We start from the raw sequence: 130382 nt of genomic DNA, 5'->3' as shown, positions 1-130382 counted from the left end.
CCAGTACCAGCAGGGAGAAAGTGGGCTGCTCTCTGTGATGTATGAGGACTGTGTTAAGGCACTATCTTTGGAGCATGATATATGTTTATTAGGAAATGAGGAGTTGAGGAACAGTAGTGTTGAGGGATTACAGTACTTAGTAATTCTTAGAGGAAGAGGTTTAATCTCTCCTGCTGTTGATATAGCAATCAGCGATAAGCCTTTTATCAAAATCCCCGCCCCTCCCCACTTTCTCCAAGGACTCTGCCAGAAAAGCTAACACTGTGAACAGAGCACTTTCCTTGGCAAAGCTGAGCAGAGAACCTCAGGGCTTGTCTAAACACACAAACAAAAAGGCAGGATGTGAATGCAAATTAAAATGCCTTTTTCTGCCTATAGGTCTGTGTGGATGCTCTTTTCTTGCTACAAAGATATCTTAAATTGAAGATAAGGAGCAAATAAACAGCAGTAAGCAAACTGAGGACACATCAGCTGCTATTGACTTATTAGTTATTGCATAGCCTTACTTCAGTGTGAAATATGATGTCTTCAGCTTCTTTTCTTGGAGGCACTTTCCTTGTATCACTTGGGAGACTGCAAGGAAAAGAAAAATTAAAAAAAAAAAAAAAAGGGCAGAAAAAATACCTCAGGCAGCTGCCACAAAGTATGTAACTACAACATGCTGCAAGTTCAAACGCTGATTTCCCCTGCAGTAACTCACATGACTTTGGTGTAAGCCATTTACGAAATCAACTGTGGTAATTCAGAATAAGTCTCTCCTGCTGAAGGGTCTCAGCAGACTGTTGAGCCGAGAATTTGACAGGGCCCTGAGACTGGGTCCCAGAGTTGTAGAGGATGGTCAGTCCTTGCTTACAGGCATCTCCCATGTCTCAAAAGTGGGCAGATGAAAGAATGGTTGAAGGGACCCAGGGTTACATACCCAGAGAAAAATACTTCTCTGCATGTATTTCACAGCTTCATTTTGTTGTTTTGGGGGTGTTCAGCTGGTCAAATACAGAGATTTTTTCTTAAGAAAGCAGCAGTCTCCAGTCACATGCAATTTTTGTTGTCTGCAGGCAAGGTGGATCTGTGGGCCACCTTGGCTCAGTGCCTTGGCTTCGTCAGAATGGGACTGGGGTGCCATGGTGTGTCCATGAGGGGCACTGCCCCCATGCTGTAGCCATATGCCTGCCAGCATGGAGTTTATCCCACCAAGCCGGAGGTGCCCACCTGAGGCACCTGGAAGGCAGTGGTTGACCTTGTAAGTCCTTGCAGTCACTGGGATGGGCTTCACCCCTCAGAAGGCAGCTATAGCCTTTGGTTGGCTGTTTCTCACTCTGTTAGCAAAGCCCTCTGATCTACCTTCATCTGAGGTACCATGGGTGCATAGGGTGAGCTGATGAACTAGCTTTTGTCCACATTTTCTTCTTTTTGTTTTGTCTGGGGACTATGCTTTTTAATCCCTTCTCTTACTCTGTCTTTTGTCTGTCTCTTCCATCCCATTTTTTCTCTGCAAGCAGTCAGTTAGACTGCTGCGTAGTGCTCCCAGCACTAGCCATGTTTTGCTACTGCTTGACATCCCAGGCTGGCAACAGCTTCTGGTGCTGATACTTTCATTTCCTTCTTTTAATGATGCTTGAGGAGAAAAAAAAAAAAAAAAAGCAATCTTACTTTGGTGAAGCACATTATGCTGTGACTAATTGCTCTACTCTGGTCTGTCAGTGAGCAACTGGTTTGTATCAGATGCCCAGAGGAATAATTTTGGGAAGATTGCATCTCCAAATGAATTCTATGTATATGCATTTTGAGATACACATGCATGAGAACCACACAGCCAGGCTGGAGACCTTCCAGAGCTAAATTCTCCTCTGAAGTCACTTGATGAACAATGTACAGCTGTAATTGCTTTTTGTGCTTGTGGTGCCCCTGGGGATCATTCCAAGCCCTCCAGTCAGCCCCCCAGTAGCACAGTTCGTGTTCCACACTGGGCTCTGCATCTAAGGCATCATGCGGCATCTGCTTGCACGTTGGCCAGTCCCACAGAGCTGAGTGCAATTTCCTGCACCACAGGACCATCCCATCAGCTCCCCGCAGCACCATGACTCATTTGCCCACATCTTCCAGCTTCTCCAACAAGGGAAGTGTGTATTTACCAAGAGCGTTCTCCTTCACCACGCACTGATAATAGGCAGTGTACAACCTGGAAAAGGTGGCCTGCTCCTGGAAATCAAGCAGTTAGAAGGAAACAACACGGCAACCACTGGAGGTGATTAGCCAGAAGGAAATTTTTCTCCTCAGTGTGGGTCTGCTATGTCTGGGAAAGGAAGCATTGAGAGAAGGAGAGGAGTGATGAGGGCAAAGCCTGTTAACTCGGGCACCAGACAGTGCAACCTACAGCCTACAGCTGTGAGTAATGTAATGGACAGCCCCAACATCCCACAGGGTGCCTGGATCCAAGCCTTCTGCTACCTTCCAAAACACATCCAAATTACTTTTAAAATTGTCAGCTTTAATTATTTTCCCTCTCTTGGCATAAGAACAGAGAGTTCCAGGCCTTTTAGGAGCAGAAGCAGAAAAAAAACAAACAAACAAACAAAAAAAACCCTCATGGTGAGCTGACATTGTGTGTGTGTGTTATACACAGACTGGGCCAGAAGCTGGATAATGTCTTTTAAGTGCTACTACTTCCAAGTATCATCTTGGCACACCCCAGCCATCAATCTTTCATTTGCTAGCTGAAGGAAGACTGATTCATCTTGAAAATCCGTTTTCGAGACACTGTAAACTTGTGGCTCATGAAAACACGCTGTTCCCAAGGGTGCGGCTTTGGCTGCCATTTCACATTGTGTGGTTGTATCGTGGATATGGAGAGCCTAGAACAAACCCCTCACCTTGTAAGAGCACTGCAACAACCTGGCAGACGTGCCAGAAACAGGTATGTGCCAGAAACAATACTCCAAAAGGACAGGCACTGCAGATAGCACAAGAACTTGAGCTGTCTTAAGCAACAGCAGCCCTTGTCAGTCTGTTTTTCCCCTGGTTTTCCAGCTATCTGATTTAACACATTAAGATTGTTGCTCCTACTGGGAAGATTACTCTCCATTGAGTTTTCTCCTTCAGAGATCCGTGTACCTAGAGGAGGACCCTGTAACATCAAAGTCTGTTTATCTTGAGCTTCCAATGCCTCCTTTAAAGATTCATTTTCTTTGGTGTTTCCAAGAGGCTTGACAGCGGTGAGGTTTTGAGTGAGACAGACACCTCTTGGATTGTCTTCCCCTTTTCTCATGCTCTTCAACATCTCTCTAGAGTCATCCTTTGCCCCAGTCTGTGGTTAGACCTGTGATGGTTATAGGGCTGTTTTCAGCTGTGCATGTTCACTGCCATCAATTAGAAGAGAAAGAGAAAAAAGCTTTAAGCTTTACCTGCTTAAAATAGCAAGGTAAAGTAATGTGGGTAGTGGGTTAGATGGGCTTTGAGCTGTTGTTTCAATGGTGTTTCAATGGACAGAGAGGTTGTGGGCTCTCCCTCCTTGGAGATCTTCAAAAGCCACATGGACATGGTCCTGAGCAAGTGTGTCCTGGTAGCCCAGCTTGAGCAGGAAGGATGGGCCAGATGACCTCCAGAGGTCCTTGCCACCTCAGCCACTCTGTGGTCCTGTGATTCTGTTTGTACTTCCCATTCAAACAGTCCCTGCTTCATGCCACCCAGTTACTCAGGAACTGATTTACCTGGTGGGCTGGATTTAATGCACAGAGGTGAGATGAGCTGTCACCATCTGGAGTGGCATTGCCAAACAAGTTGCAAACCCTTGGCACCTGGAAGCTCTGGTCCCTGCTGCAGGAGCAGGGTGACAGCCCCAGTGCAGGAGGGCAGGACATGCACACACAGAGGGGGCTCCCAAAGCTTCTGGCCTGCCACCACCACCCCTCTTGCCAGAGGTGAGGTGTGGGACATACCCCAGGCATGTCCTGAGCTGCTTGTTCCTGTGCAGCTGCTGACTGCTGTGCCCTGCATGGGTGACAGACAAATGGTCACCCCAGCCCACCTTTCTCTCCTCCCCTGCTCCTGTCTCTGCCTCTCCAGGGGCTAAGAGGGAGGCAAAAGTCCTCATCTCTGCCCTTTCACTGCCAAACTGCCCATGCACACACCACGGCTGAATTCAGGCACTGTGCTGTCAATGGAAAATTGACACCACTGCTGAGGTTGTAAGGTGCCCGTGCTGTGGCCTGTCTCTTGTGGACTCTGCCAAGATAACACCTGAGGGCATTAAGGACCCCTTCTCCTGTGGAAGACAATTTGTTACTTAATATGTTAAGGACAGCAGTCAGAGTTTTCTCCTTCTTTTTTCCTTCTTCTCTCTCCTGCTTCCCTTCCCCTCCCTCTTCCTCCACCCTCATTGTCTTCCCCTTCCCTCTCCTTCTCTTCTTCCTCTCTCTTCTTCTCCTCCTCCCTTTCCTGCTCTTCATCCTCCTTTTTCATTTTCTTCACCCTGACAAATGTCAAAGCAATCTCTGGCATCTTCATGTGAAGGAGCCTCCTTTGCCCCCTCCGTACCCAGCCACCTGCCACCCCTGCCATCACTTCCCTGCCGCAGGGAGGTGACACGACCCCTCAAGCAGCAGCAGGCCTTTTGCTGGGTCCTGAAGCCACCGATCTCTTCTGCACCAGGATCTGTACTAGCGGCTGCCTGAAAAGACAGCTACCACGCTCACAGTTCCTGCTTCTCCCTTTTGTTCCATCTTTCTTCCCAGTACATGTACACTGCCCCTTTCTGAGACCTGTGGAGCTAAATTAGCTCACTGATGTTTCCAGATCATTTTCTGACGGGCCAGGGAACCCCATACCAGCAGTACCTGCTGGGCTTGCACCTAGTGCAGTGTGCATGAAAGAGAAGTTGCCTGGGAAGCATTCACTGTCCTTGGAGAAACTTTAACATTTCAGTGTGTGTTTTTGTTCACTTCAGCAAAATGAAAAATCAAAATACTGAGAGGTTTTGTGCAACATGGCACTCCAAAATGTTTTGATTAGGAATAGTTGAAGCATAAAGTTTATTTTACAGTATGACAGTTTACACCGAGTGATGAAAATGGAATGCAACACATTAAATCTGCTCGAAACAAAACATTGTGATGTAGTTTAAAACCTTTTTGTTGACACTTTGTTGGAGATCAGTTCATTCCCCTAAAATAATGCAAGTATATATAAGGCATTTTTCGATTTAAGTTCTATTGTCTTGTAAAAAATCACCATTTTTTACTTAACCTAGAGCCTTGTCTCTTCCTGCAATTTAGACATTCACCAGAAGGTGGGGCCTAATGCCTTGAAAGCGGTCTAGAATTAAAAGATAATTTTTTAAAACGTCCTTTGGATTGGAGGGCTTGAAATCTGTCCTCTCTACACCCCATTTTGCAGAGGAAATGACACTCCCTCAGGCCATTAAACATCAAACTCGGGAGTCTTAAATGGACCCAGCCTGTCTGGTCTGGGCACACTGTAATTAAACAAAAGTATCATCGCCAAAGACACATCGGAGTCAAAAATCTTTGTACCAAGAACAAGAATCATTGTGTCCCTGGAGATGCTACTGACTTTCTTCAGAATTACTTGGAAGTTAAGGAGTGGGAAGAGGGGAGGGTTTGCCTCAGTTTTGTGCCCCTGTGTCAGCAGGCACCGAGCGCAGACCCTGCATATCAGTGGGTTGGGAGCTGGTCAGCGTGGTCCCTGCAATGGACCCATTGGAAATCAGTGTTGAATGCAACAGATTCCTTTGGCTAACTATCTAGCTACTGGCAAAATTAATTAGCAAAGATCTAGTTTTTCCAGTTGTACACCATTTATCAACCATTCACTCAAGAACAGCAAAAGCCAGGTGAGGCAGCCAAATATTCAACTTATTGAGTCATAATGAGTGCTTCAGTGTCCTCTCATGGAAAAGAAATGAGAATCATTTGCTGCATATTTTACTTCAGAAGACTTGGTCTACAATAATCTTATCTCCATTTCAATTGGCGTGCGTTTTTTTAAGAGTGAGGATAAGTCCTACTGCCTATTCCAAACATTCCTCTGTTTTGCAGCCTGAAAAGCAATCAATAGACTCATAGCAATATTGGCACTTAGCAGAAGTTAACCACAACTGAGAGTGAAGTTAACACGTCAAACCCACTTGCTCAGGAAGTTCTTGAGACAAATCTGAAATGCAGTGTTCCTGCCTGGCAGCAGAGAACGATTTAAGCATTTTTCTTTGCTTTCAAAATGCATTTAAATGCCAACATTCTCTTGGGGGAAATGGTTTTATGAAAAGATTTTCCATCAAAATTATCTTTGTACCCATTTCCCTAGAAAAGAGTTGATTGTCCTTTATTTTCATGACTTCTGTGCCAAGCATCCCAAGTATGAGGAAAGTATGAGGAAATACTGAGTTTTGCATTCTACTTGCAACAGCGGTTTCCCTTCAGGCAGCCTCTTCTCCTCTTGCCAGAAAACTCATGCCAGTTCCCCTTGCAGTGTTTGGAAGGGGCACTGCCACCCGCTGCTGGTGCCGCCAGAGCCCCACCGAGGCTGAGATTGTGTTCTTCTGGCTGTAGTACAGCAGGAGAAATGAGATGAACCCTGCCAAGAAGCGCCTACAGGCAGAAAAAGGAAAGACATATATAAGAGCCAGGGCACCAGAAGTTGCAAAGAATTGACCATGATGTTTTTGTTTTTGTTTTTTTTTTTTTTAAACACAGATGCCTGCAGAAGTAATCTAGATTGCCTGGAAGTGTAAATGCAATGCAGATTTCTTAAATCTTATCTCCATCCATCTGCATGGATGTTCTCATTCAAAGTGAGGATGATTTGGCTGTTGTTATGAAGCCAGTTTCACTTCACAGTTTTCATGAATTCCAATATTTTTATTCTGAGTGTCCCAATGTTGGCAGGCCACAAGACAATTTCCATTTTCAAAGCTGGTACTGGAGGAGGGAAGGATGGAAGGAAGTCATTTTGCTTAGACAGCGTGAGAAACGAGAGAGCTGAGTGCCTTTTTAAAGAAGCAGAGAACAGTTCTTTATGGCAAAATTTTGCATGCAGAAGGCCTATATGGGGGAAAGCAGGGCAATGTCAAAGGCTCAAGGATGAGAGAGGCTGAAAACGATCACCTAGGGAAGGGTCTGAAAGGTTTAAAGAGGAGCTAGTATTTGATGAGGTGGAGTCAGTGGGTGCTGGGAAGCAAGAGGGAAAAAATGGAGTTAAGACAATGATTTAGATAGAGTAGCACTCTGAAGGGAAATTTGTGCAAGAGCAGCAGAACTGGAAAGGAGGAAGGCTGTAAAATTATGTGAATTAAGGAAGAGTGTTCTGGCTGTGAGGATGGAGGAGAAATGAGAGATTTTGTAGAGTCTGTAGAAGGTGAAGAAAAGTGAGACCCAGAAAGAGTTTTATCAGGAGGAAGGAGCAAGTGAAAGATGATATTCAAATAAAGGACGGTGGGGACTTAGAGGAAGCTGTTATTGACCCGCCAGACACAGAGAGCAGTGCTAAAGTGGGTATCATCATCACAGTCAAGCAGACCAAAAACAGCAGTCCATGGCAAAGGCAAGATCTGTTTTGGGGAGTCTGAAACATAGATCACAGATTAAGAGCAAATCAAGGGAAAAGAATAAAAATGCCAGATAATCACAAGGAAATCAGTGTGGAGGTGAGAGTTGCTGAGGATGTGTTTGCAAGGTTATGGTGTAAGGGATAGTCAAGGGAGGCCATCAAAGAGTTATCAGTGGACAGTAATGCCAGGATGGAGCAGGAAGAAGCATTAGATGGGTCCTTCTGCTGCCAGGGTAAGTCCAGCTCCCTTTATTGCACCTGGGTATTGACAGCCCATAATCCACACTCCCAGGTCAGGCATCTCAGTAAAGGTACCTTGTCCCTGAAGCAGAGAAAGAATTTCATCCGTGAGAAGCTGAAGGATAAAGCACCGCAAATGAAACAAATGCTGCAGAAGAGCTCTGCCAGGGTGGCCAAAGCCATGTTTCCAAACTAGCACTTAAGGTATGCAAAGCCTTTTCTTGTTAGAAACATCTTTCTCCGAAGGCACTAGCAGCATGTATTCGCACTCAGCTCAGGGAACCTCACATGTCAGCCAAGCATCCCCTTTCTCCCTGGGTCACGGGCAGAGCTGGAGCCTGTGGCAGTGCCCTCCAGCCCCATCCAGCAGCCCCAGCTGTGCCTGCAGGGCACGCTGCCCTCCCAGACGTGGATCTGGTGGTGATGGAACCACATGGACAGGGAAACTTTCCTTGGTGATGAGTTGTAACAGCTGAACACCAGCAGTGCTTGCTGGCGAGCACATTAGCAGAAATACCCAGCTATTGTAGGGTGGTAGCTGGGGCATGCATTGAGGATCTGGCCTTCCTCAGGGCCCTGGTGACAGGGAGACTCATTCATGAAGAAATCAGGCCCACCCCGTCAATGTTTTGGGGGTTGGCTTATGCAAGAGAAGCATTGTTTCCAGTCTCCAGGCTGACACAAAGATTTAGGCAATCAGGCTCCATGGTGTGTGCTGGGGCAGGCTCTTTCTGAAGAGGAAGGGAAAGCACAGGCATCTGAGTACTGCAGAAGACTTGTCTGCAGTGTGTGAAGAATTAGGGGTACTCTGTGCCAAGTGCCATGTGCAAACATCATGGGAGTGGGAGATGGTCAGGATCCTCCTTAAATCTAGTATTAAATATCCTGTGCTGTGGATGGGTTAGAGCATTCAATAGGTCTGACTTCTATTTTTTCCTTTATGTTCATTACATGTTTAGCAAGTTGCAAAGCTGTTCAGGAAATCTTGAATTGAAAATATATACAGCAATGGTATTATTATTATTTTTTTTTTGGGGGGGGGGGGGAGGGCGGGTATTATGTTTTTGGGAAGATCTCTTAAACTAGTGAAAATTAATTTGTTCTTCTTGTCTATGTAATTAATTAAAAGTCGTGTCCGGTCGACACGTTTTGCAGTTATGTCTTTAAGATCCACAACCACAAATAGCTCCAAAATTTTTTAATTCATTGTGAGTCACCCTGAAGCTTGGAAATCTTTTATCGTTCTTCTAGATGTCAGTAGATACACCCACAATTAATTCCAGGTATTAATAACTGCAGGTGCAAAGCTTCCTAAGTCAGAAAATCACTATGCATGCTTTATAGTACTTTTTAGGGGTTCTGTTACTGAGTGATATTGTGACTTCAGTAATGTGACTGACAGCAAATTCACGGGGTCATGCTGTGTAGCAACTGGAAGAATTAGTCTTGACTAGTGAGATGCCTCTCCGCCTTGTAACTGACAAAATCAAACACTAGTTAGAAATTCATTGCACTGGGTGCCTGCCAGAAAATGCAATGCAATGCAGTTTATTTGAATTCCAAGTGTTTTGAGTGGGACTGAAGCTGAAGTAAACAATATCCCTAAAAAACACTGCAAGAGCAAAGCAGTTACAGTCATTAAGGAAAAAGTAACCCCAAGCCATTGATCAATTGTGGTGTTTTCTTGCCAAATAAATGTAACAATAACTTGCTTTTTTTTTTTTTTTTTTTTTGACAGAAGGTCTTCAGAGGAGTGTGCTCTACTGCTGTAAAAAAAAATAGGTTTGCTTTCGTACGCCTGAGTTTCCAGGAAAATGAGTTTTTTGGAGGCTGCCTATCACAGGTGGGCTTGTTGCTTGTTCCCTGATGGGGTAGAGGGGAACAGTTAAGGAAAATGCGCATTGGAAAGCCTCTAAATCAGCAGAATTTATATGGGTCCTGCAGACATTTATTAGAGTTGGGAGATGAATCCTCTGAGACTTCGATCACACAATCCATATGAGTACGGAGTCTGGACAGATGGAGAGAAAAATCCCCATGAGTACCAAGCCTGGAGAAAGCCCTTTCCTCTCAGGAGTGGGGCACCCCATCTCCAGGCTGGCTCCTGCCTTCTCACCAGGCAGAGAAGAGCAGCGAGTATGGGCAGCCTCTCGTGTCCTCAGTGCTCCCAGTTTCTGGCAGAGTGCTGTAGGACTTAGGGAGAGGAGTGTGAAAACAGAGGTCTAGAAGACATGTTATCCATCCTGTAGCCAGCCCATCCATGCATCTCAGATGCCCTCTTCCCTTTGGAGCCATGCTGGAAATCAGTTTATTTTGGCAAAGTAGCATAAGTCAGTGTTTTGTGTGGAGCCCCAAACTCCACTTGAGACCTTTCTTCAGAGTGGTGTCTTGATGTTACCACCAGCTGCAGTGTGGAGACACAAAAGCCATGCAGAAACTGTAGCTTTGAAACTCCGTGTGCCTTTCCAGTTAAATGATCTTCTGTTGCAGAGGGCTCAGTGCAGCAGGATGAGGCATTTTTTTCCTCTTTTAGCAGCAGCCACAATGATGTTTAATTTGGAAGAACCCACTGTAAGAGTGGCCAAGCTGACACACTTTTTGTTAGACTGCTGCTTGCCAAGGTGAAGCTTTCAGGACTCAATACTTCTTTGTGCTGAGAGCTTCAGCAGTTGAAATGGTCTTGAATCTAGTTAGCCAAGTTTGCTTCTTTCATGGTGCCCGCCATTGAATTTCAAGTCTGTTAGTCTTTCTCCTGACAGCCCCCAGGACGTGAGCATTCATGTCCAGACATCACACTGGCAGAGGTCCCGTATCTGTGTGCTCCAGGCAGTCAACAGCACCCAGGTTTGACAAACTTTAGGGCTTGCTGCATTTACCCACCTCGCTTTTGATTGAGCTGTCAGTCCCAGAGCTATGCTCAGGTTTTGTGAAACCGTGCCAGAGCAAAGGGAACTTGTTCTTGAGGCTTTAAACATAAATTTTGCAAAGACTTTCAGAAGCAGAACTTGTATTCTGCTATTTTACTGCTGACTAGTTGCAGTGCTGAAAGGTGTCTGGTGAAATTGCAAAGATTACAAGTCTATATGATCGAATTACCTCAACTCAATCTTATAAAGAAAATCACCAAGAGATGAGGAATGAGGAATCATGTCATCATATTCTAACTATTCTGAAAATACCACATTTTAGAGTAATGCCGTGCTATCTCCACGTCCAAACACTCAAAGGAAAACACTCATTCATTCTAGACACTTAAGTTGATTAACGGAGAGGAGCCGTGATCTCCTGCTGCCACCCACTCTTGTTGTGTTGGGTAATTAGTCTCTGTGTAGACAGAGTGCTGGAAGCAGAAGGAGAATCAGAGGTTGGAGGCAGCTGTAGCAATAACCAAGACATTCCTACTTAGGCAGGCTGATAAAAAAGTGAGAAAAATGACTGAATGAAAGAATCTTAGAATAAATAGATGAATGTAATGAACTTCTGGAAATATTCTGAAGGCAGAGTTGTTATTTTAGCCACATGACTGGAATTTGGATTAGGCCTACAGGAATAACTAATTTTTCAGTTTCTATGTCAAAACAAAAATTTGGAATTTGTTCAGATCAGCTACAGAGACACACGTTTTTGATCTTTTTTTTTTTTCTTTTTTTTTTTTTTTCTTTTTCTTCCTGAAGTAAAAAGTCAAAAAAGAGCTGATGGAGACGCTCCGCTTGGTGCTGAGATGCTGGAGGAGCACTAGGGCAGTGCCAGGGTACAGCTGCAAACCACCACGGCCCTCAGCTTTGCTGCTGCTGGGTGGCTTGGGCCTGTGACACTCATTGGGCAGGTGGCAGGCCAGCACCAGTTTCCTTCCCCATCTGCCAGCACTCTCTGACCATAAACCCATTGTCCTGAATGAAGTTGTGGTCCTTCCCAACTCCTGTGCCCAAGTCGCCACAAGCCAGCAGAAGCAGATGTGGCTTTAGCTGCTGGGTGCTGAACCATCCCTGCGCCACAGCCCACGCTGCCACATCCAGACCTGTACTGATGCTGGAGCTGAAGCCTGCTTGGTTGCATCCATCTCCATGCCCATGATCTGGGCTGCACAGGAAATAAACTCACTGTCCAGAACCCTTGAAGTTTCCTGTATATACCTGGGCAATATGGATTACTGATCTTCTTATTTTACATGCCGTTGTCTGTCTTTCTCTTCTATTTATAAACCTGCCGCTGCAAAATGGTGGGATTACCATTCATATCCCGGAGACTGTAGCTATTTTTCTTTTGCACTGATGACAAATATTGTGGAAGTCAAGGGTGAAGAGTTTTGATTGCCAAAAGCTGTTTCATTAGCTGGTATAATTAGCAGAGTGCAAAAGAGGATCAAAGGAGATGAGGCAAGGAGCTCTGCGAGACTCTGCCAGCTAAGGATCTGCTCCAGTGAGTTTTTTAGAAAGCCAGAAAGCAAGCTCCTATTGTGCTGCGACTTATCTGCTCTGGGGTTTTCAGCATATGGTGATTATTTACCTGGCCACATATGGCTTGAAAGACAAGCGTTTGCATAAGCAAAAGAGTAAGAATCAGCAGTACTAAATATCCCTGGTCTTGGTTTGGGCTGCAAGTTAATCCTAGTTGTTATGTTAATGTCAGTTTGGCTAATGGATAATTACAGAAAACCTCTTTGCAGAAAAAAATAATAAAAATAAATAAATAAATAAATAGTCCACATTACCATAGGAACAAGTCCATACTCACTGAACCTTGGTGTCCTGCTTGATTCATGAGTTATTCACATTCTTGATGGAATTCTGCCTTTTATGTGAAAAACCTCTCAGGTGCACAACACATACAGGTGAGCAGGCTGGGCAGTTTCCCCCAGGCAGATGGCTGCTCTCCTGCATATCTCAATCCTCTGTCTCTGCTGGATGAACTTGCACCAGGTGGGCAGTGAAGAAACACTAAAGAAAAATACAAAGATTTTCAGTGGGTGGGTGCTTGAGGGGGTTTCTGAGGCTGTGCCTCCTGCCTTGCCAGGTACTGAGCATCACATTTGTTCTTAAGAGCAAGTTCAGATGTTCCTTTCAGAGTACTGGCTCAGCCTTCTTGTTCAATATCTGCATCCTCTGCAATTCGCAAACGATGACCCTGTCCAACAACAACTTCACCCATAAAGGCTCTTGCTGCAGATTTTAGGCAGGATTTGGTCTTCTGTGGTGCTGATGATCCCAAACACTAATAGATCTTTTACTTAGTTATATTTGCTAAAAATCTGGACCCAAGCATTCAGATCCCTCTCTTGTATTTTTGTTTCCCTATTTTCCATGTCTTGCTAGAGGAGTTTACCTTCTCCCAGGAACAGCTAGTGCTGCTGTGAGAACTGTGTATGTAGTCAGCGTTCAAGTCAGTCCGTGATTCCTAACCCAGAAAAGGCCTTTAAACTTAGTGGTTTGGGTGCAGGTGGCATTTAACATACGAGGTTGGCTGAATTCAGGTACCCTTCTGCCTCTCAGGAAGGGGAGAATTGAAGCCAAGGGAACTGGGAGCTAATGGAGCAGTGATGTTCAGACAATCAGGGCATCATTCAGAACAATGAGTTGAGCGTTGAAAAGCAACAAGAGGAGAAAGCAACCAGAGTTGCTCTGTCTGATGCTGAGCCAAGCGGCTGCACCAGCCAGCAGCATATTGAATGGGTGGTATTACATGTGTCTTACCTCTAGCTTTTTGAAACCCTGTCATCTAGAGACTCCCTCTTTTGGTATGCTGCTTGGTTTTTAAAAGCCTTTCACGGGCAATAGAGGTCAGCTTCTGGATGAAATATTCCAGGACTGGTGTAAGAGGGTTTTATGGAGGCTCCCACAGCTAAGGGATGGGACCAGGCTGGGACTGGACCGGCGCCCTTTGCTTGTCAGTGCTGGTGTACCTATGCTGCCACACAGTTTGGGTACCGAGTTAACTTTTGGGCTTCAGTGCCCACCTTGTGGAGCACAGCGACTGCCTTGTGCTGAAACAGGACCCAGGTGCAGTTCTGCAGGGGCTGTCCCCACAACCCACATGGATGTGCGGGCACCAGGTTTGTCTCCCGGTGCCTGGAGACCCCTCCAACACCACCCCACTGTAACACCGCCAGGGTAGGCAGCCCGCAGCATTTGCTATTAAAACACCAGCCAGCCAGCCAGCGAGCGCTGCCTCCACCTCAGGCAGCAGGGCAGGAGCCCTGGAGCAGGTGCGCCCGGCGGCAGAGGTGCAGGCTGAGCACAAACGGGAGCCCGATCCCGAGCACCTGCCGCGGGCAGCGCTGCCCGCAGGGACACGGCGGGTCCGGGCAGGTGCTCGGGGACCGGCACCGGGGCTGCGACCGGGGGCGGGCCGGGGCCGGGGCCGTCGGGGGGCGGAGGGCAGGCGGCCTCCTCCGCGGGGCCGCCCCGCTGCAGTGTCCCGGCAGCCCGGGAGGAGGAGACGGCGGGGCGCGCAGCGAGCAGCGGGGCAGCCCCGCGGAGACGAACGGCGGGCGGGCGGCAGCTCCGCGCCCCGCCGCTCCCCGGCCCCATGGCGGCGCCCCCCGCCGCCCCGCCGCCGCTCCCGCTGCTGCTGCTGCTGCTGCTGCTCGCCGCCCTGCTGCCCGCCGCCGCAGGTAGGCTGCAGCCCCCCGGGGGTGGGGGCCCGCTGCCGTTCGGAGGTGCGCTGGGGCCGGCGGGGGGAAGTCCTGCCCTCCAGCCCCGGGGGTGCCCGCCGTCGTGGGGCCGGGCTGAGCCCCGCTGACCAGGAGTGGGAGTGCAGCGGGGTCCCCCCGCTCCCCAGCCCCGCCGTCCGAGCCCCGCGCATCGCTCGCTCCAGGAGCCTGAGCGAGGCTGGGGCTGCTGTCAGGATTCCCCCGGCTCCCCGAGTCCGATTTAAGGCGCTCTCGAGGTGGGGTCTGGGTGTGCGACGGCAGGTCTTCCCCGTCCCTTCCTGGGGAGAAGAGAGCAGCCGGGTCGCCGAGCCCCGGGGCTGCCTCAGCTTGTGCCCACGGGGCACGGCTGGCGGCAGGGTGCAGGGGGACGCAGCGGGGGTGCTCCAGCACCAGACTTTTACCGCTGGGTGACGGTGACTGGGGAGGCATGGAGACACCCGCTCCCAGCTCTGGATGCGGTGTCTGCAGAGGACCCGGTGAAAGCTGGCAGCATCTCGTCCCCGGCAGCTCTGGGCCAGGTGGCAGAGCCCGGACCTGGTGTCACCGGGGTCAGCTGTACGAACTGGGAGCGTCTGTTTGACCCGCACCAAGGGAAGGAGGGGTCCTTGCAGCAGGTTTGCAGACCCTGTTCAGCCTCTCTCTGTGGGGCACCTGGCTCGTGGGGCGCACGGCTGTAGTTTGCAGGAGGCTGAGCGCAGAGGGGCTTTGCTGGCGGGTGCCCCTGTACCCAGGGTTGTCGTCTCTCTGTGTGATGCCCGTCCAGGATGAGCCTGGGATTGCTTTCCTGCGAGCGGGTTTGTAGTAGCACTGCTTTGTGGCAGTGGGAGATGGATGGGGAACGGGATCGGCTGTCCCTGGGGCTGCCTTCTGGGGAGCCAGAGAAGGAGGGAAGGGAGCAGGGGACGTTGTGTGCTGACAGCATGGGCAGTGTCCGCGAGAAACATCATAGCCTGTGAGGGAAAGGAGTTAACTGTTGAACACGGGCAGGCTTTTGCTTGTCTGACTGTAATGCCTAAAGTGATTCTAGGGGAGGCGGAAACTTTGCTGAAACTTTTGGACGGAACATCCACACACTCTGTCTTCGTTTGCAGTCACACACCAGTGTGCTGTAACGCCAAGCCAATTCCTGAGCAAACACAAATGTCTTGGCATGGTGCTGCGTCAAGTGCTGCGTGCTTCCCGCTGCGTACCTCCAGAGCACACCAAAACCTGTGTGAGGGGGTCACTGGGCTGCTAACCCCAGGGCAGCTGTGCAGGACATGGGTGCAGGCTGCATGGCTGCTGGTGGTCCCTGGTGGTGTGCAGGCCATGCAGAGCATGCACCACTTTTCTCCTCTTGTCTGGAGAGCAAACTGTGCCCTGAGCAAGTGCAGCCTCAGACCGCAGGGCTGGTGGGTCCTTTCCCGCAGGGTAAAACCCACTGCTCGGTGCCTTTGCTTCCCTTGGCCCTGCTTTCACATCTTCTAGCTGTGTTCTCAATGATCCCTTCCTGTTCTCCTTGCCTTGCCTTGCCAGCCTCCGGGCTGTTGAGGTGACCTGTCCCAAATTCACTCGGCATTTTGGAGCCTTTGCCAAGGCTCCCTGTCCCTCCCTGGGGGACAGGGACTGCCTTGGCTCCGCAGAGGGGACTGCAACAAAGGAAGGGGAAGAACCCTGCTTTTTTTTTTTTTTTTTGTCTGTGGAAAGAAAGAAAAAAGATTTTCCCCTGCGAGGTCTGGCCTTGGACTGGCACTATAATTGACTGTGCTTCTGTTCATCAAAATAGAAAGTCGGTGTGGAGCCTGAGCCCAGGCTTGCTGTGGGCAGGCTCTTGGGCCAACGAAGCGACAGAGAAGGGTGTTGTGCTGGAGCCAGGTTAGGGGGAGATCTTGTCTGTGCACTGCCAAGAGAGATTTTAGTTGCCTGCTGCCAGATCCTGCATGTGGAAGGACGTCGAGCGCATACTGACAGGCAGCTGATGGAAAGCTGTCCTCCTCTAGAAGCCCTCTTTGGTTGCCTTTGTACACAGAATATTCAAGCACCATCAGCAGGGAAAATGTGGGAGGGAATTAAGTAGAGGCTGGGCTCAGAGAGCCTTGCTGACAGGAGATCCAACTCTTATTTTCCCTCCTTGTCCAGACTGCGTGACATAAACAGAGAAAGTCGTGGGGTCTCCAAGGGAACTTTCCACTTTATTTAGCTCTAAGGAATGTATCTTCTCAGTTATTTAGGACAATGCTGTAATGCTCTTAACTGTATAGCTCTGTACCAGTCTCTGGGTGTGTCAGAGGTATGAAAGCCCCTGTGCTGTCCAAGTCTGTAATTCCAGCTCTTCAGACAGCACGTGGACCAAGGCTGGCTTGGACATATGGTTAAGAAGATGCATTCAGAAACTAGAGAAGGAAAATAAAGGGGGACTGGATAGATCATGGAGCAAAAAGGAAAAGGAAAAGGAAAAGGAAAAGGAAAAAGAAAAGGAAAAGGAAAACGAAAAGGAAAAGGAAAACGAAAAGGAAAGAAAAGAGACATGGCATGCATTTTCTGTGCCTGCAGAGGGGATGGGGTCTTGTCTGTATAACCCAGTGCATTGAGTGAGCCTGCATATGTCCCAAAACTATAGCTCTCCCCTTGGACACATGCAGTGCCTAAGTGATGTTGACATTTCTCATGCAGGACGCTGAAATGGTGGATGTGGCTTCTGAGTGTCCAGATACCTGGAGATGGACTTCACGTCTGCTCCAAGCGGTGTGTAGCTGTCTGCAGGTGCTCTGTTGTCTTCAGACAACAGATGAAGCGAAGCATTTTCACCAGGCTCAATTTCTGGTGCTCTTCTAGGGATCATGTGTTCTGCAGCTGGCAGCTGGGTCCCTGTGTCACCCAGATCTCCCCATCACAGGGGGAGAGCTCAGGAGTGTGGTTCAGGTGGCACTGGGGTGTGCTGCCATCAGGTGTCGTGTCTCTTAACCTTGTGGTGGTGTGAGTCAGGTGTAGCTAGGAGTCCCGCTGTCCCCCCTGACAGGACCCTTTTCCTCACTGAGCACCTCTAGAGCAAGCCGTGTTCGGTAGCCTGTGTCTGATGCCAAATACTCACAAACCTGCAGCCAAACCAGCACCTTCTTTTTCCTGGCTATGAACTCTCAGCATCCACTTACCCTGCTTGAGCCATCTGTCTCTGTAAGTCACTATTCCTGGCTCCCCCTTGCCAGCGAACCATCCATACTGGGACCGTGCCCGCATCGGGGTGACAGTGACCTCCTGCTTCGTGCCCGGCTCCTGCCGGGTGTGTGGAGGGCGAGCCGATGGTCGCTGTGCTCCCGCTGACCACCGAGGCACGGAGCAGGTGAAGCGGCCACTTCTCTGCCGGGAAGGGTGCAGGTGTTTGTTTTCCCTCCCTGCTTTCTCCCGGCGCTGCATGCAAACCGTGCTCCAGTGCAGCCTTGAGAGGGCACTCGCAGCACTGCGGACACAGCACGGGGCCGGCTCCCTTCGGCAGGTACCAGCCCCGATCCCTCCCGGCACATCCCCGCTTGTCTTCTCCACTGTGCAGCACTGGGAGGCAGCGGCTGTTTCGCTGCCGTGTTAGGCTACCAAAGCGCCTTTCTTCCTCTGAGTGCAGTCGAAGCTCGGTTTGCTCGGAGCAGGGAGGGCTCTGGGGCCAGCCGTCTGTATTTTGGCTACGTCTGCACTGTAGGTTCCGAGGAGAAGCATGGTTCAAGTGTTCAGGGCAGTAAGGGAGCGACTGAAGGAACGGGAGGTGGCCTGGATGGTTCTCTGCTGTGCATGTGCAATACGAAGCCTTTGAACTCGGGTTTACACTTTCATATATGTTTGCTATATTTTGCTTGTTCTGATGCACAGTTGGCTGCAAAAGCCTACTGTCTGTGTTGAATGTTCACAGACTGCAGTGCCAAAATAAGCACTGCCAGGATCAAGACAGTGGCTTAAAAAGCTCCATTTTTTTTTTTTATTATTATTTATTTATTTTTTTTAAAAAAAGAGAGAGAGAGAGAAGGTCTGAGATGTTTTGCTGTGCTCTCTGTTCTCTGGGACATTCATTCCTAAGCTTTCCTCTGCGCCCCGGACATCTAGCGATCCATAGGGCTGGGATGGTTTGGCCTGCATCCCCACTGCCCACCCCTTCTCCAAAGTACCATTGACACCAGCCAGGTTTTTGGGGCAGACTGCATGTCTGGCTGGCTGGGCTCCTGAAGCTCTGATCCCGGCTCCCAGATTTATTCCTAGCTGCTGGCACTGGCAGCGCCTGTCGGCAGCACCTCCTTAGTAGGATTCATTTCCTCTGGGGATGTGCAGGCACCTGGAAAGTGTCAGGTTTCCCTGGTAAACTTGAGAGAAGCCTGTAATGAAAATGAGCCGTGGACCACACGCTTGAGTGCTTAAGTGCTATGCTGGTAGCAGAGTTAACAAGGGCAACATCAAAGGGGGTTTTCACGGTGCCTCCTCGTTGCGTGGTCTTGGCCAGTGTGGCGATAGGAGAGGTTGTGCTGACAGTTGCTGCGTCTCCTGTTGCCAGCAGGACCTGTGTGGGCATCTCCATGCCCTCCACCTCCACTGTGTCCTCCACCTCCTCCGTGCCCTCCACCTCCTCCGTGCTGAGGGGGTCTTCTTCTCTCTGGTACGCACCTCTCTTTGGACCTCTCCTTCCTCATCCTTCTCTCCCAAGGCAGGCAGCTGCTGGCTTTCTGACAAACACAGATTGACTGACTCTGATTCCTCTTCCACGACTTCCTAGGTCTGCTCTCTGGGATATAACACAGGACCTTCTCTCCTCTACCCCTCAGAGGTTCTGCAAGTGTATGCTCAGGCTTGAGCATGTTTCGTACTGTTCACAACAATGCGTGGGGCAGTGCCGTGGCTTGCTTTCGGGATAATAACCATGTTAGTGGCTAGGGTTCTCCAGCGTTTATGTAGCGGCAGCAGGACATAAACAGCTACCACAAATGAAGGGAAATGGTCCGTAAAATCCAGAGCCTGTGGGATGCCTATTGGCCCTGTTTTTTCCTGGATTTCCTGGTTCTCCAAGTCTTTGTGCCAAAGGAACCTAAGCAACCTTCAGTGCCCCTGAAATCAGTCTGTATATGTGGCTGTGTTTCACTGCAGGGCTTACATTTGGCAGAGCTGGTCTGCATTTGGAGCAGACAGCCCTAAATAGTGGAGAAATGAAGGAAGGTGAAAGAATGGCACCAGTCATTTATAAATTATATCCTAAACAGGAGCTTTTCCTAAATGAAAGAAATATTACTAGTTACATCAGAAGAAATACTGAAATTGTGTTATAAGGAAGTCACTCTAAGTTTCTCCTTGCTCTGGAAGAAAGCCTAAAATGTGCATCCAAATCGAACTACGTACCTGTTGGAATGTGGTTGGCAGAAGTGCACATTTTGCATCACTATTCTTCGAGGTGTAACTTGATCAAATCTACTCTTCATTAAACAGAGAAAATTACCCTTTGAGGACTGTGAAGTGTGTTCCTCTCTCATTGTTCCAACACAGTTATTTCACTCTTACATCAAGTCTTTTTGGGCATCTCATGTCAGTCCCTGTTCCAGCAAATCTTTCCGACTGTTGTATTCTTTTGGCGTTTGATTATTTTTCCACTGGAGGGGTCAGTCCTTCTTAAAATGTATGTCTTCTGTAAAGTAAGAGGCAACTCTTCAAATGGTTATTTGTCGTCATGTTTACTACATACTTGGCTGCAGTGTTTTTGGCTGAAATTCTTTTTGTCTCAAAAAGGGAGGGTAAAAAAAAAAAAAAAAAAAAAAAGACAAACATAAGAGAAAGTGAATTGACCACATAATTTCTCTGGGTATTCTGTAACAAAGTGCTTCATCACTTTGGACAGACAGATGGAGGGCCAGTTTTAGATGCTGCTGTTCTTGCTGGATAGTGTCTTGCTTCACGTGGCAGCCCCACTGAAATACATCACAGCGCCAGAATCAGGCCCTGTGTGAACAACCAAGCTGAGCTTTCACATAGTCTAAATGTCTTTCCTTTTTGTCACCTTTTGAAGCCATGCCGAGTTTGGTGACATAATTGTGCGGCTTTTAGCGCTGGATCCTTTGCAGATGGCCCCTCGGCTCATGCACAGAGGGGCTGTAGCAGCTTGAAGCCGGCTTGGCAGAGGGCTTGCAGCACTTTGCAGGAGTAGGTGCTCTGGGTTTTGTTCGCAGTGCTGTGATCTGTGTCAGCCAAGCTTTGCGTCAGCTTCTCTCATAGCTGTGTCCTCAGTTTGATGTTTCTGGTCTCCTAAAGTAAATGTATTATAAACAATTTAAGAGCGAATGGCAGTGATAGAAAGGCTCCATCTGGCTCAGCTGGACTGGGACTTTAATGTGATTTTGAGTTGCATGTGTTTTTAATACACATATTTGGTACATGTCTGAGGTCTTACTACTGGGGAGGTGGGCTGGGGATCAGGAGACCCGGTACAATTTGTAGTCAGAGACAAACTTCCAGTGGCATCTCACCTTTCTTCATCTCCATTTCCCCTGTTGTAAAGGCATTCTGAATGTTTTTTCCACATTGTGGTGCCTGAGTACTGCCCAGCCTAAGCCACTGGTCTCTTCCACTTGAAGTTCACCCTGTCCTCTGAGGGCAGCTGTACAGTAGAGAGGTACATGGCAGGAGGAAAAGCTCAGCTCAGTGGTCAGGTCGTGTTTCTCTGGTCAAAGACAGAGCACAGATTTGGAGAGCCTGAAACTGCAAAGAGTAGCCCACCCCTCCTGCTTTCTAGTCCTCCCAGTCAGTAAACTTCAGGGTCATCTTGGGACTGTTTAGAAAGTGATTCTTAGTTCCTGCTTTTTGTTGACTTAATTTGTTTAATTTGTGAGTGAAATGATTTACAGATGATCTAGATACTTTCTGTGCTGTATGATCTAGGATTCTAGGGGCATCTGCCCCTAGAAGTGCCTAGTGCACACAAGCACAGGAGAAATAAGTCAGCTCCCCCAGGAAAGAACAGAGAATGAAACGCAACAGAAAAATAAGCTCTTCTGTGAGTGCACAGATACAGCAATGAAAACCTAGAAAGTGTGAACTCGAAACAGCGATGTTAGCAAGCCAAATATTCTTGTGAGACGTGTGAGACGAAGTAGCGTTTTGCTAGCAATGCGGTGGCCATCGCGGCAGGCTCTGGGCTCCTGCTGTTCGCTCCTCTTGGCTGTCACTGCTCCAGGCAGTGCTGCCAGAGCCTGGGTGCCTGCTCCAGGCCGCTGCCAGGCCCACTGCTCAGCAGGCATGGTCTGCGTCCTGGTGACAGCCCTTCTGGAGCGGCATGACAGCCATTTACTGCCACGAGATCCCCAAGACCACACGGTGGCCTGAGCCGCCCTGTAGGAGCTCAGGCCCAGCCTGAGACATGCCGTGCCCCTCACTGTGCTGGCTGCTGAGTGCCAAGCAACTCACAAATGTGCTCATTTTCCTCTGTAAAACCAGCTGTTTAGACCCCTCTCAGGGAGAGAAGCTGAGTGGTACGGGACACTGCGGGGTCCTGCTCACGTTTGAGACCACACCATGCAGGCCGGGCTGGAAACCTGCAGCTGATATTGCGAGGTCTAAATGGGAATGAGTGAGAAATCTTGGAGGGGTGGAAATGGACTTCAGACTGGTGCTTTAGCAAAGTTAAAAGAGAAATGACTTTGTATTTGTTTATGTCTTTCTTTGGGATGGTGACAAGGATTTGAGGTCATTGTGTTTAAGGGAGTCTTGTTGGCCCGTGGTCAGAGAGCGTAGTGGGGAAGTAGGAAGGCAGTTCCTAACTTAGCATGTATGATGGACATGGGTGTCCTGGGCAAGCGCATGAGGTAGCCTCAGCACATTAGTGTCTCAGGATAGTGGGAGATCTGTGTGATTTCAAGAATATACATACTTTGAGAGCTGGCACCATGGAGAAACAGCATTAGTGGGAGCACAGCAGGGCATTTGCCATGTTCAGGTGTAAGATTATTATTATTATTATTATTATTTTCACAAAAAATGTTTGGCATTGGCACTAACATTTGCATTCTGGTAGCTTTTGTAATGCTGGCTCCCTTTTTATTTTGTATTTTTCTTCCTTCAGGACTCCTTGTTGTCATTTCTTGGAGTTGCTTATCATTAGATGGATTTAAACTAGTTTGGGATTGCTTGTCTGCCAGAGCAGAGAATATCCTGGGTGTGTGGATGGCTCCTGGCTGGACTTCCAACAGGGCTTTGTGTTAAAAAGGACGATGATAGCTTCAGCTGTAGGCTGACAACACTTTCCATTGTGCATGCAAACATCTTGATATGCAGTCATATACAAACCATGGGCTTGCTTCTGGGCATCCAAAAGTAAGGGTGTCAGTGCAGTGGAGAGAGCTGAAGTGACAGCTCAGATGTTTGAATGACCCCAGGTTCTGATGGGGGCAAGCATCCAAGTAGGGGCTGAGTTAGTATGGTCCTTCTGAAAGAAGGGTTGCTTTAGGAGAAGGGTGATTCATTTTAGCATGTTGCCACCACTCAACCTGCTGCTTTCCTTGGAGAGAAGGAATATTTTTCTTAAGACTGGAGGCTGCGGAACAAGCTGCTTATAATTGCAATAAGGATGTCAGAAACAGACCCCAGTCAAAATGTAACAGCCTCCATGAAAGCAGTGATAGGGTTTGCAAGATTTTTGGCAATGACAAAGGACCTATTTGGTTCTTACAGCAGGAGAGGCCTCCTGAAAATATGTAACTTGAGATGCTTGTGCTGTATAAATATTTTGGGGTTTATGTATTTATTTTAACTTCTATTTCTACAAGCATTCCCTGTAAAAATGGAGAGAGAAAATATTAGAACTTTGAAACGTCTGCGGGAGCTTTTGAGTATTTTGGGGTATCTTTGTATGGAAGGAAATCACTGTTTCAGGAAACTTTGCTACTTTAATGAAATGTTTTTGCTTCTGAATGGTAGCAGATGGCCAACTCAGAATATAGTTGCTTAAGCTACTTGTAGAGCAGCTCAAACTTCTTTGCCTTGCCAGTAGTGACCAGCCTTGGTTAGAGGGACCAAAGCTAGGGCTTTGTCTTTGCTGTCACTGCAGGGCTGCTGCCCCAGCATTGGCCATACAGAACATTCAGATCCAAGCTGCCCGTAACAAAGCTGAATAACATCTACTTGCATGATGTGCAGGTCTAGTCAAAGCCCTGTGAGGGTAGAAGATATTCCTGTCATGGAAACAAGGGTTGATTTTCAGCAGGAGCTCATTATAGGAACTGCCCAGTACTGGTGAATGGATGATCAGAGCTCTCAAGCAGCAGGCAATGCCAGGGGGGTGCTTTGGTATTCAAACACTACACTGCCGCTGAACTGCACTGGTGCCAGCCCACTGTCAGAGGTCACCTAGCAGCACCCGGGGAGCAGCTCTCAGGGTGTGCTCGATCTGGGTTTCAAGAGCTGCTTTTCAAGGTGAAATCTCTGTGCCTCACATTTTCCCTTATGGCATGCAGGTGGTACCTAGCACAAGGACAGTCCCACTCCTGTGGGCTCTGTTTTGTGCTGACACAGGCAGCAAATGCAAGAGAAAGCTTCTTGGACTCTCAGGCTGAGAGTTGGCTTTAGAGCTCTACACCATTTATTGCCCCTTTCTTTTTTATTTATTTATTTATTTATTTATTTATTTAAAAAATCAAACTCTAAAAAACAAATGGATTGACTTGGATTTACATTCCACTGATACCAAATTTGTTGGCACAAATAACAAAGATCATAAAAACTCTGGTAATAGTAAAACCATGTTTCCTGTTGCTGATCCCTATCCCTTGGAAGAAAAAAGCAGGGTTGTTGTGTTTTTTGTTATTGAATTGGCTTTTTTTTTTTTTTTCCTTCTTCAATTCTGGCCACCAGAGCTGTGTTCTCACTGTGCCTGTGCCAGACCCAAGCCTGGTGACAATGCTAAATCAGCAATTGTGTTGGCCCTTTACATAGCAGAGCACAACAAAATGCTTTTGCCTTTCCAAATAAGACAATTGTGAGTCTTCAGCTGTGGACTGGGCAGGACTTTATTTTTCTAGTTCGATGGTAGGGTAAGGTATTAGGTAAGGGTAGGTATTAATTGCCACTTTTTCTGATTTTTTTTTTTTCTCCCCATTTTTTCCCCTTTTCCCCCATTCCTTTTGTTCTGTTTTTCTCTCCCCATGTTATGGGTTAGATTGTCCTGCCTCAGGGTGATTTTATTTTACTAGCAATGACCGTGGTACTCCTGGAAGACCACAGTCAACATTCACAAACTAAAACTGGGATCAAAGAGCAGGTTCTGCCACTATCACTCATGCTTATCAAGTTACTAGATCCCCTGGAGTTACTGCTGGTACATGCAACTGAAAACATAGTAAGACTGTGGAGAGATAATAAAATCTGACTCCAAATATATGCTTAAAAAAAAAAAAAAAAAAAAAAAAAAGTTAATAGTGCAGAGCTCTGTGGTTAATTCTCTACTGAAATATTTTAAACTCTCTGTACCTTTGGGAAGTCTCTAACCTCATTGGGAAGGCTGATTAGTATGCTAAAAGCCAACATCTGTCTTACTTCCTTTCCAATCAGTGTGGCCAGTGGCTGTTATTCTGAGGACAATGGTAGGAAATCGTGCTGTAGGCAAGATCTTGCTGGATGTGGGGACATTAGTAGAGCCACCGCATTGCTGTGCTTGCGATACAGTGATGCTGTCACAGCTCCCTGTCCTGGAAATAGAAAACAGCTGATGCTGGTTGGCAGACCTGCTGGTGGTGATTACTACAATGAATGGAGAGGACTTACTTCATTATAAAAGCAAATACAATAAAAGATTTCATAAAGGGCATTAATGGCAGAAAAAATACATCTTCTATCCTGTCTCCCTGTTTTTTTATTTTTATTTTTTGAAGTATCAGGACGGTCTGTCCCTTCACTCCTCCGTCCAAATCTCCCACTTTGTGTTCAAACGTGGATGCATTAGTAATGGCAGACAGCAGTCCGTGCACGTTGGTAATGAACCGGTCTGCAGAAATGGCCTCCATAGATATTTGTGTATTCAGTGGTAGATATCCCCTGGCCAAACCGAGGGAGTTGGCAATGGATTCTCTTTTACAAACCTACAGAGATGTGAGTGCATCCTTTCAATACGTTCAGCTGCTTTTCAAGGTTATTAATCGGGTAAAATCTTTGCTGACCATCCCAGCTAATAGCTGGCAGACCACAACCTGTACACTGATGTGTGATTTGCCTTGGTTGCGTGTGCTCAGGTATGATAGCACCCACCACCTACTACCTATAATAGTACCCATAGGAATAGGGATAGATAAATGTGGAATACAGGCTTGGGATTTGCTTGAAGACATTGCTCTGGATCTGACTGAAGAGGTTTTCTTTCTGAAAATGAAATAAGGTTGTTTATAGGGAAGGAAAAGCTGTGCCTATCCATTTCTTTTGAGTCCAACCTTGTGGAAAACTCCTAAAAACAGTGATAACATTATTCTGTGTTTTGTCTGGGTTTTGAACTTTGGGAGGCTTGGACTGTGTGCAGCCGGCTTCCCTTCCCAGGGTACAAGGCTATGTATGTATTTTTTGAAAGACCTTTTACAATAAATAATGTGGAATAAACAGTCAGGGCTGGTGTTATTTCAAGACTTAATGTATGAACAGTAATATATTACAGGTAAGTAAATAATATTTTAGTTTTTTTTTTTTTTTTTTTTTTTTTTTTTAGCGAGGAGGAAGAAGCAGATTTGACTGTGTTATTTTAGCATGTACTTTTTCAAATCTCTCTGAAGAAACTTAATCTCTGAGAGCTGCTAATGAAAGAACAGAGACTAATGCTGAGCCAGTGCTTTGTTCTTAGCAAACCTGTGCTTTGGGAAACTTGAACCTTTTCTGATTTATGGAAGGTTTTCAATGTGAAATATAAATGGAGAGATTTAACTTATTTTCTTTCAGTGCATGATGAAGCCTGAATTCCTACTTTCTGACTTTGTGAGTCTGAGGAATTTTTGGCAGTTTCTAGTGGAAAGTTAAAAGTGTTCTTCAACTAGAGATGGAATGGAAAAAAACTTTATATAAACATGTGAATCTCTGGTAGATTATAAAATCTGTGCTACTTTACAGGGTAAAGGAGCAGGTTTATGATATATTTAGGTGGTTTTAGAGAGAGGAGTAAACCAACCTCCATCCCTCCCCACCACCACCAAAATGTAGCTACTTCAGAGCAATTAGGGAGGATGATTTGGTGAAGTCTGTGATGCACATAAAGGAATGAAACAAAACCAGAGCCATACCACCCAAATTGCCAAGACTTTGGATCCAAAGCTAATCTTTGCTTCTGAAGTGTGCCACTGATGTGTTTTTGTTTTTGTGAAAATTCCAGATAGATACCTAAAGAACAGTTGAAGCTATGAGTTTTTGGGTAGTTATGTCTTGGTTAATACTTCGTACTTCTTCCACAGTTGACTAAGGTAATCCATTTAGTGGGGTTAAAATGCCAAAGATGAATTGTTGTATTTTTTCTTCAGCGACTTTAGAGAATGGTGTATGAAGGTGGCTGAGAGATGTAAGTTGCTGCCCTCCCACACCCCCACCCCAAACCCTGCACTCCCAAACCTACCAAGAAGTACCAAGAAGTGCAGCATTTGTCTCCTGCTTTGGCGATCTGTCATAAAACATCCCAGCATCCAAGAGCTGGGGAAGGCTTGGAAAGAAATTAGGTGTTTGAACAAGAGAATTTCATTGAATGAAACTAAGCTTAGAAAGTGTGTAATATGAACTACGTGTATAAAGCTTTGTGCTTTATGGCTGTGGGTAACCACTGCTTGGTGGGGTTGGAGTGCAAGCTGCTGCAGATACAGAACTGTGTTGCTTGCTGTGAATTTCCATGAACCATGTCCATATCTCCCATCAGAATTAGGTAAAATGTTTTCTTCAGACTTTGAATCCACTTGTCTGCACGGCCACATTTTTTACCCAATTGCCCCTGTAACGTGCCACTGATTTTAATGAGATTGCGCTGATGTGAAAGCAGAGCAATGGAGTGGAGATTTAGGCTCATAAGAAGTGATTCAGGTGCACAGCATAACAATGCTGCTACGGTTTAGTTGGCCTCCTAATGGGCAGTGCAGTTTTAGTAGGTGTGTTTTCCTCCCTGGAGATCAATGGCCATGCCTGCAGGCAGCAGGACGCAGGTTTGGCTCACAAGAGCACAAGCTCTAGCTCTGACTTATGTCCCCTGCCAACCTACTTCAAAGCTAGCTCAGGCTGCTGGGACGCAGGGAGGGGAAGCGGTGATGAAGGCTATGCATGACAGCCTGGAAACAATACTCTCTCTTTCTTGCTACCTGGCATCCTTGTAGACACACCTAGGGGGGTAGAGGCTCACCTGCAAGCTATCTGGATTGGGGTGAGGATAAATGTGGGCATCACATCACTGCACTTCAGCCTGCCCAGGTCCCACATCCAGGCTGGGCAGAACAGCATCGTGCAGGCATCAGTGCTGGAGAGAGGCATCTGAGTGCTTCTGACCCTGCATGGGCCCAGGCGGACCTGTGTGGGCATCAGCTGGGGGTGGAGAAGTGCCAATTTCACAGAAGTGAAATTATGTCACAGGAGTGTCAGCTGTTAGCACGGGAGCCAGGATATTTTACTAGAGGGGTAAAATCCATTGTGGCACAAGTTTTGTGTTATCTTCGTGCTTTCTTTTCCTCTTGTTGTGGATGAAATTGCCAGGCCATTAGAGCAGGAGGCGGGTATTGCTGGTTGTGGAGCCAAAATCCTGCCTGGGATCCCAGGGGCACAGCCAGCAGCCCCACAACTGCTGGGAGTCTTTTCTTCCTCTGCTCCTGCAGCACGTAGCTGACATGAGCCACTGACTTCTTGCTGGCTGGACTGGCCCAATGCACTCAGAGAGAAATGCAAAGTGGGCTTAAAGCCACTTTCTCTGCGCTCAGGGAAGTGTTGCCTCTTGTGATACTATTGAACATCTTTAGCATCAAGTAAACCATTTATCCAGGGCCAGTGCAGTTAAAGACCCCAGGATTTTTAGAGATGGCTGTGAGAAGGGTGCAAGGATAGTGCATGCATACAGGCAAAACAGGGATGTCCCAGGAGAAACGTGGCTTGCACATGTTTAGCACTGCTTGGCAGATTTCTATTCCATGGTGTCTGTCTCTTCTCTTCAATGGATAGCATATTTTCAACACTTTATTTGATATCAGAACATGTATAAAAAGCAGTAACCATGGGTAACCATGATTTGAAAAGGAGAGTAACCAAACAGTAGGCCTGTTGGCTTTGAGTCAGGTAGGCATGCTCTTTACTTTCCTGACAGAGCTTTGAGATTCTTCATTTTAGACTGTCTGAAACAGAAGTTAACTCACTCTCACGTCTGAGTAAATGAGGAATGTCAGTATGAAAGCCATGAAAATTAAGAGGTGTAAATAATATGGAGACTAGAGTCATGTATGCAGTGACACAGGCTTTGAAGATGATTTTGTTCCGGAAAGTGTCTTGTTGTGGCATGAGGAGCTTGGTGTGGATTCATGTCCTGTTTTTTTTTCAGGCACCTCTCCTTGCTGTCTCTGAATTTCTGTCAAGGGCTAGGGAACAGCCTATAAAAGGATTATCTAGAAGAAAACAAGCTATATTGTTTTTATCCTGTACATCTGTCATGCTTATATTTGCAGTCACAGACCTCACCACTTGGAGTACCCTTAGGCTCTGATTTACCTTAAGATGTAAGTTGGTATTTGTGCTCTTTCTGCAGTTGGGTGTCCATTGAGGCCTAGGAGTGTGAATTTGTTGCCCACTAGGTTGGGTCTGAGAGTCATGGGAGCCCCCCAGCTGAAACAGCTGAGAGTCCTGTGGAGCAATGCAGGGTCAGCACCAGGAGACCTCAGGTGCATGGCAGGGGAGAAGAACAAAATTCCCTCCTTCTGGAAGATGGGTGACTGAAATGATGTGCATGGGGGAATCAGTAGGGATTGATGGCTTTATCAGCTCATGCTATTACTGTTTATCATTTTAATGGTGTAAAAGAAATAGGTTGTCTTTGCTTTTAAAATTGTTTTTGTTTTAATCTTTTGAGTCAAACATGGTGTGCCACAGAGTCCAGAACCTTCTTTCCCCCTTCTGTTTTAAACCCTGGAAAAGGTTAGATAAAGTCAGTAAACAAAGATTAAAAGGATACCTACATATACAGTTGCATCTCACTTGGTTATTAGAGATCTGATATTGAAATGGTATCAAAAACTTGAAGGCCATAAGCCTAACTCTGTTAATGGTACTACTTATGAGACTTGTACTCTTCTCCTGGGATGGCTTGCAGGATTCTTGAAGAACAGCTGACATTGAATTCATGGGTCTGTCCTGTGTGGGAAGAGGATCCTTACCTTGTCAGTCATTCTGGTGGTCTTTCTGGATGATATGGTTGAGCCATGTCAAGGAGAACGATACACCAAAAATAACAGTGACTTTTGCCAAATGAAGAACTTCAAATGTAAGCAAGTTAATGATACAATTACCTTGAAAGATGCATTGAAGAGAATCTACAAGGAAAAGTAGAAAGAGAGTTTCTAACATGAAGAACACAGAATAACACCAATGTGAGTTAGGCACCAGGTAGAGGAGATGCATCCAAAGGGATGGCTCAAGTGGCAGATTTAAAAGCCACTTTCCAGTGCTGCTTTTGAAGTATCTGGCTTTATAAATGCTTCTGAAGTGGGTCTGCCAAATGTTCAGCTTTTTCCATTTTTTGTTTATAAGGGAATTGAGAATAATTAAATTTTTTATGACGTACATTCGTCTGTAAATGTTGCTCCATTTTCTCTTAGCAATTGAAGCTTGTATTGTAGATGAGGTACAGTTCTACATACTGCACCTGGTTTTATAGCCTATGCTATATCTGTCTCCTTCATACTCAACATCTTATTATGCCTGGAAATTTTCAGTAGGCCTGCTGCTGGAATGGGTGTCATGTTTTATGCTCCCAGAAATGGCTGCTGAGTCGAACAGTCAGCTGTAGTTCTCCAGGAGCTGAAGCAGTGGCCTGATGTAAACCACATGTTCCAGAGCCCAGGCAGCACGCTTTGTGTGGGTAGCAGCAGGGAGCCCTGGGGACTGAGCCGAGCGGCCAACAGAGCTCAAGACCCTCCTGCTCAGCTTTACTGGGCTGTCAGGGTGGGGGGTTTGTGTCTTCTCAATGGGCAGGCCTCCTCCCCTCCCTCCAGAGTGGGAGCAGATTTCAAAATGATCTGGGGATGCTGTGCTACCAAGGTCTCAGCTCAGTGAGCACCAAAGAGATTTGGATGAAGTCTTGAGCCAAAGAATTCAAGTGTGTGCCATGAGGGGAATTTTTCTTCAGTGAAATTTCAGTCCCCAGGTGTTCTCACCTGCTGACTGTCATGTTTTTAAGCCATTGTCACACTGGATGTTTGCGGGACATTATCAATTCATTTTGTAATTGTCATTCTGCAAGTAAAAAAAGGTGGGCTTTAATCCATCCCTGTGTTTCTTTGCTTGGTTTTATCTTGGGGTCGTAGTGAGCAAACAAACCATCCCCAAAGGGCATGCTCCAGATGGCCACACTGACGCAAATGAAGTTTTCCCATCTCTTGTGCTGACAGTTCAAGCCAACTAGTCAGACCTACCTATGTGTGGAACTTGTTGTCAGGAGATAATAGGGAATCAAGCAGCTGAAAAAAAAAAAGGTATTTTTGCATCAGTTAAAAAAAAAAATCCAGAATATGTTGCATTGACTAAAAATAATACTAATAAAAAGAAAATCTAAGGAATTGAGTGTGTTGTATGGAGAAGAGGAGTGCTGATAACTTCTCAGAAAATACCTGGGTTCAACAGGAAGTGACCTTTGCAGAAGTTTTGCAAGTGCTCCTCATGGGAATCCCAGAAGCAATTTGCACTTCATTTTTTGGAGACAGCACTTAATGTCTTGATCCTAGGTGCTCTGATGATTTTCTTTTTTTTTTTCTAGCTCCAAGGTCATATATTTTCAGTCTCTTAACATCTTTGTAACTGTCCTCTTGACTTTCTTTTGTGGGCCTATATCTGTCTTACAATGTAGTCACTGGCTGTGGAGCACAGCTCGTATAGCAGCAAGGTTTCATTGCACTGTAGAGTAAAATAATCTCAAACTAATACAGCCAGAATTATATTGATTTTTTTGGATGATATTGTGTTTTTATTTCGGTTAATCTGTGAGCAGTTCTCAAATGCTGGTGCTGCTGCTCTGCATAGTATTCTCCATTTCATGTTTACTTCTTTGTGGTGTCTTTTTTCAGTCTTCCAAAGTGTTTGCTCTAAATTTGCGTCATAGATATATCTGCAATTTATATCCAACTATATGTAACCATAGGGAAATGTTAAACTCACAAGTACATAAGTACTACTAGAACGTCCTTATTATGGTGTGTATATTTCATTCTTCATGAATGTCAGTGTTAAAAGCCTTAAATTCAGGAAACTCCAAGTTACAGTTGCAGTCTTGTCAGCGTGACAGTGCTGAAGTGTGTCCCAGAGGAGCTGGGAGTGTTGAGTCCTCAGTCTGCATTAGAGACCAGCCTAGCACCGTTCCTACAGCAGAGCTGGAGGAGGTCTGCTCGCGTGGTCAGTGAGTTCAGTAAAAAGTCAGCCGAGAGTAAATGTTAAATTGTTGATATGACTTATGGACCTGGCTCTTTTTCATGGTCTGGAATAGTATTTGGGATCATTTTTGCTGGTAGATACTATCATAGTAAAAGTATGTACATTTGTATTTTTCATTTTGGATTCCTTGGGAAAGTCAGGAATGAAGCTGTCATCTGTACAGATGTCATGGTGTCCCGCGGAGCTGTAGTGCTCACAGATCTCCTGCCTTGTCTTCCAAACTTACTGATGGAGAGCCAAGAAGAGAATGTCTCTTTTTAGTGCCCGTCTTTGATAAAGGAGATGCGAAGCTTGCAGAGAAGGATGCAGGCTAGTAGTGAGTTTGAACATGATCACTGTGCCGTGCGTGGGATAAATGGAGGAAATGACCTTGGTCAGGGTGTGGGAGGGGGATCCAAGATGGAAAGCATTTTAAAATAAACTTTTGGCCCTTCACTCCTTGCGCTGGTGAGGGGTGGTTCTGCTGCCTACCACCCTGGTCTGTGCAGGGTGGCTCAGCCTGGTGGCAAGGGGTGGACAACATCCTGGATGCCTGCAGACCGGGGAAGGGGTGCGGTGTGCTCTCATAGCCCCTGCAGGTTGCTGTGGATTTTGCTGGGGGGACCTGGCCTTGGTGGTTTGGTCACTGGAGAAACCTCAATGGGAGGTGTCCAGCAGGTGTGAAGGAGGAGGGTGACTCAGGTTTGGAGGGCTCCCTTCAAAGGGCACGGGCACATAAGAAGAACTGTGTTGGCTTCAGTGGGAGCATGTGAAGCCTTCAGTAACTCACTACTGGTTGTTCTTAAGTCATAATGTATGGGTTAAACACACAGAAGTATGTTGCTGAGTCTGCAAAGTGCCCTAGTCCTGCTGGACATAGCATTCAGAGGGCTCATCAAAGAGAGCACTGGAAATTTCCTTTAATGCTGTCAATTGAAAGAATGTCCCCTGGATGCCAGGTAACTCCTCTACAGAGGTATAATGAGCAGCGTTGCATAAATCAGACATTACCACTGGATACTGGTCTTCTGCCCCAAAATCCTTGGTAGAGCCCGATGAATTATGGCACACTTTCCTTTGTGCAGGAACTCGAGCGTTCCAGTCCCTGCTTTCTGTGGCCAAGCAGAAGCGTGTGGGAATGTGCCAAATGATTTTTCTGTGAGAAACAAAGGATTTACGTGTCACTTGCCTCCACTGCTTTAACTGATCGGCTTACTTCCAGGAGATCTGGAACTGAGCGTGTGAATTAGTGGCACTGAAAAGCCAACCAGTCCACGCAGGAATGAGGTTGACAGTGCCTTTTAAAATGCTAGGGGACCTACCTACCCAGTAAACCTCAGGCCGGATTTAGTCTCCCATTTCAATCCTACCTTCTCTGATCGGGTGCTTGCACTTCTACATGCATTAAGTGCCTCAATGCTGCAAAGAGCCCTGCTAGAGTTAGTGCCGTGCCCCATCTGTGGCTGATCTGAAGTAAGTCAGGTCCGGGGTCTTCTGCAGCTGGAGCAGGCAGCTCATCGCAGTTCAGAGGGCCACATCAGCACTGCCTGAGCTGGCTCGCCAGCTGCAGGAAATATCTTTGCAGAGTGAACTCTTCTTAGGATGGACTTGATCCAGAACCTTGTTGAAGCCGGTGGAATTGCTCCCATTTTCTCAAAGGAACTTGGATCAAGCCATCAACTAAAAAAACAATAAAGTAAAAATCCATTAACGGTTTGCCAAAGTGACACGGTGCATTAATTTTTGGGTGGAAAACAAATATCTTCTTGTGGTATTTTGTCTGTCCTCTTTCTTCTTTGCTTTTCAGCTTATGTGGCTTTGGGATAGCTATGTGAAGATAGGTAACAGTGAGTATGTGAAAGCGGGGAACAAAGCAGCCGCCCCTGCATGAATTGCTGGATGAGGAAGGTGGGCTGTGCTTTCCAATGTGCCTCTCAGTGATGGTAAAATGCCATTTTTCTTTTGCTGCTCAGGAATAACAAATGGATGGAAAGCCTTGAGCTGTGCAAAGGATTGCAGCGCTCTTTAGAGGCCTGGCTCTGATAGTAAAGCTCTGCTTTCTCCCTTTGCAGTTGAACTTTTTCATAATCTATTTCAAATTGGGTGAAAAAATAAAATGGTGTATCCAAATTGTCTCAACCCTTAAAACCAACATACCACAGTGAGCCACATGGAAAATGATGCCCATTGCGGGCATGAAGAAAAGTTGTGTGATCATTTTTGCAAGCAGTAAACCCTTTTCCTAGCAAAGATCTGGCCGTGATAGAGGCCTTGGTGCATGAACCTGGTATTTCCAGTGCCTTCTGTGGGGTCACCATCCCTGAGACTGTCTGCACCCATCAAAAGTTGCCAAATGGGGGCAACGGTAGAGGCATCCTCGGCAGCATTTGTCACGTGCTACAAACTTAAGCATCAGCAAACATACATTTTTCAGCAGCTGTATTTAGGGGAGGCTGATGCAATAAGTTATAGCAGTGTGGATGTCTTACAAAGGGTCTTACTTCACAAATGGAATTAATTTTAGAGTTGCCAGTTGGAGAATCAAAATATAGTGCCTCTTTTTTCTCTTCACAGTCTACCATTTTTGGTACAAGTACAGCTGATACTTTCATGTCTATTCCTCCGTGATGGTAGGGTTTGGGTACTTAGGAGTATGCATGGCACACAATATCATTATATCCTGAAGAAATAGCTCAGAGATCTAGGAGCAACAGCTAGCTGAGGTACTGTACATTTCTAGCCTTGGTGGTTGGTCTTGGGAGGGAAGCTGCAGGGTGTTTGTAAACTGAATTGCTCAGCTCTGAAGCTGGATGGCTCTCACAGGTTGGCAATGGTGCAAGGTAATTATCTTGGAGGACAACTGATTGTGCTCAGAGAGCAGGTAAGGACTTCTGAAGACAAGGATCCACTCATTGAGGGTGAATGAACTGAGCAGTTTGGTACATTTTATTTTAGTCTTCCTTTTTTTTTTTTTTTTTTTTTTTTTTTTTTTTTTTTTCTGTCCACACAAGGATTTCCTTCCCAGTTGGCATTCTTGGTCTTTTCTCATGTGGGCATTTGATCACTTTCTGACAAAACCAGCTCTCTCTTCAAGCTGTTAGTTTGCCAATGGTGGGTGACTGTGCTTAGCCTCTCAGACTTCTGCCTGAAATTAAAAGAGAGGTTGGTAGATGTTTATCTCTCCAGCAGAACACTTTTTATAGGTCCAGTTTTCCAGTCCTGAAATAATGGCACATGGAAGCAAAATGCAGAAAAGTTCTTGCTGACTTGGGAAGGCAAAAGCAAACATTCAATACCTAGATTTGTTGTGGCAAATTGACAGTGCCTTATTTCTGTGTGTGTGTGGCCTCAGATTTCAACTACTTTTTACATTCATATCCTAATTGGTTTGAATTGCTTGGGATATTTTCCCCCACAATTACAGATTCATTACTAGGGGTCAGAACTTTCCTTTTCTTCTGGAGCTGATCTGTTTTTTCCGTTGCTCGATAATTGATGGGGGCCTCTGAAGAATCTGTGATTTGGCAAGTGCAAGCTGCCTCCTTGTGTGGTTGTTTAGAGGATGTTTTATCCTCAGCCTAGAACTCATACTATGGGCTTACATCATTTATAAAATGTTCTCCCACAGCCCTGACACACACAGAAACTTTGGCAATACTAGTGGACGTTTCAACTATGAAAAGTCAGTACCAGGGCTTTGATCAGCCTTGCATTTTTGGGGCTAAGATGCTATATACAAATTCCTGCAGCTGTAGCTAATGTTGGATCTCCACAATGAAGAGATCACAAGGGAGTTGCTCATTCTCATGTTCTGGAATGTAGAAAAGGGCTTGCTTTTATTTTAATTGCAGGTAGCTCTTCAGATGAGATCTGAAGCTGGTTAATAGTGGATCTAGTTTGGCCAGAATGGAGGGTCACAAAACAGTTAAATCATATTTGGAACCAAAAGTGAAAAACCTAGCAGTATTTACAGGGAGAAAGTGTGGAGATGGAGAAGAATCAGCCCTCAGTTCTGTCAAGCACTTGGTAGCTAATCCAGAAAATTGTTAGAAAAGAGGGGCTGGAGGTGAATGCGTTTGAAGAATTAGCCTTTTCATTGCTGCTGTTTTGGGATGTCATTGAGTGTTTGTTGAAATCAGGTTGAGATCCTGGTGCACCACAGTAGGTGTTACACAGGGAACAGACAGCTGCAGTCCTGTGGGCTTTTATCAAGGTCAGAGCTACTGTGTCTGATAGGAAAAGCCACAGGCACTGTAATAGCTGTCAGCAGTTCAGCTTTCACACTGATCTGAAATCTTGTCTTGGGATCTCTTAGGATCATCTTCCGCTGAGGATTCAAGTGACTAGCCCAAGTTTAGACTATTGCAAAAGGTAGGGAGAGATGCCTTGCAGCATCAGGCTGCAGGACAGTCCAGGGAAGTGGTGGGAATGTTCCCTGCTGCTCAGGGCCCTAAAACTGATTGCTGTCCCAGTCCATTTCTGGAAGCCCATTTATCTGGGCTGGCCTACCTGGCCCAGATGGACCTGCAGTCTTGGTGATGGGAGTGAGAAGTAGTGCAACATGTCCATACTGTGACGTGGAGATACTTTATGCCAGTTGCAAGCAAGATATTGGGATTTCTTTATGTTTGGAGCTCCTGTTGGTAAATCTACCACTTCCTGCATCCTGGGAGTGAGCAAAATCCCAGATACAGTCCAGTGTGTTTTTTCTCCCCCCGAGGCAGATGAAGTTTTATTTACAGATCTCTGCGCCACTTGTTGCTGAGACCAGTGCACATGCACACTTGGTAGATTTTTATGTTTGAGGGAGGTAATTTTTATCATCAGATTAATCTGTTTGGAGGGGACTGGAGGATCTGTTGTGTTGAAGGTAAATGAAGCCCAGAATCCCCCCAGTGGCTCCAGCTCTGTGTTGCCCTTACCTCATTTCCATCCATGCTACTTCCCTCTTGCACATTTTTCAATTTCATCACGTTTGTTTTTTTTCTTAGTCTGTATCAGATTTCCATTTGCGTTCCTATTTTCATGTCACCTTCAGAAGTATTATAGTAGTTCTTCCTCTGACTTTTATCTCCCCTGTTTCAGCCCTGCTTCTCCCTGCCTCTTTTCTTGGACCTGTTCTTGCCTCCCTCGGTCTAGGACTGCAATGATGCCTTGATTTTTCAAGAGGTTTTGCTTTCTTTAGTCCAGCAGAGAAGAAGAAGAAGAAAAAAAAAACTATTGCATATTCTCATAGATCTTGTTTCCAAGGTCCACATCTAGCACCTAGATGCGCGATGGAAGGGATCCTAGTGACAGAGGAAGGTCATGGGATGTGTCCTCGTAGTGCTTGACCTGTAGAGAGAGCATCATCAAATTGTTTTTTCATGAGCAGTGAACTGTTTAAGTCCATTGTTCCTGGGGAGTTCAGGGTCCCCACAGGAAGGGCTACTTTGGGAAATGAATGACTTAGAATGATGCACCAGATTTATTTCTTCCTTTTTGTCCTTCTCCCTGCCTGCTCCAATGAATATTGCTTGTTTAGGACAATGTTTTGTTTTGTTTTGTTTTCCAGTGTTGTAGGTTTTTTGTTTGTTTGTGTAAAGACAAATGATCCTGGCCAGCAGGACCAAACTATGGCACTTAGGGCTCAGTGAGCTCAGCCTCCACAGTCCTTCCCATTGAAATTTGTGCTACTTGATGGAGTCACGATGAGAGGAACTGGAGAGTGCTTGGATGTGGGGGCTGCAGCAGCAGGAAGCAGTGACTTGCTGTCCCCTGGGGACTTAATGAGTGGGAAATGTCCTCGCTGGTGACAGCGCTGGTTCTGTGGTGTGCAGCTGAGCCCTTTGGGACAGCAGCCCTGCAGGTGCCTGTATGGGACAGAGAAAGCCCAGATTCACCTTCCTCTGTGACTGAGGTCAAGGCCTTCAGCAACATCCTGAGTTGGGCTGTTGGCTCCCAGGCTATGGGCTACAGCAGAGTGGGCAAGTTTCATTCTGCTGCTCTTTGTTTTTAATGGGAAATCACTTCCTTTTCAAGACTGGTCCATAGTTCACACAAAAAACCTGGGTTTGGTGTGTCAGCATTTACCATCAAATCTGTCTAAACCACTTGCTCATAGCTCTGTCCTGGATGCTTTCATGTCAGTCAAACTGTAACAATAAAATATAAGTAAAAAGTGGAGCTAACTAGTGAAGTAGGAACTACAGGGAGTAAAGCGTGGTGCTACCATGAAGGAAGTAATTGAATCCTTAGGAAGCACTGATTTTAAAGCCTCTGCTGATCCCCTTCATTCAGCATTAGTGCCGATAAACTTCTCTGCCTAAAGCCATGTTTGTTTTAAATTAAATAAAGCTTGCCATATGGCTTTCTGGCTGGGATCGCTCCTTTTGTATCCTTTGTCCCTTACAATTCTCTTTTAATTCCAGCTGGAAGCTGTGACTGACTGGCGAAGCAGAGTCGATGGGCTGCAGCATCCCTCCCTGCCATCCTGGGTCCATGGGCTCTTGGCACTCAGTGGGACCCTGGTTCGATGTGGATGCTGAGATGTGGGGAGGTGGTGGCTGCTGACAGCATGTGAGAGAGCCAGGAGAGGCTCTGGGAGCATGGCTGGTCCAGCCTGGCCAGCAGGAGGGTGAGGGGACATCCCATCACAGCCAGCTGCTGCTTGAATGAGGGCTACAAGAAAGCAATTTCTTGGTGGTGTCAGGCCACACGTACTGGGCATCAGCCACAGGTTGCAGTTTGGGAGGTTTGAGTTGGATGTTTGGAAAAACTTTCACTCTAGGCAGCTGGTGCAATGCTGGAGCATGTTTGCAGGGAGGATGTGCAATCTTCAGCCATGGAGGTTTTGAAGACTGAGCTAGGGAGAACCAGGGCTGGTCTTGCACAGTGTTGGAGATGGTCTATCTTTGAGCAGAAGGGTTGGCAGAAGGCCTTCAAGGATCCCTTCCAACTTGAATTTGGCCATTGCTTAGTTCTCCATGGTGGTGCTGTGAATGAAAGTTGCTGCCTGCATGATCAGTGACTACCAGGCTCCTGAATTCTGTGCTGAGGAATTGCTCAGGAGAGAAAAAAAAAGAAAACTGTGTGGAGCAGGTGTTTAATAGCGTGTGACTGAATGTTCCTTGAAAAGTGGACAGGAAGCCTTATGAAAGCAACCGTGTTTATTGCATAGAGAAAAAGATTTTATTAAACACAAGATCCACTGCTGTGACACAGGTAATATGCATTGCTCCAGCAACACAACGTGTCTGTAAAACTGGTTGAACTGGCTGATTGATCTGGTTTTATAATGGACTTGTTTTGTTGGTCTGGTGAGGAGCAGCCAGCGGAGAAGAACTGCTGAAGTCTGTGTGTTTAAAATGATGATTTGCCTCTCTGCAGGCAAAATAAAATGACAAGATTTACCATGCTGAGCTGCTTTCAGTAGAAAAGCAGTTACCTGGGAGCGTGCTGTTCTCTGCTTGTGTTACATACTTGTTTAGCGCTGAAACCTTGCATTTCCTACAGAGATTTCAAAGGGAGATCTGCAAACAGCTTTGAGAATCACTGTGGTCCTTTCCAAAAGATGAATTTATAGAAGAATGTTTATTGGCAGGGTGTAAGAAGAAGCAACGTTGTCACCAGACCAAGACCCAGTGAACAGGTTGATTATAGAAGCTGTCATTGAGCAGAAACATTAGAAAAGGGTCTGCTTTTGGTGTATGTGGGGACATGCAGGCATCGATGCATAGTTAAAGTAATATCATTTAAGTGCTGTCATAGGTACAAGCTCCCAAACTGGTGCTGGAAAGATGATCTCAATCCTGCTCTAGCTGGGGATACTTTGGTGCATTGTTGTCTGTTCAGGTGCCGTCCCAAGCTCTTGTTCTAACATTGTTGTGGTTGCAATCACTGGCTTAGCCAGCAAGTGAGAGGGTTTGGGTACAAGCAACCTAGTTTCTTGAGTAATCCTTGCTTTATTTTCACCTCCTAAAAGAGTGCTGCTAACAGGTATCTCATGCAAGCCATTTGGCAAGTTATAGTGTGGGATGCTCAAGGGTTCACATGATGGGAGCTTGTAAAGTCAAGAGGAGAGGCACGTGCACAGACCCAATGAACCTGAACTGTTAGCAATGGGTTTAGGAGAAGAGAACGTGCTGTTAATGTAGATTGCTTTCTGAAGTCAAGTTTAAAAATAGTGAAATGGTTCTGTGCTTCATTTTTCACTGACCTTTAGCACTTGCCAGAAAAAAATTGTACTTGTGTGCCTGAACTATGGAAAGGCAAATTATAAAAAATGGGGAAAGATTAAAACAGGAAAGCTGCAAGACAACCCCAGTTTCTGTCAGGGGTTCTTGTATTACAGTATGTGTTCACTCTGTGTGTCTTGTGCTGGTCTGTCTGAAGTGCCTGGGAAAAGTCCCTGTTGAATATTCTGCATCCCACTTGGAAAACTTGTTGCTGCATTGGGTTTTATAGCAAAATTAGGACACTATAAAATTATACGCTTTGTTCTGATGATATTTCATAGATGTGTTTGCAACAGAAATATGTGGGCTACTGTACATGTCATGTGCTTCATAATAACTGCGGTGGGTTTTGTGTGTGCTTGTTTTTTGAAGAGAAGGACATGCCAAACAGACCTCTGAGAGTGCGTGCGCAGTCTCCAGATGGCAGGTTTTCCTTTCGGTGGAAGCCACCTTACGGAGCAGGCTTCAGGGGTCCACGCAGCAGATCCCAAAGTCACCTCCGGGGGTATGGAGAAAGCGGCCGAAGGATGAGTTATGCTCCGCTGCTGCAAGAGCGACAAAACCAGGAAGCAAGAAAACTAGGTGAGCCAGATTGCTCTGATACCATCTATGTGAGTTGATGCCAGACTGCCCTTGGTCATCACCCCATCAATTCGTTCTTTGGTTTCACTTGCCCTATCTGACAAGGCTACACTCCAGGCAAAAAGCAATCAGTCTTCTGTAATTGCCTGTTGCTGCTAGGTGGTCATAGATCATGTTATTGTATTCTTCAGAATGATTTACAAATGAAAATGTTTGCTATAACTGTGCTCAGTGGGAGGGCATTAATAGCAGTGGAAGGGCAGAGAAGAAGAGCCATAGCTCATAGCTCCTTGCATGTGGTGGGGCACCTCTCAAATCCATTGTTTCTTGTCCTCCTCTTAAAAAACTGTGCTTCTGCATTATTTCTGACCAGTGGAGAAAAAGTTAGTGCTTTAATTTAATGTATCTGCATTTACCATCAAAACAATCTCATGGACTCCATACCAGAGTGTTATGCTTGTGTGTCCATGTTTTCTCCTGTTCCTTCTCGAGGTCCTGGTCACTGCAGGCTCCTGAGAGTCAGGTTGGCCTCTTCTGTGCTTCCTGTCCTGTCCTGCTGTGCTGTGATGGTTTACACTCCTTCACTAGATAACGTGCCCTCCACCTAAAGGATTTCCAGCTAACTGTAGCAATGGGGTTTGTAACAGCTTTGTTTCTCCAGTGGCTGAGCATTTCTTTTTGTGCTTTTTGCGTCGTTTCCCTCCTACCTCTCTCTGTCTTGTGAGCTCCTCTAGCCTGAGTGAGCTCTAGGTCTGCACTCATGACTCTTACTTTGATCCTCTTTCTGGAAGTTTCATCTGCTTTTTGCTGCTTGGATGTGTTTGCTCAAGGTTCTTTCTCTGAAAATCTCTCCTGCATGCTGGAAGCCCATCCCGCAGACAGTCTGGTCTTGGATTACAAAATTGGTGATGGTTCCAAAATCACACGTGGCTGCCAGAATTCCTGGCTTTGTAATATAAATATCTATTTCCTCTTCTGCTTTGTTGGTTATGTGTAAAAAGAACATCTTTATCTTGGTTTGTCCAAAGAGAGAGAACTCCTCAGTCACCTATCAGTTATTCATACCCTTTCCGATCAGGGATCTCTTAATTATTGCTCATCCCTTCCCTAGTATTAACTTTTTCATCTTTCTCTGCCAAGACCAGCTCTGGAAAGAGACTCACTGTAGATGCCAGTGCTTCCACGTCTGTGCAAACGCTGTGCTGGCTATCCAGTACTCCCATGGTCTGAGCCCCTCCATGGTGCCTTGTTGCTGTCTTTTCTGTCACTGCTATTGCTAACACGTTCATCCTGCTCTGAGTTGCTTCAGGCTGTGGATGTCCCTAGGTGTTATGTACTGTTTTTGTTTGTTTGTTTTGTTGTTGTTCTGTCATGGTTTTAGTGAAAATTCAGTAATGTACCTCATCTTTATGAGAAATACTATTTAACCTATTTTTAAGCATATGCTTCTGATTTTCATTGCTTTTATACTATTCTTTTATCAAGAGGGAAAACAAGTGTTTTTAAATAATCAAATTATCAGGAGAGGAACTCAAACGTATAATACAGGACCCTTGTAATGTTTTTTTCATGTTAATAATTTGCTTTCCTGTTTCTAAAAAAAAATTTATTGTTACTTTATGCATGTTGAAATCTCTGAGATACATGATATGAATCTAAATAAACTACTTCTCTTCTTGTATCACAGAAAATAATAAAATAGGTTTCTACCTGACATGGCTGAATTTTATTTACAATGATAAAGGCTAAGGAAAACCTCTTTTTTTTTTTTTTTTTTTTTTTTTCCCCACATCTACAGCCTCCGAATCAGTTCATGTTGTTTCACTGCCATCACGGAATACCCAAGGACGAAGTCAACCTGTCTATAGGTCATCTTTAACTAAAAGGAAAGTCACGGGTATGTTTCTTTTGCATCAGTGTCAATTACTGGAGACATTTGAATGAAATGAGACAGCTTTGATTTTTAATTGTAAGTGCTAGAGCTAACTTTTTCTGTGTGGATTAAAGAGCCTGATGGATGTCTCTGCTTCTGTAATTCAAGCAGTATTAATAATAAAAGGATAGAATTCTAAAATGTGGTTGGGGGTTTTGCTGGTTTTCTCTTTTTCTTTTTCTTTTTTCTTTTTTTTTCTTGACCTCCTCTGCTGTAGCTATTGGCAAACATCATGCAATAACTGCATGAGAAGGATGAGAAGGCTTGGCTAAATCAAAGCAAGGATCTCCAAATCTGGATGTCTTCTTGTCACATCTCTGCACCATTATCTACAGGGCTGATTTCCAGTCAACCTGGTCAGCTAAAGTGTTCACTTTCTTTTGGAAGGAAAGTATTACATACTGTAGCTGAGGTCAGAGAGGAACTGTATGTAACAGTTTGAGAATTAGTAAAATATTTAAGGACTGTAGAGTAATTAGTAACTCTGGTCCTGTATGCAGACAGCTAACACAAAAAATTACATTGTCATGAGGTACCATCAGTAACGAAAATACTTGCTCTTCACTGCTGTCGTCTTTGCTATACATCTGTGCTGTCTGCATATTGTGTATTACTGGCGTCTCTTTTTATTTTTATGTTTGTTTGTTGTTGATTTTTTGTTTGTTGTTATTTTATTTTTTTATTTTTTAATTGAGATCTCCAATATTCTTGTTATTGAGGTGCTGTTTTATTTTCCCATTTCAGAGGAGGAAGAGGTGGAGGTGGCGCAGGACATAACGGTTCGTGTTATGTCCTCTCAGTCTGTGCTCGTTGCTTGGACAGACCCACTGCATGAAAAGCAGAAGGCTGCAGCAAATAGGTAGTTAACCCCATGTTTCCTTTTCTGAACAGATACCAGAGGTGAACTGCTGTCGGTGCACTGCTGATCAGTTTTGCATTTATTTAATGATGGTTGGTTATGGGAACAATTTAACTTAGGGCAAAGAAATTTGCATCTACCTGTGATGGTGACATGTAGGGGTTGTTTCAGAGAAGCTATCAGAAACCTGGCATGGGTAGGTGGGGGTGATGTACACCTCCAGCGCCCCCTGCATCCTCAGACCCTGCACAAACTCCATACAGCCGTGGCTGAGCAGGTCATGGTCTCCCATGAGCAGGGGAACGTGGCTTATGGCCTCACACCACACTGTCTGGAGACCAAAACAGAGATGGGCTGGAAACTGCCAAAGGCCTAAAAGTGCTGGGCTGTGCTGCTTAGCCTGGGAACAGCGAAGGCCTGCGCAACCTGAGGCTGAACCGCACAGCAGGAGAGGTGGTCACGTTAGATGCTCTCCGTTTCATTGTGGAGGTGATTATCTGGGCTGGCACGTGGGAACTGAGATGCCAGTGCTGCTCTGGGAGTTATGGGCTTCCAACCACCTGGCCACATCCATGGGATGGAGGCATGGAGCCCCCCTGTATGCCCAGCTTGGTTTGGAAAGCTCTGCAGCTTCCCCTGTGGGAAGGGGTGTTTTCAGCAGGAGGCTGGAGGAGCAGTCAGTCCTGTGGGGTGACAGCAGTTGGACTCGGTGAGCCTGCACAGGTGAGGCTGGCACTGGAGGTGCTCACCTTGGGATGGGGACTGGGCAGCAATGTGGGGCTGGGCCCCAGGGGCTGTCTGCTCTCCCTCTGGTCCTGCTAAATTTTTTGATGAGTGAATTTCTGTGCTTGTGTATTTCTAACGCCAGGCAGTACAGCGTTCGTTATCGGGAAAAGGGGGAATCGGCGAGGTGGGATTACAAGCAGGTGTCCAACCGGCGGGCGCTGGTGGAAAACCTGGCACCAGACACCATGTACGAGTTTGCCGTTCAAATCTTGGATGGAGAAAAGGAAGGCAAATGGAGTGTGTCTGTCTACCAGCGAACCCCAGAGGCAGGTATGTATTTAAAAAAAAAAAAAAAAAAGTCTGTAGCTCCTGCAGAGGGATGAGAGCAGGGAAGACTGATGGTTATGTTCAGCAGCTTGGCCCCCTGTAGCTACATTTGCTCCTTCCTTTGGGAGCAGCAGCACGGCTGCTGTCCCTCTGCGTGGGCAGCAAAATTTGGTTCTGCCTCCACGGAAGAAGCCTTGGGGCGCCTTTGATATAGGGAAGTAGTCCATTGTGACTGAATCATGTATTTCCTCCTAAGACATGGTAGTAGTCTCATACAGACAGCCTGTCCCAGAAAGTATGGGCCAAAACTTCACAACCAAAGTCTGATGTAGAAATGTAATATGGGCATGCATGGACCTGAGCTGTGTGTGTACTTCACATTTGTCTTTCAAATGACCATATAGGCAGTTCTGCTGTGAGAAGAAGGAGCAGAAAGCATGTGCTATACGGGGTCAGTCTTTCTTACTTGCCTTTTCTGGGTATGGCTGTTCCACAGCTCCTGCCAGTGCACCTGAAAATCTGGATGTTTGGCCATTAAAGGGCAAACCAACCTCTGTAGCAGCATCCTGGGATGCTCTCCCAGAGAGTGAAGGAAAAGTCAAAGGTAAGTCATCACTCTTGTTTTTTAACCCCCAGAAGGAGCTGATCTTCTCAAAACCTGATTGCTGCTCCACCACAAGCTGGAAACGCTGACTGTGCCAGAACTTTTTTGGTTGTTAGTGCCTTACACCCAAGTAGGATCTTGTTTCCAGCCCAGCTTCAGCTACTCCACTGTGTTGCTGAGAAGCTGTCACCTTGTGCCTGGGATGTCACAGAGCTTCCTGGGGCATCACGCATGCAGACTTACCTCTTCTTCATTAATAAGCAGATTGAAATGAAGCTCAGGAAAGATGTTTACCAAAGGTTTTTTAAGTTAGGCAGAGAAGTAAGCTAGGAAGAGTTGGGTAGCTGCCAAGAAAGTGAGTGGGTTTAAATTGTGTTTTATTTCTAGTTTATTGTGGAAGAAAAGCTTCTGCTTATAAAGCAAGCAAAAATAATGATTTCAGCAGATTTCACACATAAGGTTTGTGCAGTGTAGTATTATCATATGTGGATGTAAAGCTGATTTGTCAGTGGCTATTCACTTGCATGGATTTATTTAAAAAAAAAAAAATGCTTTCTGGGATTTTCCCCCCCTTTTTTCCCTCCAAAAAGGAATAGTCAGGATTTTTGGCTGCTCCCTTTCTCCATTGATTGATGGGGCTGTGTTCTCCAGTTACACAGGTTTTTGGAGGTGCCTTATCAGCACTGTCGCATCTCAGGCTTTACAAAAACCATGGGCTTGGAGGGGAATATACTGTGTCCACTAAAAAGACCTACTGTATGTATTCTTCAGGGCAGTGGTGGAATTCCTTCCTCTTTGAAGTCCATAGGAATCTTGCCAACCACTTCAATGGAGCTGCAATTCTGTCCAAGAATCATTATTTCTTAAAGTTGGGTCATGCAGGGACATTATCTGAAATTTAAAATCTGCTCCTAATTTTGAGCAGTCTGTGACCCTTTGTCCATATTTATCCATATGTTAGATGATTCATACAGGGCAATTACTTTAAAGATACCTGATATTAAAGGGCTGAACACTTTTATGCACCTAATATATCATTAGGTTTTCCTTAGGTATGAAGTATTAGAAGAGAAGCCTTATTTTTAAACTAAATAAATTGCATAAATAATATTTATACTGGCTAAGTTAAACCACCATTAGTACTTAAATCATTTTGATAGCACATGATAATCTTTTTTCTTGGAATTTTTGTCTTTTTGTTCTTTTGTTTTTTCAACCCTGTCCTTTCATGTGTTTATATCACATGTTAAAATGGTGGAGAAATTGCAGTCCAGTAACCATTAGAAACTACCAGCAGTAACACCAGTGCCTGTGTAATTAAAACATCTCTGCATCCTAAATCAAGCAAACAAAAAAATCAAATCCAAAGTTCATGATGCCTTCTAATACAACCAGTTGGGGTTTTTTGTTTGTTTGTTTGTTCATTTGTTTTGTTTGTTTGTTTGACTGAGCAGTAAATACATTTGCATATTGATGTGTTTGGTTTTTTTTCTTGATTTTGATGATGTTATTTTTTAATGCAATGAATGTAGTCTCATTTTCAGAAAATATATATATATATAAGTTCCCGGTTCATAATGGTGTTGTTATTTTCTAGAGATCTCTGATCATTCACTTGGAAATTGTTTTCAAAATCCTGTTTTGGTCTGATACCAGTGCCTCTGACAGAGGCTTCAAAAGGCAAGGAGGCCCGCATGTGGCCAAGGTCTTACCTGCACTCTGAGATACGTCTCTTTGAGGGTGTAAGGAGAAAACTCCTCTTCATGCCCACAGTTATCCCTTACCCCTAGGGAGGGGTGAGATATCCCTCCCTACAGAAAGTGAATGAGGTGCACAGGTATCACTGTAACCCTGAACTGAAAGGTGAGAGCAGGGTGAGTTTAAGTGGCAATGAGGCTGTGTTTTGCTGCCCGTGCAGGGGTGCTTGTCCCCTGCTGTAGTTAAACACAGTGTTGTCTGACAGCAAAGGCTGTAATGTTGTTGGACAGAGGTTATATTGCTACCATTTGGTGACATCCAGTGCTGTTATTTCCTGATGGAAGTCCTTTCTGAATAAAAGTCTTGATCATCAAGGCATGGATTTTACCTGTTGTAGATTACAGCTAAAACCCCAGTGCAGAAACCGCTCAAAGTGAAGGCTCAGCTGGAAGCACTCATATTTGTCTGCAGTAAAATTGATCACATGATTAAAGTGCTTTGGTGCTTTCATAGGGGTGCCCCTCAGGCTCCAGCACCATATATGATACGGTCTTCAGAGCTGGTAAAATTTCACCATAGTGGACTGGCAGAGCTGCTTATGCACAGCTAGGGTCTTAAAGTGCGGTGCAATTACAGCCATGTAAAGGCTGTGTTGGAAATGTAGGACAAGAAAGTAATTAATGGTCATTAGTAATGTCACCTGATTTTAATACTGATGTTTTGAAAAATAATTATGTGAATACGCTGTTTTGATCTTCATCCAAATAGTTGCCATGGGAAAGAAAAATTTAAAACTTTATTATTTGCTGTTGATATTGCTACAGTCAGCAACATGACTGTGGGTTATCCACCATTATGAACAAGTTATGTTTGCAAGAATGTTCTCCGGATCGTGTGTTGCTGATTGCAGAAGTCACAGTAACTAATCAGTAAGTATAAAATTTCTCTTTCCCCTGGGAATCCTAACATCTGTTCAGGCTCTGTTGGCTGTAACAGCACAGGTACCCGGACTGTAGTGAGCTGCAATCTACCCAACGTTTGCACTGTCTTCCAGACTAGATTTCCACAGGCAGTAGGGCAGTTCATATTTTCCTGGCATTGTCCATATATGTTTTCTACCTCCAGAACATTTTCTCTTTTGAGCTTTCTTTGGTTTTGATTTGGGGCAGTTAATTTTTTCAGAGAAGTTTTTTTTTTCTTTTTTTTTTTCTTTTTTTTTTTTTCCTTCATTGGTCAGTGTCCAGAAACAATAAATGGCCTCCTAGTGCAGCACACCAAACCACGCAGTAGTTGGTGCTGTAACTTTCTCATGTTTCCCACCCCTTCCCTGGAACGCACAGCTGTTGTCCTGCTCTTATTGGTGACTCTTCACACTGATGGAGATTGTTGTCTATGTATTTTACAGAGGTATAGCTAACATATTCTATCTCAGTCGTTAGCACATTGACATGATTTGTTTTTTCTTCCTATTAAGATGAAAACATATTTATTCAACTTACCGATATATATAATCATGTCTTTATACTCCAGCTGTTGACTCAGCGTGCATTGCTAGTGTATTAATTTTAGTAATGCACGTTCTAATTCATCCTACCCATACAGTCTGTCCGCTGGAAACAGGACTGTTTTCAGTTTCCTCCTTCCAACCGTCTGCCAAATCATTTCAGAATACATTCTTTCATACGCCCCTGCTCTCAAGCCTTTTGGAGCAAAGTCCATCACCTACTCTGGAGCTACAACATCAGCCATAATAGATGGTCTGCAGGCCGGGGAGCGCTATATTTTCAAAATTCGTGCTGCAAACAGGAGGGGACCAGGTCCTCAGTCTAAAGCCTTCAGTGTTGCCATCCCAGCAGGTAAGAACCAGCCACTCACCAACTGCTTAGTCTGCCTATTCTTTCTTGGGCCCAGTTATGTCCATTCTCACTGACTTTGTAGCTTCCTCTGCACTCCACCTAACCCATTGGATTTCACTTCTTTAACACTGTTTCTGCTAGCTCTTTTTCTCATTACTTTGTCTGCTGGTAGATAAGTGTTCATCACTCTGCATCATGTAATATTGTGGACATTTTAATTAATATGTTAAATAGAGTATGGTACGTATTTATTTCCTGGTATGCTGCATGAATACACTGTGCTCTTATTATCCAAAGGCCAAAGAAAAACACACATGGTTCTTTGGTTGCACCATTCCTGAAAAGTCTCGCTCTTTGAAGTCAGCTAGATTGGCCTACTCAGATACAACTCTGTGTTTGCTTCCTTGCTAAAGGGATGCTGCTGGGATGCAAGGGATTTACTGAATGAACTAAAAATGTGAGCCACAGCCTCAGACAGCGCAAAACCATGTCATCGATGTGGCTAAGCTCTGCTAAAGATTTGATTACACTGATAGGATGTTGCACTCCCTGCTTTTAGATATTTGATTTTAATTGCTTAAAGTTTTAACCAAGTTATGATAATTCCATATAAATAGGTTAGTACAAACGTAAATACTGTCTCATATTCTCCTGTGTTGTCTTGTTCTTGCTACCTGGCTGATTTATTTCCTTGCTCTGTTTTTGTGTTTCTTGTATTGTTATGAATAAACACTTTTTTTTCAGCTCCCAATGAAGATTCAGTTGCTCACCAACAAAAAAATATTCAAGACAATTCAGAGGCTAAAAACCCTGTGAATACTGGTTCATCTCCTTCTCAAACTTCTTCTGTTTCTTCTAAAGTCCAGACGTCACTTTCCTCTAAGCAGTCATCTGTTCGTTCACCTGGTGTTAGTGATAAAAAGAGTCTTCTTTCTGAATACAAGAATAAAATCTTGTCTCGAGGAGGGGTCCTAAGTAAATCTCAGTTACCTTCCAGAAAGACAGAAGAGCTGGAATCTGATCTCCAGTCCACCGAAGTGACAGATGATCACAATTCATCTGAAGAAGCTGCAACGATGCCACCAAAAGCTGAGGATCAGAGGAGGGTTGTTAGACCCATGTCCCCCAGTCGGACGGTCCACCCTGTCCTTACTGCAGGGAGGACCCCTGTTCGAACCCACACATCAGAACTGTCTCGGCAGGTGAATACAGAGAAACGTGAGCCATCGGCACTGTCACCATCCTCAGCACAGCGCTCTTCTGCCTCATCTGTTCCTAAATACACAGACAATGAAACAAAACAACTGAGGCAAAGCAATGCTAATGTGCCTTCTCCTAAAGCTTCTTCCCATTCTCTGCCTACTAAGAGTAATGATCTTGCTGGTAATGTGGAAGAAAAGCCAGATCCCATGGTGAAAGTGCCTTCTAAAACTTCAGAGCCTGGTCGCCTGGCTTTGCCATCAAACCACCAGTCTGCTGTGTCTCACGAGGTGGTCCCAAGCCATCCAAGTAGGTCTGGGTCTGTAGGTCATTCACACCAACCCTCTTCCAAATCAACAGACTCCCGTGCTCATGACAGTCATAACAAATTTGACAGTGAGGAAGCAGAGGGCAGAGCAGGACAGCCCAGTTCTAGGTCACAGCAAACAAGGCTTCCCTCAGGCTCCAGTTCTCGGACATGGAAAGATTCAAAATTAGCAGCGGTGGCGGTTTCATCGAGATCTGCTGTTTCTGGTCACTCTTCACCTCACTCTCGCTCTACCACCAGTGCCAAATCTAATGGAAAGGATGTTGATAAGAGTTACAGGGAGGACTCACAAGATGAAAACCCCTTACACCCAGATGTTGCACACAATCCATCTCTACCCTCTTCCAGGCAGTCTTCTTCAGCTATCTATTCTAAGAGAAGAAATCCTCATGTTGATCCTGATTCTCACCTCAGAGAGACACACAGTGAAAAGTCACCCCACTCTGACTTGGGAGAAGAACAACAAAGTCAAGTAGCAGCTCCAGAAAAGCATTCTTTGCAGTCTCCTCTTTCTAAACACAAGCTTGAAGAGCAGGACAGTCAAGAAGTAAAAGAAACCCTTGCTCGATCCAAACCAAGTGTGTCTTTGCCTAAAAAGACATTCCCTTCTCATCTTCCATCCCAGAAGACCTCCCGCTCAGAGCCTCTGCAGAAGGCACAAACCAGTCCTTCCTTACTGCATTCCAGGGGCCGGCGCCTCCCATCCCCTGCCTTATCCCAGAGCAATGAAGAATTGCAGGAAGATGATGATGAGGATGTAACAGAAGGCAGTGACAGAGCCAGCAGCCGCTCTGTGTTTCCTAAAGAGGCGTCCTCTTCTAGGGGATTGCCTGCATCTTTCTCTCAGGGAAGTTCAAGTTCGTCTCTCTCAAAGCAACATCAGCCACGTTCTCAGGTACCTCCCTACAATTCAAAACTTACTCAGCCAGACTCCAGTTCTGCCAGTAACACAGCAAAAGAAAATCAGTATAATTTAAAGCTGCCATCCACTTCTTCAAGGCAAACTCGTCCTTCATTACCTACTCGATCTAGGGCTGCTACAAGGACAGTGTCCCAAACAGAGAAAAAATATGGCCTGTTGCCATCTAAAATGTCCAAAACTGAACTTCCTCAAAAAGTTCCTTCCTCCTCTTCTAAATCTCATCAGTCAATTTCTAATGAAGAGGATGATTATTACAGTGAATATGATGAGAAAGAAGGGGAAGAGAAACCCACATCTTTGGCAGCAAAGTGGTCCCCTTCTGTTTCTAGAGGTAACAAAAACACATATGATGACACCACTAGCAATACAAGGAAATCTATGGACACTCTTCTACCTCACAAACTAAGATCTGAAGAGGAAAAGAAGGAAGAAACTCCAACATTAAAAATGTCTTCTCCTGAATCACCAGGCAGCTCTGCTATAGCATCACGAATTACTCATTCCCTTAACAAACATACCCCATCTAAACCAAGCTTTGTCTGGCCGCGTCCTTCTGCATCTACAACAGCGCATACTGTTCCTCCAACTGTTTCTTCTTCCACTCTGTCCCCTCGCCAGCGACTGCTGAACTCCAGGCTACGGAGCCCTTTGCAGCGACAATTTGTTAGACCTCCTTATAGGCAAGGTATCTTACCTTTGTTCTAGTAACCTTACTGAATTGAGTTTTTCATAAGATCACCAATTAGGTGAAAATTCCTCTATCAGAATGCAGGCTCAGTTATTTAGTACAGCATATTACTTTTTGTTTTGGTGGTTCTCAGGGAGCCCAGTTCTTAAGGACATTGTCTAATCAGTGTGATGTAATGCCCGTGTGAACCATGTGGCTGTGCTTTCTTATCTGCTATGCTTTAGACAGATTCAGTGTTGTGTGGAAGTCCACCAGCTTGCAGAGCTTTCAGCTAGGAGTGAACCGTAAATAATAACACGGAGGATGAGATCTCTGGCATGAAAGCTTTCTGTATGGAGGTAGGACACCAGCTTACTGCTAGCCATGGAGTTGGGAGGTTGATGGCTGTGGGGTGTTCATTTATCTATAATCCTTTCATGTATATTTTCTGGAGGCAAGTCTCTGAGCTAGGATGGGAAAATTGCTGCCATTTCTGAGCTGGAGGGGCTGCAGGTCAGTAGCACAGCTTCTCCAGTTCTGAGCTGTGTGCTTCTGCATAGCTAGAGAAGGAGAGCCATTCCTTTAAGAGGTAAAAACAAGGGAGGTAATTCCTGTTCCCTCTCATTGCAGTTCAACTCTGCAGCTTTGTGTAAGGTTAGGTTAAGAAAGTTGTTCTGTTTAGTAATGTTTTTTTATTTTTTATTTTTTTCCCCTCAACACACTCCCCAGATGTTTACAAAGTCCCTAAGCATTTTACTGGCAGTGTTTCTACCTCCTCTGCAGCGCGGGGCAACCAAAGGGGGCTGCTGGATTGGGCCTGTTATGGTTTCTCAGATCCAGCAGTGATGTCACAGCTTGGGTCGGTTGCTTAATGTTTGAATATTGAATACAGATTCCGAGGCATATTATAATGATGAAGTCCTGAATATCTGCAACTGTAACAAAAACTTATGTGTTGCTAGTGGGAGTCGTTTATAACCTGCACCAGTAAAATACCTCCACATGATTTATACTTAACAGTACGTTCATAATTCCTTTGCATTTAGGTTGTGCTATGTAGTATGTACAGCTTTCTTCAGAATAGTGTATTTTCTTCTCTGTTTCAGGTTACAATGGCAGGCCTAATCTTACAACAAAAAATGGAAATGGAAAAATACTACCTGGTAATAATGGAAAACCAAGTGGACAGAGAGTAATCAATGGCCCTCAAGGAACAAAGTGGGTAGGGTGACCTTCTCTGCAAATTCAAGATGCTTTGGCCTTTTATTTTACATACTTTTTCACTGAGAAAAGACAGCACAGTGCCGTCAGTCAAAGAAGCTGTAAAATGAGGTTGCGTTTAGTGATGTAATTCCACTTTTCTGCTTCAGTCTAAAGAAAATACTGCATTTCATTATTTGAATATTTCAAATGTCTGATTTAAAGCCTAATGACTTGAATTTTCAACTATAGCATTACTCCTATAGATTTAGCGAAACATTTTTCCTCACAGTCAGGGAGACTTGTACTACCCAGGGACTCGGGGCTTGCCCGCTGTGCAGTGTGTGTGGAAGCTGCCTGGCACAGTTCCTGTGAAGGATGGGCTCAGCGGTGCTTCTTCCAGATGCACACTCCAGGGAGAAGCTTGTGAACAAGTGTGGACACACCAAGTCACTGCGCAAGTGGCACGGTGCTGTGAAAGCACATGTGTCACAGTAACTTCCCTGGGGTGATAGGCCTTGAGGTGACACCTTCAAGGGTTTTGTGGTTCAGGCAGAAAGTTCCTAGCAGTATTGTCAGAAGAGCTCAGGCACCATGAATGGGAAGTCTGGGGAGGAGCCTAAATGCCCAGACTTTGTCTGATCTCATGATTTACTGTCCCTCCTGCTACAGCCTTTTCTCCAGCACCAAATTCAAGTCTTCCTTGCCAACTTGAAAGTGCTGCTTGCGTCCTCTTCCCAGTTTCTTCTTGGCACTTAGTTGCTTTTTGTATTTTTGTGTTCTCTGCCACATTAATTTGCGTTCTCTGCCTGTATATATTAACCCAGGTTAAAACAACATACAATTCAGCTATTCTGGGATGAAATAGCAATAAGGATTGGATATGAACTGAAGTCACCTCTTGAATTCAATTCAATTCTCTCGGACAGATTTGTTTTTTGAGACAGAGCCTTTTCTTCAGTCTCCTACCCCAATTAAAATCTTAGCTACTTAGTTTTCACTGACATTTCAATCTAAACTAAGTAGTCTAATTTTATTTCTATTTATTATTATATACATATATATATTAGTAGTAGACATACCTTGAAATCCCAGCTTCAAAAGGACTCAGGGTCACACCCACAGCAACATTACAGTAATCTACCTTAAGAGTTGTGTAGCCCAAGACAGTCAAGAGAGTTGCTCTTGTGCGTGTGAAGGCAATATGAACATAGTTTTTGTGCAGCTCTGGAGCCCAACTCCTAGAGATTTGCCTTCTTCAGTGGTAATTTTTCGGTGACTCCTATACAATTAGTGACTCACTTTTAAAAGTCTGTCTGTAGGTGTGATAGCTATTCCTGAATATTATGCTTAACACGTGAGATTTCAGCAGGATTTCTGCTGCTGTGAGACTTCATTTCACATTCTCTTGTGTTAGCTAAATTTGAGTCCATCTATTGCTTTTAGATTGTAGATCTTGACCGAGGGCTAGTGTTAAACGTTGAAGGAAAATACCTCCAGGATTCTCAAGGCAAACCTCTCAGAGTGAAATTAGGAGGGGATGGACGTACAATTGTTGGTAAGTGATAACTTCCTTCTTACAGAAAAAAAATGTACATTTTTTGTGACCACTGTACAAATCTTTGGGCTGTTGTGTGCTCCAAGCATCCCCAGGTCCCATGCTAGCCACTTGGGGTTCCTGTGCTTTAGGTCACTGTCCTGGTTTCAGTTAGGACAGTTATTTTCCCTCCTAGCAGCTGGTAGGGTGCTATGTTTTGGATTAGGATGAGAAGAGTGCTGATAACATGCTGATGTCTTAATTGCTGCAGAGCAATGCTTATACTAAGCCAAGGACTTTTCAGCTCCTCGCTCTGTCCTACTGGTCAAAGGGGTATTCCATACCATCTGACGTCATGCTGAAAATATATAGGGGTGGCTAGCCAGGGTGGGGGGGCCGGCTGCTCGGGCTTAGGCTGGGCATCGGTCAGCGGGTGGTGAGCAATTGCATTGTGCATCACTTGTTTGTACATATTATTATTATTATCATTATTATTTTCTATCTTAATAAACTGTCTTTATCTCAACTCACAGGCTTCACTTTCCCGTTTCTCTCCCCCATCCCAGAGAGGGAGGGGGGAGGGTGAGCGAATGGCTGTGTGGTGTTTAGCTGCCAGCCGGGTTAAACCACAACAGTCACCATCAGGCAGTCAGCGCATAGAAAGACCTAGGGATGCTTGGAGGCATCCTGCAAGTCTCCTGAGTATGAGGCAGCAAGAATCAAGTCTGTCTCACTTGTAGCAGCATTAGAAAGGACTGCAGAACTGAGCCAGAATAGCGATTTATGCTTGTTTATTTATTTATTTACATAAAAAGAATTATTCCCCACCACTAGACTGTTCCACTCATATGTGTGTGATTTTTTTCTTCTCTGAAACTGAACACAACTAGTAAAAAGCCCTGTATGTGATCTGTGAAAACAGTGCTGGTTGCATACCAATTACTCTGAATAGATCTTGAATGCAGATTCAGTGCCTGCTGTTAAACTGCTGAGCATGAATACTTGCAGTATCCGGAACTTGGCACAAAGGTTTATCTGCAGTGACAGCATCTCACCATCTTATCCCAGTTCTTCCTTGCACATGTTTGACAGGGAACAATATATTGTTTCATTGTACTTTTCATCAACAGTTAAGAGATTGACTGAGATTAAATGCAAACAGTGTCTGCACGCTGTGATTCTGAAATAAAATCTCCCTGCAGTCTTTCCAAGAAATGTTATCAAACTTCTGATAAAGTGAACAGCACTGCAGTTTACCTGAGGTTTCTTGGAAGCTTTTTCTAATTTCCTTAGCCATGGGTCTTTCCTAGATAACAACATTCTTCTCTGTCAGCTTAATTACAGGAGGCCATAATCAGTCTGTGTTCTTGTGGTACCTACTATTGTTAAATACCATACTATAAACCTTCAATGGATTAATAAATGAGATTTTTTGGTTGTGTTCTTTTTCCTAGATGAAAAGGGTGCCCCAATGGTGAGTCCTGATGGAATACCTTTATTTGGACATGGCAGATTTAGTAAGCCAGTAGCAAGTGCACAAGATAAACCAATAATAAGCCTTGGAGGGAAACCTCTGATTGGTCTTGAAATGATTAAGAAAACAACCACTCCCTCAACTACTACTACAACGATACCCACAACAACTACCACAACGACTACTACAACCACTACAACTACTATTGCTACAACTACCACCACCACTCCTGAACCAACCACAACTGAACCACCCACTGAGAAACCACCCCCAACCTGTCCTCCAGGCACCTATGGGCAGTATGATGACGAGGGCAACTTGGTGATAGGATTTGATGGCCTGCCAGAGTGCAATGCAGAAGGTAACTTCCTTTTGCACTGTTTGAACTTCTTTGGTTGTGCCGTTTATACAGCTCATTTGCACAACTGTAACGCAGGAAAGAATTTGCCTCTGAAAAGTTTGGTCCACATGGTAAGGTAGGAGCCAAGATTAGAGCAGATGGAGAAGGTTTTGTGTGTAAAAATGCATTTCCACTAAAAATGTCAAATTGCCCCGAAGATGAAGTTTTTTTTTTTTCATGTAAATACATTTATTTCAGCAAAATCTTTGCCTTTTGCTGGATCCAATCTTTTCACATATGTTCCTGCACACGTGCACAAACACAGGCAGTAGTTTTTGTGGTTAAAACACCCCCCTAGAATCAAATCCTCACTCCAGTTCAGACCAGGTATGGACCTGAAAGACACTATACATTTTGTCTGTTTTGTGTTTTTTCTCACCAGAAGTTCTGAAAAATCTCTCTTTTCGGCTATAGTAGCACCAACAAAATTAAATTCTTGTTATGTTGCCAGCTCTCAGAGACAGAGATTTTCAAGCAGGAATGTAGGCCAGCATTGATGAATCTGGGGAAAGACAACCCTGGCTCTACACAGATAAGGCTGAGATCTGCACAGTAATTTCTTTCTCATCTGAAAGTTGAAAACTGTGTTGGTTCATGTCATTATTTCTCTGTTGCAGTTATACAAATTTAGGATGTGGTGCCAAACTGAAATCCAAAGTAAACAAATATAAATCAACTGGAGACATGGAGTCTTGAGCCTGTTCCTACCAGGTTTTATCCTTTCATCACCTGAATGTTGGATTGCAAATCATTTTTTATTTTTATTTGTATTTATTTATTTATTTATTTATTTTTCAATGCAAATCTGCTTATTTTATAAAACTGGATCAGGGAGCACCATGGCAGTCCTCATCCTTTCCACTTATAGGTAGTCCCCAGAATAATCCACACCCAGGCAGTAGAAGCATGTGTATAACCTAAACAAGGGATGGAAGTCACACATTTGACAGTCGCAGTAGCCAGTTTCAAGAGGTAATTAAGCCCATTTAGCTTCCCATTGTAGAGCTGTGTTTCTGAAGACAAAGCAGATTTACAAGTAGGTCGTGTAACTGTGGCCTAAGAACATGAACTGTCATGTTGAAGAGAGCAGAAGATACAGAAAGGTGTGGCTTCAGCAACTAAGAGTGAATGTAAGGATAGCATCTTTGGAAAGGATCTCAGAAGGCTGAAAATTTACTTGCCAAGTACACTCGATAAATAATGAGTCATAGATAATGTTGCCACGCACAGATGGAATGACAGTGATTTGTAGTATTAATATCTATGCAACAGTTAGCCCCATGTTTGACTGTACTTATAGGGGTGTGTATGCATATATATATATGCATAGATAGCTATGTATACATATACATGAAAACATATATATATATATATAAGTGACATCATCGTTAGACATTTATTTGAAGATTTTTTGATTTTCCCTTTGGTGCATTCAATGTTCTTAACTGTGTTTACAAATACCTTACAAATATTGCTCTATGTGGTCAACCTGGTATTTTCAAAGTTGCCTGGAGGGGACTGTAATTTTCAGTAGTGTTGGTGTGCTTCCCACTCCCAACAGCTTCTTTTGCTTGCCGTAAATGTTGCTTATAATTCTGTAGTGCTTCGTCTTTTTGGCCTGTGCTATTTAGTACCTGAAGGACATCTTCTGAGAATATACATTTTAAGAACAATAACAGTTTGTGAAATATGGCTGGCCTGAGTCTGAGTGTAGGCTCCAGAAGCTGAACAATACAAAACTTTGCAGTGTTATTTTTAGGAGAGGTGTGGGTTAGGCAATTCATGTGATTTTATGAGTATTTAAAAACATTCTGCTTTTTTTTTTTTTTTTTTTTTTTTCCTTCTACCAGATAGGCTTGATGAACCTTTTGAACTTTGTTAGAGGCATGAATGAGGAACAGTGTTTTTTTTGTGCAAATTTGTGTGTTCGGTGAGAATGTCTTCTAAAGTCACTCCTAAACCGCCTGACATTTCAACAGTAAGTCTGTAAATGCTTTGAAGTGGAAGACTGAAAGTATAAGATGATGCTGGATTTCCACTTCTTATTCATAACATGAGAAATATTAATCCCTAACTTGCAAGTATGAAAGTTTATCTGAAGAGTAGTTAATGGGATTTTCTGGAATTTATTTATTTATTTATTTATTTTCCCTTCATCCTGGTGACCTGCCTCCAGTTGATGAATGCAGCAAAACAACCTGCCTGTTCCACAGAGGAACTTGCTTGAAGAGAAACCATCACTATAGTATTTATTTATTGGTTTCTGTTTGTTTAGCAAGTGCTGCATCTATTTCAAGAGGGATAAACAACTACTACTTGAGCTATCAAAACACTTCATGCAGTTCTCCCTTGATTGTTTCCAAATCGTACTTTTATATTGTCTTTCCCTTTAAACTTCATCTGGAAAATACTCCAGTTCCTTTAATGAAATACTTATTCTCTCAAAGCTTGATATTTTGTTGCTAAGAGCTTTACTCCTAAACAGTCAGAGCCTACAAGCGCCAAAAAACACCGCCACATGTTCGACTCACACTTTGGCAAATTTGCTTACTCTCTGGCATAAATTTTGCTTGACCCAGCAGAATTTATTATCAACATTTCGCTAGATTCAGCAGTCTTGAACTTTCAAGAAGGAGTTTGACCGCACAGGCATGATTTGCCAATGAAACCAGCTAAACGTTTTTCTTGATCTCACAAAGATTAGAAGTCAATCGATCCTTAACCACTTGCTTTATGTGAGAACATCGAGTGGTTATTGGGTGGTCTGCTGTCCTTACAGATGGCAAACAAAACTTAGCTTCACTTGGTACGGGCAGGGTTAATTGAAAAGCTGCAGCGAGGGTGCTTGGAGCTAGCTGGAGGACTGCAGCTGGTTTATGTGGAGAAAATTAAAATGGCAGGTACTATGGGAGTATCCCTGTTGCCTTCGTGCCACAGCTAATGCTAAAGAAACACAGTGAAATAGAAGACGCTGCACTAGCACAGAAATATAAAGTAAGATTTATTTACACTGGATTTTATGTGGATGAGGGCTGATTAGATAATAGGTGTGAATGAGTTGAAATCTGTCCCTGAAGGACTTCAGCTGTGCAAACCCAAGCCTCCTGGTTACTTGGATATAATCAGAGAAGTGCATACATTGCATAAAGTGGTAGATACCATCTAACTGGGGTGAGAAGCTCTACAGAATTCCACAGAGGATCTATCTAGCCTCGGAGAAGTAAAGAGGCTTTAAAGTAAGTGGCTGATCTCCTGAAGAGAGGCTGCAGAAGTCTGCCATGAGAAAATGTCGTATTTTGCTATATGAAAGTCTGGCAAGAATTAACCAATTTCCTGTGTTTTCATAGCTTATTTTGGAATTAAAATTACTGCTGTGTGATTTGAGCTGTTTTTAAAGAAACAGATTGCAGTAGAAAAATATCAGTCTTTGTACAATACTTGTACTTGCAAAATGAAAATATATCATTCAGATTATATTTGTAAGTTATTTGAGGTTGGCTGTTGAAATTTTGTAATGCTCATAGTACAGGTATAGTAAAAATATCATTTTTTTCTTTCATATCAAGTTTTTTGTTTGTTTGTTTGTTTTCAGAAACATTACCAAATTTTGGATAGTCAATGCTGCCTTTCTCTTGCTTGTATTCATATACTACCCTTTCTTCAACCCCAACATTTAACTGGAGACCTCTGATTTTACCTGCCATGGATTCCAGCACAACACTTCTGCTTTCTTTGCATTGCTTTTCATGGCTAACCGGAGCTTTCTGAACTATTTGGCTTCCCACAATAACATGCAGAGAAATGTGTTTCTCAGAGCATGGGAGGAAGCCTCCAGAATTCACAAGATGAGGTAGCTGACGGTTGGTGTGTCAGGTACTGGATACATGACCTGCAGAGAGATTGAGATGATACACAGGAAGTAGAGCTAGTGCAAATTAAAACCCTGAGAGATACAACACCAACCACCTCCTTGTACAAATCCATTCCTTTGGGACTGCATTGACATAGTCTATAAATGGCATGGCTCTGTGGATTGCTTGATTTTTTATTGCCCTGCAAAAGATATTTGAAGACGTTTCATGTTTATTTGAATTTCTTGGACATATATATATATATGGTATATAAATTTCTTATTTGCTGCTCCTGAGACCATAAAATACTGTCAAATCCTGACTTGAGCATAGTGTACTTGCAGACAGTCTGCCTTTGGTCCAAAACCCCCAGGGCACAGGTCAGAGCCCCTGGAAGGTGCATTACACTTAATTTTTAGTAGTAGCTCTTGACCAATTTTCTCCCAGCAAAACTCCTGGCTGTTGTGACTAGTTATTGTTTTCTTATTCTAAGTGAGCAGAAGGGACTGTCACTGTGTTACCCAGAAACTTGGCATTTGTTTTATTTCTTTACAAATCAACTGAATATATATATATATTTATTTTAAACTTTATTCCAGAAGTATTTTACTAGGGAGGCTATTGAATTCTTACATGATATTTTTCTTTCTCCTTCAGTAGACACATTCTCAGGACTGGATTCAGATGTGACAGCAACTCCAGAGGCATATGTGATATATGATGATGGTACTGTTTAATTCTAAATATCTGTTGCAAGTAGTGACTTTTACTGTTTTGTTTTCCCCTTTTCTTTCTTTGGAGTCGGGTTTAGGGTGACAGGTTGATGTGCAGGAGTTTAAGCAAGCAGTGGTGATATGGAAAAGCTTTCCAGAGCCCTGTTACATATGTGAACAGCCATGGTGCAAATGCTACTGTTTCTGGGCCTGAGGGTCCCTTTCTGTCAGTCCTGCAATCTAACTGGAATCTCTTCTGGAAACAAATCACATTCAGAGCTGGTTCATACACTCGCCACTTCAATGCTAGACTTTCTCTGGTACAACTTCTAACTCCAGCCCAAACCCACTGGATTCTTTTACAGTAAAAAATCAAATTACTATCTGATTCCTGGAAACTTGAGTTTTTATCACTAGAGTGCTAATGAATTATTAATTCAGCATTATGAATATATTATTTTTTTGATCTGTAGTCTTCATTTAGGCTATAAAACATTCTCATACTGAATGAGATCACCTACTTATAAAATAATTAGTCTGCTGAATCCACGTGGAACTTAAAGAGATTTGAAAACAGATAGAAGAGGGAAACATTTTTGGGGGTTATAATTCATGCCTTCTTGTTATTATAAGTCAGGACACATAAAACTTGGCTTAAGAAGAAGCTTCAAATCCTAGCATTTAATTACAAGTTTGTACAGGGAATGCAAATAATAAATTACTGGAACTAGTATTCATTTTATGTCACCACTAACTTCTGATGTTTCTGCTTCTTGTATTCCTCAGATTCATCTGCTACTCCCACATATTAAAGCAGATAAATACAAACCTCTGTTAAACTCAAAGCTTTTTAGTATCAGCTTTGTAGTAGAATTTATGGCTCCAGAATAATAACGCTTATTCTTTGTGGATGCAGTGCTGGGAATATAAGTCAAACCAATCCAAAAAAATAAATAAAATAAAAGAGAGTGCAGCAGCTGTAGGGAACATATCCTAGACTTTTGTGCTTTTTATTCTGACAGCTGCATACTAAGGCTAATGTTTAGAATGTGGGAAGGAGAAGATGAACTTAGAACTGCACAAGTCTTACAAAGCATGTTCCTTATATCCTTGTGTAAGTGGAATATACTCAGTGTGCAGTTCTTTTGCTGGGGTTCCCTTCAGGGGCAGATCACCTACAGAAAACAGATTTCAGCAGTATTAGGAGAAAACAGTCAAAGCAGACAGCTGAGTTTCCATAGCCTGTACAAAAGGACAATGCAGGGATGCCAAATGTTTCTTTTCCTTCATTTTGTCTGTCAGTATTGTAGCACGGTGGCTTTGCAAAGAGCACTGGATTCAATGGGACTGAATACCAAAGAGGACTAAATATCAGGAGATTCACATTACTTTCCCTAATGGGACCATGGATGGCAAGTATTCATGCCTCCATGCCGAAAATTTAAGAGTAGTATGAACCAGCTCTAAGATTTTAGAAGAACAATGCAGAGGTGTCTTAAAAAGCCGTATTTTTTACTTCCTCATCTCCCTTCTTTGGCATCTGAGGGCTGTGACCAGGGATTCAGTTACTGTACTGTCTTCTTTTGTGGGGTTGTAAGGGGAGGTGGCAGATGAAGCGCATTCAGAGTATGTCTTTATGAATACATTTGTTAATTGTCACCCTTTTCACCTGTGTGAGTGAGGTCCCAGCCACCAAAGTCATTAGTATTTGTGTTTGCTGTCCATCAGTTTGGTAGAAGTCTTTGCAAGACTGAGGTGTGATTGACCATGAGTTAGAGGCCCGCAAGGGACCCACAGCAGCTGTGGGAGGATGCATAGCACTCCTTTGGGATTGTGTCTGGTAACAGAAATATTTCCCTTTTCCGGTTAAGCTAAAAGAACATGAAGCAGGCTAACGTTTTTATTTTATGTTTCCTTTGAAGATTACGAATTCTTTGAGAGCACTTTGCCACCAACCACCACCACTGTCACTACCACCACAACTTCTACAACAACAGAATCAGAAATAGACTATCCAGAGACTAGTGTTGTTGGCTCTGGCCCTGTGTCAGAATATGATATTGCTGGGAAGAAACGGTTCACTGGTAAGGATATCCTTTGTTTTATGTAACTTGCTACTTGTGTTGCAAGTAATTCTTTTGGGAGGGTCAGCTCTTATGCTGAGGCCATTGCACAAACATATCCAACAGAATAATGCACGGTCCTTGTAAGGCCTGCCTCCTGGGAAGCCCAAACACCAGTACTTGTTCATAGCTTTGATGCTTGTGTGTCTGCATGTGGGCTCACTGATATTGCTGAAGCACTGCAAACCTCTTTTTACTCTTCCAGTGTAAATGCTCTGCTTTATGTTCTGCATCTTGTTCAGTTTACTTGAAGTCAGTAAGAAAGCAAGAGTGTCTATTTTGGTGCTCAGTTCATCTCAGCTGCATCACTTTTAATTCACACTGGTAGTTCAGTCAATGCAAGTCTCCACATGACTGTGAGCTGTCCTCTGGAGGACCTAAATAACGTTTTGGATATGAACTTTCCAAAAGGTAAACAGATAGAGATAAATTTGGCTTTGCTATTTATATCTCGTCTCTGTAAAAGAAACATAGGGAAGGAACCCACGGTGTATTGGCATGAGCAATAAGTGATGCTTCTGCATATTTGAGCCATTCAGGTGTGTAGGTAGGTATTGCTGCTCTCACCTCAGGCTGCTCTGCTTCTGTGTCAGAGAAGCAGCCTGAGGTCAGACTGAAGGGATTTTGAGGTGCTAGGGCGCTATACTCCAGCTTCTGTCCCACACTGGTAGCCCCACAGCAGCCTTTTACAGACCTCTGTTATTTGAAGACCTCTGTTCAGGGGATGGAGAGTCAACTTTGATTCATGTCTTGCCTTACATTCCAAGATCTATAAGCTTAACACAGCTTAGAGTGGAGCTCTGCTGCTGGAGTAAAATATTTGGTTTTATATTTGCCAAGATTTTTTCCAGTGCATCCTCAGTTTCCCTGTCCAAATAGTTTAACGATGTTTCTGTTCAGCGCCCTTGCTGACAGTGCTTCTTGATTAATTTAACTACAGAGGCTAAAATTAACTTCATTGCAAGATCTGGAAAAAATTCCTAAGGGCATGAAATCCAATAAGATAAACCAAGAAACGTTGGTTTATGAACATTTAAAGGCACTAGGGAAAAAAATATTATCATTTCAATGGTTTGTATTATTGCAACTGAATAAACATTTCCAAAGGCAAGTGTTACAGTCCTTACTTTGGATGTTACTGTGACATTTAAGTCAATAAAAAGATGCTTTAATCTTTTCCTGAGCCAATGTGCAATTCTGGTCAGTATAAATGTTCTAAAAGTAGAAGTTATAGGTTGGGTGCCTGGAAGGTGGGGACTCATAACTACCAGCCCCTTAAAATGCAGAGGATTGCTGCGATAATTGCTTCCTGTAAGTGGTCAGACTTCACCTTGGAATTACTCTTCTTGCTCACCCCGTTGTTTCAGCCCAGCTTCAGGATGTTTGTGTAAGAACCAACCACTAGGACCTGTTAAAGTCGTAGACGTTGATCAAAGACTGGGGCAGTGGTCAGTTCCCTGCTAGGTAACATTTCCACCCAGCCTCCCAGAGCAGCTGGAGGTGAAGTGTGGAGGTGGTTCTGCAATCACACCACTTCCTTCTGCCTCTTGTAGCAAAATTGGTCCTCCTCTTTTTTCTTTTTTCTTTTTCTTTTTTTTTTTTTTTCAACAAAAAGTTAATATAATAATAATAATAAATAAAACCTTAATTATTTTCTTTTCAGGAAATTGTCAGACTGTGTGCTACTCTGTGGAGTCTACAAGCTGCTAACTGAATGCCACCCTTCCTTGTCTCCTCTAGCTCCTTATGTGACCTACCTAAACAAAGATCCAGCAGCCCCCTGCTCCCTGACAGAGGCCCTGGAGCACTTCCAGGTGGAAAGCCTCGACGAGATCATCCCTAATGACCTTAAAGAGAGAGAGCCACGTCCCCTCAAAGCCCCTCACAACATCACTGTCGTGGCAGTAGAAGGTTGTCACTCCTTTGTCATCGTGGACTGGGCCAAACCTGCTCGAGGAGACATGGTGACAGGTACCACAGAGCTGGCGGCCCCAGCGCCTGGGGGTGCAGGGCTGTTCTCCTGAGGGCGAGGTGGGGACGGTGAGGATGTCAAGTGGTGGGGAGTGAGGTGTGCCAAGCATATGTGTTAATTTACATAAACTTTAATGTCTTTTGACCTTTTGAGATCCACAAACTGACTTCAGAAATGAATCTCAAAACCTGCTAAAAACACTGGAGTAAATAAATAACCAAAGTGTTTTATAAAAGAGTCAACCCGTATTTGTCAGCAGACCCAAAAGATCTGAAATAAGCAATGGAAAAGGACACTGCTTTCATGCTAACATGTAGTTTTTGAGGGTTCTCACCCACCTTTGAGGGACGAAAATGATGGTGGAGGGATGGGAACTGGCAGAGCCAAAGCAGTGATAAAAGTTGGGAAGGGAGAAGACTGCACCTGAACAGACCGTGTGGTGTCTGTCCCATAGTGTTTCATTCTTCAAGGCTGTTGATCCAGTACTGCAGTACCTTACTGAGCATAATTTGCCTAAAAATGAAAAAATCAAACATCAGAGGAACTCTAACTATATTAGTTTCTGCACCATGTGTCACTTAAAGCAGTGAACGAGTTGACTTCTTTTTACCTTCGATGTGTTTTTAAATCAGTATTTGCATCTTGGTACCATCCTGTGATGAAAAGTGTCATAATTGTTGGCTAATGACAAGAAATTCTTGTAGCCTAGGATTTTCCAGGACAGTTAGGCATAGACAAACTTTCAAAGATGCTTACACTCCTTTTAACCCATGAAATCTACCAATGCACATAATGCTTGGGATATCGCTTAGTTATGTTTAGAACCCTCCCAACTCTCTGTCTTTACCATTCACAGGCTATCTAGTTTACAGTGCGTCCTATGACGACTTTTTGAAGAATAAATGGTCAACCAGGACTGCAGGGACTACTCATTTGCCAATTGAGAACCTGAAGCCAAACACACGGTAAGGATTTGATCTGTTCTTTTTCAGTTCTGTTAGGGAAGTAAAACAGATTTGAAAATTGGTAATCATTTTTCTTGGCCTTAGTATAAATATCTATGTCTGATCTAGATTTTACTCATTCGGTTTGACAGCAAATTGTTTTATAAATCATACATCTAGTTAAATTACCATGTTAGCCCTGGAGCAGATGTCTCTGTGTATGTGTGTTTGTGTATATAAAAGCATATATCAATAACAGAAAAAAGTCTCATTTTAAAAATGCATTTTCTAGTCTGATGCATAACTGAATCAAATTCTAGGGGACAAGTGTGCAAAGTATACCCATGGTGTGATGTCATGAGGCCATTTCCAGCATGATTATAGGTTCATGCATATCCATGAACCTTGTGACTCCCCAGTTGAATTTTAAGGCTATTTCAAAGTAGGGAGGTTCAAACAAAATCTGTGTGCTTTAAGCTTTATTTTACAAGCCTCTTTCTGAAGAACAGTGTAATCCATTGGCTTCTGTTGTACACCCTGTGGAAAAGAATAAAGGCTTCATGTGGGGTCTGTGGTGGAGAAGGAGGGTTCTTTTCAACAGCAAAATTGTGTGTATCAGCCAATCTCATTCACATTCTCCAAATCCACAGACTGAGTTGACTGCATATTTTTTGTCTTAAAAATAACTCCCTAACCACTGGGAAAGGACCCCATCCTAATTAAGAAAGTGTGGTATATCAGAAATTAGTCTAAAAATTTGATGTTTGCCTTAGGAATGCATTTTGTGAGAAATCTGTGATTAAGTCAGATTTACTGTATTCAGATGTTATTGACTGCTGGGTGTCCCATGAGGGGTTATCAATGGTGCAACCCGTGGTGCACGCTGTGTATCAGAAAGAGGCTGGTGTTGCAGCAGAAATCAGCTGCAGAGAAGACTTGAAGCTGTCAACATGTCCTGGAAAACGTCTGCCTGGTGTTTAGGTTTTACAAACAGAACAGAAGTCTAAATTTAACCCATGTGATAAGTTTTCTTCTGAGACCTGGTCTAGCCTCCAGTTGTGAAGTAGTTTTTCCATTAGCAAAACTCTGGTCAGCTTCACTGAGTACAGAAGCTGCTTCCTTGTGCCATATGAATACAAACGCTGAAATTACTTTAACCCTTATTAAATCTTAAACAGCAGTCTTGGCAATGTCCTTTCCCTAGGCTTAATTCTCAGTCATCATGGGAGAGTGTTGCAAAGGGCTGGAAAGCTTCCACTCACCCACTAAATCCAATCTCCTGAAATCACAGACATTATAATCCTCTTCATAAACATTTCAAACTTCTTGAACATGGTTAGGCTTTTTCCTGCCTTTCTGTGGGATAGCTGTGGCAGAGCCTTATGGTAGTGGCTAGATAGCCTCCTGATTCAAAACACCCTCCTTTGCCACTGTATCTCCATGTCTCTTCAAATCTTCTTCCCTGTCCACTCAGTTTCTGTTCCCTTCAGGGCTATTTTCACCCCAGAGTGCTGCTACCAATTCCAGTGTTGTGCAGAGCATTTCTCAGGAGGCTCTCAGGGATTTACTCAGGGCTTACTTCAAACAGATCAATTGTAAAAACTTCTGGTACTGGGGTCTTCCATATCTCCATTAAAACAAAGCTGTGGGATGTCCAACAAGTAGCACCAGCCACAACCACCTGCTTTGTATTGTCACCAGAGCAGCACAGACAAGGTGAGATGTGGATGAAACCCTTATCTCATGCAAACAGTGGACCTAGTGGCACATACCTGTCAACACCTGTGCAGGAAACTCCTCTAACAGCACTGCTCTAGTGTCTTATTATTACATTTAGTATAGATATTCATGATATATGTGGTGATAGTCCATTTTTTGATGGAGGCAGCAACCCGTGTGTGTCCTCCCAGCGGCCAGGTCAGGCATGCATGCTGGTTCCTCTCCTGCAAGGAGCAGCCACCTGCTCCATGTGTATCCTCTGCAAAGCCACTGTGGCCCTCATCCAGCACTGAGGGAGGTCTCCACAGCAGGTGTCCCAGCTTCCCCTTGGCCAGCGTGTGGCCGTGGTGTTGGGGTGGTCCCCGGTAGGGCAGGCAGGGATGCTGCCTGCATGTCCTGCCATCTCAGCCAGCTGCTGATGGGACCGCAGGGCCAGGGGGTGGTTCATGCCTCCTGAGAGGCTGGGGAAATGATTTGTGGATAATTAATCTTTTTAAAAACAGCTGCTTCCCTAACCCGCCTGCTGAGTGATGATCTCCCTTTGTAGCTGCGAGTGCCAGCTATTAATTTCCAGCAGGGAGGAGACACTTTGAATTAAGTCATAAAATCATTTTGCTCAAAGTGACAGGTGTGGTGATATGATTAGTCATATAGCCCAAAAGAATCAAAATATCCCATATTCATTGCTCCATTACAGTCTATTATGTCCCTTCTTTACATGTCAGTAGATGTGGTATATAAATTCTCAAAGGAGGCTTATTTTCAGGAAGAAAATCTTTTTTGTTGTCTGCGTTATAAACAAATGGGTGGCCTTGCATCTGATGTAGTTGTGATTCTTATATGCCTGTTGTTAAGAATTTATTACAAGTTTGGCTAAGCAAAGTGTAATCAAAGCACAGTCAACTTACACATTGCAAATTTTCTTCATGTATTTATGTGACGGAGAACAGTTGTGTTACACTGATTGGAGATTTCTTGGCAAATTCATCAGCTGTAAGGCAAATAAAGATTCTGACTAATGAAAATGCCAGACTCCTGGACCTTGAAAGACTTTGGCAATTTCTTTCTTATTTGTCATGTCTGAGAAAGAAATATATCCTGACTGCATTATTTTATTGATTCACTTAATACAGCAATCGCAGCACGGTCTGCAGTTAAATCACGGGTCAGCAAGTCATGAGTCCTGGCTCTCTCGCTGGCACTACTAAAGGCTTATTGTATATAAAAAGGCTTAGGAACTAATTTTCCAATTTAGTGAAGATAAATACGCTCATAACTTCATCGCTGTTTTTTCCAGACAGTCAGGCTGGCAATTTGAACAATCATGTGTCCCAGATGGGCTTTTATGTATGCAACAGGACACGTGAATGTACAGTTGCCCTGATTACATAGGTAGTCAGCTATTGCAGTGAGCATTAAATACAAAACTGCTTGCTTTTCCCTACTGAAGTAGATGCGTTTTGAGTAGCGGATTCTTGGGCTGCTTTCTCCTGTTTTAATTCTCCTGTTTTAAATGTGGAGCGTGGTGTCTGTGTAGCTCATGGCAATGTTTTGACCCTATCATTAATACACACATATTGAAAGGCTTGCATTTTCTCGCTGGCAAACGTGGCCGTGCCCCTGGTGCAGGTGTCCCATGGGGGCACTGGCACTGCAGGGGTTTAAAGCGAGCCTCGAGCTGTGTGCTCTGCTCGGGTGGCCAGCAGTATGCTTGGGTGGCCAGAAGTACGGGAGCACACAGGAGGCTTTTTGCTGCCCCTCTCCTCTTTCTCCAGCCACCCTGAGTGCTTGAGAGCTGCTGTCAGGAAATCAAGGCCCATAGTTAAAGCCATGGGCCAAGATTCCCGACAGTGAAAGGTTTGTGCAAGAAATGAGCAAAAAACGTAGCCTTGCTAAATGTCACTGTTCTGTGCAGTTTCTTTTTGCCATTATGTTTTTCTCTTTACAAGAAAGCTGTGACTCCTTTGAGAGCATCATGTAGTGGTTAACGAGAGGCAGATCTGTCTGCAGAAAGGAGTGGAGTTGGTTTGTGACCTCAGCTGAGGGATGCAGCAGGGACAGGGGACAGATCCCTCATGCAGGAGTGGGAGCATGTCCCACAGAGGATCTGATCATGTGTGTGCTCCAGGTCTGGCACAGGTACAAGGCAAAGCTCCTGCCACAGATGAAGCCCAGAATATTTCAGTTCCTCTAGCTTACAAATTACTGCCATCCTTCTGCTGAAGAACTGGATGTTATTTGCACATCTTTTCAGCCTTTTCACAGGGATCAGTTCAATTTTGAGATGAAGCAATTCACTGTGCACAAAAACAACAACAACAGAAAAGCATTCTTTTTAACAGAAAAAAAAAATAAAGAAAAAAAAAAAAAGAGAGATTCATCTTTGCCACAAGGCTGGTTCAACTGTTTTGCCAATGGGATTAGTTTTGTATGTGCTTAGCACTTTGGCTGGAGAGGTTCATCTCAGGAGCCAGCCTCCAGGTTCTGGTCTGTGGTAAAGTCCTTGAGGAACTGACATGTTTTACGGTACAGGAAAGTGCATGTTGTAAAACCTGAGAGGCAGACTAGAAACAGGAAAGTTCCTTCAGCTATATCCTGTTGAATTTGCCTGCTGTCTGGTAGGCTGCAAAGTAGGAGTGTCCTACGTGATAGTAAGCCACACATTACACTCTTACGTTGCAATGGCTATTACCATTTCTTGTGGACAGAAGTGAAGAAAAGGTGAGAAAAACTTTTAATGTGGACTGTGTCCACACTTTGTAGATAAACCCTGCCAGGTGGCAATAGGTTCCAGGGGACGACAGCCCACATTTGCTATGAACCCCTCTGTCTCAGCCCAGCGTGACCCATTGCTAGGCTGTACAAGCAGAGACACCCTGGTGGCTTTCTGTGCAGGATGGGAATGATGTTTGTAACAGGGCTCCCCTTCACCAGCTGAGGCATGTCAGAGCTGCTACTCTGATGGACATTGCCATGGGAGGTAATCCAATGCTTGGTGGCACCTGTCCCCACGATTAAGCTCTTCTCCAGTTCTGTGGGTCATAGAGGATGCACTTGGAGATGTCTGCTTTTGGATAGGAGGCTAAATCTAGATCCAAATGCTGTGTGCATGTTACAGAGGCATTGTCTTTATTACTATTATTTTTAATTTCTTTACAAGACTGAAATTGAGCAAGCATGCCAGAAAGGAAAACCTAAACACAGACACCTAAAAAGTGCTGTGCTGGAACTTTTTACAGTAATCTTCCATTCTAGTTAGTTTCTGCTGGACTGGATAAGAAGAAAAAAGGAAAAGAAGAAAACATTAATCTGAGAAATAAATGTTAGGGTAGGCATCAACTAAAAATCATCATATTTCAAAGTGAAATAAAAATGTGCTTACACATTTTCTTCTCCCCAAGTAAGAACAATTATGCTTCTGTCAAGCAAAGAGTTGAGTTCTGGTGGCTAGTCATGTGCTTCAAGTTAAGTGTGTTATTTAAATACTTTGGGAAAACACTGAGTCAACATGCGAAAATTTATCATATTATTCAAGAACTGTAATCTCAATACTGCTAGAGTTTTTAAAGAAAGGTCAAAAGCTTAGCGTCTGATCTCGTATTGGTTTCAGTTTGCAGTTTACACCACTGCTTTCCTAGGAGATAATCCAGTTTAAAACTTCTTGAGATCAAAATTTATTTCCTAGCAACTTTTTCTTGTAGTCTATTGCTATTGTTTTTTTTAATATAAAATGGATGTAATTGTGTGTGTTCTTGGAAGAATGACAAAAAAAAATAATCCAAAAATACATGTTAGCAATTGCAAAAAGGTGAAATTTGTGTGCAACTGCAGCTCATAGCCTGGCAGCATATCCAAGTTGATTTAATGCAAAGAACACCCGAACTCACTGGAATTGTGTTAGTTTGATTCTCATCCTATTTCAGTGTTATTTATAATTTAGCTATTGCAGTGGAATCTGTGGTTTAATTTATTTTCTCTCATTGTGTTTCAGGTATTATTTTAAAGTCCAAGCAAAGAATCCCTTTGGTTATGGACCTGTTAGCTCTTCAGTCTCATTTATCACAGAATCTGGTACGCTCTGCCTTCTATTTTCATCTCAGAACTGAATTCCTACTAAAAGATGTGGGAGGGCAATGAAACCAGCATGATTATTGTGGTTATTATCCTGAACCTGCTACTTTGGGTTATTTTTTTTAGATTAATTATTTGTTTTCAATAAAGCTAGGAGAATAATATGTGCTCCTAATGCCACCATGAAAATATAAACGACATCAAATTGAGCTTCAGGGGAGCAGGAAGTTTAATTTAAATTACAAAAACTTACTAATGTTCCACAATACAGAAGCAATGGGAAGTTTAATGTCTTTGAAAGATTGACCAAATGTAAATTGGTTTCTGTAAATTGGTTTCCTTAATTGTGAACAGCTGAACAGTTGGAAGAGGTTGTCTCTGGAAGAAATATAGGAAACAATGGTTCCATCAGATGGGCAAATTCTCCGTTCTTTTTCTGACAAAGCCTGCTGCTTTTTCACAGGGCTAATAGTGTGCTCAAGAGCAACACCCCCTTCTAAAAATAGTTTGTTAAATGAGCTATTTTTACCCATTGCTTCTTCCATTGAGCCAAAGACTCTGCTGAATAATACAGGGCAAATTCTTCAATCTTTACTTGAGCAAAAGGTCAATTATCTCTTGTAAATTTTGCTCTTTTGACTACATGGGTTTTGTGGTCTCTGTCTTTGCTTATTCAACATCAACCTGTAGTGCTGGCTTCAGAAAATCCATTAAGAACCAGGGAAGTAGGTCTTCACAGAAGGGAGACAAAGATGCAAGACAAGTAAATGGTCCTGCATAACATATCCAGATATTTTTTTTAAAGGAGTAAGTCAGACTGAAGTATAAATCCAAGCAGAAAGTTTAACATTAGGCAAATGCAGCATGCTGTATCATGCACGGAGTTTTGCTGATTGGCTAAGTGCCAGTACACAGTCCTGAATGTCTAGTTTTTCAGTCCAAAATCTGACACCTTATGAGCTTTTCTTACAGGTTAAATCCATCAAAATTAAAATTTTATTTGTACTGATTCTTCATTTGTCATGTGGCCAAAGATGGCTTTCCAGCTGGCAGAAGTACAGAAGCCGTTGCTAAAACCAAAGCCAAATGGTATCGTTACAGTGATGGAACAGGTCAGAAGAGAGAGGAGTGCTCTTTGTAAAATGGAAATGTTTGAGCTGATGAGAATACTCCCTAAAGAGTGTCATCATGGAATCAAGGAGCGTACTGAAAATACTACTTCCTACCCTATGTAACACACTGAAGAGAAAAGAAAGCCACTGTTCTCTTCCATCAAACTCTAAAAAATCCCTGGAGTTTATCTTCCCTCATCAGTACATAAGCACCATGCCTTATCTTCAGGTACTTTGTGTACAATAAAGGCCAGTCAAGAGATGACAGAAATGGCAATGTAATGACAATGGAGACTGTTCATGCATTATCCTTATTCCACATTTATTCCATCCTCCTTTCTTTTTTTTAAAAAAAAGAGAGTATTTCAAACAGGAAGAAGCTCCTGAAGTATTGGACAGTGCTCCCTGCACAGTCCAGGTGGCTCCTACAAAACTTCTATCACTGTGACAACAAGAGTTAAAATGATAAATTTCACATACTTTTGATACCTCACCATTAAACAGCTGTGCTAAACATGATGAATGCCTGATCCCAAGGTTTGCATGCGTAAGGTATGTTACATTTCCGTTTGGAAGTTAGGCCTGCAGGTGTAGCTTATGCTGCTTAGCTCTGCAAATCAAGGAGAAATAAATCCTACATTCTCAACATCGCTAAAGGCAGTTCCTCTACAACTGACGTTTTCTTGAGTGACACTATATCACTATATTTAACAAGGTTTGGAATAAAATACTAAGATTCCTTTTTTATTTGTTTCATTCTTCCAGATAATCCTCTCCTCATTGTCAGACCACCTGGTAAGTCTTCTGGTATATTTTTTGTGAGGTGCATAGAACTCGTGCAACACAGTTACACATAAGTGTTAGAAGCAAACGAACAGGCAGTTGGAATTGCAGTTTGAAGCAGGACAGGAAACTAGTTCATTGTGCCAATTTGCAAAACATCTTAGGACCCCTTATTCTGGTCTTGAAAAGAACAGATCTAACAAATCTAACAAATCTAACATTATGTTAGATTGTGTAATTGATTTGGGTTCATCTGCCTGATACAACAGCTTTTGTTGCTTAGTAATAAGCACCAAACTGTATTGCTTCTTTGTGTCCTTTAGGTGCCTGAATATAGCTTAAACAGTGTGACCAGTTTTTCCTGTCTCTAGTTGTTGCACTCATCCATGCTGTTTGTCATAAATAAGAAAAAAAATCAGGTATTTGTAACTGAACTGAATGACAGGGCCATATCATGAAGTTGCTGAGCTTGCTTTCAATTTTCAAGCCTGTTGACTTTGCATCCTTCTTGGCCTATTGCACGTTCAGAGCGTAGTCAGAAGAGCTCACGTCCTGGCACTAGGAACAAGCTTGCTTATGTGTGCAGTGGTAGAGTAACCCCAGGCATTGTGTGCTCTCAGAAGAGAAGCAGGAAAAAATACTTCATGGTCATTGCACTCTGTCAGCTTTCCTAAGCAGTTAAAGTGGTTAGTTCTGGAGGTCTTTGACTACATTGTTCATGAAAACAATGTCCAGTGTCTGCCTCCCTTCCATTTTCTGTTATGCTTGTTAGCCTGTTTTTTCCACGTCCCCCCAGCTGTCTCTGATAATGTACAGTTATTGGAGAGCATGCTACGCTTCTGGCAGTCAGTATGGGAGGCCTCTGAGAGCAGTGGGCTTCCCATGCCCCTGGTCACCTTCAGGATTTTTGCTGTCAGTTATTTTTGGGGTGTGTTCATGGAAAGGAGGTTTTGGAAGGTGATGGCCTTTTGTACTTTATGCTTAGACTGGACAAAAAGAAAATATTTTCATGTTGTTGCAGTGGTAGAGATAAGATAGGCCAAAAAGTGGTCTACCAGAGCAGAACTTTGGGAACTGTGGACATGAAGAGCTGAAAATTCAGAACAACACAAAATTTATCCTTCGAGATTTGTGGGGGTGGGCAAAAGTGATGGATGAAAGCAGACTATTCACAGCAATAATACTGCATGCAAGAAAGAGATGGTTCATTCTGTTCTGAAGAAAAAGCTATGGCCAAGAATCTGCAATCCTTTCACCATGTGTCTAATTGCATAAAGTCAGTCCAGTTGCATATGCCTCCACTGGTATGCATATGTACCAGCAGAGTTCTGAGGATCACTGATCAGTGATTGCTTCTCACCTGCAAGTGTTTACAGGGTTCAATCCATGTGCACAGAGAGGGAGGAAGAATAACTAACACAAAAACCTTCAGTTCTCACTTGTAAACCACCTCAAAACAGCACAGTAAAAGCAGAGCTAGAGACAAAAATACCAATTATCACTTTGGAATCTTTTTGTCTCTTTCTGTATCCATTAGTGCAAGAGCCTTTTCAAAAGAAGTTACGATCTCTTGATTAGTGTAAAGCAAACATCTAAGCAAACCAGTAGAATATTTAATCTTTTGTGATATAGTTAAACAGTTGTCTCTGCAGCAGTGTTTTGGGCAGAGTTCCCCAGGAAAGGTCTTGCTTGTCTTTTATTGGAACCTCATCTGTTTTGAAGTAATGTGAGAAAACAAGACAGAAAAGTAGGTTTTTGATTTCATCTTTTTAACAAAATTTAGCAAGAATAGACTTTACACCACAGGCTGTTACTCACTGCAGAATTTTTAACATCAGTTCTTTAGCAAAAGGATTATGTTTAGTACTTGGTACTAAAATGCAAATCACTGCATTCAGCCAGTGTTGCTGTCAGACTTACCATTGGGCTCTGTTTAGAAAACAAACTGAGTATGGTTAGGTAGAGAACTGGCTTAATAAAAACAGCAAGATTATTTGTTCATTTAAAACTGAGTTCTGTACATGCAGTCATTTTTTACCATTTAAATAGTTATAATTGTCTACTGCCTAGAAGGGATTTAATCACGTTCCTATTTTTTTTTTTTAATATTTGTTCTTCAACATGTATTTTTGAATATAGAAGTCATTCATTAACCTACCGCATCATCTCTTGTAAAATGTGTTATCAGATATTAGCCTCAGCTAAACGCAGACTAAAATGCTGAAGCCTGTCCTTAATGTTGATTTGTTTATTTATTTTTTCTCCAAGGTGGCGAGCCTATCTGGATCCCTTTCACTTTCAAATATGACCCCACCTATTCAGATTGCAGTGGCAAGCAGTATGTGAAGCGAACTTGGTACCGCAAGTTTGTAGGAGTGGTTCTTTGCAACTCCTTAAGGTACAAGATTTACCTCAGTGATGACCTGAAAGGTAGGCATCAAGGTTATTTTCCTAATCTATTATTACTTGATGTCAACTTCTTCACCTTCTCACTTTCTTCACATCTTACTGAGTCTTGTGTGATGTTGTTGATCTGGGGTTACTAATATAATCTCAAGGGCTTTTCAGATTATGCTACAGTGCTATATGTATTGCAGTGCATTTGTGTAGTTTAAAGATACAGTTTCAGTATGCAGCAGGACCCACCTCATGTTAGAGAGAGTGTTCCCTAGTTTTTAGCTTTTGAGACTACAGTCATACTGATGGTACTGGTTTTATTTATTTATTTATTTATCTGCTGTCACATGACATTGAAATTACTGATTTGGTTGAAATTCTCTGTACTTGTAGCCTGTTGTGCAATGCCCATCAACTTGTAAAATGGGGAATGTTCCTTACTGAATTATGAAAACGTTTCTCTTTTCCATAATTTATCTTTCTGTAATATGAAGGTAGCATCCTCCCTCTTTTAAGCCACTGTTTGTTCGTTGGTGATATTGTGTTTGTCACCATAATACTTCTGCTACTTCTGCTTCCTTCCACATCTATATACATTTAACTGGTGGCATCCTAAACAAAAATAATTCTGAATCTAACAATCTGTCTCTATCACCCTTCAGACACCTTCTATAGCATTGGGGATAGCTGGGGACGGGGTGAGGACCACTGCCAGTTTGTGGATTCACACCTGGATGGAAGAACAGGACCTCAGTCATATGTTGAAGCCCTGCCCACCATCCGAGGTATGGCAATACGGGAGCGGGATGCTGGTAAGGTGTCTGTCACTTCATCTGTAGGACTGAGGGGTGGGGAGCAGGACACAGAAAGAAAAAGAAAGAAGGACATACAATGAAAAAAAAAAAAGTGGGAAAAGAAAGAAAAAAATGTACAGGTCTATGAAACTTTTTTCCCAATTATAAGACCCGTCTTATTGAGTTGAGGAGTAGAAACTCTTTTACCTGACATAAAGGACAGCTACAACTCTGGAAATACAGCTTTTGCAAGTGGTAATTCAGTTAATTCAACGCAAAACACATAAGAGTGCATCTAGTGACTTAACATTGGAATGCAGGTCTTCTATTCTGGCTTGGTAGAAATCTCCTTTCAAGTGAAAATTCCCACCTTGAAGGAGTTCTCCTGAGCACGCTGCCCAGATAACATAGCTGAGAGTCTGATGGCTTGCTCCACAAAAGGAACCCAATCATGAAAGTTAGCGAATCTTTTCAATAAGTCAATTGATATAAATTATTCAGTTGGCTTTGATGGTTTCCATGTTATTTGTTGATACTCTTTTAATGGTGGTGTTACCAGGAAGAAACTGAAATAGTCACTGATATTTATACATTGCTGGGAAGTACTGCATTTCTCTGTTCAGAAGAAGGATGGTTAATCCAGATGTGTATTCCTAGGTCTAGGAGACAGAGATAGAGAGCACACAGAAATTACATTATTGGCACAGCACAGCGATGTTTCAGATGTTCCAGTGCACAAGCTATGCAGGGAAGAATGCTGTGCCTCTCCTAATGCTTTAAGCAGTTGCATTCCTTCTACAGATGAAGAGAAAGGCTATCAGATGAGGGAGAAAAGGCTTAACTCCATATTTACTGCATGAAATTATGCCTTTCTATTTGTGAAAAAGCTGATGTTTGCTGATTGTCTCTTGAGCCATGTGAGATAATATGATCTGATGGCATTTTTTGCCCTAGAGTCCTTCATATATTTAAACCGATTTGCATAAATGCTGCTGAAATATAGCCACCATTTGGTGTTCAATGCAGTGTCTCCTTGGCAGACCCCAGCATTACAAAATAGCTGAAAATATTTTGAACTGTAAAACCAATCAGATCTACAAGAAATATAAAAGACTGGAGCTAAACCATTGAAGGATCTAGGCCAAATACCAGGGCTAACAAGTACCCTTTTGACAAGGCTTCCTAGCAGGCAGTTTATATGCTTTCATTTGGGCTGTGGTATTGACTATTGCTGTGTCTGTTACTTTAGTTAAATAACAATGTCTTTGTTTTGAAATGTGAATGTGTGTTTTTTTCCCAACAGGGTATTACCGCCAGTACCGCCAGGAGCCTGTATCTTTTGGACGCATTGGACACATGACCCCATACTACTATGTGGGCTGGTATGAGTGCGGTGTGCCTATCCCAGGGAAATGGTAGCAGTCTGGTTTCCCGTCGTACGCAGGACAGGCTGACCACACTTTTTGAATGATTCCTACCAGAGGACTGTGAGCAGCTGAGTCGGAAAAGAAAACAAAAAACGCAGAAATGAGGCAAACCCATGAAGACCCACTGCTCAAGAAAACCCTGCAAAGCCAGACACAATCCTCACTTCACCAGCCTAAATTTTTGGTGCTGCTTGATTTCCACTTGGAAGCATGGACAGGATATACGTTTGGTGTCCTACCTTTCTTCTCTGGGTCTTTAAGGTGCAGAGAGGTGGTTGCAATGTGCGTGACCTGTGAAAACTAGAACTGTATTAGCCATGAAAATGTGGAAGTTTCTTATATCTTGCAGGAACGACCTAAGCATGCTGTGCTTGCTGAAAGGAATGCTAAACTGTCCCTGGTTGCCAGCGGCGGGTGCTGCTGCAGCCCGACCCAACCTGGCCTACCAGGGCTCCCCTATGCTGTCGTGCCACATAGCTGGCCGCCCACCAAAGGCAATATATTCTCCTGAAGACTTACCCTGTGGGTTCACCCCCTGCTGGACTAATCACCAGGTCACAGTGTAAATTCACTTTGATATATATATCTATATATATCTATATAAATACAATACTGTACATCTTCAGAAGTACTGCTTAGAGATGCTGAGATTTTCTTGTTCACTAGATAAATATATTTGGAATTTTTATGTAAAAGGTGCTGTTAATTCTTTGAGATATTGCTATGCACAATATATTAACCGAGGAAAGAGCTGTATTCTTCTTGTGAGTACTGTTGATCTGACATTTGAATTATTGATCAAAGACCTGTGTCCTATTTCCTTGGCAGCCTATGGACTGGAAGTTCAATGGAAATCTACCCCTCTGTCCATGTTAGAGTGGCACTGTTATAGTACAGCAAAAATGCTTATTCAGTTTATCAGCATTTTTAAACTTTCTGTCCTTTGCTGTTGTGATGGTTAACATCAATAGGTAGCTAAGGTCCACCATGCTGCTCTCATCACTCTCTCTCCCCAAGAAAATGCAGGGAGAAAATACGATGAAAAAAAAAAAAAGAAAAAAAAAAGCTTATAGGTTGAGATAAGGTGCAACCTTTCTTTAATCCATTCTCATCTCATTGATGACAAATACATCGATAAATGCTATTTATTTCTTTATTCCTTCATTGTCTTTCACTTCACTGTGTGGAGGCATGGGACAAGTAACTTGCAAATGGGAAACTGCCCTTAACTTATTTGTTCTCCAAAAAGAAGCCCAAGATGCAAATAGCAGGAAATGCCTCTCTCTTTGATCCATACTGGGGACAAATTGGGATCCAATTCCTTTAAAATACTACCAGAATGTCTTCCATCCAGATCAGAAAGCAAAAGCTGGCTATAAAGATGACTTTTAGCAGGCATTGGAAGCTTGCAATATTGTAGGGTTTTGGTAGCCCTTCTGGGCAATCGAGCATTAATGGTTTCCTCAGTAACTTTTGTGGTCTTATCATTTCCTTGTAACATCTCATCACCTTTTCTCATGTTAGTGAGACTCCACCATTCTGACAGCCTGGGTGAGTAGCAGCATACATGGGGGACAGATCCAGTCTCTGGTCCATCTCTCACTCTCCTTCCAGCTTACATTTAGTATAGCACTAATACCTTTTGAGTTCCTTCCTGTAGTTATTGTAAATTGTATGGGGAGAAAAGGAACTAAAGTGATTAGAGAGCATTTTATTTTTCATGGTGATTTGGGTTTTAACATTTTAATTATTCTCAAATACTTTTGCTTCCGTACAGTGCCAAATATATGGTCTTGAAGTATACCTTTTTTCCCTAATAAACTTATGATACATGGTTCCATTTCTATTTCATCCTTTCTGATCATCTGTGTCAAGTAATCTGACAAAGTGACAAATTGTTAGCTTTCTCGAAGTCTTTCTCAGGAAAGCGGTAGGTGTTGACTTTTTCTGAGGGTCTGGAAGCATGCGAGTACATTGTTCCTTACACGTGGTTAACAGCTAGCATATTTACCAAGGGCAAATCATGCCTGACCAGCTTAATCATATGCTTTGTTGAGATGACTGGCTATGTGCACAAGGAGAGAAAAGTGCATGTACTTTCACTTTTGTAAGGCCTTTGGCATGGCCTCCTATAGTGTCCTTGTAGTCAAACTGGTGGCATATGGCTTGGGACCTTAAAGTGGACTTAAAATAATGAGAGTCATCAGACTCAAAGGGTTGTGATCAAAAATAGTGCAAAGTCCAAATGACAGCTGGCTATAAATGCCACACATCTGGGGCCAGCACTGAGGCCAATATTTTATAATGACCTGGCTGAGGAGATGGAACACACCATCAGCAAGCTTGCAGTTGATAGCGAAATGGGGCTGGGAAGTGGTTGATGCATTGGAGGGTAGAGCTTCTGTTCAGGGGGACCTTGACAGGCTGGAGAAATGAGCTGACAGGAGCCTCTTGAAGTTCAGCAAAGGGAAATGTGAAGTCCTGCACATGGGATGAAATATCCCCTTGCAGCAATACAAACTGTGGCTGACTAGAGAGCAGCTTTGCAAAAGAGGACTTGGGGGTCCTTGTAAACAATATGAATGCTCCAGAGACCCATTCCAACCTAAATTATTCAGTGGCTTTTTATGATTCTAGAGGAGACATCCCATAATAAAATGTATTTTTTCTTTTATTAAGTCAAAGTCATGCCTTGGCCCATAGCCCAGTCTTCAGCATGACTGAATGGGACTTGTGCCACTAACTTGAAAGAGTAGGGACCGGGTTTCACCAGTCATGGTTTGGCCTACTGTTTAAAGATGGATATTCCTTCCACATAGTCAATGCATTCTGCATTTTTACCTTCAGAGACCACAGGTGGATTTTGATTTGCTCATCTACAGAGATCTGTTTCCTTCATCCCCTGCTGGAAATAGCCTTGGGGTGGGACACTCCTATTCAGGGATGTCATCATGAGTAATGAGTTGAAGGCATTTATTTATTTATTTATTTTTCCCCACAGCCTCAACTGAGAAAGAATTGGGAAGTGCTAGGGGGCAGGGGTAGAGAGCAGTGCATGCTGTTCCTCTCCAATGTAAATCTTCTATGAGGCTAAGCCAGCCAGGATGAGCAGGGTGACGCATTACTGTGATAGTAGGAAGTTCCTTGAAGAGACAGAACTATTTCTGCACACTGCTCTTTGTTTATCTACAAGGTGGTGGGATCAGAAACAGTCAATTAAAACCAAGCGGGTCAGGGTAGCCACTTCCCACCCAGGTCCCTGGCAGTGCCATGATCACTGGGCCACCCTCCCCTTTCCTGCTTCCCTTCCCCACTGTCCCCGTAACACACTGGTCCTGCTGCTCCACAGAAGGGACAGGGCTTCACCCCTGCAGCAGGAGAAACAGCATGTCTGTATGCTGGATAAACCCTGGCTCCATCAAAATTGCTGTGCAGCTTTGTGGCTGCACTGTGTGGCAGGGGACATTGTACTGCTCTGAATGGTGCTAATGGGAGAGGGATGGGTCTTTCCCTTCATTAGCTCTCATCCCACGCCCCTCTCACTGGCAAATCCACATCTGCTTCTGGTCTCCAAGCCCTTGGCGCCAGCTTGGAGAACGCTGTGTCCCTTCACAGGCTCTGAGTGGTGTTGCACCAACCCTGTCTTCTCGGAGCAATCCTTGAGGGAACGGAACAGAGAAAGGGGAGGATCCCCACAGAGAGAAGATTCATACAGCTTCTGCTGACACTGCTTCTGGTCCAAGTCTCTTCAGGGCAGAGGGACATGAGGGCCCTGCCTGGTGGGGAATTCTATGGAGCTGGAAAATAAAGGGAGAAAAACACAACAGGGGAAAGGGTGGGGAGGAAAGGACAGGCAAAAAGTTGCTTGAAGCATTGTCTGGTCCCGGTCAGTTCCAGATGCTAATCTCTGATCACTGTACCATATTTTTTTGTGAGAATTGGGATTTCTGCCTCAAAGGCAGCAGGAATAATCACCAGCATGTGAGAAAGGCCAAGGGCTCTCAGGGGCAGCCAAAGCCCAGCATGCAGACCCAGGATGAGAACAGAAGAGCTCTTTGGTGATGAAGGAAGCACTGGGCTTCACTTGGAAAGATAATTGAAGGCCTTCATGGGAGGTAACCCAACCCACTGAACAATGTAGAATGCTCCTTGTGGTTCCTCCCTACAAGCTACTTGGTTTTCTGTATCCTAAACCCATGTCTTTATTTTTTTTTATTTTTTTTTTATTTTTTTTTATAGCCTGGCAGACATATTTACGTGAAGAATTGCCTTCCTTTAGCAGAAGACAGTGAGATAAACACTGAAGGGAATGAGGTCAACACTGCAGCAGGCCAGCTCTGCTTCCTGAGGCAAGGCTGGCACCAGAGAACATCTGAAAAATCCCACCCCTGGAGAGATGCCCATCTGCCCGAGGGGCCTTAGCTGGTAACATTTGAAAAGAAATCCATGCCTTGTATTGTGGCTCCATTTCTCATTGTGCTTCTGTGCCCCATAAGGCAGTGAGCACTCCCGCAGGACTTGTGCCACATCACTGTGCCATCTGCGCCACAACACTCCGTGAAAAGTATGGCCCTGGTGGGAACGAGGACTCGGGGCAGAGTAATGCCAGACTCGTAGCCGAGTGCGAAGAAGTTGCTGACAACAGGAAGTCCAGCTTCACATGGTATGGCAACAGCCTTGGGGCAGGTCCTCATCTGCCAACACTTACCGTAACTCCTTAGTGCCAGTTGTGTAAGTGGCCTCACAGGGCCGTAAGTAACTCAAGCTAGCTCTGACATAGGCCATGTTTTGCTAGTGGGTTGGACCTGGGTGTCAAAGTTTCCTTCCAACATGAGGTAGGGTGCATGTCTATGAACAATATCAGCCACTGTGTCATGCAACCGAACAAAACCAGAACCAAAATGTCACAGAAGCAAAGTACAAACTCCAGGGAATTTTCATGGTGGCTTTACTTACTAGGCAAAAATTATCACAGACACACAGAATGGCTGAGGTGGGAAGGGTCTTCTGAGGATTATCTAGACCAAATCCTTCCGCTCAGAGCAAGGTCAGCTACAGCAGGTTACTCAGGACAGTGTCCTCTTGTGTTACATATCCCCAAGGACAGAAGCTCCATAGTCTTTCTGGGCAGCCTGTTTGATCTCTGTCACAATAAAGAAAACATGTCTAAACAGGATTTCCCATGTCTCAGTTTGTGCCCATTGTCCTTTCAGTGGGGAGCGTCTCTGCCTTCTTTACTACCTCCATCAGGTATTTAAGCTCATTGGTAGGGTCTCCCTCAGTCTTCTCCTCTCCAGGCTGAACAATCCCAGCTCTCTCAGCCTCTGTTTGCATATCAGGTGCTCCAAGCCCTTAATTATTTTTGTGTGCCTTTGCTGGATTTACCCATCACCTCCATCCATGTCTGTCTTGTACTGAGGAGCCCAGAACTGGACCCAGCATTCCAGATGTGTCTTGCTTCTGCAGAGAAGGACAGCTCAGCCTGATGGCAGTGCTCCTCCTAACGCAGCTCAGGATGACACTGGCATTACCCCTTACAGATGAAGGCACGAGTGAGAGGTAAGGGAGTGTTTGAAGGAAAGAGAGTAGTTTTCTAGACTCCTGTGAAGAGTTGCTGAGCTTGGTTTCTTGCTGCAAGTAACTCCTGCACATGCTTTCCACGTATGCTTTGTGCAAGCTCACAGCTGCCTCTGGGAATCAGGTCACGTGAATGTTTGTGGTACCCTCACGCTTGTACAGTAAGCCTCTAGATGGCAGGAACTGCTGTTTGGCCAGGCCTTACAGCAGGGATGAGTGACTGCAGTGCAGATGGCATGGTGCATTCAGCATTGTACACACCTAGCAAGAAAATTGTATTAGTGAGAGCCCACATTTGCTGTAGGAGCAGCCTAAAGTCCACCTCCATGTCTTAGAGAGACGATTTCTAAGACTGCCCCAAATTTGTTATCTATTATTTCTAAAGCATTGGAAAGTTATAAGTAGAAACAGACGAAGTGTAAATACACAATGTGCTCCTGCTGTGTTTTCTCAGGAGATACTTTCCTTAAAATTGCAGTCACTGTAATTTTTCTCTGGAGTACTGTGGGCAGCAAGAACCAGTTTATCTTGCAGTAAGAATAAAAACATTGCTGACTGATTCTAGGAGGGAAAATGTGCTTTTAAAGTCTCCTTGAATATAATTGCAATAGTGTTTCTGCCCATCTAATTGCTTTCCACACTTCATCCTTTTGGAGTTCTTTGTTTCCTGAACTGCAGGTCCTCTTCATCCATTAAAGATTAGGGTTGTGGATTTTTTTAATCTGCTAATAAAATCCCCATAAAATTTTTCTGATCCTTCAGCATTAACCTGTTTTTCCCCTCTCATTGACCTACTGCTTCTGTTAGCTGGAGATTCTTTCTTGGAGCTGAGTGAAGCACTGACTGTGTCCTGAAATTATGCTCCAAAAATGCTACACAATGAAGCACTTAGAGGTTGGTGTGCCTTCCTGGCACCCATGTGTATGATCTGCCTTGTCTCAATACTTTCTAGCAGATGTTTATCCTGCCTTGCCCACACATTACCTCATCCATAAACAGAGAAGTTAAATGTTACACTCTGTAAGTCCTCCCCAAACCACCCAGTACCAGCATTTCCCCCTTCCCTATGGCAAGTGGCATCAAGAGGGATTGAAATGCAGGTTATAAATGACAATGAGATGGCCTTGTATCAAATCTTGCCCACTCCTCCATCTCATATGGCCTTTCTGTCTTCATGCCAGCCCCTGTCAGGCCCGGCCTCCACTGCAAAAATTCCCCAGGATAAACCTTTCCAATCTTGCTGATGGGTCTCCTCACAGTGCAGGAGCACAGGCATCAGGTTGGAAATTGGGAGACATTTCTTCTCAGAAAGAGCAGTCAGGCATTGGAATGGGTTGCCCAGGGAGGTGGTGGAGTCACCGTCCCTGAGGGTGTTTAAGGAAAGTTTGGATATGGCATTTAGGGACGTGGTTTAGTGGGTGATATTGGTGGTAGGTGGATGGTTGGATGATCTCAGAGGTCTTTTCCAACCTTAATGATTCTGTGATCACATCCCATGCATGCTGCAAGCTCGCGGGCAGGGCTCAGGCACTACTAAGTCACCTCCTTCGCACAGGCTACATGTGCCATCAGACCAAGTGAGGATCATTTCAGCTGGCCTCGGAAGGTCAGTATTCATGGATGAGCTGTAGTGAGGAAGGAAGGGGCTGATCCAAATGGCTCCCCAGAGGGGGCTGTCTCTGCTACTTATCAGTTCCTCTGGACCTCCTTGGGCAGATGCTGGTGGTCCTGCCCCTCACAGAAGGGCAGGATGAGAGCCCAAACCTATGTGACATGGTCACCCTTACAGGCAGAGCTGCCTAAAAGCACCAGCACACAGATAAGGGAGGTCTGCAGGCTGCAGAGAGTAGCTACAGTTTGTTTTTGTGTTCTCTACCCAAAGGGCAGAGTATGTAAACACAAATCAGCTGAGGTTGTATTCAGTTTATGTTGCTAATCAGCAGTGAACAAACAAGAGAAAATGTGAATATGTTACCATTTCCTCCTCCTGAATGTGAGAAAAAATAAAACCTACAAAATTAATAAAATTGTCAGCACCAGCTTTAGGCAGCGTAACCTAACAAAACAGAGAAATATCTAAGCAGGACAGGGACTTGTCCCTGTTAACTTCAAGTTATGAAGTTAATGTTGTTTTTTTTTTTTATCTCTGCAATTCATCCTTTTGTACTTCCCAGCTCCAAATGTTTACCTTTCAAAACTACACACTAATAAGCTTGTCTGCCATCCTGCATTATTCTGGGCCTCTGCATAGGGCGTCCGTGCAGCCCACCAGATCTCTTGACAGATACTTTACTGCTCCTCGGCCTACAAAGGCTCAAAACTGATCTTTCTAATGAGCACACCATGACTTCCAAGGTGATACTGTTTTTCTGGATTTTCAAATCTCCTGCTAGAAGTATTCTTTTAAGATCTTTTGTTCCAAACAAAAATCTGTGTTGGTTTCTTTCTTTTGAAGTTTTCTTTAGAAAATTATTCTGGAATCATGTGTGCTAAGAAATCTTCTTGGACTGTTTTTCTTTAAAATTCCACAGTTACAGAAACAAGAAAAAACATGTTGCTCAGACTGACTGAAATGCCATGTGTTCAAACAGTTATTGAATTTTTGTGTATATCTGGAGTATATTGTAATACTGTATATATCAGTTGATATATCAAATCACATTTGATTAACCTGTACCAAAACCAGGTGGCTTCAAAGAACTGTCATATAAAATATAGAGACAAAATCAGGCCATTCAAATCTTTTTAAGGATAGTGCCACTTACATCTGAAGAGAAAAATATATGGCACTCAAGTATACAGTGGATGTATATAGCATATGGCACCACACAGCAAATTCTTAGTCTTAGTGAAATGCTAGTGATGTTTCCAACAAGTAGTGGACTATGTATGTGTCAGAAGAGTCATGATGCTTACATATTTTGCCCAAGATCAAGTTTGTGTCCCAGGACAGAGTGAGGTCATGGGGCTGCAGTCATGCTGAAGACCCACCACTATGCATTTCTGCAGACTTTGCGAGGTTATTGGACCTCTTTTAGAATCACACCACCCTCCTCAGGCAATGGAAAGATATGCTAAATGGCAACAGTGGGAGGGTGACTGTAGGTATGAAACCTGTGTGCATGAAACCTTGGACAATTCTGGAAACTTTTTGAAATTTTTCACTGGTCCACCTGCTTCAGTGCTCTCAAGAGGTTGCACAATGTTCCTTGCTACCATCAGTGACCCCAAATAGCTGAGTGATCAAATGTGATACACTTCTTGCGATCTTTTGGAGTTCTGAGACTCCCAGGCAGTGGCTTCCTTTGCAAAAAGGAAGGGCTGAACCACAAACTATGAGTGCAAGTATATTTGGTTCAGGGATCTTTGCTCTATTATGGCAAAAACAAGTTATTGAAGGCAGATATCTTGTTTCTCCAAGCTGAACAGCATTCCTGTCATCTTGAGGCTTAACTGTGGTTTTCCATTCTTGTCATCCAAATTTTCATTTACACAAATATTCTGTTTATTTGAGGTATCACAGCTCCAAAGAAGTGCTTCAGGCTTATGAAAAATATTTTCTTGAAATAGCCATGTCAGGTATCAGTTTGGAGGTAAAAGCATAGATAGTAATGTAGGTTAATTTCTGGGATATTGGAATTTTTATAACTATTGCTTGAAACAAGAAAGAATGCCTTATTTGACCCACTGCATTCAAGGCTTTATTTGTTGGCTCCTTTACTGTGAGAGGGCATGTGCTTCTGTTGAGACAGTGTTCATTTTCCTATAACTGTCAGCTGCTATAAGCCACATCAAACACAACACACATTTGTTTTCCAGAGAAAAAGGCAAGAATTAGTATGATAGCAAGTTGCCCTTTCAGTCAGCCCCTTTCTGCTGCCTTTGCCATCTCTCCCTCATTTGTCCCTTTTTTTGTGATAATATATGTCTTTGGTATGCAACCAAACCTGAGGTCTTCCTACACACAACACCTGGCATTTAATTCAATAACAAGACAAAGACAGCTGTGGTCTTCTTGGATCTCGCTATTATCCTTATTTTAATGTTTTATGCAATTACAGAAGTATAAAAGGGACCTTCTGGAATCCTTGCCATCTCAAGATGTTTCACAGGGATGGACTCAGTGATTTTGGGGATCCCTCAGGGTGGATCAAGATCTGTCCATGGGTTTCTCTAAGTTTCACTGCTCCTGGGAGACTTGTTCATTCTTTATGAAGTCCAGTTACAGGCAAAACTCCTTAATGTTGAGTCTTGTTTTTAAGTATCTTGTGTCTTTTCCATGCCCTCTTGTTTTTGTAGTTGCCAAAGCTTTCTGAGAAGCCACTGTGGTAGAGGATCTCCATATTTCACACACACAGGTCTGTAGTCCTTTAACAGGGCCTCGTCTAACAGCTGGAATCACAGGTTCCTCTGTCATTTGGATACCCAGGGTGTGGGTCAGCCAGCTGCTAACAGCCGCAAGGAAATAGGCTGGAGCTGAAGGCTCCAGAGCAGCTGCGTAATCCCCGCCTACTTCCCTAAATTACAGCAGAAGACCTTTTTGCTTCTTGAAAATGCAAAATTTGCCTTCTGAAATTTGAGGTTTCCCGTAAAAAAGGGCATTAATTAGCAGTAGCTGTTTGCCTCAGCACTGGGCTGGGGAGGAGTTATGGTTTCACATCAGATGGCAGCCTCAGGAGAAGAACATTTAGTGGTCTTGAGTTTGAATTGGTGTATAAAATTGAACAACTAACTGTTTACAGTTGTAATAAAGTAAATGCTTGTGTTTGGGCTCACATGACAGTTTCTAACTCCATGTGCTGCCAGGAAGACAGAGTAGCCGTGACAATACACCAACATGGTGTGTCAGCAAAGATGTCTCTGTTGTGCTTCACCTATGAGGCTCATTATTTTGGGGGTTGGAAGTGACCACAGAAAAGTTTGGCCTTTAGGAAAAGTGAACAGTGCCAGGTAAGGGCTCATTTGCTGTTTCCTCCATTTCTTACTGACTCTAGGAGTCTCTTCTAGTCCTACTGCAAATATTCTTGGGCTTTCTTTCCATGCACATTATCTCCGTGTTTTCCTATTTTATGAAAAATGTTTATTTGGCTATTGTTATGATGTTTTGTGGTTTATGATGTTGAACCTGGAAGTGGTTCTTCTCCGAGATCTGAGTAGATCTAACAGGAAATAATACCTGCCAGAATGCACAGACATGGTTGGACAGTCAAATCCCAGATGAACTGCAATTCTTACACTTATGTAGGAAATGGGGATCTTAATATCTGGAATAACCACAAAGAAGCCAGCAGAGCAGTGCCAGGTTCACATCTGGCTCCCTTGCTGTTTGGATATTCCATTCGTTGTCTGTGTCCACATGGACAGCTTAACCCTCTCTTGAACTCCAGAAAGTATCTGAAGGAATGGTGCATCCATATCTGAACATGTCATGCTTGCTGAGACTCGTCTTCCAAAGCTTTCAGCTTTTTATATAGATCTTAAATAGGCCACATTCAGACTTGTGTATCTGGTTATCCAGTTTGTCCCTGTAAAACCAGCAGGAGCTAGCCGGCTGTAGGGGGGCTAGAAGCCAGCTGTAGAAGAGTCTTTGCTATTTCTGAAAAGAGGCAGTCAATGTCACATGCTTTTTGCAATCTTGCATGACGAACACTTCATATTGAACAAGCTTCGGGGGAACTCCATGTTTTAAGTGTTGGCACAGTTACCAACATTTGATATTTTTGCTCTTGCAAATGATGCTTAAAATGAACTGCACAGGACTTCCAGAGTTTCTGAGCAAACAGACTCAGCCACTACGTAATTATAAGGTAGAATTGTAGGAGAATGAAATGGAGACCAGAAGTCATTTCTTATCCTCCAGAACATAAAAGGAGGGAAAAAAAAAAAAAAAAAAAAAAAAAAGTTTAACAAGGTGTTCAGAGACCTTTTGCAGACCTGCCATCAAGAGCAAAGGAGGGTTGGGGCTGGGAAAAAATGTGGGAGCTATCTGAGACCATGGGGTTTATGGTAACCTCCCTGGGTTCCTGGAGCAAGGTAAAAGTTCTGTCAAATACCTTCACCTGAACATTGACTTTAGGAACTAGAGAGTTCACTTCTTTCTAAATTGGCAGTATAGGTAGTAGTCAGAGAGATGAGGGCACAGAGATGTGGGTAAGACATGTTCCCATATGAGAAATGGTTGAAAGGAGGTAGATTTGCATGTTCTTCTGTGGCCAAGGAAATCAAGGCAGGCCAGTAGTAGACTACAGCTGTCCCAGGAAGGACCTGGAGACGAGAAGGACCCAGAAGAGCCCAAGGACAGGATGGTTAAAAATCTCTTTCCCTTCTCCTGAGGTTGGTGTGAAAGACAAGTAGCAGAAAACTTGGCATTGAGTGTGTGGGAAGCTGACTTGTATGTAAGCGGGAGGAAGAAGAGTTAATTGCTGAGTGGGAGGTAGGCAGAACTTCACACTGGGAGGTTTTACTTATTTTATGGGGCTTGCTCTGGGCTGTAGAGCTTTTATGGGTCTCTGAGGAAACATCTGAGCTGGCTAAAAGTTCTGCTGAGCTGGAAAAAGGACAAAAGTACAGTATCTGAAGATAAGAAAAAATACTTAACCCAATTTATATTCACTCTTGTTGTAATCCACACATTATTCATATGCCAACATTAGTTCTTTTTTTCCCCACTACCAATAACTCTTTAAAAACACTGAAGAGACAGAATGATTATTATAATTATAATTATTATTATTTTCAGAAGAACACTGTAAAAGTCCCTGGAAATCTTAAAAAAAAAAAAAAAAAAAAAAAAAAAAAGTTACATTCCTAAGCCCTGCCATTTCCAAGGGGTTGGGGACAGGGTCAGAAATCCCCCAAGAAATGAAAAGTCATCAGTTTGGTTCAGGGTTTCAGTGGTTTCATTATTCAGTCTGTGCAGAAAAGCCATTCCAAAATACACAGCTCCAGCTAATGCCATTACTGGAGCACTGCTTCCTCACCCACATTTTGAAGAGTTTTCTTGAACATTTGAAGTTGAAGAAAGGGCTGAGAGTAAAAAGGCTGAAGACCTAACAAAGGCAGAACATTTCCACAGCAAGTACCTATATTTGTCATCCAGGACATGGCTGCATGGATGAGTTTATTGCACGTCTCCCTTACTTCCTGGAAGCATGGGTAGGTTTTCTGAAGCATGTAGTTTCTACTAGCTCATTTTCCACTTTATAGATATAATACACAAATAGAATGGCACTGAAATGTAGACCCACATTAAACACATTGTTTTTCACTTTGAGGGACCAAAACAAGCTCTTCAGATTGTCAGGGGATGCAGACCCCCTGCAGAGCCTCAGCACTACCATCTCTTGTAAGTCTCACTGGGCGTCCACTTGATACAAAAGACCTGATCCGAAGGCAGCATCCTCTGACAAGGAAATGTCAAGCTATCTGAACACACATATATTTTTGAAAAGTGACGTGTCCTTCAGGGCAGGGGTGAGGAACATTTCCCATGCTGAGAATCAAATAGTCTCAAGCACTTTGGCAGGCCAGGTATCTCAAAGGGGCCTGAAACACACTTTTGCCTTTCTGGTTTTTAATTGACCACGGTCTAAGGCAATTTAATACCGTGAACCTGATTTTCAGATCAGGCAGGGACATGGAAAATACAAACTAATTCTGAGTTCTGGATTGCTCAGCATTCTTTTCAGGCTAATTTCAAATCACTTCTATGTCAGAAGAGGAACAACAGCTTTCAACCATCAAATAACAGATCATAAAAGTTCCAAATCCCCTGTGAAAGAACATTACACTTGATAAAGACACCAATGGGAACTACGGAGATAATTCAGTTTTCTTATTAATATCATAACATTTTGGAAGCATAACAAAACAAAAACAAAACAAATTTAAATAAAGTAAAATAAAATATCATTAACCCACCCTCTGTTCATTGTAATGTTAGGCTGCCAGTAGTGCACCAAGCACCAGTCTTGGCTAAGCCTAGAAAAGGTCACTGCAGAGTAAGGTGTTATTTCTTTGGGTGATGGAGCAAGTGACCAGCTGCAAAGCCAGAGTCCTCCTCTTAGGGTCAACTTGTATAGGGCTGAGCACATGTCAGCTCAGTCTCTGCCAAGATGAGCACAAGCTACCTGAGAGTTGTTCCTTTTATTTCCAGAGGTCAGAACAGAAGACAACTTGCTCCATACTTAGGGTATCTAAAAGACTGTGGAAGACACAAAGAAACAAAAATCTCTACCTAATGACTTTGTGGGGACATTTCACCTGTGCTGTTGACTTTTTGGTACAAATATGATAAGATTTCTTTCATTAATCCCCTGCATGTTGCCATTCAGAATGGGGGACAGCTTTGGGGGTGTTATCAGATGTCATTTCCTTGCTAGAATCTCCCAAGTTTGAGTTTTATAAATTGAAAGATCCTGTAAACATCACTATGTAACCAACAGAATTATTGATTTGGCATCTTGCATAAACTAGAAAAAAAAATGAACATAGCACAAAACTTATCCTAAGGAGAGTTACAGCTGCTCTCTTAAAATAGCTGAAAAGTCTGCCTTAAGTTCATGGGTCTGAGGCCAGTCTCATACTCCCATAAAATTTATGTCACTGCTTCCTGGTCTCTTCTGTAAATCCTTATATTATGTATGTAATTCCGTTCCTATTTCTCGGACTTCTTTACCCTTCTTCTCTCTACCCATACACATACTTCCACCACCACATTAGCCCATGCACAGGATGTACTAGATGGGATTAGAAAAGCACATCTGCAGTTCTAAAAGAGACAATTTCAGTTGCATTAAGATAGGCAGGATAAAATTAATCCAGAGATTAATAATTAGCAGCTATTACTTTTTTTTCCTTTGCTTCAGTGCCAGAAAGTCCAATCCAATATAACCAAAGGTATTAAAAAGGAACCACATGTTAGAGTTAGTAAATCAATCAAAGGGAGTATTATGAATCAATGTGTCTGGGCCAAAGGCTTTTAATTCAGCATTTAATTTAATTACCAAGTATCTGGCAATCTATGATGCCTTTTAACATCTATAACATCTGGGAATCTCTAATGTCTTAATAGCTAACTATTTCCATACATGTCCCAATAAATGGGCTCTGGAAGATGATGTTACTTTTAAGCTACTATTACTGGTGGTGGTTGTAGAGCAGCTGATATTAGTTATTAATAAATAACTGATTTTCCAACCCAATTCAGAATGATACCCCAGAAGAGTAATAACAAAAGCAGTGGTGATAAAGGCTGCTGTAGCTGAGATGGACATTGCCTTAGAGTACAGGCACTGCAGAGACATGGAGTGGAGGACTCCCCTGTGGCCAGTCCTTAGCAATAAGCCTGCCTGTCAGCCTCTCTGTCCATTAGTCCATTGGCACTATGCACTGTGTTCTCATCCTTCATTTGAAAAAATGGGTGATGAGCAGCTCACAGGAGGTTCAGAAATTAAGTCTGCCTTGGTGAAATACCAGGCTTCCCTCATTGTGACAGAAAATTTCAGACTGGCAGGGCCTCAGGAGGCCTCTAGCCCTGCCTTTCGCTCAAGGCAGGAGCAGTGCTGAGGTCAGACCAGGCTGCCAGGGCTTCATCTAGACCAGACTGGTCTTGGAAACTCCCAAGGACAGAGACTGCACAGTCCCTCTGGGCAACCTCTTTCCTTGCATGACAGTCCTAAGGGTGAAAAGCTTATATTTATATCCAAATTGAATCTCTTTTAATTCAACTTATGCCCAACGTCTCTCATCCTCCCATCATACATCCCTGTGAAAACCTGGGTCCATCTTCACTGTGCCCTTCATGTACGTACAGGGCTTGCTCAGGTCTCCCCAGAACTGTCTTTTCTCTAGGTAGAGAAAGCCCAGCTGCCTCAATCTCTTTTCAAAAGGCAAATGTTTCAGCCCTAACCATACTATTAATTCTCCACTGAAATTTCTCCAAATTATTAACATCTTTCTTGTATTTAGGCACCCAAACCTGGACATACTATTCTGGATATGGTCTGCTGAGTGCTAAGGAGTGGTCATTTCCATTGTTCTGCTGGCTGTGCTCCTGCTCAGGCATCTGAGGGTGCCTCTGGCCTTTTCTGCTGCCTTTGGACAGAAATGGCAGACAGAATGGTCCACACTCTGCTCACCCTCACATTAGTCATTAATTTAATCCCGGTGCACCTGAGAGTAGAACTTGGACCAGAATGAATAGCTTTCAGCTTCAGTACTTGGGCTTTGTTTCCTCTCATGAGCTAAGGAGGAGAGCAACAGAGGGATGTGGAAGCCAATTTTAAAAATAACTAAAATGACTTGAATCACAAAAAAACAATGTATTATTAAGCTGCTAACTACCAAAACTTCAAGGGATGAAAGTAAAGGAAACTGCAATTTATCTGATCCACACAGATAAATCTACAAACAGGCTGCTGGGCAGACACCTCCTGCCACTTAGCACCAGATCAAAGTCCATAGTGTTCTCAGCCTGAATCTTCAGCTTCTCTTCCATTTTCCTACATCCACATGACCAGTGCATGTGACATCAGCCACGATTTTACCAGGGCTTAAGAGACCTGTATCACTCTTCTACATTTCCTTGACAGTGCTGCCCTATGGGGCCTACATGCTCCCTTGCGAGGGGGTCACTTCTCCAGATGTGTGACTACAGAGTCCCTCATCTTGCTAGTGTAGCCACTATTGCACAGTGTGAAACCGATATGGAAATATAGGCATATAGTGAAATACTGGCTTTATGAATTCAGTGAGAGTCAAAGGAAAATGTCTGTATTCTTCCACCAAACTGAGCTGCCTGTGATTCCTTCGTTACTTGCTTTGCAGCTATGGTCATGGTTCTGACTGTGAAGCATCTGAATCAGCTGGAGGTCATCCACTGCAGCATCCTGGGACATGGGCCTGGGAGGACACATGTCACCAGCCAGCTGGACACTGACAGCAGCATGACAATGCTCATGGGCACGGAGCAATGACACGTTGAATTTCAGAAAACAAGAAGATTTGAGTTACAAACACACTGACTAGAATGGACCTGGAAAAGCTAACCATTTCTGGCAACATATCATATTCTTTCCATCTGCAACAAGCTTTTATTGCCATTTCAGCAAAGTTTGGTTAATTTCATTTCCAGTGTTTTTTCTTCTCCATGATGCTCTCTGCTCTTCAGGGGTCTGACTAATAGTGAAAGTGCTACAATTCTTTCCACCGTCTTAGACCTTGTATTTGCAGCCAAGTGATGCCGATCCAAAAGGTTTACATAAGTATAATAAGCATCCAAATTTCTGCACTGGACCTCTAACCATCAGGGATTTTGTTGATCATTACTATAAAGATCCTTCCTGAGGACCCAGTTCTGCAAAGAGTTATGTACATGAGCAGCTTCCATAGATTTATTGACTCATGGGCATTTGCAGGATCAGACCATGAAATATTTGTTTTGCATTCAACAATTTTCCCACTTAAGCCCAGGAGTTATGTCTTGATGGCTCCAGGAAAAGGTTTTGGTCATTCAAGATGAATGTTTTGAACTCTTGTCAAGGTTGAGAATCCACTTCTGGACAAGGAGGCAACAAGCACATGGGAGATACTGAGAATTTAGAAGAGAGGTCAGAAAGAAAGAGTTAGCCGTTAGCCTTAGAGAGTGCTGTTCAATTATTGCAACTCACACAAAATCACCAAGTGCAACACTGCTCTTTTCACCCCAAAGAAAGTCATACCAATTTAGCTTTGTTTTTTAAACTGCAGACTTAGAGTTCTCTTCACTGCCATTCTTGGGTTGGAGCATTTTGCTCTCTTCAGATTTCCTCTGATATCAAGAATGCTGGGTTCAAAAAAAGATGTACTTCTGGTGCACCCCTGCTAGCTTGATATCAGAAGTTACAGAATCACAGAAGCACAGAATTACACAGGCTGCCAAGCAAAACACCAAGTATTGCAAGATTTGCCCTCAAAATTAAGAGTTGACAGTGCTGCATCTGGGCAACTCCTTGCTGCCAGCCCCTCTGAGCAGAAATAATCATCTTAATGACAATAAGAAGCAGCTTGAACTAATGGCTCCCTTCAAGCACAGTCGAGAGGTTACAGGATTTGTTTTTAAGGTCTCAGTGCTGGCTGAGCACAGGGTAGGCACTAGGCAGGGAGACTGGGCTGAAGAGGAGCTTTCTCCCTTTCTTTTTCTCCCTTTCTCCCTGCCACCTCCTTGTGGGCACCCGGACAGACTGGAGCTAGGCTGAAGGAAGCCCCAAGGAGCTGGCTAGGAGTGGCTGGGTCCTCAGCACTGGCTCACTCTGCAGATCCACCCCGACTGCGCTGCACTGCTTGTTGGTGCAGAGCAAGCCATGGCCTTCCCCAAAATCCACCTCGGCTGTGAAACTCGGCGTTCTGAAAGTAGCTGAACATCCCTCAGGGTGATTACATACAGCAAGAGGGAAGCAAGGAAATAATAACTAAAAAAAATAATCCTGCACACGGAGAGGGAAGCTAGGAAATCTGGTTTGGATAAAGGCAGCACAGCCCTGAACTTTCACCCAGTTTCAAGCTGAACTTTCACTCAGTTTAGAGAAAAGTCCTCACCTTGTCTTCCTCTAACACCTCCACAACCACCTCCACCCCTGATAGCCTCCTCCAGCTCTTCATTGCGCTGCGGTTTTCAAATCCTCTTACAGCATCCCAGTGCAAGTGTGCAGTGTTTGAGGGTATTTCTGACACACTTTGAGATCTCAGAGCTACTTGTCACAATATTCCCTGTGGTGACCTGATCTACCCCAGCTGTACTTGAGAAGTAAAGACCATAGAAAAACTTTGACCACAAAAATGAGAGGTAAAACATTACCCATAGTGAAACACTGCCCACCTTTAGCATCAGCATGAGGGAGCAGTGTGCCGCCACAAAGTTTTCGATCCCCTGCAGACCCTAAATGGGCAAGAAATGCTTGCTAGTCAGTGATGAAGTCCGTCAACCTATTATTTATTTTAGAACAAACAGAGCCATTCCCACATCCCACCCTCCCTCTGCCCTGAACAGTTAAAACATTTCCATCAGCGAGAAGTCAATACTTCCAAAGGATTTTTTCACACAAGCGTGAAGAGCCCCTCACTGCTCACCTGGTGGAGTGGTGGTTGTGGCATGCCCCAGAACCAGCAGGGCCTCCAGCACCAGCAGTGCACCTGGCCCAGCTGGACAGATTTCCCTCACAGTCAAAGAAGAGGAAAAAGCACTTTTTCAGAAAGATTCAGCTCATCCTGAAGTGTGTGTGTGGGGGGGGGGGGGGGGGGGGGCTAGCTCTAGGCAGGCACCTGAGTGTTGGCACCTGCGTGCTCTCTGGAGGTGGGGTCTAGCTGCCTGAGATGCAGTAGGGTACCTCATGTGGCCCCTAGACATGGCCTTGCATGGCTGCAGGTCACCCATGGATCTTGTAGCCGATCCACCAGACCCATGGGCTGCTGACCCTTACAGACCTGTGTTCAGGCCCAGGAGTCGAGGTGAACTGTATGGCTCTGTAGGCTCTGCTGACTGCATGGGCTAGCTCTCTGCCAATTAACATGAGGCTTTAAATGCTACCACAGGTGATGATATAGGGACACATGCATTTACCTGCCCTGATCTGGAGATCTGTCTGATTGTAGGTACCTAAACTGGTTCAGAAGGCTCATATCCTAAAGTTTCCTTCTGGTTTCTGTTTCCCTGTAGAGAGATGTTGTGCAAAACTAGTTCTAGGCAGTTCTTGACTCCTGAGGAGACCTGGGGTCAGACTCTTCCTGTGTCTGTTTCTGATCAAGGCCTACAGAAATGTAGATCACATGGAGAAGGTGGCTCATCTGGGGCACCTTGCTCTCAGCCCCTCTCCACATTTGGGGAAGGGCTCAGGCTGCACATTTGGGAATTGTGAGATAACCTGGGCATGGCATCTCTTAGCAGCTGCCATGAGGTCACTGCAAAGCCTGAAGACCTCTTCAGTCCTTTATTATTATTATCATTATTATTATTATTTTATTTTATTTTATTTTATTTTTATTTTAACCATCACCTCTGAATCTGTTAAGGTTGTAGTCCCCATGTGTGGGTATCAGAGCTTGATGATAGCTTGGGATGCCTTGGGCTGACCAAGCAGAAAGACCCCTGTTTATTATTTCATAAGAGTTTACGCATTCTGAACAAAGCCGATAGCTGGTAGGGCCCTTTGACCCATCAGTGCAGGGGATGCAGGATACCTGCCACCAGGGAGGAATGCCAGGCATTTGGTGCAGCTCTGAAACCCTACAAGACAGGGATTCAGAAGGTTTTCTAATATAAGAAATATTAAGAGAATTCTGAAGCTGTGCATGGTGGCAGCACTAGTATTAGGAGCACTGCTGGGAGTTTGGAAGCCTGCACTATAGTGGGAGCACAGCATTTGTCATGGCTTTGTTGCATTTAGGACAAGTGAGCCTGTACTCACTGACAGCCCTGTCAGTGATACCCAGAGACATCCCAGCCTTCTCAGGATGCTCCCTTCACTGAGCTAGAGAGACGGCACCACCAATAACTTAGAAATCCCCTCTCACAGAAGGTAACTTTTGAGATAGAGATGTTTTAAAAATAACACCAAGGAAAACAAACACTTTAAGACTAAAGGCAAATTGGAGGATGAATGCAGATGCAGGCTTTTTCTCTTATTTAAGAATCTAGATGCTGTAAGGTTTGTTACCAGCTTCAGGCTTCAATTATTGTATTTTTTCTTGACTGCGGAGGAATGATGAAAAACAAGAAATTAGTAATAATGTTCTACATCGGTTTGGAAAACAATTTCTTCTTGCTTTAAGCATGTTCAGCAGCTCTACATCTCTGCTGCTCTGAGAATACTTTAGTGAGCAGCAATGGTGAAATATATTGGCTTCTAAATGACTGTATTAAAATTGCAATGAGGAAAACAGAAAAGAGAAAACTTCAAAGTTCTAATACTTGTATGGCTTGGCATGTTTCTCTTTATTTATTATCTGTACTGGTATAGTGCCTGCATCAGGGAGCAGTAGCCTGCTGTGCCTTGGAAAATGTGCAACAAATGCATCCTGCCCATGGACCTGACAAGCAAAGTCAGAGAAACTGCAGGGAGTGTAAAACTCATAGAATTCAAGTGACATGCAACCAGGAGAAAGATAAGCTTTAGGTCAAGCCTGCAGAAGAGAGAGAGTGGGATCTTTGTTTTCAAATGACAAAGCTGAAGGAAATGGCATACAGTGGAAGCTGTTTTCAACACTGATTTCCTTTATCACATTAAACAATAACTTTTGTTCTCAACATCTTTTTCTACTCTGGTGGTGGTTTCCTTTTGGAAGCAAATCGTCCAACTGGTTTACAGTCCAAGGGCCCATTTCTCATATGAATGACGCGCACACAGAAGGGCTGAGTGGGAGAGGTTCCTCCAGCTCCACAAGAACTGTCAAGATCTGACATTCTTTTCTGACCAGAAAAGAATATTGAAACCCTGGAAAAAAAATATATATATGCACAGCAAATCCAAAGGAAATGAACATTTCAGACTGGGTGAGCAAATTCTATATTTTCCAAATGTTTATTTTGATTTTGACCTTTTAAAAATGTTTCCAAATGTTTTTTCTTCTCAAATAACTTCCCAAACCTTTCAAACAGAAATGCCATTTCAAATGTTAGAAAGCAAATCCTTGGCATGCTGGAGTGGCCAAATATTCCAACTATCCCCAAACTTTCTGCATCAGTACACTGCAGGGCATGCGAGCTTTGTGCAGCAGCAGCTCTTTGGTGAGATATGGGCTGGCTGCTCCTGCAGAGGCTAGCCCTGTGAGGACCTGCACTGTCTCCCTGAGCAGTCTCCCACTCCATGCAGAAGGTAAGTGGGAGTCAGGTTTTGTCTTACAGCTATACGTACTCAGCTTCTTGTGTCAGCAGAGACAGCTGGAGGTTCTCAGGGTCCTCAGTATTCCCATTTCACACCTGACCTATTCCAGTTTGCTTCCGACCACACCAGTCCTTCTCAAAAGTTGGGTGTTGTATCCTGTTCCTGTCAGCCATGACCCAGATACTCTCCTGGTGTGAAGAAGACAGCTTCTACACACTCTGCTCATGTTGAATGGCCACTGCATAATTTGAGAATACATTGGTGAGGACCATGTGGAGAGGGTGGGCCTCTCCATGGGTATAAAGGTCCTTGATTCTTGGGCAAAATCAGCCATTTGATGGCTTTAATTATATGAAGGACTTTTTGAACTGATCATAGGATAAGATTTCTTGGCTTTAGGGCTGAATCTCAAACTGTTTTTTTTCAAACAAACAAATGTCATGACTTTTACCCACCTGCCTATCAGAAATAATGATTCTCCAGCTCTCCTCCTCTGGACCACAACTCAGGACAGCCAGAAAGCCCTCAGCTGAGTTGCATCACATTACAAGCACCTTCCAGGCATCACAAATCTGAGTTCCCAGAACATCTCTGCTCTAAATCCTTCCAAGCCAAGCTCCCTTACTCAGTGGTTTTGGCTGCCACAGGGAATTTATGGCTTGAACTTTGATGGAGCCTGAGTAATGCCATCAATAAAAGAAATATTTTTCTGCCACAAAAATAAAAAGTAAAATAAAATAAAATTGAAGGGATAGCATGTTAAATCTGGAAAGTTTTGTGACTTGGAAAGAAAGCATGAACATGTCATGAGAGCCTACCAAGTCTCTATCACAATTACCCACCCTTCTGAAGTGGCAAGGAAAATAAAGACAGAATGAATCCAATCAATTCCTAGTGGCTCAGAGGTGTTTATTCTTGTTTCATCAAAAAAAGAGTGAAATCTCTGATTATAAACATTTAACTGCCAGAAGGACTAAGCCTATCTCTTCAATTAATGGGAGGATAAGTCCTTGATGGTAATCAGCAGTTCTGTAGCTCATTATCTCTTTCTTTAAAATCTTAAGACTCATTTCCCATAAATATTTCAACATCCAGGAAAATGTGGTGGGAAGCTAGAATCACAGCATGCATTCAAACCTACTTTCACAAACCCATCTCACACTGAAATGGTCCTGAAGCCTGACCCAGCTATTAGTGAGTACACAAGCTAGGCAGAGGAGAGGACAGCTAGACACCTTGCTCCTTCAGATGTCCATTGTAACTGGTCTGCCTTAACCATACAGTCTGGTGCACAGAGATAGAGTGTATACCTCGTTCCTCTCCCTACATCTGGGCAGCAGAAGTGAAGTCAAGCATGTGCCTGTTGCTGCAGGTGGTAAGTGGAAATAATATTATGTGGTTTTGCATTATCTTGATGTGGCAGACTGAGAAGCAACACTCCCAGGCTACTTCAGATGCTTAGAAACAAGCTCTTCAGAGGAAAAGCCAGTATATTTTTGCATAAGAGCAGCTGAGCTTGCCCCTTTCCCTGCAGCGTATACACTGTTCTTAACGATCCCTCACGGTTGTTAAATACACTTATTTATGATGTATCAAGAGATATTCTGTATGATGTGTAGCTCTCCAAAATATTGTTTCTCTCACTTACTTTTTGCTCAGACATCTTTTATTTTGCTTGTATTTCTCTGAACAAGTATCTGAGTTTCTTCTCTGATTTTGTGATTCATCCCCTAGCTCCTATTTCCTCTGTATATTCCTTTAAACCTTTATACTGCTTATACAACCTTTATCCAGTTGCTCCTGTCTCTTCTTGCTTCTCATCTTATGCAAGGAGTTTTTTGTGTATGCACATAGAAGTTCCTCTAATTGTTCTCAATTTTATTTGGGGAGGGCATTGAGTAATCAGCCCTACTCCAGTCTTTCAAAGCAGAAAGACCCACACACAGAAGAGATGTGATACTTATGAGTTATTCCAGTGCTCTGGAGTAGAAGACTGGGTCTGGAAACTGAACACTGAAAATACTGCCATTGGAGGATACTTGCTTGACTTACTGGTAGTTTGGGATCCATTCCTGTGACACCCAGACCTATGTGTGTTTATATACTGTGCACTCTATGGGGAATCTGAAAGCTAGGTCCACCCTGAGGCCTCAGATTAATTGGCTACGGGCATTGATTTTCTTCACCTGTGGTAAATTGGCCTGACAATGCTGAAGTTGGTGCAACAATACTTACATCCCTGCTGTTGTCTGTAAGCTGATTGATAAATGTCTCACTGAATTATTTTGCAATATCACTTATTCTACAGGACAAAACCCCTCTTTTTCTCTAGGAAGCATTGTCTTTGTTACTCCTGCCATTTTGTTGCTGCAGAACTGTAGCAATTGCAGGAACACAAGAGATGTGAGGAGTTGAGATGTATAACATAAAGCAGAGAGGTGGAGAGAGAGGAGGTAGAGTTGCCTTTCAATGGCGAGCCAAGAGAAAGTGGCTGGAGAGGAATACAACATGAACCAATACAGTGAGCAAAACATGCAAAGGATGGAGGAGGCAGGTAGGCTGACCAGAGCACAGGGCACCATGCCATAAAAGTGATTACAGAAACAGTCAGCCACCAATAGGCAATATAACAATATGCATCACATGATAACAAGCTGGTTATCAGATTTCAAGCTGGATGAGAAATAAGTGCTAGCTGAGCACTGGCTCAGACTGGCTCCATGGGAGCTCCTGGCCTCGTAGGGCTAGGGTGGAAAAAGGCACATCCTCACCCTACCTCTCAGCAGAGGAGGCCCTGCAGGGTGGTTTGTGCAGGAACAAACTTCCTCTGCCACCTCTGGCAAGAGGTGGGACAGAGGAAAAGCCTGATGGTCTGCCGTTTGCTGGGGAGGGCATCCACCTGTCCAAGTGAATCTTAGTGGGGGATAGCCTCTCAAGGACAAGCAAGAGTTTCCCGGGGTCTGGAAGAGAAGATACATGAACTGTGTTACTTGTTGGCACAAAACTATGAACAGGAATTGCAGAGGATGCGGCAGGAGGAAGCAGTGTGGTGGCAATTGATGTAGCAGTTGGATTTCTGCAAATTTGGTCCACTGCATGGAGAGTGAGCTGTGAAAGTTACTCTGGAAAGCTGTTTAAGCTGTTATTCATTAAGCATCATTATTCATTGTGCATCATTTTACTAGGTAAGTCCATTCTCTCTTTTCCACATTGCAAAGTTCTTTCATGCCAGGATTTAGCTCTTATGGAATCTTAATACCTTGAAAGAGTACTCTGGGACTGCATATAGTGAAGCCATGAATGCTGGGTCAGGACTTAGAAGTCTCAACTTAGTTTAAAGCCAGATTTAAGGCAGGCCTTAACTTCAACTGACACCCTGGCAGGGAAATTACACATGAATATTGCAGGTGAGAACCCCAGGGTTTCTTGGGCAGAGGAGAGGCAGAGTTTATAAGACAAGTCTCTTGACAGAGCTTCCAGAGAGCAATCAAGACCACCTCAATGTTTCACCTCAATACTACCATCTGTCCTCATAGAGCATATCCTTAAAATCATGTCAGTACTGTGGGGATTACCAGTGCGATAAAAGATCGAAGTCAGTGAAGGAAATCCTGGACATTACTAACATCACCCCCCTTTGGCACCACTTTTACCTGGGAGATGGTAGAGCATGTTGAGCTCAGTGTGGCTTGTGACTAAGATAAGGTAAACCCTTTAAGTGTTGTTTTCTTTGCCAACAGGTATGAAGCAGCTCTGCGGTGACCAGCTTTGTGTGGATTTGAGAGATAGTATGGGAAACTGGCAGGCTGGACTGGATAGACCCCACACAGGGTGTTAGAGACTGGTTTGCACATGCAAATGCCCACATGAGCTTGGGAGTACTGGAGGGATGAGTGAGAGCCAGAGTTGAGGGGCAAGAGGGCCACTGTCACACACTGGGTATGAAAGTGCCATTCACTCCTTGTTGTAGTAAAGTTCTGGCATTCTTCTTTGCCAGGAGCAACATGCTATTCCCAGAGCCGAAGGGAGAGTCTGTGGAGGACCAGTACCAAAAGATGAACCAGGGAGGGAAACCTCCTTGCAGGTGAACTGCCTGGTGCACGAGGGCTGCACAGAGAACATACTGTAGTGTAGCCTTTGATGGAGCCTCAGTCTTCTTTCATTCTTTTCCAAATCCTGATTTTTCTCAAATTTGCATAAACAATGTTAGTCCTCACATGCACCAATGTGCAAAGAAACCTTGGTTATGACCAGATGGCTGGCCAGGGAAGAAGCAAATGAACCACTATGACTCCAAAATTTGGGAGAGCTGTGTCAAACAGATGGCTGTGGGAAACAGAAATTTCTGGACCTTGGTAAAATACACCTCTTCTTACAACATAGATGGAATCACGGGGAACTTACACTTGGTAATCAATCAAGCTGTTTAATAAGAGATTTAATAAGGGAAAAACTTCAGGACATTGGCAGTCATAATGCCAGTAAAAAACACTTACAAAAGTGCTGATGAATATGATTTTAATCTCATATAAAATTGTGGTGAGAAAAAGGAAATTTCTGTTGGAGGCTCTCCATAGAAAACCTTTCTTTTGGTTGATATTAATCCTCCCTGAATAGCTTCTGGTCTCATTATATTTTACAATTATGTGGAAAGGCACACCAGGCCAAGCAGGCTCTACGGTTGGTCCAGGTTGCTTTTCGCATGAAAGGAGAACAGGAAATTAATACTGGAAAAAAAATAACAATAATAATAATAAATTATTGATATTGATTGGACTTTCCTGATCCTTATAAACCTTCCACAGTCCTGGGGGAGAAAGTAGTAATGAGTGTGCTGTCCCCCACAGGGAATACATTTCATAAGTAAGACCTAGCCCTGCCAAACCCTTGAGTGGGACAGAAATTTTGAAGGATAGTGTAAGGTTCTTTTTTTTTGTTGTTTGTTTTGTTTTTGTTTTGTTTTGTTTTGTTTTCCTTGAGGTGATGGTGGGGTGTGATTTGAGATTCAACTGAGTTTTTGCAAAACTAATGTAGAACCAAATATAGCCAGGGAGAAGGTTTCAGAAATTTGGCTTACAGTTTTCTTCTCCTAGGTTACGAAATTAGATTTCCAGGGGAACATCTACACCACAGACCACAGTATAATACAGATACATTAACTTGCCTTGAACAAGGTGATCCAAGTACCAGAAATAGTACAGCCATTGCAGCTCAAAGTTCCCCATAGACTGCTTTGCAGATGCTTGGCTTGGCTAAGGGGAAGCTAGCAGAAATGTCTCAAATTCCCTATAAGCTGTGGAGCAAACGCTCCACATCAGTCCCATCAGCATCTTCCCCAAAGCATAGGACAGTATGTGGACATAATCCTTTCTGTGTAAAACCCCCTGAGGACCTTACGCTGAAGTCTGCAGGTTTAAACCAGTGTTAGAGTGACTGTGCTGGGAACTACATCCTTTGTCCCATCAGTTTAAACGTGCACCTTATTGTGCATATCAAGCCTCCAGAGAGGACTGCAACAGTTCATTTTTTTCTCCAAGCATCTGAGGCTTAACCTCTCTCTGAAATCTGGTTATTGCTCAGGGCCAGTGACAAATCAAGCAGAATATTACTGGTAGTCTGGTACTCCTAGAATATTAGACACAAGATTTTCTGAAGCGTGTTACTTGTATTTGTTCTTTACTTTTAAATGCTGAGTGATAAAGATCTATCTCAATATCATTATACCTATCAAAAACATTTGTCTGCAGAGACTTTAAAACTTTTCCTATTAAGCTAATGTCACTAAGTCACCTAAGCACTTTTGAAAATTGTTCATTGCCTCTTTTTTTTTTTTTTTTCCCGATGTTCACATTAGAAGCAGAATGACTTAATTCACTAAGTTGTGGGTCCCATTTGTTTTAATGATGCAAGAAGATCCATTTGCAAAGCAGTTAGCACTTTAGCCTCTAAAGCAAAGATGAGAAAATTAAGTACACAAACCAAAAGAAAGACAGCTTTCACAGATTTGAATATCTTCCACCTTATTATTTTATTTTTATTTTTTTTTTATGTAAAGAAAACTTAGATGAGATCAGATTGGAAATGACAGTGCTCTTTTGAATTATGAATTACTTTTTGTAACTGGGACATCAGAAAGAGAGTGTCAGCATGGTGTCTATAATTTGCTAACATGTACAACAATTTGAAATTATGCACATTTTTATATAGATACTCACTTTGATCGCAGTGTGCTATCAAGGATTTTCATGCTGGGAGCTGACCTCTTCTACATGAGAGCTCTGTGTTCCCTAACACTGAAATGGCTTGTAAACAGTATTAGCTGACCTCGTGGGTGGAGCTGGTGGTTCTGCACGTTGGTGGGGGGCATCTCTACGAAAATCCTGTGTGAAGCTCTTTGACTCCAAGCACCTGTTTCCCTTACATTTATTTCTTCATCTATTTGTGCAGAGTTTCAGCTTTTTATTTCCCACTTGCAATAGCTTTCCTGTGGGGGGAAAAAAAAAAAAAAAAAAAAAAAAACAGCAGAAAAAATGTCTCTTTTTTAGTGCCCCAGATAATTGTGTTCTGTTCTGTGCCTCTACAACGCAGTTGTGACCACTTTAAAGGCCTATGACAAACTGAAGTTTATCAGGTGGAACATACATTTCTCTTGTTATTTAAAAGCTTGTGGTGGAAGTCAAGAGGGAGGGATGTGTAAAGCTGCATCCCAGATTCTTTATTTGTACACAGCTGCAGGGAGCTATTAATTTCTGCTGTCTGCTGTTCTCACACAGCACATTCAGCATTAGAATTAGTACTAGAAAGAGTACACTGTGACCCATTTAACTGATAATTTAATATCCTTTCTCTTCTGCATTTGTGTGTTATCTGATAAAATGTGTGTTTGGCCCAGCACAATCTGAGAAATAAGCACTGCAGGAGTCACAACTCTGCTTCAGGAAGACAGCACAGATGGAAGGGTGAGACTGAGACAGATTCAGAAAGTCAGACAAGTAAGGACCAGATACCAGTGACATGTTCTGGAGGTGGCAATTCATATTAAATGAAGGAGGTGAATTACACTGCTAGTCCATACATCTGGCATGGCTGTGAATGATCACAAAATCAGCAGGGAACAGCCAGGCAAAAGTTGTTTCAAGATCACCTTCTCATTGAGAGGATTTTCTCAGTAGAAGGTTAGAGAGTAAAGGTATAAGTTTACTGGAGGCAGCAACAATCCCTTCCTCAGCTGTCCTGGTTTAGCTCAAAGTAAACCAACTTTTATTGTATTCCCCCAGTGGGACAGAACAGTCTGAAAACAAACAGATGAAGTCTGAGAATTCCTAAGCTACTTTAAATGTGAAATTGCTTTAGAGGACAATTCTGAAGAAAACTGTGGGAGAAAAATGATGACATTTAAAGTATTTTTTTCCCAAACTGGGATGGCAATAGACAACTAGGTTTGCCTTGCTCTGTCCTTGGGGCCCCTTGAATCAGTGAAAACAACATCTGTTGTTAGCTTGGATGAACAGGGAACATGAGGACAGGAAAAGACCACGTGGCCTGCCAGGTGGCCTGCCTCTCTTTAGCACCTGCTGGTCGCCAGGTCTGAGATGGTTGCGTTGGGAAGGCTGGTAGACCCCCACACTGCACACCACCAGCCACAGCCTACTGCCTGACACCTTACAGCAAACTCCAGGACTTCAGCAGGAGAAACCAGAAGCCACAAAAATGATCATGTGCCTGAAGAAAGCAGAAGGCAAGATCAAAGGTACCATCAGTGTCTTCAGTCCATGCAGAGGCAGAGAATTTATGAAGTGAAAATAGACCCAGGCATTTCTCCTCATTCCGAAGTTGAAAGGAAACAGTCCATAAAACAACTGAAGTTGCTTTTCAGCCATCTCCAAGTCTGAAACCTGGAGGAAAGAAATGTGCGTTACTGCCACGTGCACCTGAATGTGCACAGAGTGCCCTGGCTGGATGCATGGTGGGTGCAGAGACATGCAGGCACAGCCGGTCCCCAGCCTGCAACCCAAGGCTCTGCTCCCGAAAGGCATGCTGTGTCCATGTCCCTTGCTGCTCTGGGGCTTTCTGGGTGCCAGAAATGATGTGGGAGCTGCTGCTGGCAGCTCAATGCCTGATGCTGCCTGCTGGCAGCCCCTCGCCTGCTGCTGTGTGGCCAGCGGGTGAGGTCATGCAATTGTCTGCAGCATGGAGGAATTCCGGATACCAGCCCCATTCTGGTCTGTGAACACATTTGTCTTAGTGCTTATTGTCACCAGCACGATTAAAGGGGGAAAATGGAGACAGACAAAATGTCTGTGGAAGTCTAACTTGATGGAAAAAAAAAAAAAAAAAAAAAAAAAAAAAAGAGCTTGATTAATCTGGACCAAGGGATAGATACACTGAAAACTGCCATGATTCATTCTTGTTCACTTCCCATTATGATGCACGTTCACTTTGTTGTGGAAGGGCCTGATGGGTTTATGCCATGTGCACACAGGCACTGTGCCAGCGGTGACAATAAGGTAGTTACACAGTGATGTGTTGCTTTGCTATCTCCCCTCCCTTGGCTTTCTCAGAGAGGATCTGCAAGGGGATGGGAGCAGGGCCCGTATAGCTCTTGGGGTTGTCTCCATTCCCAACATAATAGTTTCCACTTCCTTGTGTTCCTGAAGTAACTGTGGCCCAGGACATGCAGACAACTCTACCACAGAAAAAAATAAAATTAAAACTGCTTCACAGCCACTGAAAACACATTGAGGCATCATATTGTGCCAGCCGCACTTTTCTTTCCCAGTCTTGTCATTAGCACCAAAATGTGGCATTGACCCCATAGCACCTCAGCAATGATAAAAATGCAGAGCTCTGTGCATTACTTGGGAGAATCTTCAGCTCTTCTTTCTGTAAGAAATGATGAGCCCTCATTTGGAGAAGATTTGCAAGAGGCCAGTCTGGGCTCTACTGCCTGCCTGGATATTAACAGTGATGAATAAGATATAGTCTTTCCTGTGTGAGAATCGCTAATTACTGAACGCAATACTATTGAAATGCTCCATGGACAAAACTTGGCTGGATAGCAAAGGAATACAATCTTTGTCACAAAACTTTGGCTTAGTTCCCAGACATCTGCTGAATACTCTTCTTTTTGGCCATGAAGCATAGGGTTCTAGTGTTGCTAGCTGAAAAATGCCATCAGAGTATTAACTAGAGATCTTGCTTGCAGTTTTGTATTATTAAATGTTTGATCTGTTTTCTATGTCAGGAGACTTTGTTCTAATGAGGGCTTAAAGAGCAGCTAGGCTGTCAGCCATATTCAAAACTGTTTTTCCAACTCACCATTTATTGGGAGGACTGACTTCTGCACTCCCTTCCCAATGCCTGGGGGACCTCAGCTGCTCGGGTTAGTACAGGAGACAGCTGTGGTAGCCTTACAGTGAGTGGACAAGTCCTATCAGAAATACATCGAGAGCCCATTTCACTAACTGACTCCAATTATGGAAGACAGTCATTTTACAAAAAGAACATTTCATGGCTTTTGCTTTTAAAGAATCTGCAAGAGGCCTGGATGCCCAGAACAGATGCTGAGGCTCATCAGTAGCTTGAAAGCAAGGATCTACAACTGGCAGGCAGCCCTGTGAGAAGTTAACATAATGGAAAAAACACGTTTTCCATGTAAAGCTGCTTTGTTAAATAGAACATGGCTGCAAAGATTTTTAAAGCATTAAATATTCTTCAAATCCTATTCCACGTCCCAGAGAAGAGGAAGTATATACAAGTCTAGCACTCAGAAGAGGGAGGAGATGGAGCTGGTAGCCTGTGGTCTGGTTGTGAGGAGTCCTCCACACTACGGCAATCACAAATATTGTGCTGAGCATGCACAGCCCAGCATTTCACCTGGCAGGCCCGGGCCATGGGACTGACCCCCGGCTGATATGATACCAGCTGAACCAATCCATGCTGTCCAGCTGGAGGAAGTCAGAGCATTGTGAGGATGGTTTCTGTGAGGATGAGAGCCAGTTACACAAATGGAGGCTATCCGACAGCATGAGTCCCTTGTGGAGTGTGGGAGCCCAGTCTCCCAGAGGAGCAGGGGCAGCAGCAGCACCTGCTCACTCAGCAGTTCCTAAACCTGCTGGTCTGTCAGCTCGTGAAGCTTGAAGCCCTCCTGGCTTTGCCTTTCCAGCACACAGACACCTTCCTGTTGCCAAAGAAAAGCCCTGTCCTTTCCGGGGGCTGCCTTCAGTGTGGCTCGCCGCAGCCTGCAGCTCCTTCCTCGATGAAAGGGCCTGACAGCTCTTTGGTCTGACAGCTCGTTCTCCCATGGATTTAATGAAGCCTGTAATTGTCCTGGGCTACAGTAGTTAACTTTGGCCCATAAAAGCAGCCAGTAATTGGATAGGAAAAGAAAGGTTCTTTACGTGGCTTGCCAAACTGACCCCTTTTCTCAGACACCCTCTCTTCTTCCACAGGGTGTCTGTTGTGCTGTTCTTCTCCTTCTGCTCCCCTCACCAGCTCCAGACACCTCCTCGTCCTCCCATGGAGGTCCACACAGCTCTCCCTTCCCCCGCCTCTGAATTACACCAGCACATCCGAATCCACATTTGAAGCGGGTGATCAGAGCAGAAGAGGTGGCTTCCCAAGCAGGACCAGCTAGCAAGCTGCGCTTTATGCTGCTCTGGGGTGGCACAACACAGGAGGCTGGTGCCGAGCTGGGGGCTGCCTGGCACCAAACACACCAGGAAGGCAGCGAGCAGGGGGCTCTACCCCTGCCATCGGGCTGCTGGGATGGGTGGGTGGATAGGTATGGGGCTCGGGAGCAGCTGAGCTGCCACACCATGATGGTGCTGCTTGGTGTTTGCACAGCCTGACTGCTTCCCCGTGTAGCTGGTGTATGCATAGCACTGTTCTGCTCCATCATGGCCTCACAGCAACTTCACTGTGGACAGCATGACCAAATGTAGTTATGTTTCACAGTCATTTTCCAAGTGGCCCTGAGTGGAGTAATAGGACTTCTTCCAGTTCTCCACACAAGTACGTTCTGTTGGTCATATTTGATTATGGGCCAGTAATTATCCCAGCAAGACTCCTATGGACCAGAGACGCAGGGTCGGGATTCCTCACTAACAAAGGCCACTTGTTTCTGCAGAGGTGTTTCAGCAAGGAGGCAATCAACATCCAGCTCTTAACTCTGAGGAGTACCCGGTTTCTGGATAAGCCTTACTTTTTTCTGTATACGGTACGCTCAGAGCTCCAAAGCAGACAGGAAAGCTTGGACTCCGGCAGTGGAATGTCTTGCTCCGAGGAGAGAAATGAATTTCTCGAGGCACATGACATTGGACCACAACAAGGGAAGGGTAAAGCATTAATTTCTATTTTAAAAATGTTCTGTTAGAAATCGTTTTCCTAGCAACAAAGCACCTTTTTGTGCCAAGTGCTGAACCTTAACAACTCCAGATTTGTGCTAATTCCATCTGTTTCAGTTCAAGACAAGAGTTACTAAATGAATCAACAGCAAGCAATGGGCCAGGTTCAGGGATTTAATAAAGAGTATAATATCATTGCCATGTAATCTGTCAGCCATTAAAAAAGAAAAATGAATTGCAATGATTATCCCAAAGCTTCTGGATCATATGGAAGCATGCAAACTTGGGGAAACACTGGCATGAAGTGTTAATTACTTTACACTGCTTGTCGATACACTATTGGACTTGATGCATATATAAACTTCTGCTTTTAGGTACATCCCCACAGTCTTGGCTAATGTCAGCAGAAGAAGCAGGATGGCTAGATGAACAGAATAAATGCTTTCCTCCTCTTTATATAGTGGTTCCTCAAGTAACTTAGAATCTCTGCTGGCTACATATCCTTTCCTCAAAGAGAAGAGACTGGGATAGAGTTTCTAAAGCCTGCAGAAGTGCATGGAAGCAGCTTCAGCCATGGGAGTGGGTGCATTGCCTGCCTCAGTGGGACCCCCCTTGCAGCCAAGGGGAATTGGGTCTAATGAGAGGCAATTCACGTTTCCTCTGGAAACTCCTTCCGCCTTCTCCCAGTTTCAATTGCTAATTACAGCTAACAGCAAGCTTCCTTTTTGTGCTCTGTGGCGGCTCGTGCCTCTTCTTAAGCTGTAACACATATTGCTCTGAAAAGAAAAGGGGACGGCATGGAAAGTCACTTAGTAGTGCAAATTTTAATGCTGGCCCAGTACCCTCCAAAGCCTTGGTGCATCTTTGAATTCCTCCCTTCAAATTTCCTGTCTGCCAGATGGTTTCTGACTCACACAGGCCTAATGAGGTGCACACCACAAGGAGTTGTGCAGAAAAGTGCTAAGCCTAGAGATGGATCCACTGAGGACAGCAAGGGTCTTCTCCTAGGGCTGCTCTACCCAGCTGCAGATTTTTCTCCTTGTGGTAAACCCATAGGAGCAGAGACAGTCTTGCTGAGGAAGGTCTTGGGAATCTAGTTTGGGGTACAGCTCCAAGCACCTCCGGCTGCACCTCTCCCCCATGTGCAGCCTGGTTGGCTTCAGCTCGATCTTTTCTTCTGGCAACCAGGAGGAGCAACGTGCAGCCAGATAGGGGAAGCAGAAAGTCCTGAGAGCACTTGCAGAGCTGGGGAAGGGAGCGCATGCCTGTGGCATCTCCAAAGGAGGAGATTTCACTGATGTTATCAATTATAAGCTTATGTTTGTTATTGTTGTTTGTTTCCTTGTAAATGATAGACTACAGGGTGATACTAAGCAGCAGCAGGAAATGATTAGGAGCTTAATAAGCCTCATTCTGCAAGTGTCAGTCTGGCAAAAGCAGGTTCAAATACTCCTCCTTTCCTCTTCCCTGTCATTCCTTGTCAAGAAGAGACTGTTTTTACCTGCAGCTCGGTGTATGTCCATTGGGAGTGATTGGCCACAAATGATCAACAGGAGAAGGTGAAAGGATCAATAGTAAAACCCTATTCTCTTACCCTCTTTAAAAATGTAACTGTTAAAATCTGCTTGGGAATTATTCTTAAAAGCACACAGAAAAAGACATAGGCCAGGGAATAATTTTCAAATGATCATACATTAAATAATGTGAAGATGTTTAAATATCCAAATGTTAAGAAGTGTCTTTTTCCATAGGAAGGCATGGTCTTGGATGTATTTATTTATTTATATTTAGAATTGACATTTACACAGTTGCAAATGTCGAGAGTTATGGGACTACATGATCAAATGTTGCTCATGACAGAAGAATTCGTTAATGCATCTTACACAGCATAAATAGACTGTGACTGGCATAGTAAAATAACCACTTTTAATCTCGTTCCAGACAAGGCTCAATTTAGCCATATTGTTGCCCATCATACGGACGTTAATGATTCTGAAAGAAGCAAGCAGCTGGGTATAAGGAAATTAATCCATATGTTCTCCATACAGTTAAACATCCGCAGACTCAAAGACTTGACAAATATTTGCCTTTCCATCCAGCAGGTAGGAGTGATTCCCCATCAGGGTGTTCCGAGCCTTTGCCTCATGGTACAGAGCCCTGTCACCTGGGCTGAAGCAGAGTCCCTGCTTACGCATGGATAACGGGTAGCCACTTCTCCTGTGTGGTGTGAATGCCAGCTGGGGGACACAGTTATTTGCAAGTATTTCTGAAAGAGAGAAGAATAGGAATAATTTCAGAGAACACAGTTTGGAGAGAAAATACCCATTAATCGTGAGCATGCTGCAATGCTGAAGAATCAAGTCCCTCCTTTGTGTGTACTAAAATAAAATAAAAGGCTCACTTCTTAATGTAGGTCTTAAAAGCACCAGCTTGTCTTCCCTCTCTGTACATAAAGCTGTTGCAGAGATGTACATTCCTTTTGTGGCCAAAAGCCAAACTATTGTGTATGAGGATAGGTGAACAACTCTTGGGGATCTTTCCCAAACATGTCTCCTTTATTTTTATTTTTTTATTATTTTTTTTTCTCTGAGTTTTTCTGTGTATTTTATAAAGCTGTTTCTAAAAAATAATTATTTCCTGTGTTTTTTTCCTGCTCTGTATCATCACAAACTGATTAACACCAGGCTCCACAAGCTGCCTCAGAGTCACTTTACAGTCTACATGAAAAACTCCATACCAGCTCAGTTAATAGAGCGTATGTTTTTTCCCTTGTGAGGCAGCTCCCAGTAGGTTATAGGCAAGGATTTACACTTCGCAGTATGAATGCTTCATAAGCATCCTTTGAATTGCACGCTGTGGTACACAGCAGAGATCGTTCAAGACTGCTCATTTGGGGCCACGTGGCATTGCAAGCATAAATTTTTCATTTACTCCCGTCTGTTTCCAAAATTCCTTTTTCTGGAAAAGTGATAGGAGCTTTAATGAAGCCTGCAAAAGGTCAAAAAACAGCCCCTCTAATTGAAGGCACTCTCGGGAATTCATTTGGAAATAATACTCCTCATTTTTTGTCTCTGTGGCTGGCTGCCAGTGTTGAACCACAGAATTAGAGCAGCCCATCTAAAATAAGCCAGCTTCTGTATCAGGTCCACCCAGTGACATCTCTAAACCTTTCCATTTTCTGATACCAGGGAGATAATGGAGGGAAAGCGTGCAGCTGGGGTGGAGTATGAAGATGTGCTAGAGGTGGATTAGCTGGGTATTAGAAATGCCTTCCATTTGAGAATAATCCCCTGCAGTCCATATGCAAAGAACCACAGAGAGAAAGGAAAGGGCAAGTGACAGTTGTTTCAGAAGAAAATCACTGTGTACATCGCTCCCCAGTCTGGGGCTTACAGGGTACAGCTTTTCCTACGAGTGTCCCTGCTGGTGTCAGCTTGCAAAAGTCTCAGAGACTGAGGGAGACAAGCATGTGGGGCTCCCCAGACGAAAGCAGTGGGTGACAAGCAGTGCACAGCAGCCACCATCTCCGTTGCTGGCAGCTCTTGGCTAGGCGGGAGCAGAGGCGCTGCTACGGTCTCAAAGGCAGAGGGTGCCTGCAGTGCTGTGGCTGATCCAGGCTGGCCAAGTTTGCCGAGAGGCTGTGTAAATAGTAGTTAGTATTTCTCACAATGGCTTAGTTAGCAGTTGATGGAAGATGGAGATATCCCACATGGTCTCCGGCAAACCATCCCTTCAGTGTCTTTGGTGCTGCTCCAGCCAGAGACAACTACTGAATAGACCTCCCCCAAGCCCAGCCTCAGTGCTGAGCCAAGATTGAGACATGATGATAGTTTTTCACCTTTGACAAGTCTCTTGGGACATCCAGTCACCCACAGGCATACCCATGGAGACACAGGCCTTTTGAATATCGTGCTGGCAGACCAGGAAAGAAATGCCATCAAATTAGATCGTTTTAGGGAGCTGCCAATCTTTCTGTTAACTTGAAAAGCTTAGATCTGAATGAATGAGCAAGCATTTTCAGATACCAAAATGGATTATATAGGATTATTTAAGACTTTCCATGTTCAAGAGAAAAAATTATTTTTAACAAGAGAGATTGGCCAATGTTCTTTCCTTCAGTCAGTTTGCTCTCATTTCTAAAAAGCCTCTTGAGAATTTTGCTCATGTAGAAAAACAGGGAAGTATTACAAATCCATAAGAGTCTAAGGCATAATTTTGTTTGTTTTGTTTTTGTTTAATTGTAGGAATACAGAGATTTATAATGCTTCTAAATGCTTCTTGCAACATAAACATAAATAGCTACTTGAACATGTTCTTCAGAGACATATCTGTCTTGCAGTAATGACTCAGTTTCACAGGATTTTATACCCTGTCACTGCTAACAGCTTGGGCGTGGTTTGGCATTAAGAGTGGCAAAATGACAGTCATCTATATTAATGTCCTCTGAAACTGTCACCATGGGCACTCAGGCAGAGGAGGAATTGTGTTGGGAAATAAAAGAATTTCTCATTTCCACAGTGAGATCTAAGTGATGAGGTCTGTCCCGCCCTGCAGAGCTCTCAGACAGACTGGGGAAACCTGCTGTTCCCAGGATTTCCCCTTTGAGGCCTCCTCATCCCACCTATGAAGCACAGACTGACAGCCCGCTGCAGAGAGCCAGTGCCTGGGAAACACCATTCTTCCAGAGTGAGATGCAATATTTGAAAGCCCTTCATGCAGCCAGGCACCATGTTGTGTGTATGGACTTGAGCTATTTGCAGCACTTGCTTTGGCGAATTCGTTCCCAGCTCCTCCAGCTGGTATGGACTGGATTGTTCCAGCTATGATATGAAGTTGGGCTCTGCTCAGGTAGATGAGGCAGGAGGATTATATGAAGGGGAATTCATACAATTCATAATTTGTAATGCAGCAAGGTAGGAGAAGGATAACTGTATATTTAGTCTGTGCCACATCTGCAGTCATTGGAGTGACTGGACTGGAGGTATGGGAAGGTGACAGAGGTCATTACTTGCCATTCTTTCTCCCTCCCTTTTTCTCTCCTGTGACAGCGTAATATGGCTTCATTGCTCCAGACCTGCTCCTCCTTCTTGGGTCCTCAACTTTCAACGTGCCTTCACTGCTGACAAGTCCAGTGTGGGCTTTGGCACCTCTTGTTCAGCTAGTGAAAATGCTGGCACAGCTGATTAGCTCTAGTTTTACATTTGTTCTTTCTATGCAAGAAGATCAATGGGATGTAAAAAACGTCCACTTTCCTTCATTGTGCTTGAAATGGCAACGAGAGGTACTTAGGGCAAAGGTGCATGCACAGGCACGTCTCTGAAGGGTTTCAAGGCAAATGCAATCAATCTTGAGTAGCAGAGGCTTTTCCCTTTGACCAAAGTGCAAATGCAACATGACTTGTTTGCTTAGGACTAGGGAGAGACTGGAAATATTGTCTTTTTCAATACAATCCAGCTGTAGATTTTGTAAAAGAGTCAGCAGCCCTGGATCTTCAGGAGAAACATGTCCTCAGCACAGCTGCAGGATCCACAGCTGCTCTCTTAAAGTTAATCGAAGGAACGTGGGGCTGGAAGAGACCTCAACCTCGTCTGGTTCCATGCTGTGACACCAGGCCTGACAGATGTTCATCACATCTGCTCTTCAAACCTTCCAGTGAAGACTCTGCTGCCTCCCCATCACTGAAAGCAATGTTTCCCCACCCCAGATTTCACAATTTTCCCCCATACTGACCTGAAACCTCCTTTGCTGCAAGTTTCTTCTTGTCCTCCACTGTCAGCTATGAAGGAAGATAGTCTAAGAGGAATGAGAAGTGTTACAAGGCAGAAGTGAAAAGCACAGATATAAAAAGGAAAACAGGCAGCCAGACAGGAATGTTATAGAGAAAGGTCAAACAGCTATACACAATCAAAAAAAAAAAAAAAAAAATGAGTCAATAGCACAGTTTTGGTACCATCTCTCTGGTTTATTAAAATAATTTTAGATTGATGTTTGTTCTCTTCTGTCTTGCCAACAAAGTTTATAGGAGCTCTCTCTATGGCCCAGGTCCAAATTGTAAATGAAGGAAGAAAAAAAAATATATATATATATATATATATATATATATATGGGGCAGACCTCTGGATTTCTTGCAGGACACATATGCTGAGCTGGACAGCATGACACAGATAATTGCTGCTTGCACGTGGTTAGACATCCAGGTGTGCACGGAGATTCCACAGAGACTGTTTCACTTGGTTTCATGTAAGCAAATCAGGATGGAGAGTGTCAATAGCTCAAGCTTCTCCATTATTCTCCAGGTGAATTAACCCTTCAGAGGAAGAAACTAGATTAGTCTGAGGCAGTCAGTTCCTGATAAGATCGTGCTGATGGCTCACCTCATTCTCTTTTAAGCCTTATTAATTGGTTTGTTAACAGCCTAAGCACCATGAATGTCATGGTGATGCCTTAGTCACTAAACGACTTTAATTTCTGCTTTGTACTGCTCTCTTTTGATGTAAGGGTCTGGGTGCTCTGGGGCTGACAACAACTGCTGGTGAAACACCTGCCAAGGAGCAGGAGGGTACAGAGTGATGCATGCGGTGGCGTCCTGCACCACAGCGTGAATAAACCCCAGAGCCTGGCTGCCTCATTACCTCAGCAGAAAGAGATCTGAGAGGAACATAGTGCATTTTTGTGTGACAGCCCAGGCCTACTGCAAGTGTCCTTCCAAACCAGGGGCTTCTCTCCAAAAGGATGCTGGTTTGGGCAGCTTCTCTCAGTAAACACAGTTTTCGGTGCCACAGATGATGTGCTCTGAGTCACTCCAGTACAGCATGCTTACCCAGCTCACCACAAAAGCCATTTTGCCATACGTCCTGCTCGGTGGGGAGGCTTGGCATGCTTGTGGCCCCTAAGATGGTAGAGCAGAGGCCTGAGGAGGAGGGCGAGGAGCAGCAAAGCTGGGGCTGTGTGCAGGCAGGCTGCCTGGCAGGCAACTCTGCCCCTTCCCACCCAGCTGTTTGGGGCAGCTGACAGGGCACAGGAGGGATGGCTCCTGCAGCAGGAGCTGCTGAATATGAGAGAATGGGGCTGCAAGAGACGGTGCTTTTGCCCAGGTCCTGCATGCCCTCTTCTCTTGGCCCAAGAGAGCAGAAACAACCAATACAGGGTGTGCAGATACCCCCAGGCAGCACCCCCTGGGATGCCCCAGACTCGAAGGACTGTGAGTCTCCCTCTTGAGTCCACAAAATGTGTGAGCAATCTGTAATTATTATTATTATTATTATTATTATTATGGTGGCATATGACATAAGGATATACTGGTCCTCACAATTTCCCTGCTTTTGTGCTCTTAAACTCACTGGGCTCCCTGCCATAAGCAGTTTGGGCTGCTGTGGGCTTCTAGGTGGAAAATACTCTCTGACACTTGCGGTTTGCTGAGCCTAGACAGCAATGCAAAGTTAAATGGCTGGATGACTGGTGATTTGGCTCTGATTTTGCCAAGGTTCTCAGGCTGCCAGCACCTTGGCAAAGCTTTCAGAGGATGAAGAACAGAAACTTCTAATAGCTTAAATCCAGACATCTCAAAATGACTCAGAGGACACCACCATCATGGGTGTGGAGAGAATAGGAGGAGGACCTAGAAGAAAACCAAAACAAATCAAATAAAAACAAAACAAAATAAAAAAGATGCCTCTGGGCAAAGTGTCAAGTTCTTCTATTGGAGACTGCTAAAGACATTTCTCTGCAGAGTTCTCCAAGGCTTGCTCCAAATTCATACATCTGATGTAAATTGACCCAGGGTCTTTCTGACAGGAATGCTAAAATGAGTAGAACTTCCGAATAAAATTGCTAATATTTCAAAAAGTGAGTTTACTAATAGTCACCCCCAATTACTTGGTCTTATAGAGGCTGGAGATCCAATTTATACTCAAAAAAAAATTTAAAACCATTGCCCAGGAAGTGCATTAACATATTTTTTCCTCAAATGCTAGTATCAGCATATAAATTTTCCAACATAACTATAGTAGGAGATTCCTAGAAGGTGTTGCCTCTATATGCTTTGGGTAACAGTGTCTTTAAGCATAAGCTGCCTTCTTCCTGAAACAGTTGGTTGAATAGGTAGATTCTGGGCCAAGTTCTTCTCTTGCTCATTACTAACTGTCCTATTAACTTTAATGGGTTGGAATAGGCACAGTCCTGTCCCCTCTAAAACAATTTAAACTCTTGTTTATAGAACATAGACTTGCAAGGACAGAGAAATCCAAGCCTGCAGTACTGGCAGTTCTAGGAACTTGAAGGAAAGAAAGCCAAGAAAACCACCTAAAAGTCCTATCCGAATAATTACATGTCTTAGTAGCATGTCAAAAATCATGTTAAAATAAGACTGGATAAGAGGGAAAGAAGTTTTCACCATGAAACTTATATAGTCCTTAAAGGCAATATTTAACAATGTTTGACAGTTCATTTCACAGGTCACAAGGTTCTGAAACTTGTGTAATTGCCAAAAAGCTGTTTCATGTTTGTGGGTAAACTGGAGTAACATAAAGTAACGCTGTAAAAATCTGGGTGAGGTTTTCAAAAATACTTGAACTGGTTCTAACACAGTTCCTTCCTGTATTGCATTGCATGCATTTCAATGTGAGAAGAGTCACAGCCAGAAAGGGCTTTTGAAAGCCCCTTCATCTTTTCTCCAGCATTCAGTTTCAGCACTCCCATGTAGGAAAATAGTATACTTTCTTACCTTCAGACTGTAAAATGATAAGGATTGAAAGCAAGTCTAGGAATATAATATACTTTCTTACCTTACCTTCCTTACCTTCCTTACCTTCTTACCTTACCTTACCTTCCTTAGGGAGGCTGTAGCGAGGTGGGGGTTGGTCTGTTCTCCCACGTGCCTGGTGACAGGACGAGGGGGAATGGGCTTAAGTTGCGCCAGGGGAGTTTTAGGTTGGATGTTAGGAAGAACTTCTTTACCTAAAGGGTTGTTAGACACTGGAACGGGCTGCCCAGGGAAGTGGTGGAGTCACCATCCCTGGAGGTCTTTAAAAGACGTTTAGATGTAGAGCTTAGGGATATGGTTTAGTGGGGACTGTTAGTGTTAGGTCAGAGGTTGGACTTGATGATCTTGAGGTCTCTTCCAACCTAGAAGACTCTGTGACTGTGACCTTCAGACTGTAAAATTATAATGATTGAAAACAAGCATAGTTGCACTGACAGTAAAGGCTGACTTGTTCCTTCTGTCAAAAAGGAAGATGAGATCTGCATGAAAAAGACAGTCAAATAGATGATAATTACACATTTTACTCAAAACCTTTAGCACAATTTCTGAAACATGGTTGGGTCCCATCAATACTGCAAGACCATAGTGGGTTCATACCTGAGCTTCTTCAACTTCTGCTTGTGGTGCTTGAAAGGTCCAGAAAGACAAGTCTCTATTCTTCATAAAGGCTTTCGTTACAACGCTGTTCAGAGTCCATTCATGAAAGCCTTTATATGAGAGGAAGCATGTGATGTTAACAAAGCTATGGCAAATTAGTCCAAAACCAGAACTGAGTGAAGAATTATGCAAAGATTTTGGCTAATCCTAAAATCTGTTATGGTTATATTATGTTTGCAAATATTACAGTCACTGTTCTGGGGTGAGGGGGTCAGAACTTTTATTTTTGACAACATTTGCTGCAAGGCGGTGGTGAATAATCATGTAAATGTGGTGTTTTCAATAGGCATTGTACTGAAGCTGCTCCTGTAGACATGCAGATGTGGCTGAAAAGAAAGGCAATACAATATGGCTCTGACTAATCATGTAGCTCAAATATTGGGTCTCAGATAAGTGAACAAATAGCTGTGGTGAACAACTTGTGAGCCAGTCACGGACAGATGTTTGCTTGTGGAAAACATTCAGCTAATAGTAAGTATTTTGGGAGGAGTTGTGGTCCGTTTACAGGCAATTTCTGGCATGACGGGACTATATCAATCAATTAAAATGTTTAGTCTGAATTGGTTTCCAACGCTAATTGAAGAACTAGCTAATCTGGTTTGTAGCACTTTCCTTTTAAAGAGCTCCAACACATATGCCATTCCTTGCTGCACTGGTAACTGTGCATGAGTTTATTCAGCTTCGTCTTTACTGAAGGGCGTGGTATGCATGCTGCTTTTATTGACCTCTCATGCTGTTTGACAGCTTCTTGGTGAACTCTTTCTTAAAACTTAAGAAAGAAGAAAATCAGTAAGAGCAGGAAACTGTAGCACAACAAAATAACACTAATAATATCACATAGGTCTGCCAAACCATGACAATTTCCAGCTGGCTGCAAAGTGGGTACTGAGTGTAAGAAGGAGCACCCGCACCTCATGCCTCCCCAAGGAAATTGCTCTAACGGGACCCTGGCAGGGTCCCAGAATTATGTCTCACTCTGCACGCATTAGCTCGCTCCCTGCAGGAGACCCTGCTCTCCCTGTTGTGTCCCTCCAGTCCTTGTTTCTGCTTCAAGGTGAGAGGGTGAAACCTCCTGTCCCACTGCTGCTGTGTAATAGAAATGATCTGCTGTAGACATCAGGGTGCTGGGTAGCTACAAAACCACTGTAAACCAAAAAGCACCACCAATGAAAGCCTTAGGGTAGGAGGGCAGAAGGACTCTCCAAATCACACATGCTGCCAAAATTCATGGCAATCTTTGAAATTAAAATCTTTTTGAAAGGTCTGCCCCAAAAGAGAAAAGGCATTCTAGGTATGGGCTAAACCTCAAATTCAGGTCAGAGATGAGAACACTAATTTCTGATTTTACAGCCTGGGATATGCCTTGAAAAAGGTGTACAGTGTAAACTCTGCTGGCTCTTCCCAGGGGCGTGAACCTAGGATCACACCAGCACACACACTACCTGCCTCCTGGTGTCTCAGGGCTCACACAAACCTCAGCCCACTGCTGGGTGGTCTTCACCAGGAAAGTCCCCAGGCACCTCCCAGATGGGGTTTTCCATAGACAACTGCCAGGCTGGGACAAAAGAGTGGGTGCCCATTTCTCCTTGCCCAGGTTTTCATGCACCAAAAACATGGGTCAGGCAGGAGAAGAAGTGTGCCTTCCCAAGACAGTTTTGGCCACTGCTGCTCAGCTCCCTGCCTGTAAAATGGAGCCACCAAGCATTCATATAGTCTGGTCCTGGCAGCCAAGCCAGCAGTGTGAGTGAGGACTTACTGTCGTGGCTCCTCACCCTTGTGATTTTCCAGGCATTTGAGAACAGCTGGATCCGTCTATAAGGGAATGTGACACACTACCTCTTAGTATGACTGTTGTTTTTGGCAATGTGGAAATATCTTCAGCATGCTCCATTACCCAATACCAGAAGACACACAGTGTTCTAATAGAGAATACGGCTTCAGCTTGCATCCCCTACTGTAATGAGCAAGGCAGATTTGAAAAATATTGCACCTCGTGGCAGTTTAACTGTATATACAGTCTTTGGAAAGCATCAACAGCTAGAGAAAAACCAATATTGGTACTCAAATATCTCTGAAACCACAGACCCTGTGACTGGAGCCAAGGAATAAAGACAGTATTCTTGCTCTGTGGGGATTAAAACAGAAGTCATCTGGGAATCGGGGGTGTTGACCAGGCTGTACAAACTGATGGAATGATAGCGTGTGTTGGGGTAGTCATGGACAAGCCAACATCTCGTAAAGTAAGAACTAGCTGGTGCTTGTTGCATAAGCTTGTTACTGAAATGCTGGAAATCTATTTGTTTTGTGTTTTAGTAGGCAAGCCAGATGCAGTAAATTAGGTAGGTTAGCTGGGATGCCAATCCCAGAAAAAAATGATTTTCTTTTGGGCCAACTTTATTCAGGTTTTCTACTGCGCTAATGATGATAAATATCAGAGGTCTGAGGTGAGTAGAAGAATGCAGCTAACCTTCCACAAATGTTTCTCTCTACTCCACAGTCAAAATGAATGGAAGAAGCAGAAAGAGCAGTCCCTGATTTAGTGCAGTATCCAATGTCATTTCTCAAGACACTGTCCCATGACAGCGAGGAATGCTGGCCTTGTTCTCCTTTAGAAAATGGTCCAAAACAATGCAGGCTAATAAAGCACAGTCTTGAAGGCTCAAAAACCTGGAAAACAACAAAAAATCACACATGGTATTTTTAAGTAACTATTTCAAAATAAGTCAGATAAATTAATCTGACTGATGATTTCTGGGCACATGGCTAGGCAGCACGGCAGGCTCAGACAAGCCACGGCAGCATGAGATTTGGTGGCTGAAAGTGGCTGAATTCCCTTGCAGGAGCTGCAGCAGTGCTGGCTCGGCTGGTGGCATGCACAGAAAGCAAACAACACACCGCATCTGGGCTGGTGCACCGTGCTGTCTTTAGGTCAGCAGAGAGAGCGTCCCAGTGGCTCTCCATGCTGGGGGTTGGCTTCATCGGTGCTCTAGCCAAACACCTCCACATCCACCAGTTTGTGTAGCCACTGAAACACAGCCACAACCCAGAACCAGCCAGGGAGCTGGCCGATTCGAGAGCAGGCTGTCGGCAGCTCGGAGAGTGCGAGTGAAACACCAGTGCTTGGAAAACTGAACGTCTTTCAGCTTATCCACAGCTCCCCAAGAGGAACACTCCCCAAAGCAAAACTGCGAGGCTGGATGTATTGTAAATGATATAAAATAATAGCGAGATTGGCAAGCCAGGCCAAAAACATAGCTGCACAGAGCTCTTTCCCAGACAGCTGGAAGTGTGCGTGCATGCCTGTAAGAGACTTTCATCCCCTTCACAGCCCCAGCACCTGCTTCCTCCCCAGCTGGGCAGGGAGAGGAGGAGCAGGGCTAAGTCAAGCTCAGGTACAGCCTGTCCCCGGGAGGTATTTTTGGAGACTGAGTGTCCTCGGGGAAGTGCTGCAGATCCTGTGCTCTGAGCATGCCTTCCCGCTTGGCACCAAAATTCCCCATTAGTGTGAGTGACGGGGGCTGTGCTGCCAAAAGGAGATAGTTTAATTACTGCTTCCCGCCCTCCTCCCTTATTGAAGTGGCTGTAAAACTGCTCACTGCTGCTGAGCCTGAGCCATCCCAAGGAGCTGAGTGAGTGAAATATTTAAGAGGGCTATTTATTTAGGCATCAGACCCACAGGCTTCCTTCATAGCTGTCTGCACAGCTCTGAAGCCATTTAGTATTTCCATAGCAAATAATACAATTTATTAGGACTCTCTTGAGTCCTTGTGTACTCTCAACCATCTCCACAGACCAAGTCATGGAATCGGATACCAAAGGAGCTGGTTCAAATCAAGGGGTGGCAAAGAGAGACTTCCCCAGACTGGAAGGCACTTGTACCAGGCTTCTGGACTCCGCTGTTGTTGAATGTAACAGCCTTCATGAAACCTTCAAGGGTGGGACAAGACAAGATTAGTTTATAGAGAAACAAGGAAGTCAGCTTGCATGTACTTGCTTAGAGGGCTAGCTTGATCATAGCATCTCCAGAAATGTTTGTCTCAGTAAAAAGCCAGTTCGGCTTTTGCAAGATGGGAATTCCCTTGTGCTATATGTCAGCACACTGTATACAAAGCTGCTCATAGCCAGTAGTCTGGTGAGCCCCTCAGCAAGGAAGAGGGTGTGATTAATAGTCAAAGAAAGAGGCAGATGGGAATAGAGAGCATGTGATGCTCTGATCACCAGGAAGGCTGGTTTTCAAGATTAAAACAAACAAACAAACAAACCAAAAAACCAATACTTGGGTCCAATTGCCAAGCTCACTGTTGGGAAGGGAAACCAGTTTAGGAAAAAAAAAAAAAAAAAAAAAAAGCTCTTTTTTATGGAGTGAGCAAGGAGGACCATTCATTATGGAATGAGGCACTGAGGCTTGCATAAATACTTGAAACACCTTGAAAGAGCTAATAGGAGCACCAGAGTACTGTGACTTGAAACAGGATGCAATATCAGAATATTCTAAAATACTTTTTTTTTTTTTTTAACCTGAAAGAAAGAAAAAAAATAGATCAAGGGTTCAGAAATCATCATTATACTCTGGCTGCCATTTCCATGTATATTTGGGAGTATTAAACCTTCCATCTTCAGAAGCAGGGTCATATATGGGCATAGGACTACAGCATCCAGGGTGAAAATAAATCCAACCCCATTGATAGGCTTCTAATGGCAAGTAGAACCCCAAGAATGGCTATGTCATGCACAAGACCACAGACCCAACCTGGAGCAGCCCAGGAGGCAAGACTGAGACACACCAAACTAACAGGGCCTCAGGAAGACTGTGCACCTGGAGGTGAAGGAAGAGCAAATACTGTGCCCTTCCCTTAGAGGAAAGGATAAGCAAGACTTACAAACTAAACAGCATAATTTTAGTTATTTAGAGAAAGATCTAAGAAGTCATCAAATAATTTATTTTGGGACTCCTAGAAGGTGAAAAAGAGAAGAAGGACAACTAACACAGATACCTCAATGACAAATCATTTCATCCCTTCATTCCTTCAAGGACAGAGTAACAGGTCTCGAGAATGAGGAGAGACAGAGATGTAATACATCCTTACTTTGTGAAGCTTTCTCCCAGTTTTGCAAATTATCTTTATAAAACAACTTGGGAAACAGGAACCAAGTGGGTACAAAACTGGCTAGAAAACCAAATAAAAGAATAGCTGTTACTGAGGCAGCTTTACACTGGAAGTTGGGTACTGAATAGGACTCTCCAGGGGACGGCACTATTCACTGTTTCAGTGACTGGAAAGATGAAAGAAAGAATATGCTTATTAAATTCAGATCTCCCGCCAAATTTCCAAAATGCCAGAAGACAGGGTGAGAGTTCAAAGGGATCTGGACAAGCTGGAGCGGAGGTCTGAAGTAAGTGATGGAGAAGGGGAACAACTCAGTAAACAAAACGTAAAGTACCATGCTTGGGTAGATAAAATAAATATGTGTGTGTTTCTATGCAAGTTTGAATAATATGGCAAGATTATAGGTCTGTAGAAAATTTAGGGATTAGCTATGATGACAGACTGTACTTGAAACAAGTGTCAGAGAGTTGCAGGAAAAAAAAATATATATTTTATTGGGATGCATAGGCAGAATTGTTGTAAGGCATACAGAGTTAGGGAAGACTGAAAGAAAGGCAGAGGTCTTGTCAGAATAAAAGACTGAAAGAAGAAGCAATAGCTGTACTCAGACACCTAAAACTGTGTAGAGGAAGAGAATTAGATTTTTTGTCTGCCCCACCGTCGAGTAGGATTGAAGGAAACCGAGGGACAAGATGTTTGAGGCTAGTTGGACATTAGGAATTGTTTCCTCAAATTAAGACCAGTAGCCACTGAAACAGGTTCCCTAAGAGGGCTGTGAAATCTCCAGCCTGATGAGAGGCCAGAAGTAGATGGAGTTGACCCTGCCCTGAGCAAAGGGGATGGATATATGGTTTTACAGAAATGCCTTTGCAGCTTTGTTTTGTGTTCTTCTGGAGCCAATGAAACAAAGACCCAAAACAGTGGCAAAATCAACCAGCCAAGCTGATAGGCTGCAGGTATGGTGTGAGATAGGTCCTGGCTCCAGACTGCGAGGCATGTGAAACCAAAGCCAGCAGAAGTGGCAGGAAGATGAAGAGCTCACAAGCCTGGCAAGGCGCTGTTAATGTTAGTGCTGGTAGGACTCCAAGGCTTGTGTGCAGTGGTGCAGCCCACAGCTCTTACCGAGCCAGCACACTCTGCCCACCTCTTCGGTGGCCTATAACTTTCTAAAGTGGTCATTTGGGAAAAAGTCCTTACCATCCTGTGCTAAGATAAAAATGAATTCTCAGGGACCCTTTCTAAATATTGAGGGAAAGGGGACAAAGATGATTTTCATCACCGTGAAAGTTTAATAGGCTGCTTTGAACATATACATCACTCTGAGACTAGCAGTCGTTTTGAAATTTGTCAGGAAGACAGGGAATAATAGTGCTCCTTGAAAATCTGATGACAAATGACGTTTAGTTGATCAAGCTGTGATGTCTGTGGTCACCTAGTACTTTAATAGCATTAAGCTTTGAAAAAGATTTCCAGCACCTTAACAAGACAGCACTTAAGTGCAAGTGTTACATTGCTCAGATCAATGTTTTGAAATTCTTATTACATTCACTCTCTTGCCCTCAAGAAACCTGTCAGGGCTGACAGGGTGATTTTGTTAGTGATGAGGGGTCAGTGATACTGCAGTCCAGGCAGTGTCTGGAGCCAACAGAGATCTGAGCTGGCGCGGTGGAGCTACTGCTTTTGAAAATAAACTTAGCCCAAGGCATCAGTGAAGCTTACCACCAGTGCCTTACTCATTCCACTCTTTGTGTTTAAACTATAATGATGGACACAAATTTGCTGTTGCTTCAGGTTTAGTTACAATTAATTAGTACTTTTCTGAATGCCAGATTTCCTACAGGACCTGCTACAGCTCCTAGGAAGATTGGCAAGGATTAACATGCATCATATGGGGCTTGATGTTACAGATAGCTGCTAGCTGCATGATCTGCTTCTTCTCCAACCGACTGCTGCATATAGATAAAACTACCTTCTGGTAAAGCAATTGCTGTAGGAAAGGAGTTGAGGAGATTTAGGTCTTCAGTACTTTGCTTTGTAAAACAGAAACTGTTTATGAGAGAAAGAAGAGCCAGGGACTGAGTGGGGAAGTTAATAACGACCATCTGTGTGATACAGAACACAGCAAATAGAAGAGAATAACCATGATAATGCTCCTGGACTGACACCAGGTGATCGGCAGCAGTGCAACTCCCTGGGCTCTGCTTGTGGCCTTGGCTTCCCCCTCAGCATCCCTCCTCCTTTGTTCTCCCACAGCGTGAGGTGCACCTTCCTGCTGTGGGACTGGTGTCCAAAGCAGCCCAGAAAGAGTGCAGAGAGCCAAAAGGGAGCCACAGAAGTTAACTGAGGGCTGAACAGTGGTCCTTGCAGTAGGAGATCAGCATATTCAGACTTTCCAACAAGGCATGACAAAATTCAGTGGCTAGAAGCACACAAATTCAACGTTTAAAACAAGGAACTTTTCCAGGCTGGGCAAGAACTATGATGCAGATTTATCACTGACTGGATGCTTGAAGGAGAGATTGACTATCTTTCTAAAGGTGCACGTGGATGCAGAATAAATCTTTTTCTATCTGTGTGTGCAGCTGGGCCAGGGCAGGGGGCTGCACTGACCATTTCTCCTGTTGGCATTTAGTGTACCTGTTGGCTCCCAACCCACAGGCAGGAGGCTGCCCAGGCCTCCCTGCAGCCCACACTATGCTCCTCCTGCTGCTGAGGGACGTTTCTGCCCACCATCGCCTCACCTTTCCAGTTTCCCTAACAGTACAGACCCAGCTGAAATTGTAGCCACCACCAGGAGATAAGTGGAATGTAGTAGCCCATGAATCAGCCAGGGTCAGAGCATGTCCCATCCCCATTCACTGTTTTCAAAAGTGCACACCTGGGTTGTGGACATGTCCAACATATAATGAGGGCCATCTGCTGGCAAATGGGGATAGGATATTGGGGATAAAGAGCATAAGCAGTGCGGGATCATTGCACCCTACACACAGACGTCCTCCAGCCTTTGCAATGCTGGGTTTGCTCCCCCAGCTCCGGTTGTGCCATGGCTGTAGATGCTGTGAATGAGATGGATGGTACAAGCCTCATGCCTTCTTTCACATTCATGATCTGGTGCCCCTACACCTGTTTGCTGAATGGGGGCGTGCAGGGCTGGCACTGACACTGGGCAAGAGGGAGCCGAGGTGTCCTGGTCAGCAGGATGGTGTGCAGGAAGGTGCTATGGATGATGCTGAGCCACTGCTGGAGGGGGTAGCCTTGGGCAAGTTGCTCCATTCAGAGCATAATCTCCATTTCAGGATAGATGTACTACTATTGCTTTTCCAGTGAGAAACAAAGCTTCCTTTATGGTATTTGTAGATTTGTGATGCCTCCAATTCATTCTGGGAGTTTTTAACCCTGTGACTGCAGTGGTAAGTGGCAGTTGCACAGCAGCCTGCAGCATGGGGTCATTACAGCCTGTAGTGTATGCACAAGGGTCATAACATGGTTTGTGAGCTTCTTCACAGTGCTCACTGCACTCCCTGTATTAAGGACAACAGAGAGCCAAAAGAGTAGAGAATTTTGGTGTGCATGTGTGTGTGGTTTCTATTTACTTTATTATGTAAAAAACATGACACAGTCTAAGTAAATCCTTTGTATTTATCTTTGTTGGTGAGAACCTTGAAAGACATGGAAATAAATACTGGTCAGTGAGCATCATTTTTTTTGTGTGTGCAATTGCTGAGGTATAATCATGCAGCAAGACCCAACCTCTTGCCAGGCAAAAATAATTGTGTGCAGGCACTTCCAAACCAACTGCCATTTAAACAAGAGTTCTGCAGCGATCCTTTGCTTCTAGATGTGAGGACTTAGCGGTGCTTAGTTGAGGTCACCTTTTTCCAGTGATGGGGTGGTGTGAATCCCAGCAGAATAAAACATAACTGTGTATTATCCATGAGATAGTTGTACTCAGTAAGGGGAGACAAAAGCCTGACTATATATGCCTTATCAGCTAAAAGAGCTGAAGTATGGTGTTGATTCAGAGGAGAGTAAACTGCAAAACATTATTTCTATTACAACATGCACACATTACCATTTTAATTTGGCAAAATAAATGTTTCCTTCCTGCCAGTTTTCCAGGGACACTGCCTTTCTTGGTCTGCCTGAGGATCCTTGAAACTTCCCAGAGAATAAAAACATGTGCAATGGATATGAAAACCCTTGTTCATAGTTTCCAAGTGAGCCTAAGTTAGGCATTGCTTCTTTTTCTGGAGAAAGTAATTGCTAGTGGTGGTATCTGAATCCACCAGCACCATAGATTTGATGTTGAAATAGTTTTTTTCTCACTTGAAGGGTGCAATGAGACGTAATTTTCAAAATCAAAGTTGAAGAAGCTTGTCAACCTCAAAGACAATTGGTCTCACAACAGCCCTTGGGTGTGAATGTGAAAGCTCTGAGGAATGAAAACCATGTGTAGTATTTCTGCTGTTTTGACTTGAAGTCTCACTGGATTGGTTTGTAGGAACTTTCTAAACTAGTGGAGCAAGCAATTGCTGAGTTAAGATCTCCAATGGACCTGTGAAGCCATAATTTTGGTAAAATGGGGGGTGGGGGGGGAA

General features: G+C 43.8%; 1 protein-coding gene across 1 annotated transcript; it reads left to right on the top strand.

The window, feature by feature from the left end:
- The first annotated feature begins 14206 nt into the window (after window positions 1-14206).
- On the top strand, window positions 14207-80319 carry FNDC1 (fibronectin type III domain containing 1). Its single transcript, XM_035321773.1, has 20 exons — window positions 14207-14410; window positions 40633-40842; window positions 42641-42739; window positions 43520-43634; window positions 44503-44690; window positions 45184-45291; window positions 48657-48845; window positions 49590-51980; window positions 53069-53184; window positions 54609-54720; window positions 56154-56534; window positions 61082-61150; window positions 63060-63221; window positions 65001-65231; window positions 66089-66197; window positions 71887-71966; window positions 73844-73873; window positions 76130-76291; window positions 76921-77043; window positions 78356-80319. Exons 1-20 carry the CDS (start codon window positions 14326-14328, stop codon window positions 78469-78471), a joined length of 5076 nt encoding a protein of 1691 aa, XP_035177664.1. The 5' UTR covers window positions 14207-14325; the 3' UTR covers window positions 78472-80319.
- The last annotated feature ends 50063 nt before the right edge of the window (window positions 80320-130382 follow it).

The sequence above is a fragment of the Oxyura jamaicensis genome, chromosome 3 (assembly GCF_011077185.1).
Source record: "Oxyura jamaicensis isolate SHBP4307 breed ruddy duck chromosome 3, BPBGC_Ojam_1.0, whole genome shotgun sequence".
NCBI lineage: Eukaryota > Metazoa > Chordata > Aves > Anseriformes > Anatidae > Oxyura > Oxyura jamaicensis.
Note: the sequence above shows the minus strand (reverse complement) of the source record. Positions and strands in the feature narration are given on the sequence as shown.

What these genes read in the sequence shown, in the direction of transcription:
- FNDC1 (XM_035321773.1), top strand. Translation starts at nt 14,326, where the DNA reads ATGGCGGCGCCCCCCGCCGCCCCGCCGCCGCTCCCGCTGCTGCTGCTG. An exon ending in CCAGGAAGCAAGAAAACTAG is followed by an intron (nt 40,843 to 42,640) that starts GTGAGCCAGATT and finishes CCACATCTACAG; the next exon opens with CCTCCGAATCAGTTCATGTT. An exon ending in CAGAAGGCTGCAGCAAATAG is followed by an intron (nt 43,635 to 44,502) that starts GTAGTTAACCCC and finishes TTCTAACGCCAG; the next exon opens with GCAGTACAGCGTTCGTTATC.